This window comes from Abramis brama (genome assembly GCF_963993115.1).
Source record: "Abramis brama genome assembly, chromosome: 12".
Lineage (NCBI taxonomy): Eukaryota > Metazoa > Chordata > Actinopteri > Cypriniformes > Leuciscidae > Abramis > Abramis brama.
Genome location: NC_139974.1, coordinates 35,035,526 through 35,179,704, shown reverse-complemented (window position 1 = coordinate 35,179,704; position 144,179 = coordinate 35,035,526). Strand labels below are relative to the sequence as shown.

At 37.9% G+C, this 144,179-nt stretch overlaps 1 protein-coding gene and 1 long non-coding RNA gene across 5 annotated transcripts; one reads left to right on the top strand and one right to left on the bottom strand.

Moving 5' to 3' along the window:
* The first annotated feature begins 66,100 nt into the window (after nucleotides 1-66,100).
* On the top strand, nucleotides 66,101-142,937 carry col16a1 (collagen, type XVI, alpha 1). Of its 4 annotated transcripts, XM_084130680.1 has the most exons (70): nucleotides 66,130-66,367; nucleotides 71,762-71,855; nucleotides 77,858-77,926; nucleotides 78,901-79,018; nucleotides 84,689-84,812; nucleotides 85,955-86,236; nucleotides 86,761-86,841; nucleotides 90,190-90,264; nucleotides 96,896-96,928; nucleotides 99,093-99,128; nucleotides 99,691-99,747; nucleotides 100,837-100,872; nucleotides 102,347-102,391; nucleotides 102,536-102,574; nucleotides 102,689-102,751; nucleotides 105,017-105,061; nucleotides 105,194-105,289; nucleotides 106,841-106,879; nucleotides 107,068-107,112; nucleotides 107,395-107,430; nucleotides 108,044-108,157; nucleotides 108,898-108,933; nucleotides 112,249-112,284; nucleotides 112,404-112,514; nucleotides 113,691-113,726; nucleotides 113,846-113,899; nucleotides 114,820-114,870; nucleotides 114,959-115,045; nucleotides 115,169-115,204; nucleotides 115,300-115,407; nucleotides 115,649-115,771; nucleotides 116,195-116,248; nucleotides 116,346-116,387; nucleotides 116,529-116,564; nucleotides 117,230-117,283; nucleotides 117,364-117,432; nucleotides 118,194-118,247; nucleotides 118,737-118,763; nucleotides 120,578-120,634; nucleotides 120,774-120,815; nucleotides 120,998-121,069; nucleotides 122,013-122,066; nucleotides 123,771-123,812; nucleotides 125,011-125,127; nucleotides 125,312-125,353; nucleotides 126,337-126,414; nucleotides 126,892-126,936; nucleotides 127,890-127,934; nucleotides 129,744-129,797; nucleotides 129,904-129,957; nucleotides 130,084-130,137; nucleotides 131,406-131,450; nucleotides 131,801-131,854; nucleotides 132,183-132,218; nucleotides 132,507-132,569; nucleotides 132,842-132,913; nucleotides 133,042-133,095; nucleotides 133,212-133,256; nucleotides 133,471-133,515; nucleotides 133,972-134,025; nucleotides 134,508-134,561; nucleotides 135,145-135,195; nucleotides 135,286-135,375; nucleotides 135,470-135,505; nucleotides 138,116-138,160; nucleotides 139,662-139,865; nucleotides 140,332-140,395; nucleotides 140,519-140,695; nucleotides 140,786-140,863; nucleotides 140,958-142,937. In XM_084130680.1, exons 2-70 carry the CDS (start codon nucleotides 71,780-71,782, stop codon nucleotides 141,155-141,157), a joined length of 4,746 nt encoding a protein of 1,581 aa, XP_083986806.1. In that variant the 5' UTR covers nucleotides 66,130-66,367; nucleotides 71,762-71,779; the 3' UTR covers nucleotides 141,158-142,937. The 4 variants fall into 4 exon arrangements, with proteins under 4 accessions (XP_083986807.1, XP_083986809.1, XP_083986806.1 ...); XM_084130681.1 differs by lacking the exon at nucleotides 99,093-99,128 and having other exon boundaries at nucleotides 66,101-66,367; XM_084130682.1 differs by lacking the exon at nucleotides 122,013-122,066.
* Nucleotides 121,020-122,005, bottom strand: LOC311093355. Its single transcript, XR_014608405.1, has 3 exons — nucleotides 121,904-122,005; nucleotides 121,771-121,829; nucleotides 121,020-121,152 (listed from the first exon to the last, which is right to left on the bottom strand). It is a non-coding gene; the product is annotated as an uncharacterized lncRNA (long non-coding RNA).
* Nucleotides 142,938-144,179: the final 1,242 nt, after the last annotated feature.

The window sequence follows — 144,179 nt, the reverse complement described above, 5'->3', positions numbered from 1 at the left end:
AGAATGTGCTTTCAGGACTGCTCGGCCTCAGGGAATGGCACATACCTCATCCAACACAAGGAGCACCAACTCCATCCCAACGGCAAGGCAAAAACACATTCATACTAGTATTCTCACATGCTTTCAACAGTTGAGCATTTTATTATGCATGCATGAATGTGTGTATACTCACTGGAGGATATATGGTACTGTATGTATATTCTCTGCATGATCCAGACATATCCCTTTGAGCAGGAATTTTAAGGGTTTTAAGTATTCAAAGGATCTCTCCTCGAAAACTCTCACACACCAACTGCTTTTAAATGCGATTAAAAATCACAATGTTTTCGAAGCATAATCATTGCAGTTGATTTGCGTTAAAGATTTTCAAAGATGTGTTTCTCATTTTCCAAATCGTCCAGGTTTTAGAGGAGTGTTTTTGAGCAAGACAATGAATGTGCATTTCTTTTCTGATATGAAAACCATGTTTTTTTAATGATGCTGTCTGGATTCCATACTTGCCCCCCTTCATACAAGAGAGACAAAGTAAAAGCTTTTCAAAAAACAAAAACAAAAAAAATTCCCATCTATTTTATATGCAACATAATTGTAAAACAGCAAAAGAAAACAAAAGATAAATAAAACTGATTTGCCCAAAACAAATGTATAATGCATTAGTGCTTAGGAGTGTTTTAAGTGGAGTCAGCCTCAACAACAAAATTTGAATGAGAAAATAACTGACAGAACAGAACAGTAAGAGCTGTGCACATAAACCTCACTCCACTGGCCTCAAAAGGAGCACTAGCAACTGATGCTAGAGGCTGCGGTCTTCAGTGTCCTTATTAGCGTGCCCGCCTACCATGCCATAAATGCCCGATCGAATCCCACCTGGAAGGGTGCAAGTAGAACCAGAGGGGTTAGATTGGTGCCGTGACCTGGATGGGAGTAAGGTTCAGGGGGTGAGTGTAATGGAGACCAGCTAGTAAGATCTGTGCGAGTAAACCACGACCCCTTGGCCTTGAGAGGAGCACTAGCAACTGACGCTAGAGGCTGTTGTCTTTAGCATCCTTGTTAGCGTGCTTACTTCCATGCTGGAAACGCCAGATCGAATCCCGCTTGGAGCGGTGAGAGAAAGAAATATTATGAAATATGAGATGAGAAAGTATTTAAACCATTCATTTCAGATCTGTTAAAAACAACACCTCTGTGTCTGTTACCCATATCATGTTTCCAGAAGAAAAAAATTCAACATTGTTTCTTGAGCACCAAATCAGCATATTAGACTTCTTTGGTTTCTAAAGGATCATGTAACATTGAAAACTGGAGAATTACTGTTATATTAGTGTATTTAATGTACAAAACAAAAGCACTTTGCCTCCTCATTTTAAAAATCCACCACATTCATTATGTCCTTGTGACCAAATACACACACACTTGGGCTACTTTGCCTCTGCTCATCTCTCAGTTCTTTTTTTTTACCCACTGTCTTCAAAATCTTCTCTTTTTTTTTTCTGTCTCTCATTTTCACTGAACATTGTGTAGATCTGCCTCTAAGCTCTCTCCACTGTTATTTTTTGCATAGAGGAGAAGGGCAAATCTCAGAAATATGATGCATAATTCACAGTGACTTTCAGGCAGTCATGCAGGGACTGAGAGCCTGAGGCCTTGGCCCATTCAGAGCTACCTTTGGATGCCAAGCAAGCCCCTACCCTGACTGGAGCTAGTGGTGGCAGAAGAAACAACAGCCTGTCCACAGATGTCTAGCGATGGAACCCGAGCACACTGAAAACACACAAACATGGCTTACGGTTGAACGCGAAGAACTGTTTTAGGCTTGGCTGCTCTTGAGAGACGCATGACGTGCATCTTTGTCATAATTACACTATCATTTCCAGTGTTGTAACCTTTTGTATCTCCTATGCAGATAGATTGCTACCCAAGAGTACCTCAGTAATTGGATCAATTACTCTCTTGTGGCTTCTTCAATTGTGTCCCGCTGTAGAATGTCACGGTATTTCAGACTCATAACGGCACGGTGTCTGTTCTCTCTTTCCTTTTATCATAGTGTCACATCGATGGTCTCGCCACTCCAGGTGACTGCTGTCACCGTCCTCACAAAATCACTCCTCTGGAACGTTAATGTTATTCAGAAGGGCAGCCGTGGTTGATGGCACAGTTGATTCTCTCATCAACTGAAGGAAAGAAATAACAGAGCAGTGAAGCAGCTTTGCTATATTATGCCTAATTTATAAGCACAAATTCAGGCCCTGTGCTATTGAAACACGGTGGCTTGCTCGCTCCCTGCCAAAATTCAAGGTTAAGCTCCGTGGTGTGAGATCCTAATAAAACCTCTGTAGCTTTTATTTTCCTCATTCATGCGGCCCCACGGCGGCAGGTGTTGCTGTGACGATGCCTTTTCCCGTGTTACCCATGATGAAAATGAAAACTAATATGGAGTCCTGAAACCCTGAAATGGTTTCCAAAGCCATATAATGGGATTCCAAAGCACATTCCCGAGGCCGTCTGACTTATTTGACAAGATGGAATCACTATTTTGGAGGCCTTCTTACTTTTTTGCGTGACAATGAACAGCTGTCCTTGAACAAATTGTATTTAAAGCCATGCCAGTGAATAATAACACTTATTTATTTATTTATCAGACACTTTTATCCAAAACAACTTACAAATAAGAAACATACAAGCAGTTAATTCAACACATAACAAATTTCCTTAAGTACCAGGGCTGCGTTGTTCATGTTTACAGAATTTGAAATGATTGTGCTGGATTGTTTATTTGGGTTTTGATATCGGAATCAGTTTGATCAAGGTTTAAATGTTGTTACTGCTTTATTAATATTAACAGTATTTGGTTTGTGCAGTATTTACAGTATTTCATGAAGGCAATCTAAGGTTGGGCTTTGAGAACAAATCATAGGTGGTCCCATCTCTGGAAAAGTGGAGTTGTTTGTATGTTCCTTCAAGAAATCCATTAGTAATCCTCTACTTGTATACAATTTCGCTCTGTAACTCAGTCTTGGAAATGGCAGGATGACAGTTATTGGCATTTGGTTTTGAATAATTATGATCATCACCAGGCTTTTAGTATGTGTGCTTTCATAAGAACTTTCTCAGAAGTCAGCAAAATTGTGATCAAGTGTGCTGTAAAGCCATAGTAGATTCCCATTCACAGGAGGCTATAACAATGAATTCTATTGTAAAGTGAGTGCACCCTCGGGCTATAACCATTTCCTCCACCTAAAATGATGCCATTTCAAAGAGCCCTTTGAGTGAAGCTTCAATTTTTTCATGCTTCAGAAGACTGGGACATTAATGTTGCTCAAAGTAACCACTGCATTAAAAAATGGCAAGGGTACCAGAAAAGACAAGTGCAGGTTAAGAAAAACATTGCTGGGAACATCACGTCTCCCCTTTGGTATATTGCACATGTTTTAAATTAAATAAAATTTAGTGTTAACATGAAACTATCATCTGAGATCACAAGGTGACAGTGGTTTGGAGCATTGCCTGAGATGTCTTAACCTTCCCATAGGTTTTCTCGACCTGTCCCAAATTAGTCTTCAAAGTAGTCTCACAGCCTTTAGCTGGTCGGAAAGCTGATCTTCTTATCTGACCAGTTAGGAAGTGCCTAAATCTCCTCTAAAATCAGACAATTCATAGTTTTGGCTGTGAGAGTGCACACCTTGAGAGCAAAACAAGGCTTTCTTCCATTGCCTGCCACTTATCTTTACCAGGTTTGTACTAAGTACTAATATAGTGAGACAAAACTACTAAAAGACCAAATTCGATATACACCTTATTGATAATGCATACTATGTACAGGCAAACAGATGAACCCAGAATATAAACACAATGCGCTGTTTCTCGTTAAGCGTTTTCCTATAGAAAACTATTACATACAAAGAAAAATCTTAACCATAAAGCGTGTTGTGTTCATATTCTGGGCTCATTTGCTCGCCTCTTTATAGTATTCGTCATCAATAAGGTGTATACTGAATTTGATCTTTTAATTCTTTCAGCACCATTAACGGAATTTTCCAGCAATCCATGTTTTCTCTGTTATATGGTAGGGGGCGCTGTTACACATCTTCTGAAAGAGTACAGATTCCCTGGTCCCAAAAAAAATATGTAAGCTAATGCGATCATCAAACATTAAACATTATTTCCTAAATCAAAACTGCCTAATGTTACCGAATGAAATGTCGACCCAGGACGAGGTATAGGACTGTGCAAGCTTTGGGAGTGTTGATGGACAGGATCTACTCCATCTATGTTTAGATTATTGTTCAGAATCCCATCCAGACGTAGTCTCTGGCAAAAAAAATATTTTCTCTGTGCTTTTTTTTGTGCTTTTTTTTATGAAACTTGCCCATATTCAAGGTTAATAAAAAATAATACATGAAGCTAGAAGCATGAAGCAGAGTCTGTTTTTTTCTTTTGATATATATTGTAAATGTTATTTAATTATATTTCAGCATGAACATACATCCCTTGGCAGGTACTAAAAATAATCTAGCTAACATTTATAATTAATGTAGCACCCGTACAACCACTCTGTGAGTTACTTGCATGAGAATGGGGGGTGCTTGGGTTCGGTGTAGTTCAGGTGGATACCACGAAGGTGCACCTAATAAGTTTCTAATAAGTTGTAAAACCTTTTGACAATAAAATATTTAGAAATAATGAGACCCAGAGATAGTTTTTAGTTTAGAAAAAAAAAAAAAGATTAATGCCCTGGTTTGTTTAAATAAAAGAATTTGGCAAATAGAATATAAAAGCTTTCCCCAAAACAAAATATCAACGAATATACAAAATAAATAACCAAAAAAAACCCCAAACACTTAAATGATAGCCTTGTTAAATTTAGCTAGAAACCTTAATAGTTTCAATCACACTTGTTACACCAGAATAAATTATCTAAAAGTTCCCCTCCCTTAGCTCTTTCCTAACAATCGAGAATACACAGAGAACTTTACAATAAACACAAAAAAACCCCGCCAAGTGTCCTGAAACAAGTCTTAGCAAATGCAGTGGTGGGCCCACTCACACACACATTCACACACGTTCCAGTTCACTCACGGTAACGATTTGAACAAAGAAAAAAACACGTTGCAGGCCTGTGTTGGTCGTGCAAAACATTGAATGCGCTGAACAAACACTTGCAACACATTGAGAGCGTGGAAATTCGGTCCGGATGCTCACGTGCAGCGCGATTCACCAACAGGTCCGCCAACATAAGCCCACCATGGCTAGCTATCTCGGCTACCTCCGATCACGCTTCCGCTCCTTCTCTCCCGCTCTGTCAGACGGGTCTCCGGCTTCGTTTCTCACTCAGTCGCTCGCTCAACAACAACCCGAGTCCGCGATCCTCCTATCTGAACACCCAGTTCAGTTTCAACGGCTTTACTCACTCTTTCTAGCGTTATATTTTTCTCAAACGCGCCAGCGTCCTGTGCTCATCCCCGGTCCAACGAGAAGAGCAGGGCCGTGCACAGGGGGGTGGCCCGGTGGCTAGAGCCACTGCCCTTCTGCCCTCATCAGCTGAGGTGCCCCTCTCGCCCCCCTCCCTAACCCTCCAGAAGATTCCCATAAAAACGTTCTGTTATCGCTCCACTAAAGATCCACTGATTCCGCTAATCCGCTCCGTGTTTTCCTGCTCGCTCCGCAGCGTCACTCGTAGACAAGCATGTGTCTCTCCGACGACAGTTTCAGAATAGAATTTCGTCCCATTCACAGGTCGATTACAAATTACAATCCACATTACAGACAGTAGTCGATCCACAAAATTAGTATTTTGGTAATATGTTTTTGTATTTCTGTCGCAAAATGTTTTGCTCCTGGTCTTCAAATAGTGCTAACAAGTTACAACTCGTGCAACATCCATGTTCTTGGAAGAAAAGCAAATATATGTTTTGTGCCGTTAGCCACCTTGTAACCTACTATATTAAAGTACTATTCATTTAGATTAGAACACATTTAGATAATATATAGTATATTACCTTTTTATTATGTATAATGTTAATATGGTCTCATTAAAATATTATAAATATGATGTATGTTATAGATAGATACTATATCAACTAAGGCAACTGATTATAATGGGAAATATATTTACAGGAGTTAATGTGTGAAAAACTGTCTGCTAAATATTCTATACATAATGATTTACCCTCTGGCTTTCTAGAACTTTGATTCAATTTTTGCAATGTTGAATAGGCTTTGTCTTTGCTCTTTCTCACTCTGTTCTTCTAATTTTGTGAAGGCATTGTTTTTTTGTCTACAAAATCTGCAAACAACAGAAAATGTTATTTATTTATTTGTGATTTATTTATTAGTGTTATTTATATTAGATTAGATCAGGTTAAATAATTTGATTGAATAAGAATTCAAATTTTCACTACTCCCAGTGTATGATTGCAGAACAATATATGTTTGAAAATTTATGGAGCAACAGATTTTGTGTGAAAATAAATCAGAAAGGTGGTTTGTTTAAAAATCGTATTAATGTATGAGGTGGCAAGGAGGTAGGCTACACACGGGGTAAAACCAGCATGGTAAGACACACAGTATTGATAAAAATACTTAAGCTAAATTAATATGCTTTTAATAATGTCTAAGTTGATACTTGTTCAAACCAATCACTTTAGTAAAGTTTATAACAATTTGAGTTATTTTGATCAATTAAATAATAAATGTTTGTTCAATAAATATAGGCTATCTGTCATAATTTTCATTTTAAAAATACAGAAACAAGATTCTTGAGATCTTTGTATTTAAATTGCTACATAAGTCTAAAACATTAAAAATATATACATAAAATAGTAGATTAAATTAGCACAGAATCAACTTTGATCAAGTCAATGATCAGCCAAATTTCCAAGTCCATCATCAAAAGCGTTTATGAAAAAAAGTGCTGAGCAGAATTTGTGCCATTGAGTGGTATAAAAGAGAATTAAGTCAAATGCGCATTTTACCCCGGTGTGACTTTATAACTGTTGTAACCTGTATATCATTTCAATTTATACTTTAAGTGTATAATATTAAATTAAATGTCTATACTACTTCCATAGGATGAGGCAGCTCAGAGAGTGAGAGCCCACTGAGCATCAGACAGTTAAACTGGCATTGACATTGAATTATTTATTTGGAAGAGTAATTATAACAACATAACTTGATTTTGCACTAAATCCTAATTGTAATCGTATTGCCCATATAAAAGAGTTGTTTTTAATTTTCTGTATTAAGATGATACTGCCTCATTCAAACTCCTTATAGTGCCCCCTTTTTTGGTTTAAGCCACTGCCCCTCAAAATGTCTGTGCACGGCCCTGGAGAAGAGAGAGAAAAAACTTCCCGCACTCTCTCTCACTGTTCCTCCTCCGGTCACGTGTATCCCTTCTCATACCGGCAGCCAAACACTATTGACTATACAGCGTTAATACTAGTGTTGGGTCCGAGTCCACCTTTGTCGAGTCCGAGTCGAGTCCAAGTCCTTAACAATCGAGTCCGGGTCCAAGTCCGAGTCCAAAGAGGGCCGAGTCGGACTTGAGTCCGAGTCCTTAACATCCGAGTCGAGTCCAGCCGAGTCCACAAAGATTTAAATGATTTTAAATTGACCTTTCACAAAGTCCCACCCCTCTTACTGTTGCTACGTCCGACAAGCCCGACATGCTTTAATATAGGACTCAGTTCAAGCAGCACATGAACTGATAATCTCTTCTAGTTTTAGCACGAATTAAACATGAATGAACATCAGAACTGCAAAAAGAAATCAATACACACCATTTTTCAAGTTCAAGTCCATTGACTTTAACCTACTAACTGGTTTGGTTTGTTTGTCAGACAAAAATGGCAGGTATCTGCATTATGATTGGTCAGATCGCATGTCAATCAAAGTCCAACGAAAGGTCTCAACACTGAGCTCTTAAATTAATATTTTAAACCTTACAAAATTATTCCAATGTATAGTTACAGTCATATGTTTACCTATCGTACATCTTTCAGATTCTGCAAGGTAATGCTCAAGAATGCAACACGATGCATTAAGAGCCAGGAGTAAACTTTTGAGCAAGATGATGGTGATGTTTAAATTTTTATTTTGTTTTACATGCTAATATCTTATTTAGCCTCTAAATGGCAGGACTAAATTAATTATTAATTTTTAAATAAAATAAGAGCAATTTACACCAATGATCCAGTTCAAAAATTTACACCCCCTGGCTCCTAACGGTTGCTTCCTTCTTGAACATCACTAAATGTTTGCAGGGTTTGTAATAGTTGTGTATGAGTCCCTCAGTTGTCTTCAGTGTGACAAGATTGATCTCACAATCATAGTGCTAGTAAGGAGAACTATGCAGAAGATGCTGGAAAAGCAAAGAATGTGCAGGAGCTGAAGGATTTTTCCTCATGAACAACCATAAAAAAATAAAAACTTTTGGATCATTCAGGTAATGAAACACAATATTAAAATCAAGCCTATCTAATTTGTCTTGTATTTTGTGTTTGTATTTTGTCTTGCGGACTAGGCTATTAAACATCCGTTATGTGAAAAAGATTTTTCAGGGCAGTAATAAATAGAAACACTGTTTTTATGATCATCCTTTTGGAGATTCTGCACGATGTATGTAAACTTATGACTAAAGTGTAGGCTAAATGTAACAAAAATCATAACATTATTAGACGCCAAAATGTTGCTTTGGTTATCACGTTCTCATGTTGCTATGGTTACTGTGTCAATCATCGCAATTTCATGACTCACAGGACTAAAATTCTGCGAATTATCTCCCACATTTAAATGCAGTTATCACTGTTTTTACAGTGTGAACGTAACCACTGAAGCATGAAAAAATATATGATTTAGATCAATATATTGTATATTGTCAATAGCACTCCCTTTAAGCCATCACTTACTTCGCGTTCTGCACTCTCACTGAAACTCTCGTCATAAACACTGAAGTTGTCCCCACTGCACAGTGAATCTCTTATTTATATCGCGTCAAGACTTTGTTGTTTATGAGGAGATTTGCGAAAGGATAAAACTCGCGCTGATTCTGAACATACGTTTTGAGCGACTTCTCCGCATGGTGACTCAAAACGCCTCTGATTGGACACTGTGTTCATGCGTTTAATATGCATGTCTGTGATTGGCTACAATGCTCAACACTGACACAACACAAGGTGTGTTCGACATCGGCTGCGGCTGGATGCAACCGATCGGCGAGAGTAGCCGCGTGCAGGCGGGGAGGAGCTGCAAACGGAGACGTGAAGTCGGACACTTTCTGGTTCCCGTAGTGACCGCTCACGTTGTTTGCATACTTTACCACAGCTGAAGTGAAATAAATGCAATATTGCCAAATAATACACAGATGTTTCAGAGACATTTTCATTCAATACTTTATGTACTGCTTCATACAGCGTCTGTTTGAACAAAAATAAAGTTCAACATAAGCTACTATCAATGAAGTGGAGTCTACGTTTTTTAAGCAGTTTCAATTTGATAAACATGACACAATATAACATGACAACGACATGAAAAGAGTGTTCACTGTTATAATAAACTGATTTGAGAGCTTTAGAGGAACTAAAGGTTTTCGAATAAACACGAAACACACGTGATCGTTGTCATGCGATGAATCCGGCCAATCGTGAAACAGCTGTGTCGTCATCAGCCCACGTGCAGCCCAGTGCAGCCGCTCTTGAGAAGCTGCGCTGGCTGAGTTCTCCGGCTACTCTCGAATTGCTCTCGCGGTACTTTGATGGCATACGTCACAGTCACGTGGCGTCGGCGCTGTATCAAGTCGGACAAAATTTCTAACCGGCATGCACTGCTTTAAGTCAGCCGCCGATCGGTCTGCGCAGAGCTGCATGAAGTCGAACAAGCCTACAATGTAAGCAGTTTCGTTTCGTTTCGTTTTTGAATAATATTGTGTCCTCCAGTGCCTGGACTCGACTGTACTCGGACATTTTTCCGAGTCTAAAATGTCCGAGTCCGTGTCAAGTCCGAGTACAAATTCATTCGAGTGCGTGACAAGTCCGAGTTCATTAAAAATTGGACCCGAGTCCGAGTTCGAGTACCCCAACTCTAGTTAAAGGGACACTTCACCCATTTCCATTAAGCTTTGCATTGTTAGAAACCCAGTCATACTATTGAATGGTCATGCAACATTTTTTCATTTTCCCCCGAGACGAGAGAAATCTGTATTTACCTCTTTACACTTCCTCCTACAATGACGCAAAAATCGTCATTTTGCGTCATTGTAGGAGGAAGTGTTAAGAGGGGGGGATTTCTGTTAAGACTACAAGCACTAGATCCACCCTTTCAAACCCGCCCATAGGGGGTTGGACCTAATGCGCTAACAGACCTATCACAGATCAGTGCGAGTGCGTTTGATTTCAACGGCAGAAACCTGCAGAAAACAGGGACGAAGAAAGCTGAGTAGTAGGGGTTACTCTATTTCGAGATCGACAAAAATGTCCGGGATTCAGCTTTTGCTTTCTGCGGTCGCCATCCATTGTTTACATGCTCACCTTTTGTTTCAATCTAACTGAATTCACCCCGATTGGTGAATCTGAATGTAATGTTTACATGAATGCTAAACAAGTGATTGGTTGTGTAAGATATTTGTAATTTGTAGTGATTACAATTTAGCTCAAAGGAATTATTAATTAATTTATAGGGAATTCAAAAGAGTCACTTATTACAACCGAGCAAATGACTCGTTCGCGGTTCATTTGAACTGGCTGCAATTATCAACTCTGCAACGGATATAAATATCCGAACTATAGTGAAACACTATATAGTTAGCAAGGTAACTTAGATCAGAAGTTTAAGACATTAAATTTGTAAGCACAATAACACAAGTAATATTTCTCTTTAAAATACAAACAAGACTTTATTGATTATTCTAACACATACAACTAATATCTAACACAGACACACACATTCATACGCGTTGCAGAAAGAAAGAGAGTAAGGAAAGATTAAGTTTTAAGAGTGAGTTTAAGAGTGAGATGATGTAATCCCAAGTTTCTATGCACTTATAAAACACAACCTGAATGAACCATCAATCATTAGTTTAACCCTTTTATCGTTTCCTAGGTTATTAAATCAGTATCAAATACACCAGTTCAGTTTAAGAGTCTGGAGGCCGTACTTGCTTGTCTTTGCTTTTGGGGATTCCCTTTTTGTTGCGTGTAAAGGGTTTTCCCGGTCCGTTCGTTGGCTGGTCTCCGTGCCTGATGTCTGGGTCACGTGGTCAGTCACGTGGCGTGCTGGCGGAATGAAAGTCTTTGTTTGAAGCTGGCTTTGCAGAAGAAACGTGGCTCGAAATCTTGTCGCAAAACTTAACTTAGAACCGAGACTCACAACGGAAAAGAAAGGAAACTAAGAAAAGAAAGGAAATTGAGAAGAGTAGATGATGGCTTGAATGAAGCTGTTTAACCCATGTTCTTCAGATCTTGATTTGGGTTATTTCGTCTGCGCGTTTTACATGGTTACTTGTCTGTCTTAGATCTTCATCTCCCGCTGCATTTTTGGTTCTGCACTGAAACTCTAAACTTTGTTCTGGTGTTAAGATTTTAAACTCAAATGTCCGCCCAGCCTCCTGGATCAGTTCTAACCAATTAGACACTGTCTTTGTTTAGGAGGTGGCGTTTTCTTCACTTCTTATCATAAATCAAGCTTATCTGTGCTCTCCTTACTCTCTAAGCTCTAGCAAAGAGTACAGAGGCCACAGCTAAGACATTATTACTATTATAAGAATCCGAAACATTTTCCACAGATTTCAATCAAGCCATCCTTTGAATTAAGAACATACGATCATATCGATATGAAACAACACATTTTCATTCAAAAATCTAACAATTATAACAATTACATGAATTGTATGGCATCTAAGCATATCAGATACACCCATCTATTGTAGGAACAATATAGAATCATGTCGTTGCATGATGCTTGATCTATAAGTCCATTGAAAATTGTTCTTGAATGATTTTATTTATGTTATAGGTAAAATCTCAGCTCTGTGGTTTGAAACGATTTTACACCCTGAGGTCTATCAGAGGTCCTTACGGAGGGGGGAGTCTGGAATGTTGTGGGCTCGAGCAGCTTCTGCTGTTATCTTGATCGGGCTGAATTGTGCTATCTCTGAGCCAATCATTCTTTTCCAAGCTATCTTACATTGACCAGTTCTTTCTTTAGTTGGGCTCATCTTCTTTGAAGCTTGCATGGCCATAAAGTTCTTAGCTGGGGGTTTTCGTTGGTCAACGGAGACTGGCTGGCTGGAGCCTTCTTTTATGGCTCTGGGGTTGGTGATTTGGTGTCTGGAATGTTCAGTTCTGTGAGAAATTATGTTTGAACAATTCACCTGGAAGATTCATTTGTGTTTGTTTCGCACTCAATCCTACATATCCCCTCTTCGTACGGCGATGTGTTAAGATGAAGACATCGGTGAACGCTGGAGAAACACGGGTAGAAGAAACAGACACATACAAAGCAAACAACAAGACAACACCTCCATGACTGGTCACTGTACTGGTGCAGGGCATTAGATTACTTAAGTATTAAAAGTTCAAGTTCATTCTCTCAATATGGTCTATTATATATTATATATAGTTTAAATTTTGGGATTGTTATTCTAATTTGTTTCGGTACGGTGATTCTTTGATCAAATTCTGTGATTACGTTTGTTTGTTATCTTCTCTTCTAAGTTGTTTTACGTTAAGACGTTTTACCTTTTATTTTCTGGTGACATAATTTGTGGTAACAATTATGTGAACCATCATGCATGGAGCTCTCTGGCTCACATTCGTTTTAAGGCGGCTTACAAGTGTCAGGCGTGGTGCGTCAATCCTACTACCATGACCTTGACCCTTAAGGGGGTAGACATGCATTTTACCTAATACAAGAAGAAGGAAAGTTAAGGAAGAGGTAAAACAAAACAATTGAGTGTTCCTAGTATGGCTTATAACTACTGTTGTGCAGCTAAGGTGTCAGGTATCACAGGGTAATGAGAGGTGTTCTACTTGTTGGATGGATAGCTAGTATGTTTCCTATGGTAAGTGTAGCTAAGTCGTTAAGCTAGTTTCTGAAGTTAGTTTTCTACCTGTGGGGAAAACATGTTTGTTGAATGTTTTCCATGGTAGATGTGGTTAACCTCTACGTGTTAGTGAGCATGTTAGTGGCGTAGGGTAATGCATGTATGTATGTATGTATGTATGTATGGTCAGATCTGTCTCAGTCTGTTTGGCTCCCCCCTTTTCTTGAAGGCTTGCCCACGTGCTTCTTGGCTTAGCTTTGATGAGCTTAGATGAAGATTGGCTTGTTGCATCTTTGCCTTAGGAAAGGGATCTTCTATGATCTGCTGGGGGTCAGTCCAGTAAGGCAGGAAGTTCTCTGGCAGACATTGGGAGGCAGTTTGGCATGGATGCGTGAAGCTGTGGTGCAAAACTTTGTCTCCGTTGTTGTACTCCTCTTGTGATGCCTTCTGGTTGTGACAGACTTTCTGACCTTCTGTGCTTACTGTGGTTACTGTAGCACACACGTGGTTCTTGAGTTTGGAGCTTGTGTGATGGTTTCTTTGTGAGTGATGGGAAGCCAGTGTGGTGTTTTCTGGTACCTCTGGGTGTTTGTCAGTGGTTGGCTGTGAGAGACCCCTCTGTTCTGTGTTGTTGTAGAACAGGTGGTCGTCATCTTCATTATGAAGGTGTACCAGATGATCATTGGTCTTCCGTTCCATCGCTAGTCATAGTGAATTTGACTCATCTTGTTGGTCATTCGTGTTCAGCTTGTTTTCTATGAACACTTTCATTTGCCTCATTAGTTGCTCCATGTCTTCTGAGGGTAAACTGTCTTGTTCTTGGGCACACTCAGTGTTGTGTTTGTTGACTGAGTGGTGCCGGGGTGAGTTTCGTCGTCGATTACTCACATTAAATGCATTTGGATGCGTTGGTTGACAGCCTTTGGATATCCAGTTAGGATTCCAGTTGTTTCCTTCTTGTGGGTTCATTGAGAAGCGTGGCTGGTCCCATGGCTTTTCCATGCGGTTGGTGTGGTAGCCGTCATTGGCCTGGGGGTCACGTTCTCTGGGCACCTTGCGAAGGACTGTGGTGTTGTCATGCCACTGGGTGTCTTCCAGTGCATAGCTTGTGTCTTGGCTGAAGGAGTTTGACACTGTGGATGTTTTCAAACCTTTCTTTGAGGACATCTTCTGTTTGATGTGGGCCTTGTGTGTCAGGTCACGTAGCTGCTGAATTGTCATTGTGTCTGCACAGGCCTCGAGACCAAGATGATGACTTAATCCGGGGTGCAGGTTTCTCAGAAAGAGGTTTTTGAAGTTCACATCCTCTTCTTGTTCAGGTGAGTTATGTGCACCAAAGAAGGCTTGTCGAAAACGGTGGTAGTATGCTTGGGGAGTCTCGTGTCGACCTTGTTTGGTTTCCAAGGCGATTAACACACCGTGTTCTGACTCTGGGCCTATGAATTCTTTTATCAGTGTCTTACATAGCAGTTGGTAGTTTGACTTGACATGAGCAGGTTGTCGGTCTAGGAAGCTTCGTACCTCTGAACTGGATGTCGATCTGAGGAGGTAGAACCTGTCTCTGTCAGTCACATGTGGTCTCACCTCTAGGTGGAAGTTGATATCTCGGATGTGGGACTGGATGTCTGGGCATTCCGTGGAGTTCGGGTTGAACTGAGTGATATTCTTAACCAGCTGGTTGAGATCTTTAAAGGTCATCCCCTGTGCAGCTTTGGAGTCTGCCTGGATGAGTTCTCGTTGCTTGTTGGCAGTGAACGGTTCTGTGGTGAAGGCTGGTGATGTTCTGGGTTGCGGCCATTCACCTTTTCTGTTGTATGGCAGTTCTTGGACAGAGGACTCTGTTCTGTTCAGCAGTGGTGATGCTGAGGGAGGTCTCTCCCTTCTTGGCTCTGGTTTCTGTTGGAAAATGTGCTGGAGTTCATCTCTGACCGCGTAGAGCTCGTCGTTGGCGTCATCTCGCTGTTGGGTCATACGATCAATGTCAGCACTGCACCTTTCCAGGTTGTCTTTCAGAGCATTAATTTTAGAGTTCTTGTCTTTAATGTCAGCTTTAGCTTTCTCTAGCTGATGTTCAGCAGACTGGAGTTGTTTTACCAGGTGCATCTGGACAGTCTTTAATTCTTGTTTGTCACATTCAGTGACTGCAAGGGCTTCTTGGAGCCTGTCAACTTGCTTCTTTGTTTCTTGCTCCACTACATCAGGCATGAGTTTGTCTTGAGCTTTCGTTTTGAGCTGGTCTGTGCAGCGTTGAGTGTGCATCAGCTCTCTCAGGAACTCAGTGGTCTGACGCTTGAAGTCGTCCTGGACTTTCACTTCCAGCTTGTCCATGCGGCTCTGGGCACGTGTCAGCTCCTCCTGAAGGTGGGTGATGTGCTTGTCGCTTAGTGTCAGCTGGGCTGTGAAGGCATTGCTTAGGGAACAGATGATCTTGGTTAGTTCCACGTGGTTGTGGTTCTGATTCTGGCTTGAATCATGTGTCAGGAGTCTTCTCAGAATTATGATTATTATTAAAAATAATAACAGTTCAATTGTCTTTGGTGTGAGGCAGTTTGTAATGCCTCTGAGCATGGCGTCCACGTCAGTGGGGTTTGTTGTCCGCGACATGTTGGCACGCTGGGGTGAAGAGACTGACACAGATCTGTGTGGGGTGTAAGCCTATGTGGTTGAACAGCTAAGTGTCGTTTAAGTGACTGTACAACAAATAGTGAAGTGTTGTAATGTCTAAGTGTTGGTCTCAGTGTAGACAGGTAGGTTAGTGATGTGGAAACTTCGTCACTCAACTGAGTGAGGGAAAAAGAGAGAAAAAGGTTAAAACAAATCTCAATTGAAAGGATTTTTTTTTCAATGGGAGAAATATTTTTATAAATATTTTCTATCAATGAAAAGCTGGTTTAAACTTGTGATGTGTCACTGAGAAAAGGGGAAAAGAGAGAGAGGTTAAAACCAATTTCAATAAAACAAGAAAGAAAATTCTTAAGTAGGAGAAATATTATTTTTCTCGTAAATGCTTCCTATCGGTGAGAATCTATTTCCAGAAAGGTAAACAATATTATTGTTTATGTTTACAAGGAAAAATAATACAATAATAATGCGGATACCTTTTTCCGAGTTTTACAGGATTGACACCACACACCGTCAGTTGGACCGCTTACAGCCGGGATGCTATGAAGGCGACGATTGCTCAACACTTGTCTCTGTTAATTAATCTTGGATAAGATGTTAAATTGTAAATTGTGTTTACAAAGACAGAGAGAGTATGGAGAACAAGAGAGGGTTTGATTACCAATCAAATACCTAATAATTGTTTTCTTTGGAAAAATTATCTTTCTCTTTCTTTAGACTCGATTGATGGTTCTCTTCCAGGTTTGTTTCCCACAAATGTGAAGGATGGGAACGCAGGACAGAACAGGAAGGATGTAAGAAGGAAAGGAGGGAAGGAGATTGGATCCACAAATGGCTCTGGAGCCTTTGTCGAACTACGAGTATAGAATTGATAGTTGCCAACAACTAAACATTCAAAAATAAAACTTTGTAAGAGAGGTTTATCTCTGATTTATTTGAAACTTGTAGTGAGATGCCAATGTCTCCTATTGAGGCTCAGGTTTTTCACTCCCAAGCTAGGAATCAAAAGAGAAATTTAGAAATTATGAAAATTATGAAATTAGATTTATTAAAAATAAATCTAGAAATCGTTAGAAATTACCTGTTTAGAAAAATAAAACTTCAATCTTGATTTAATATTTCCTTTTTTAAATCAAATTAGAATTTGGCAATTAATAATCATAAACCAGTATTTTCTTTTCAAGTAAAATGCAGGTAAATGAAATTAATAATTGTGAACCGAAATTTCCTTTTCACAGGAAAAAAAATATGGGTAAAGTATGAGACAGGTAAAATAGGAAAGAAGAGAAAAGACCAACAGGTGTAACAGTCGAGGTGTTTAAATGGTTAAATCACTTTAACGTTGTTCAAACAGACACATTAACCACAGATGTTAATATTAATGATAACCGTAAATAATGCTCGAGGCTTTAGCATAGTTTAGGCCTCAATGGTAAACAGCTACTTAGCTTAGCTTTAGCTTAGCTAGCCTAGCCACCAAAGAAGTTTGTTGGGTTCAGAGTTCTTCCGGAAGCGTTGGTTAAGACTTCCGTGTCACGATTGTAACTATGGCGACAAAACAAACTCTAGTGGCAAACATGTGAATTACAGTTTGTAACAGTAATGCATGTTACATGAAATGTCGGCGCATTTCAACAATGTTCAAAGAAATATGCACGTACAGTTGATAATATTACGTGAAACGTCGGCGCATTTCAACCTGTACAAATGGGACGCCACTCGTAGCTGTTTTACGACGTGGGGCTTCACTCAGTTTTTCCTTTTTTTTTTTTAGAGTGAGTTTTAACTTTAAAGGAAGCAACAGCAGCTTTTCGCTGTATAATAGATGGAATAACGATCTCAGTGGATCGTCTCTGTGCAATGTTATCTGAGCACACAAAAACAACAGGGTTTTTTAACTGTTGGTTGAGTTTCAACGTCAAGCTTTACTTGAACACAACTTTAAATAATTCCTATTCAACTATACTCGGACATACGCAGTGTTTACACGAGAATTAATTGAACAGACACAGATAAGCTTATAGTTTATCACGGGATTGCCGTGGGACACGCACAGACAACCTGAGAAACAAAGACTAATCTGTGAGGAGAATATTCGTCCCAGTGGAACACGCACTGAGTGACGATCAGATAAATAAGGACTAACGTTCACGTTAGACGAGGGACACGCTCGTCCGTCCTTTACATGGTTATTTTAATTACTGCAGTTTTAATTTAATTCATCTCTCTGACTGATACAAACACACATAACGTTATAGCTATTTGAAAGACTCTGGAACACGCAGATGTCTTAAGCTATAATTAAAGTATTTCAGAATCGAGGGACACGCTCAATTGTTACCTTATCGTTGCGTGGGATCTTATATCTTGGGTTATTTTACTGCAGTTTGAATAAAATAACAAATAAAAAGAATAAAATGGGGAGGCAGACTAGACTAGAGTAACAGCTCAAGCAGCAGGTCATTCATTCAAACAGAGCGCGCGGCGCGCGCTGCATACCTCATACACACAGACTCGGAGGTTCGGATCTCTCCGCATAGGCTACTATGAAAATATAATTACTTCGTATATGCTTACAATTTTAGGTTAAACTGCCCGCATTTGTCTCCACCAATATGTAAGATATTTGTAATTTGTAGTGATTACAATTTAGCTCAAAGGAATTATTAATTAATTTATAGGGAATTCAAAAGAGTCACTTATTACAACCGAGCAAATGACTCGTTCGCGGTTCATTTGAACTGGCTGCAATTATCAACTCTGCAACGGATATAAATATCCGAACTATAGTGAAACACTATATAGTTAGCAAGGTAACTTAGATCAGAAGTTTAAGACATTAAATTTGTAAGCACAATAACACAAGTAATATTTCTCTTTAAAATACAAACAAGACTTTATTGATTATTCTAACACATACAACTAATATCTAACACAGACACACACATTCATACGCGTTGCAGAAAGAAAGAGAGTAAGGAAAGATTAAGTTTTAAGAGTGAGTTTAAGAGTGAGATGATGTAATCCCAAGTTTCTATGCACTTATAAAACACAACCTGAATGAACCATCAATCATTAGTTTAACCCTTTTATCGTTTCCTAGGTTATTAAATCAGTATCAAATACACCAGTTCAGTTTAAGAGTCTGGAGGCCGTACTTGCTTGTCTTTGCTTTTGGGGATTCCCTTTTTGTTGCGTGTAAAGGGTTTTCCCGGTCCGTTCGTTGGCTGGTCTCCGTGCCTGATGTCTGGGTCACGTGGTCAGTCACGTGGCGTGCTGGCGGAATGAAAGTCTTTGTTTGAAGCTGGCTTTGCAGAAGAAACGTGGCTCGAAATCTTGTCGCAAAACTTAACTTAGAACCGAGACTCACAACGGAAAAGAAAGGAAACTAAGAAAAGAAAGGAAATTGAGAAGAGTAGATGATGGCTTGAATGAAGCTGTTTAACCCATGTTCTTCAGATCTTGATTTGGGTTATTTCGTCTGCGCGTTTTACATGGTTACTTGTCTGTCTTAGATCTTCATCTCCCGCTGCATTTTTGGTTCTGCACTGAAACTCTAAACTTTGTTCTGGTGTTAAGATTTTAAACTCAAATGTCCGCCCAGCCTCCTGGATCAGTTCTAACCAATTAGACACTGTCTTTGTTTAGGAGGTGGCGTTTTCTTCACTTCTTATCATAAATCAAGCTTATCTGTGCTCTCCTTACTCTCTAAGCTCTAGCAAAGAGTACAGAGGCCACAGCTAAGACATTATTACTATTATAAGAATCCGAAACATTTTCCACAGATTTCAATCAAGCCATCCTTTGAATTAAGAACATACGATCATATCGATATGAAACAACACATTTTCATTCAAAAATCTAACAATTATAACAATTACATGAATTGTATGGCATCTAAGCATATCAGATACACCCATCTATTGTAGGAACAATATAGAATCATGTCGTTGCATGATGCTTGATCTATAAGTCCATTGAAAATTGTTCTTGAATGATTTTATTTATGTTATAGGTAAAATCTCAGCTCTGTGGTTTGAAACGATTTTACACCCTGAGGTCTATCAGAGGTCCTTACGGAGGGGGGAGTCTGGAATGTTGTGGGCTCGAGCAGCTTCTGCTGTTATCTTGATCGGGCTGAATTGTGCTATCTCTGAGCCAATCATTCTTTTCCAAGCTATCTTACATTGACCAGTTCTTTCTTTAGTTGGGCTCATCTTCTTTGAAGCTTGCATGGCCATAAAGTTCTTAGCTGGGGGTTTTCGTTGGTCAACGGAGACTGGCTGGCTGGAGCCTTCTTTTATGGCTCTGGGGTTGGTGATTTGGTGTCTGGAATGTTCAGTTCTGTGAGAAATTATGTTTGAACAATTCACCTGGAAGATTCATTTGTGTTTGTTTCGCACTCAATCCTACAGTTGATTTGCGTTTTAACATTGCTAAGAAAATACCCGCACCTCCGTGAGAGATAGCCCATGAGACCGGTGCATCTCACAGGCGCGCTCATCAGTAATCACAGTAATACAGGGAGCAGGACGAGGCTAGCGCCGCGGGAGAAAGACGCGAGGCCGGTGGCGTGATCGGTTGAAAGACGCGAGGCCGGTGGCGTGATCGGTTGATGTGTGTTTTACCATTGCTAAGAAAATACCTGCTCCTCCGTGCGAGATACGAGAACAGTGCCTCACAGGTGTCGGTCGTCAGTAATCACGCCACCGGCCTCGCGCCGTTCTCCCGCGCCCCTCAGTCTCGTCCTGCTCGCCACAGTAAACATGATGAATGGCGACTGTAGAACGCAAAAGCCGAATCCCGGACATTTTGGGCAAACTCGTCATGGAGACTCACTCGTAGCCTAGCCTTGCCTTGATGTTTTTGTTTTCAACTGCGCTCTCTTACCGGTAGGCGTGGCTTGGGAGTGGCCTTGTAGGGCAGCGAAGCAAGTGCATTCTGGGAGTTGTTGTCTTTCATCCACATAAGCCAAAAATACATTTTCTGGCTTTTCTCAGTCTAGAAAGCTCCAAATTCAAAAATAATTTCACATTTCTTCTACATAAATGACCCACTTTCAATACACATTCATGTCTCCACGGGTGAAATGACCCTTTAATACCCAAATGACCAATAAAAATAATAACATGAAACCAATAAGAATAGAGTAATAAAAGGCTTAGGCTACTGTATAAAACCTCTGATAATATTATTTAGCTAAATAATATAAACTTTAAACTTTAATTTTAATCACTGTCATGAAATAAAATATTGATCTCCTTTTAATTATGTAAAATTAATTGATATTTCCTTCTTTATAAATCAGTGCCTCCTATTATTTATTTAAAGTAAATAAACGTTTACTTGGGACTCGTTTTTGAGTAAGAGAGATTAATCATAACCTACCCTGTTTCCATTACACTATAATACCCAAGTTTACCACTGGGCTACATTAATTTATAGCTGATATGAAACAATGTATACTTTGTTTATACATAATGTACTTTAAATAACATTTAAGAAAAATGGATGTAAGAAAAATATAAATTCATCTGCTGTTCATAAATACATTGTACAATGAAAACATTGTCATTTCACTATCAGTGTCCCAATGTGTAGTGAGCCAGGGATCATTCTTACTGTCCTTATCAGTGATACATGATACATGATATACTTATTCAGGAGCTAAGGAGCTGATTGAGATTTAGATATTTGAACCGATATGATAAAAATGTAAATCAATGCTCAGTGCTGATTCTCTGTTACTCTCTGTAGCCTACTGAGAGGTTGCAAAATGTAATGATGAGTTAACATGGAAATGGCTTAAAAATTATTCGTATTGTATTGAAATGTGTGTTTGTATTTATGTAACATGGCCGATTGAAACCATTTAGGTTGGTATTAGTGTGTTCACAAAATAGAGCAAGAACAATATGGAGAGAGGGAGTTGAGCAAATGAACAGATATACAGTGTAACTTTCTCCACCTTTTGGAAAACTCTTATTGATATTTACAGATACTGTAGGCAGAATATTGACATTTTTCGCCTGTAGCGGCCATTGAACTTGAAATGTCAGACTACCCCACTCCGCTCCCCTCCCTGTCCGTCTCCAATGCATTCTCTATAAGAGAATAAATCACCATGCGGTCAGTATCATGTCACACAGCTCCCCCTATGGACCACTGGTTTCAACTCATTTCGCAAGAAATGTTGATTTCGGCAGAATCACACCTGCATACTGATCAATGAGCCAAGAGGTCAAGGTCTACTGAAGGGATTTTAACTTAAAACACATAACTTATTTGAAAAAGAAAAGGCTATTTTATTTAGTTATCCACCCTGAGAGGAAGGAGGTACATTTTGACCTTTTATAAATGATGACAAATGGCTTGCTTAGGATCATTTATTGGCACAGTTCTCCTCTGCTGACAGAGCTGCAATCCCAGCTGTGGATCAATTAACCTTTGCCTCACCATTAGCTACAGATTGAAGTCCATAGTTATAAGGTGAGGGTTGTGTATTGTCCCGCATTGGTCATGAAGCAGACAGATCGCCCCCTGCCACCTTTTCCCATTGCAGGCCTGGAAATGAACAGTGAACTAGAGTGCATCTCAGATCAGTTCAGGGTCAGCGGCCTGTCTGCGGTGAATCTCATCAAAACGCCTCGTGACTCAAAGAGCAGCCTGGGCGACTGAGCAAGAGAAGGACAGATTGGTCTATTAGAGAGAAAGAGAAAAGAGTGGGAGTCAATGAAAAAGTATGTGTGAAGAGGAAACGTGGCAGGTTGAAGATGGTCCTATTATCCTTAAAGAGCCCAGGAGAGATCCGTTTCCCACACTCTCGGCAGTCTCACGCTATATAAAACATGCTTAAAACTCCCATACGCACCTCACCTTCCCTTTTATCACTCTCCATTTCAGATCCTTTGTTCCTCTTTTCTGCTCTTTGGTTCGTGTCATTTTCAGGAACGATATACATGGCTGTAAATGAGGCAGATCCCATGTGACAGGATGGGAGAACTGTTAACGCTTTTTCTTCGTTTCTTGCCCGTAGGCTACACGGGAAGTGCTCTCCGATACCACAGGGAGTCTCTATGCACGCATTCATTAACCCTTTGCCATTCCTGTTTCCCCATCCCACTCTTCCTCACGCAGTGTGCTGACATCAAATTTACATCACAAGGCCCCTGTAGACTATTAAAATGGCATTTAACCTCTTTCAAGAGCTAGTGAGCTGTCTCACATGCTGCCTACATAGACAGCATACTAGATGAAATGGAAGCTCATAAGGGACTGATTTGGAACATTCTTCAGAAGCAGCCTATCAGTGTGTCAGACGAGTAACTCTCCTCACTCGGCAATGCACTCAATATATCATTCATTCATTAACCATTTCAGTTAAATCCAACTCTGTGTGATTCTATGGGCCATTGCTCACCATACGTGAGAGACCGTACATGAATTTTCTTGGCAATGATTTGGAGTAGGTCGTCGGGTCTTTCCCCAACCCTCTCCATTACATGGCTTGGGACTTACAAACACACACATGCATTCACACCTACGGACAATTTCTAATGTCTCCAATTCACCTATACTGCATGTTTTTGGATTGTGGGGGAAATCACGCAGACACAGGGAGAAGATGCAAACTCCACACAGAAAGGCCTCCTGGCTCATTGCAAATGCCGAATGCCTAGTTCCCTGGTGATCCCTGGTGAAGATTCGTCGCTCTCACCACTACAGCCCAAGTTCGATTCCGAGTCAGGGAACGTAAGTTTGGGGGCAGTTTTGGCCTAACGCCGCCTTCACACTGGCAGTTGAAACCAGCTCCGTAATACGCAATACGCCCCCAGCGGACGTCGTACTACACCGTTGAAAAGCGTCGGAAGCGAGTAGAACAAAAATGGCGGAGAGATTAACGGTTGATTTTGTCAGTGTCAGAATGTACAATTCTGTATGATCTCTCTGTTGAGGGGGTTAGAGACAGGCTGCTGCGTGGAAGAAAGTTCCCCAGGACGTTGACATGTCAGGTCGGCTAAATGTGATATAGTGGTATAGGGTTTTTAATTGTATTAACTGCCCTAATAACGTTAGAAAATCATGAAAATAAAAAAATGACATGACAACTTATCGTTATAAAATCATTATTTATTTTATTAAAAGTTAAGAATTCAGGTTTGTTTATCAGTACCATAGCAACGCTAACTTCCGCTGGAACTGTCGGATAGGAACCGTCCGTAGCCTTTCGCAAGAGTTCAATTTTTTGAACGCATCCGGATGACCAACGGACACGATTTTTTTCGCACCGCACTCGTTCGGACCCGCTTCGGACCCATTCGCATGCGGTCTGAGAATCTCCATAGGAAATGAATGACTTCCGGTCGTTTTGTAGCCGTATCGGAGCTGATTTCAACTGCCAGTGTGAAGGCCGCGTAATGGTTAGAGAGTCGGACTTGTAACCCGAATGTCCCATGCTCGGCTACACGTCACTTCACTTCACTTCACTTCACTTCAGAGTTTTAGCTATAGCAGCCCGACCAAGAATATTGACCCTATGGAGCTCCAGATTAACAGTTTTGATGGAAACACGAGAGTCGAGGTGCGCATTTAATTCTACTGAGAGTTAGGCAGCTGTGATTTCATGTTTTTGGGATCCGAGTATCCAGACATACCTTTCAGACGGCTTCCTCTTGCGTCAACAGTTACTCCTGTTGGATGTGGTTCATCCTAACTGGTAGTATGCCGACATTACCCTGGATACCATAGCCCTGATACACCACAAAATAAATAATAATTCACAATTCATTCCGGAATAGCCTTCTTGAAGGATATGCAGTGCTGCCTTAAACTAAGCTTAAGCTAAAACTAAGGCAGCATAAGTAAGTTGCCTACATTATTGTCAGATGCTGCCTACTGAGGGAACTCACTAGCTTTGATGGTCAGGAAGATAATTTATGACTACAGTCTTAATTTATAGCTGTAAAATCTCTTGCTGCTAATCACCATTTAAGCTTCGTCCCTCTTTATATCTGCCTTTGTCTCACTATTTCCAGTGGATACATTTCCAGACAGGCGTCCCACAGTCACACTATATATAGAGAAATGAATAACATTAATCAAGTTGATGATATAAGTGATGATGATGGGTTCGATGTGAGACAATGTGAGAGGACAAGCTTTCAAGCTATATGTGGATCCATATCAAGCCTTACCTTAAAGTCTTCTATTTTAAATACAGAGATTAATAGTGTCATTTAGCATCACTGCCAAATATGGCTGTAGTTTGTGCGTAGCCACCTACACCACACAGGCTCAAGCAGTCGCTGCAAGTGCTGGATGTTGATCAATGTGTGAAACAGGGAGGGAAAGTAAAAACAGATGGTGAAAGGCCACTGCCATTCCTCTTCTCTGACTGCCAGTATCAGTATCCTCTCAGCGCTCTGCTAAATTAAAACAACCTCCATCTTTGACAGGGGCCATACATCATGAAGAGAAGAGAAGAGAAGAGAAGAGAAGAGAAGAGAAGAGAAGAGAAGAGAAGAGAAGAGAAGAGAAGAGAAGAGACAGAACGAGCAAAAGAGATGCAAGTCCAGAAATAGGCAAAAGAGCATCCAGAGACACTGATATAGAGACACCTTTCAGTGTGAAAGAGTAAAAAAAAGAAGAGGCATAGAAGTTAAATAGAAATTTGATTAACACTGTGATTGAACAGGGCTGTTGTTTTCTGCTCCTCTTCTTTCCCATCCTTTCTCCCTGTCAGATTGGCCGATGTGTGGCTCCCGTGGGAAAGGAGGCATTTGAGCTGATTGCCTGGCTAATGACTGACTGATTCGCTCCAATCACACGGCCCCGCAGCCAGATTCTTTGATTGGACACAATCAAGTCAAATGGACCAGTGCTGTATTCCAGAGCTCTGAATCCATCATTATATTTCAGCAAGCTACCCAGGAGAATAACCACCCACCCATTAGGAGCAGGGGGCTAAACTGAACTTATGATTCGATTTCGATTCTTGCGTGCATGGTTTTATTTTAAAACCATACTTGATTCAAAATGATTCAATTTTAAGTTAACCCCCGATGCATTCTGTGGTACTTTGATGTTAGACGGCTGCAGTTGGAATTAGGTGGTGGGGTCTCTCTCTTATTCTAGAGAGATACGGCTGACCGTAGTCAGTATCTGGTCCGTATCTGGATCAGATGGTGGACCTGCACCTAGACACGACCACAACACACCCTTGAATGTCATCAGAAATCCTGTCATCTAGACAATTCCCTGTGAAGGCCTCGTTGACACGATCCTCAGCAGAGACCACAAGAACCAGCTCCTCGGCACAGACCTATGGCCAGCTTCAACTCCATATGGCGTGATGAATCGGATCTTCAAGAAAAAGGAGCTGGATGAAATATTTGAATGCGACTGATCCCATTCTGATTTCTGACTTTTGATGCAGCCTGAATCATAATCACACTGTGTTTGTTCATTGGCCAGAAGAGAACTGACCCGCTGACTGAGCCTGGTTTCTCCATTCGGTCACCTGATGGAGTCTGGGTTCCTTGCCACTGTCGCCTATGGCTTGCTTGGGGACACTTAATATTCAGCAATATTATTGATTTGACTGAACTGACTCTATGGAAGAGAACTGAACTGAGCTGGACGATGGCATCACTGTTTTCTTTGAAACTGTGAAATGAACTAATCTAATAACTGATTATCTTTATTACGGAACTGAATCAACGCTGAACAGACTTCAGTTGAACAAATGACACGGTTGTCTTTTAGAGCTGCTGTACAGCTGAAATGAGCTGTTTGCATCATTGACTCATTTCCTGTTATCACTGTAAAGCTGCTTTGAAACAATCTGTATTGTATAAAGCGCTTTATAAATAAAGGTGACTTGACTTGACATTTGATTGGACAAAAATCTTTGTAGTGCAGGATGAGTCGTCAATATTTTTGATCCATTTTTCTAGAAGAGAACGTACATTTTAAATGCATTTATCTGCTAAAAGTTAATTTTGTTAATTAAAACTAGAATAGATAGAACTAGATAGAAACCATATTATAGTACACTATAGTTCAAAAGTTGGGGGTTGGAAAGGGTTTTTTTATGTTTTTGAAAGAAGTGTGTTATGCTCACAAAAGCTGCATTTATTTGAGCAAAAATACAGTAAAACAGTAATATTTTCATATTGTATTACAATTTAAATATCTTTTCATTTGTAATTCATTTTTGTGATGGCAAAGCTTTATTGATTTTCATTACTCCTGTCTTCAGTGCCACATGATTCAACAGAAATTCTGATTTGGAGCTCAGGAAACATTTCTTATTATTATCAATGTCGAAAACAGTTGTGCTGCTTTTTGTGGAAACCGTGATACATTTTCAGGATTCTTTGAAGAAAAGAAAGTTCAAAAGAACAGAAATCTTTTGTAACATTATAAATCTCTTTACTGTCACTTTTGATCAATTTAATGCATTCTTGCTGAATAAAAAATAATTTCTTAAAAAACTGACCCCAAACTTTTGAATGGTAGTTTAGATTCCCTCAAAGCTAACAGATGTGAACTAAAAGCCACATAACTCTAATCTGGAATTAATAGAGCCTTTAAATGGACATAATTCATAATTATAGAATGGACATTTATAAAGTATGCTTGTATGAACACAGAATACACACTCAGGCAATTGCTTGTGCCACACACAGATCATCATTATTACTTGCACACACATTAATTCAGTGTTTCTTAGGAAAATAGCTGACAAAGGACAGAGCCCTTAAAGGCTGATCCAGGAGAAACTGAGGAACTGAGAGGGTTTGTGGGATTGCGAGTCCCCACCTCGCATTAATTAAAAGAGGCTGTGGGTTGAGTGGCAGACAGCCTGTAGGCTCAGCCAGGAAGAGAACTCAGATGAATTATGGAGAGGGTCTGTAAGCCAGCCAAACTCAGCATCACACTTTTGTGCACCATCCACCCCCATCTATCCCTTGCTTTTGCCCTTTTCTTCTACTCTCTCCTGCTGGTTCTGCCCTCTGCTTCCCTCTTCGCTCTTCCCTCCATCTTTCTTTGTCACCACATTTTTCTCCATACTGTTCATTTGTCTGACTGGTTCAGGCTGCACCATTCTGTGTCCTTATCTGCACTTAGAGGGGACCTATTATTCCTTTTACAAGATGTAATATAAGTCTCAGGTGTCCCCAGAATGTGTCTGTGAAGTTTCACCTCAAAATACCCCACAGATCCTTTATTACCCATTTTTGAGCAGAAGGAAAAACATGATGTTTTCATGTATGCATCTAATGCAAATGAGCTGATGGTCTTTACAAGCCTTTACAACTCGTGCCCGGATAGTCTGGATTTGATCATCTCTATCACAAACATTCTCACGTGACATTGCAGTTCTTCGTCATCATGAAAGTTATTATTTGCATGCATTTTAAAGCCATATCAGTTTAAACTTATATGGTTTTCTGGGCGCACACACCCGAAGCACGCGCACAGAGAGCTGGCTGTCAGACGGCGAGTCCCGTGAGTATTAAATTCATTTCTTTATTGCACTTAAACTGTCAAATACACACAAGGTTATGTCAAAAACGCACAAAGTTCACATAAACACTCAGTTATGTCTGTGAACGTAAACAACAGGGAAAGAAATTGCATATGTATATTATATCCGTGTATTAAAGTGACTGCAGCATAATATATAGTGCTTACTGCTGTATATGCAGTCATTATGAATCAAACAACAAAAGAAAAACAGAAAGTCACTCACTGCTCTTGATTGAGTAACTCTAGTAGCTTTGATAAGAATACATTTCTTGAATGCTGCTGTTAAATGCTCTGGCGAGGAGGTAAATATGGAGGACTGTGTACAGCTCAGGGGAGGAGCTAAGCTAATAGGGCAGATTCTGTCGCCGGTTGTGGGTGGATCCTGTTTCGATGTGACTTCACATTAGAGAACATTCCTGAATGGCTCTTGTTTTAGACACTGTTTCAGATTTATGGAGAAAATAACAGAGTGGATGGATTCCAGTCACATCAGCAGCCAAATAAAATATGATTCATTTTACATGGATTGGGTCGACTCATGGGGGGCTGCCATGTTGTGATCACACGACCAGCCGAATGCTACTCACTTTATCTCAATAACATCCTTGTTTTTGGACGCTTTAGCTTGTATAATATATTAATCATGGCTGATATTAAATAGAGCTCTAAATAGATATCTAAAGTGGCATTGGTTACCAAAATGTTTTGCTTTAGCCTGATGATACATTCATGCCACTAGGTGTCAGTTACTCCAAAATGCTATAACGTCTGAGTGGATCTTTAAAACGAGAAAGAAAAAAAAACTGCAATAATGCTGCGTTCCATTTACGTCGTATGAGGGATATCATAGCTGGGAATCACGTCACACCCGAGTTGACCACGTTCCAGTAAACATGTCAGAAAACTAAGATGGATGCAGTCTTTGTTGTGTTTGTTCTTTCTTTCCAAAAAATCACTATTTTCCACAGATAGTGCAGAGGTATCATGTCTGCACATTGAGGTTAGATGATACTGTGTGCACCTGAGTTTATTGATACACAGACAGACAAACGTGCTAATAAACAATATTTTACTACTGCTTCCATATGATGCGTTGAGCAGCCATATTGGATTATGAAGTTGGGGTTTATTGCGCTTCCCACGAGTTTCCCTGTCGCAACTCTGACTTGAGGGGGCATTAAAGTTAAAAGTTCCTGGGGACTAGGACTTTATAAATCATAAAATATAAAATAGTGAGTGAGAAATATAGAATAGAGAGAGAGAGAGAAGGAATAATGGAAAATAAGAAGACAGATCATGAATAATAAGTAAATGGCCTTTTGCTTTGTTAACTTTTCTTAAGCATCATGTTTTTTACACCATCATTTGAACACTGCTCATTCTGCTGCACTTCTACTCTATCATTTTTCATCTGACACCACTTATTCCATGGGGTCAGACTTCTCCCCACACACGCCAACATTAATACTTATGAATTATTCCACTTTTAGAGAAGAGAGCCTTTCGTATTGAGGAATGGCATGAAGTCATACAATTTATTGTTCATAATTGGCTGCATTGTTTACATTTTGTTCTTCTTTCTTCTGTTGAACACAAAGGATGATATTTTGAAGAATGTTGGTAACCATAGAGCTGACGGTAGCCATTGACTTCCATAGTATTTTTTTCCTACTATAGAATCAATGGCTACCATCAGCTGTATGGTTACCAACATTCTTTAAAATATCTTATTTTGTGTTCAACAGAAGAAAGAAACTCATACAGGTTTGAAACAGTACATCTAATTGTTTTGAAAAGAGTAAATGCGCCCAAATTGGCCTGTAGGTACATTGAGTTTTGGCTGCATTTGTGTCTAAGTGAGGAAAAATGAATGCATTTTGAAAGTCGTAGTCAGTGAATGCATTTTGTGCCAAAGCAGTGATAAATGATCCACAGTTTAGCTCACACAGGCTGATGTTGAGCTTACTGTGTGTTACTGTTGAGTGTATTGTGAAATGGGTCCTATTGCAATTGTAAAAAAAAATTGTCTGTAATTTCCTTGCTTTATTTTTCTCTCTCTCTTCTCACATCACTTTCGGTTTTATCATGTAAGCATCTCTTACATTATTTCACCATCATACACCTTTGTCTATGAAAATTTGCCTCGTGTATTGATTGCATAAATATTTTAGATCTAATTAAATATGGTACTTCTTTTGAGGATGATGTGCCGACTGCAGTTCTGCAGCCTGCTATTATAGGCTCCTTTACCAGGGAACATGGAGACACATCCAAATCTCTTTAAATGCAGCTCCGTGTGTGACCGTGTGAGAGCAGATAATGTCAGTGATAGTGTGAGCTCTGCCAGTTGCCATGGAAAACAGAACTGTCTCCCTCTTGAAACATAAAAATGTAATAATTCAGCATTTCCACAAATAAACAATTGAAGACATGGGAATGTCAGAACATCTTTAGAAGAATCCTGGTACTGCTCTTTGCACACTCACAGTTGCATGATTGAACAAGGAGGTGCATTGTTGTGCAAACATGCATTAGAACCCATAGAATCTTCCATCACTTGTACATGGTAAAAACAATTTTTTTATTATTTAATAATGTCAAATCTTGTTTTATAAATACATATACAGCAAGCAAATTTGTCTTATTAAAATATAAGTATATTTTATCTATCTGCATGCCTGTCTGTCTAGCTACCTATCTATCTGAAAAAAAAAAAAAAAAAAAATACTAGACAATGTCCATATGAGATAATATTTTAGTACTTAAAGGGATAATTCAACCAAAACTTTCTGTCATACTTTTTGCACTCAAAACATGCTGGGTTGTTTGGGTCAAATATGGACAAACCCAACCGTTGGGTGTAAAATTGATTTAAAAATTTAAACCAATGTTTGGGTTTGTTGATATTTGACCCAACAACCCAGCATTTTTTTTAGACTGCACCCTCAAGTTGTTCCAAACCTGTATACATTTTTTTCACTGATCAAACAAACAGACTTGCTTTTGCACCAAAAGCTGTACTGTGAAAGCACCCTTTTAATTCTATTGTATATCATTTCCACTCAAAACATTTACACACTCAGATAGTTTGAAGTCAGATCATTTTTTAGAAATTAATTTACTCACGGACCACTCTTGTAATTGTTGCTTCTGTAATGTATAGATGTAGAAGGTCTCCTGTCTCGCTATCAAAAGACATGAACACCTCCTCCGTCTCTCTAATCCTCTCTCTTTCTTTCTCTTTGGAGATTTGTCATAGAAAAAAAAGTGGCACCCAATTTCCAGACACATAAAAGAGCAGCCTTTAAGGGTCCTTCAGTTTGCACAGGGATGCCGGGGGGCTCTGCCCTTCATCTTGTCTTCCTTTACTTTAATTAGCCAGGAGAAAATTGGGCTTTTCTTCTCCTCTCTCCTGATTGCCTCTTTTGTTCTAATACAGCTCAGATACGGCGACCGAATTGCTTTTGCGGACAGGGGGAACTAGAGCAAAGCAGACCACAGCGGTGCGAGACTCTAATGATAATGAACATGGCCTCTATAATGCAGCTTCACGGTTTCATCCGTAGACGAAGTATCTCTGCTCATCAAGTGCCATTCGCTTGATTGAGACTAGAGTGCTTCTTTCTTTCCTAAAAGTCATGGAGATAAAGAAAATGCCCTTTTAATTACAAAATGAGATGCCGTTATGCTTTATCTTATATGATTGTCTGGACATTCTTGATGAGATCTGCCCTATATTATGAGTTTTATGGATATAAGGATCTTGAAGCGGATGATTACATTTTGCTGCGTTTTATTAGGATGCTCATTTCTTGGTTACGCTGAACCAATAGGAAATGACTATGGTGCCTGATTTAAAAATTATACTAGTTAACTTTTTTTGTATTTTTATTATGATTTATTTATCTACAACATGCCAGTTGTAATATGAATCTATAGTGAAAAATATATTCCCATAACAGATTATCTATTATACATTCTACAAGATAGTCAAAATTTAAAACAGTGAAGTCATTCGCATGCGTATTACGTGTTCAGTCTACAGGCACGTAGTGTTTCTTTAGCATTTCAGTAATGAAGGTGTTCATCTTTCAAATGTATGCAAATCACTGCAAAGTTACTGTTACTTGACAGGGGTCAAAAAGGATTACAAAATGACTTTTGGACTTAGGAGAAAAAATGTAGGTAGGTGAGTAAGTAATATGGCCAGGTAGTGGGAGAAAAACATCATTCTTGATTTGGACAGCAATAAAATCAATAAAATTCAACCTGTAAATGTTGAAAATATCTTATGTTCCTAGAAACAATTACCGTCTGAATAGGGCTTTAGATGTACAAAAACTAAACAGTGGTTGGTTGCCCTCCTCCTCTCCGGTCTCCTGATCATTTCATTTCTTTGGAAAAACATTTACACAGTCAGAAAATGCATTTTTACAGTCATTTCTTTAAATTGTTATATATTGAACCAGGTTTTGGTTATTTTGGCAGTGTGGGCATGTGCAAATCCTGCTGGAAAATGAAGGAAGCATGAAGTGCTCTGAAAATGTCCTGGTAGACGGCTGCGTTGACTCTGGATTTAATAAAGCACAGTGGACCAAAGTCCTCTTTTCTGATGAGAAACCAAGGTCCCAGAGTCTGGAGGAAGAATGGAGAGGCACACAATCCAAGATGCTTGAAGTCCAGTGTGAAGTTTCCACAGTCTGTGTTGGTTTGGGGAGCCATGTCATCGGCTGGTGTTGGTCCACTGTGCTGTCCACTCAACGCAGCCGTCTACCAGGACATTTCCAGAGCACTTCATGCTTCCTTCAGCAGACAAGCTTTATGGAGATGCTGACTTCATTTTCCAGCAGGATTTGCACCTGCCCACACTGCCAAAAGAACCAAAACCTGGTTCAATGACCATGGTATCACTGTGTAATTACTGTGTGATTTAATGTAATATTCTAATTTTTTTAAATCCTGTTTTTGTGGGTTTTATGAGCTGGAAGCCCAAATTATGTACAAATAAACAACTAAATACTTGAAATCGTTTAAGTTGTGGGCCCTGAATCTATAATCTATGGAAGTTTAACGTTTTGAATGGAATTATGGAAATAAATAAACTTTTCCATGATATTCTAATTTTTTGGAAAGGGTCTGTATATATATATATATATATATATATATATATATATATATATATATATATATATATATATATACTTGATATAATCATTTACAAATGGATTAAAAAATCGACTGACTGTCCACACTATCATATTGCAATTGAAGTCACATCAGTTTCTCTTGACACTGTAGTCAATATTCAGTGAATCTATATGAGTTGCCATAGTAATTGTAAGCATCAGCACAATGCCAAGAGAATTATCATACAACAACTGACAGTATCTGTCAGTGTGGAAAGAGAGAAGGAAAATGACATCTCCACAAGTGCTCCACAAGGCTTGTGAGACAACACAAGTCATTTTGCACATCCATGTGGATATATGAACGTACATTTTAATTCAGTTGAATTGTTCAATTGAATTGCCTTTCAAAAAATAATAATATTGGAGTCAGACACACCAAAAAATTTGATTTTTTACTGCGTGTCTGAACAAAACTACAGAGACATATTGTGATTTGACCCAATGCTCTCTGTCTACTACATCCATGGCAATAATGCTGAAAAAGAATATAATTCATGTTTTTACTACATATTTTCTCTATTTTCTGTAGATGTATTTTGCTGTTTTTTCCTGTGTGAAGTACAGAGTCTGCTCCTTATCTGTCAATCATATAAACACTGACATGGACAAACAACCTTTTATTTCCAGTCTGTAATCACCACTGTCTGAGAGAGTCGAAAGCCTAGGATTTAAATGGCTTCTATGGAGTTTGAAAGAGCATTTGTGTGTGTCTTTGAATTTGTGAGTATGTTCATGTTGTTTGACCATGGTCACTGGGCCGAGTCGAAGACATCACTCACAGTCGTTCAGAGACTGAGACTTAGAAGCTCTCTAAAGAGAGGCTGGGAGTGACCTTTCTCTTTTCTTATTCACTACCGTTCCACTTCAGCAGTCACAAGGACACAGCACAGATACACACACTCCATGCACAAACAGACAGGGGGTCTGATCTTTTTCAACTTTGAGTGAAAAGTACTTGGTCTATTTCAAGGGCTGAATCATCTACTTCAGTGATACCGGTGTGTAAGCTGCTGTGAAAGAGAGTTATTATCACAATTATGGAAAATGAATTGCTGTCTTTAATCCCGCTGTGTGAATAACGTTTTGCTTCTCGCTAAAACAAGTGCCTGATTAAACACTGATTAAAGCTCAGGAGATGTAAAGCAGGTACTGGGCTGTATCTTATGTTTTAATCAATTAGGATCAATCATAATGCTACAGTACACTGTAACGCCAACAGAACTCATCAGGAAGTTCTAGAGATTTCAGCAGAATCAAAACACAAGTAATTTCTTTCCACTGGAAATGCTAGACCCTATTTTGGAAAGTTAATAAATACATCAGTGTTATTGACATTTACTTATAGATTGTGTGTGTGTGTGTGTGTGTGTGTGTGTGTTTATAGGATATATATAGGATATATATATATATATATATATATATATATATATATATATATATATATAAATTGTAGGATTGAAAATAATCCAAGAAATTTGAAGTACAGTGGGGGAAGTTGTAATTATCTGATTGGTCAGTTTGAACGACGGTTTTAGTCACATGGTCAGGGAAAGGATAAAAGAAGATCGTAACTGGTGCTCTGGCTCTTTTATGCTCGGGCTCTCTCCCTTTGCCTCCTCTTTTCTCTCTCTCTCTCTCTCTCTCTCTCTCTCTCTCTCTCTCACTCTGATAACATTTATAAGTTTTTATCATCTCAACTATTTTGTAACTATTTTAAGTGTGTATATATATATATATATATATATATATATATATATATATATATATATATACACTGTATATTCCTCTGGAACATGCATGTAGACTTGGTTGGGAATCACTAATGGCTTATGGCATTCAACCACACTTAAAAATAGTAGTAGTGCATATTTAGAATACACTGTTTTCATTGCATTTTGATAGCAATAATGCTTTCTGAGACCACTGAGTCAGACAACAGGGTTTTTTTATAATTACCTTTAATAGCAGGTCACCACCACAAAATACTATTCGGTGTTGTGCCTTCTACATACTGCAATTTCCGCAATCCTATAAGATCATGGATAGGTGTTTGATGATGACACCTATTGAATCGTAGGCTACAACGCAAGTTAGTGTAGAAGAATAAAACGTCATCAACATGCGCTAGTGGTAAACAATAGAGCAAGATGAATCGTACTTCGGCGATTGTGTTTTTTTATGTACGCAGAAAAAAAGAGGAGGAAGCGAAAGAGGAGAATATAGATGCAGTCATGGCTAGGGAAAAGAAGCCAGCTTGGCATGCCAGTTTTGCAAATGGAGCTTGAGGAAAGTAGTTTTAAGTTTTAGCGCCATGCCGTGTTGATCCAACACTATCTCACGACCAATTTGTACAAATTCGTACGAATGATAAAAAGATGGCTAATTCGTCGAATTCGTACGACCTCACTCGTATGAATTTGTACGATTTGTCTAAACCCACGTGATGGGTAGGTTTAGGGGCGGGGTCAGGGGTAGGTCATTCGTATGAATTCATACGATTTGGGCAATTCGTAAAATATGTACGATTTTGCAAAGTGAGGTCGTATGAATTCGTACGAATTAGCCACCTCGTAGAATTTGTACGTTTTCCCGTGAGATCGGGTTGGTTGATCAATACGCCATTTCATGTTGCATGTTTATTGGCTAGTCAGCCGCAAACACACTGAGATGATCATGTTAAATTTCGAACACTGTCAGAAAATTATCGCAGTCTACTTTTGGTCGCAAGACCGTGACAACGCCGTCTTTGAACCTCTGTAGGACCTCCGTTTAGCAGCCACTACCACAGAAAACGCCACGATTGGTCATCTCTCGTCTGGGACAGCCCAAAATGTGTTCCGGGCATTAAAGAATCTCTCTGTGTCTCTCTGTAGGCCATCAGTCATTCTTCTAGAAATCCATTGCAGTTGTCATCACTCATTGTTAGCAGTGACCAAATAAATTTAGCCTCTCTGTCATATCTGCATCTCACTCGGACGACATCCATCTCCTGGAGCTAATGGGTGGTGATGGACAATTTCTCCAGGATAGTCATAATTTTAACATCCCCTCCTACTTTTATTCATTTTCTCCATGGCTGACTATTGGCATTACTTCTCTGTTGCAACAACAGAATCACAAGTAGCTCACTCTCATTCCTGTGATAAATTTTCTAGATTTGTTTTGCTGAGATCTATTGCATTCTTTACCTCTAGTGACACTGGATGGATTTTCCTATCGGAGTAAGTGCTGCTCTCCCGCATCGATGTGCCACAGCTAAACTCTTGGTCGCGACCGTCGTACAACATTAAGGAGCACTAGAGCGTGTCCTTCACCAGCTGTACTCATGGTGTGAGATTGTCTGCTACCTTAAAACAAACTTTTATTACCATCTACTTTCTTCCGAGAGGGATATAGCGGGAACATTGTGTCCGTGGCTTAATCCACATTTGGAACAATCTGTCCGATTTGGAATGGCCAGAGAATAAACCTTGATAGCAGTGGTGGATGGCGCCGTGTTCCAACTGCCAAATCTCTCGCTATCTGTCATTCTCCTATTTCTCCGGAAGCCTGGATCCCACTCTGTTTTTCTCTTCCAGGCGGGATATAAGTCACACTGCAGACATCTCGGCAGAGCCAGGAATTAAAAACGCTCAACGTAAGACAGTCAAAAATAAACTGAAACAAAATGAGGCTTATTTATATCCCACACCCTGCACTCATTATCCTGTCCGTCCCTTCTCCCTTTTTCTTACCCAATTACCCCATTCCTTCCTCGCCCATAAGTAGCCAGTTGACGGAGAGTGACAGAAGCTTGTTGTATTCGGTGTCAGAGCCGGTGTTGTGCGCTGAAGGGCGGTGAAGCACACGGTGAAGGTGTCATTCTTGAACACCTATTCGCAGCATCTAATTTATCACGGTGCTGATGGTTTACATATGCCTGGGATAATTGCCCCCAACATAAACAATCGTTGCTTGCGAGTGATTTATAAGCATGTCATTGCTTCCTATGCTCACCGGTCACGGAGGTAAAAGGGGATTAGTGGGTGACCTGGATTTGAGGTCTTATCTTTTTATGGATTTGTGTATGTTTATATTTGTTTAACGGCTTATCAGTTGCTCTTGAGTAGATTGAGTTGTAAACCTTTAACAATCTTACATGGGTAATGAACTTATATAAAGGCCCTACATAAAGGCCCGTTCAAACCAAGGACGCTAACTGTTATGGTAATGATAAAGATTTAGTTTTAAAATCATTCTAAATTGAAAAGAATAGCAGAGTCCACACAACAACTATAACGATAACGACACTGGAATGATATCGTTGGAATCACCTTCAGAGCGTTTTTTGCTTCTTCAGTTAATGAACAATAAAAGCATTGACAGACAATCAGAATCCATTCTGATTTAAAGAGCTTGAGTGTTTAAAGTGACAGATGACAAAACTGCAGCACGCTTGTAATAAATTGCGGTTTTGAATAAAAATGTTTGCAAATGTTACAATTAGACATGTTGACAACAGCGGGTTTCAAAGTGCAAGATTTTGAAAACGGTCTCTGTGTAAACAACAAAAACGCGAATCTCTGCAAACAATGACGTCATGCACATGCGTATTACATTTTCAATCTACAGTGTTTCAGCACCATCTAATGGTTTGGCAGCAGAATACAGCGTTTTAGTCGTTTTCTCTGATCCGTGTGAATGGGGATCATTTTGACAATGGTGTCGTCTGTACGCGGAAAACTCAAAGGAAAAACTTCTCAGTTTTAAGAATATCGTTGTCGTGTAAACGTACCCTTAGAATTGCCTTAATCTAGAATTTATTGCCTCCGAATGTTGTTTTAGAATATTGTGAGTTGTGGAGGAATTCCGTTGAGGAAAAGAAAGTCAGCACAAACATAAAACAAGAACATGTTTAAACTAAAGGATTTATTCTTTCATTAATTTGATACGATTCTCCACAGAAAGAACAGACATGCCTACTATTTACTGACCTGATTCAGACTAATATACACATAGTTGAAGCGGATTCATATCGTATTGGTTAAGAGCGAGGTTTACATAAGGTAACATGAAAGTCTTGACAGGCAGTCTAAAATCTGCCCCAAAGGCTTTGAATTAGAGTGCGCTGTAGTTCCATTTTTCGCCACAGATTTACATTGGAAAACTGTGGGGCGCTGTAGAGCTGGGCAGGGCTCAGGCATCCGATGACCTGATTAGTATCATGAGCCATGCATGCCGAAACCGTTAAATTTGAATATATCCTGCTCTCTTTAAGACTTAATCTAGAAAATCCAAAGAATATTTATTGTAGATACTGAACACATTTACTATTTATTATTGATTCAATTTATATAGAGGTCTATATTTTGAATGAATATTTTGTTGGGACACCGCCCCACCTGCCCTTACAGAAGAGCCGCGACTGGTGCATACAATCCGTTTATTCCAGGGATGGAGGGCTGTATGTCTTAATACTGTGGCTGAAAGCCAGCAATCCAATAATGTTGATGGGGAAAAGAGAGAGACCTGGAAACAAGAGAATAGTGAAGAATAGCATATGACAATGTATGACAGCTGATGAAGATGAGAGATTAGATGAGAAAGAAAAGCAGAAAATAGCGAAAAGGAGCAAGAAAAAAAAAAAAATGCAATGCCAAGAACTGTCATCTAAAATTATTTGTGCCCAGTTCAGAATTATTTGCACTGGTTTTGTGGTTCAAGTATTCAGTGTCATGAGCTTGTTTTGTTTTATGGACCTACTAATGGGCTACATTGTTGCTATTTTTTAATCTTATGTCATTTTACTTCTAATGTATATTGATGTGTACTGGAAACAAAGACAAAAAATACCAAGTAAGGAAATAATTTATGCAGTGTAGCATGTCACATGACACATTAAAGTATGTAATATCAACCACCCATTTATTGACATATATTACCACGAATGTCCTATGGTACTGCCACTTTCTGTTAGGTTCCTCATTTTCCATAACATTTTCTGTCCTTAGTCAGCATTCCTGTAAGGGAGATTATTATATAAAGCATCTTTTAAAGTTGTTTACATTCAGGAAAACTTATCTTATTCAGTACGGAGACAATTGAAGTAAACAGGCACTCTGCTGCACTGCAGTGCAGCATACGGTAACTCCATAATGCTGCACACTCTGACCATAGACCAGTGACAGAGTCGTGCTCAGACAGTGAAGAACACCCATCAGCAGACACCCTCCCTAGGGCTGTATTCTTTCCTGTCCATTCACAACTAGCTTTGCCCGCAGGGCCCTTCTGTGCTAGTGCTAAAGTCAGCTCTACCAGCAGCAGCTCACCATGATGCTCTGTCACAGAGCCAGAGAAGACAACGCTGACAGCTCTAGTCATCTCTTTATCTCCAGAACAGGGTTAAATGTTTATCAGTGCACTTTCATGACATGATAGCTACTCACAATGGAAAAGCAACAACACAGCTATTATGATACCTAGAACCAAAAAAATATCAAGATTTGGCAGAAATAGTAAGTGCAGTATGATATTTCGAAATTAAGACTCGTTTTGTGCATTAGGCCTTGATAGACTCATGGCGAAGTTCTTTTTCATTCTTTTCTTTTTTTTAAAGAAGTTTGAAATTCCTTTGTAGCGATATACTGTTAGAGAACATCCTGACGCTGACCAATCTTCTGATTGCACCATTTAGATGAATATGTAAATATGTGCAGGGTGAAGAAATGAACCAGAGAATATTTCCATGTCAAAAAAGGCAGAGCCTCAGAGCACATCTACTACCTATTACTTAATCGCCATGGATCAGGTGTTTGCCAGATGGAGTGAACTTTTTAGGAAAGTTCGCTTTGGCAAGCTGTTTCAAACTCCAGAAAGTGACCTCCAAAAAAAAAAAAAAAAAAAAACTTTGACCAGTTTGTTCTTTGATTTTGCTTGAAGTATATACAGTATGGGGGCCTTTTACTGATGGGGATTTTCAATGACTTCTTGCAGGTTACAGTGGTCACATTAGCAAAAATGTGCCGAAATTCACTGGCAAAAAAAAAGGTCCATTGTTCATTGTCAATAGTGTGATGCATGTACTGCTCACACAGAAGTCACATTTTTTAAAGCGACAGTTCACCCAAAAATTAAAATTCTGTCATTAATTACTCACCCTCATGTTGTTCCAAACCTGTGAGACTTTCATTCATCTTCGGAAAACAATTGAAGATCTTTTTGATGAAATCTTAGAGCTTTCTCTACTCTCCATTGGCAGCTACGCAACTACCACTTTGAAGTTTCAAAAAGTTCATAAAGAGATATGCTTTTATTCACATTTAAACATTAAATATCAGCGAACATAAACAGAAGTTCAACCGAACCTGCTTGATGTGCAAGAGCAAACCTCATCGGTTCTTTCTGAAGCTCAAAAGTGCTGCGTAACACAAGAATGAACCTCATTGGTTCTCACATGCTTGAGCTTCCGTTTACCACAACTGATGTGTGAATAATTGTTTATATATGAATAAACCTAAATTAAATCTGTTAATCATATAAAGCGTTCAAGCCTTTTCAGAAAATGTGGACTAAACCGCTCAATTCATATGGATACGTTTTGCGATCTCTTTATGAACTTTTTGAAGCGTCAAAGTGGTAGTTGCGTAGCTGTCAACGGAGGGACAGAAATCACAAATTTGATTTCATCAAAAAGATCTTCATTTGTTTTCTGAAGATGAACGAAAGTCTTACGGGTTTGGAACGACATGTAAATGATGACAGAATTTCCATTTTTGGGTGAACTATCCCTTTGAGCTTGAACAACTTGAACATGAACAAAATCTATGTGGGGACTTTTATGTTGTCACAATTATTGAAATGACTAGATTTCCCTTACGAAATTCACAGAGCTACGGTAAATGTGATTGCACCTTTATCCCAGTAGGTGCCGACAAAGCAAGTGAATCATTGAATCATTCATTCAACCAATTCGATAAAAAAAACGCTGATTCATTTATGAACCCAATTCTGCGTTCTGCTCTGAGACACACAGAACAGTTCTGCTGTAGTTTTGTTTGGAAATGTTTTTGTTGGCGCAAAACAGATAAGGTAACTGACAATATTGTGTCTAAAATGTAAGTTACTCAATATTAAATTTATGCTTTTTTACTGTTGTATAAAAATGTTCTGTTTGTCTGAATATATTCATGTGATATTACTTAAAGATCTAAAAAATGAATGACACGATTCAGTATTAGAATGAAATATTCTAAATGTGTAATAAACATATAGTTAATCCGACAACATTTATTGGAAATATTTAAAAGGAATGAGCCGTATTTGTGAGGCTGTGAGGGATAAAAGAGCAGTATGTTCAGAAGATTTTTACTGTTGTTTAACACATCAATTGTTCAGCTATCAGACATAATCTAGTACCTGTACACAGTAAATACAATTGTAAAGACTGTAGTCAATCCCTAAAATACTTTTTTTCATCTGCATAAAATTCAGTGCCTCCCCTGACTAAGATCTTTGCTCTTTAGTGTGTTCAATGTTTCAAATGAAACCTTCACCACTGCCTTGCAGAAACATTTATTTTGCATTACAGTTTCAAGAGAGTCATTATAAAGGAGTGCATATCAAAACATCGTTCTATGCGTTTCGCTTAGGAGAAGCTTCAATTACTAGAAAAGCCAGAGGTCTGAAGATCAGAGCTGCTACTTGGTGAGAGTGGGTGTATGGAAGAACTTGACGGCAGAAGAAAACACATTGAGATTTATGATGGTTTCAGACAACCATCTTCCTGTTAAATCACGTGCGTTCTCAAATATTCCATCACAAATCTCAGCGTAGGATAATGAAAATCAGGTTATTTTGGTCCTCCTTATTTTTTTATTTTCTTCTCTTCATTTCTTTCCCTATACACACTGCAACTGTTGTTTTTATCGAGGATCATCAAAACTGCCTACTATATATATATATATATATATATATAATATATATTATTATTATTATTATTATTATATATTAACTTAGGGCTCATACCACTCAGTTTTAGCACCAAGGCCTGGTAACAGAATAAATAAAGTAAGGATTTTGTTTCACCTTCATCTTTTTTTCCTTTCTTTTTTTTCAGAAATGTGTCCCCCCTCCTTTCCTCTGACAGCACGGTGAGTTAAAGAGATCTCATTTGCTTACTCGGACTGTTTCCCCCTCTCTCTCCCTTATGTCTCGTAACCTGCTAGTGTTCTTAATCAATGGAGTTCGGTAAAGGTCCCAGAGGAGCAGGGCACTCTGGCTAAGGAGGTTAATGCGCTGGCAGTTTGAGATACACTTGTGACATTTCCATCCAGCATCTGTTTTCATCTGGCCTGATTTAGGGGTGGCTGACTGCGTACTGTGGCCGGCCAAAAAGAAAAGCTCCAGTCGTTCTGTGGCCGTTCACGCGTTCTCCACCATGTAAACGTTGCCTCCAAGTGGTGTAATGGAGAACTGCGGACTGACGAAACACTCGGATCTCATTACAGATCGCTCTTTGTTGGATGGTTTGCTATGGAACAGCACAATCATGCAGTCCAGGCACATTAAGAACTATATGTGCCACAAATAAATTGAGAGGAAAGTAAGACAGAAAAACTGTTAAATGATGTATATGATGCACCAAAGTTGGACCAGCAAAAGCATCTATGACTGAAAGACAGAATGGGGGATATAAAGTCAGAAAAAAAACGATAAAAGCTGAGGGAGTGTGTAAAAGGTCAAAGATAAGGGCATAAAGAGAATGAAAGCAAGCTTGACTGAGAGAATAACTAACTAAATTAGGAGAATTTCGCTGAAGATGAACAGCACGGACATTTCGGGTACGACTTCAATTTAATCTGATATGAATTCAATGAGCAATGGTGATCTTTCAACCGAAGTGTAATTACTGGAGGAACAACAGGCGTTTTTTGAATAGACTGCAGTCTAAATGGCCTTCTTCCGCTGCTGATCTTGTCAAAGAATGTCAATTATCACCTTAAACACTGGCTGATAAGGAGGAAGTGCAGAGGAAGTGGAAAAAGAGGGCAGCAGAGAGAAAATCATATGCTATAGGGGAAAGTAGTCGGGTAGTCTGGTGAATGCTAATGCAGAAGTCCAACTCCCGGAGTTCTGCATTATCCGACAAAAGACAAGTCTGCTAATGGTGGGGCATTTTAACCCCATTTGCAATAGATAAATCATTATTCACTACAGAACTGAGAAGAGAGGCCGTTCAAAGTCCAGACATGCTACTGCAGCTAAGCCTTTTATGTTGGGATTTTACTGAGACATGAACCAGAAGCTAAGAAGATTTCTGATATTGTATCAGAATATGTAATGAAGCTTAAAGAGACCTCGGAGGATTGAACTGTTGTTAACTTTGTAAGTTAAAGCTAAAGTGATTTCAGTAAAAATTTCTGTAACACAGGCAGCACCTAACAGAACGTAATGACTCTATGACCCTATCTTTCATTGGTTAGACAAACAGGTAGCCCCGCCCTAAATGCACACGATTGGTTGCGACGGTGTCAATGTGTGTGGCTGGTCAGGACTTTTCCTGGAAATTAAATTACTGATTTATACTGTGGTCTGTCAACCAGTGTGTTTTACACTATTTATCTCAAACTTTAATTTATTTTTCAGACATTTATTTGCTACAAATTAAAGTTGTTTAAAGTATACATAGAGCTGTTGTTGGTGTGAGGGTGAGCAATTTGATTGCAATTTTGTACATGCATTTATTTTATTTATTTTGTTTTGAAGTATTTTTATACTAAATCCCCAGCAATCACTTCACCCAACTCCGCCCCATTTCATTTTAAGCATTTAAGTTCAAAAGGTAATAAAAGGAAACATTTGACTCTAAAACAACAACATAAAAATGACTGAACAAATTAATTTTTTTTTTTTTTTTTTTTTACATTTTGGTGAAAGTATATGCTATATCTCAAATTAAACAAGAGAATCTTCTGATTCAGATGATATCTGATCTGTCATTTAATATCAAATATCAAAAATCTAATTGTAAATTGTTTTGGTTACACTATTTTAAGGTGACGTAGTTACATTACGGGGATCTAGGGGGTGGCCTGGGGTGGCCATGGCCACCCTTGGTCTAAGCTTGGCCACCCCTCTCACAACTGCTGTTTCTGTCTCTTTTTTATTGTTTTTTTAAAACGCTGAACCGTCTCTTTAAGACCACAAAAAACGTGAGACTTTTCAGACGCACACTCCAATTTCACCTCAGCGACACAAATGTGCAAGTGCCGAATGAGCTTCAGCAGAATATCAGACAGTGATATGCACATAGTAAATATAGAGTCAGTCTTTCTCAACTGGTGGTTTGCAAGACCGTTTTGAGTAAGTCGAATAGTGTGCAGTCAACAACAAACGTAATTCTCTTTTTTTCTGATGCTACTTTTATTTTAGAAGATGTGTGTGAAAGTTTGTGACACTTCTGTCAGATGCTGAGAAAAGCTCGTTGTCCTTATTCAGTTGGCTATCTTCGGTAAGATGAGATGTTGTCAGGCCAGTAAAACTAACTAACTTTTCTGTCATACAGCTGACAGCCGTTGTACTGTGCTTGCGGTACGCACATCACGCGCAAATGCGGCGTGCTGAAGCCGTAGTTCTGTCGTCAATTAACTCATGTAAGAATCAAAAAGGCGATTAAAGCTGTCAAAACTGCATGCATTTATTTTTATATAGGCTATACGTCACATGTGTCTGGATTAAAATATTCTGCTATGTGAGATCACAATATAATAGGCACAAACTGATATGTAATGTGCTCACATTTATTTGGTACGGTGGCCGAGAGAGCTCAACGCGCTGCAACTGAAGAAAACACATGCAAATAGAAAAAACACCCGCAAATTAAGAAAACATCTTCATCAGTTTCACAACACATGTGTGCTCCAAATACTCACAACACAACCAAATACAGAAACGCTCTGCAAAAGTTCACAACACAACCAAATACAGAAACGCGCTGCAAATAAGACAGAACACAACGGAAATGTTTCCGGGGAACCCAATAAGTGACGGACGGACGGCTGGGACGTGCTTATTGCTCGTGAGCATTACCTATGCCCTACTCTCTTAAAAGGGTAGACGGCAGAGCCCTTGAATTGGGCACTTTGGAGGTAGCGGGGCACTTGTGTGCCATGTTGATGAAGGGAGCAACCAGAGAATGTCTAAGCAACGAATGACAACGTAATTTCCTCATTATTTTCACCTGGGATGTTCCCGAAAAAACAGATTATCTTATAACGCTAGTATATGGGGCACAGAGTAAGTAAAAGTAAATCGCTAGTTAATGCCACTACTCACTACACTTACTCTGTGCCCCATATAGGCTACTAGCGTTATAAGATCATCTGTTTTTAGAGATAAAACTCTTTACATTCGATTTTCATGAAAACGCATCCCAGGGAACGATCAACTCGGTAACCATGTGTTAATTACCCCTAGGTTCATTTTTCACCGGAATTGTCCTTTAAGTACTATGTACTTACATTGAAATTAGGGTGACCACCCGTCCCGCGTAGCGCGTGCGCGCACAGCGTTTGAAGCCCAATTCATGCGTCCCGCAAATTGAGACCGTGTCACGCATAATCCATGCTTGCTCAAAAAAAAAAGTTGGTCGCTCTATATCCTCGAGCCCCAGGCAGCCAAACGAACATTACTTTACAGTTCAGCACGCTATTGTTGCCACACCCACCCCTCAGTTGAACTGCTGACTGTTATCAACTTTTTCGTTGTTGTCATGACAGCGAGCGCACGCACGCGCATACCAGACACACTGAAGGAACTTTTAGATGCGCGCTTTCCAATTCGAAAAATGGAGAAAGAGACTGTCTGAGAGGCACCGCCATCATCAATTAAAAAGAGAAGGTGTGGGTTCAAGAAAGACTGGGAAAATGAATATTTGTGGCTGAAAGGTGTTGAGGGGGATACCGAGAGGGCTTTTTGTGACCTTTGCAAAACGTCCTTCTCAATCGGACATGGAGGGGAATACGATGTCAATCGTATTTTTTTTTTTTTGAAAATACTTTTTTTTTTTTTACTATTCCTGTGGTGTTGAACAACTACAATTCCTGTTAATCCTATAATTTTATATTATAATTTATTTAAAGTGAATAAATTGTAATGAAAAATAAATTAAATTAAATAGTAGCCTAAATCGTAAGTGGAAGTGCATCTGTCAATTCATTGAATGTTCAAAATATTATTAATCTTTATTTAGAAAAAAATACACATTGGTTGGCCTATTCATGAGCATACATCAGCAATTATACATGTTTAGGGGAATAGGGCATTATTAATATACCATGATGATGTAAGGTGGTATGTGCTAGAAATGGGTAAACCACTATCCACAGTGAGTCTGCCCATGGGGTGGGGGCACCGCCGCGCCAGGCAGTGTCCCACATTGTCCCTCAGAAACATACCCCTTGTCCCCCCTTGGGCTTATTAGCAGGTGGTCACCCTAATTGAAATTAATAATTTGATACAATGTACTTATTGTGTAACTACATGTTTTTACATGAGAGTGATTTCATCCTTATAGCTAATTTCTAAGTGGTTAAACTGATATGTTACAAGCATCTCCGGTCTCCCTCTACTCACTGAATATCCAGCTGGGATAAGAGGAAGTATTTTAGCATGAAAAAAACAAATTACACACTTCAGCTTTAAAACTATGCATACTCGCTCTAAATTATGCAGAGCACTGAATAAAGTGATATTCACTTTATAGAAGCACACTAACAAGGTAACTTAGGTAACTGACTCAAGTTAACTTAACAGCTGAATCAGCTATATCTAAGTAGAGCTTTTAAAAGTGATGTATATCTTGGAGTTGTCCTCTTTTTCGCTTGTTCCTTGTTCAATATACTACACCATAAGGGAGAAAAAAATGAGGTGATAAATATTTCTATCCTACGACAGGAAGCATCGCCTTGATCTTTCCCTGAAGAACACGAAGCTGTGTAAACATCATGAAAAATTGAAAGGAGGCATCTCAGCTGCCTTGCTAATCCGGAGAGGCAGCTCTAGGCTGCAAACAGCTGCACTGAGACTCGGTTTCAAAGGTCCCCAAGCCTCTCTTCCAGTGCTACAGTAGACAAGACACTGTACGCAGAAGATTGTGACTCTAACCTGCTTTAGATCTTCTTGAGACCCAGATAATTGCCTCCTTTTAAGTGCAGTGTTAGCTATAGGTGAAGTGAGAATCATAAATTAATTGCATTGCGCACAAATCATAAAATGTGCACATCCCCAATGGCTCCTTGAGAATGAACAGTGAGAAATGAATTAGGATTACCCAAATTTGGTCTTTCATGTGACAATTTAATAAACAACACATTTTAAACTTATTAAAAACCTAAAGACTGTTAAAATTAACATTATTAATTGGCCACTAGGCCTTTGGGTCATTAAGCAATCCCAGGAAGCTATGAAAATGGACGGACTAAAAGATAAAATAAATATTTTTTAAGTATAAGTGTATATAGTAAATTCCCTGCTGACACAAAGTAACAATCAAGCCTTCTTAAGAGAGTCTGGTCACATTAGCTATTTATAAGGGTAAACATGGTCCATCGAGTCTAATGATTACAAAGTTTTAGACTAGAAAGGCTATTGTCAAATTTTGTTTTGTTCACTAAAGGGCTCATTAAGGTGAAACACAATCTTTCATTATATAAAAGATATATATAACTAGATGTACCGCATGGCGGTACAAAATATGACCGCCGCTCAGGCCTGCACTGGCTTTCCACAAAAATAAATGACGTGGAGTAATTTGGCTGTATTGCGTGTTTATGTATATACCTAAAAAAAGTAGTAGTATGTGCATGTCTGTCTGTGTGTGTGTATGTGTGTGTGTTTGTGTATGTGTGTGTCTGTGTGTGTGTGTGTCTGTGCGTGTATGTATGCGTGCGTACATGTGTGTGCGCGTGTGTGTTTGTGTGTGTGTGTCTGTGCATGTGGATTTGTATGTGTGTGTATGGGTGTGTGTCTGTGCGTGTGGATGTCAGTGTGTGTGCATGCTTGCATTTGTTTGTATTCCTGCATGTGTGTGTGTGACAGTATCATCCTAAACCAGCAACCCTTCGCTCAACACCACCATCTACAGGCCGATGAGTGTACAGTCACTAAATGTGCACATAAATGAATTTATTTTATACCCCCCCATGGATGAAATTCTACGAAACTTAGCATACCCCCAGAGGATGTCAAGTTAATCATACACATGAAATATGGTGTAGTTCTGAACATCTCAACTGAAGATAGGGGCGAAGGACCCTCCCATTCAATTTCTACAAACCTCTACCAAACGGTTGAGGTGCCTGTTGATGGTAAAAGTCAGTTATCTGATTTCGGCATGGGTTTGTTGTGTTTTACTGAAATAAAAAACATTTTTTCCCCAAAAAAGTGGTTTTATCTTGTAGCCCTGGTCTCAGAGTTGTAAAAAAAACAATGTTAACAAAATTAAACTCATTCCCACTGTACCTAGTAGAACACTTAAGTAAATGTCCCATTGAAATTAATGGGATTTTATGGATTTAGGTGAAGAAAGTGTACACATAATACATTTTGGTCTGTACCATGAAGAGAAAACTGATTCAACTATATAAACTATATATTTTCTGAAAGCGTAGACTCTCAGGATGTGATCTAACATGGCATGAAACATGTCCCACCCACGTCATTAGTATACTGCCCAAGCATAACACATTGGGTATTGGTAAATCGGGTATATGGCTGATACCTAAAAAAAGTAGTAGTATGTGCATGTCTGTCTGTGTGTGTGTGTGTGTATGTGTGTCTGTTTGTGTATGTGTGTGTCTGTGTGTGTCTGTGCGTACATGTGTGTGCGCGTGTGTGTTTGTGTGTGTGTGTGTCTGTGCATGTGGATTTGTATGTGTGTGTATGGGTGTGTGTCTGTGCGTGTGGATGTCAGTGTGTGTGCATGCTTGCGTTTGTTTGTATTCCTGCATGTGTGTGTGTGACAGTAAGTATCATCCTAAACCAGCAACCCTTCGCTCAACACCACCATCTACAGGCCGATGAGTGTACAGTCACTAAATGTGCACATAAATGAATTTATTTTATACCCCCCCATGGATGAAATTCTACGAAACTTAGCATACCCCCAGAGGATGTCAAGTTAATCATACACATGAAATGTGGTGCAGTTCTGAACATCTCAACTGAAGATAGGGGCGATTAAAGCAGAATAATATTGCATTTTTATGGGAGGGGCGCAAATCACAAATGAGTGATTATGGGCTAGGTTGATGTGGGCCCTTAAGACCAACACACCATAAAAATGTCTTCATCCTCGATGCCACGGTTCAGGTAGTTATTTAGGAAAAACTGCATTTTTTGGGTTTGGGGGGGCCCAGCGCGGGGGGGGGGAGTGGCCCACGGGAACCAAACGAAATTTTTCCGTAAAAGTCTAGTGGGGCTACATGCCCACCAAATTTCATGTTCCCCGGTGTTTCGGTGTCCCTGGTATCGTTGACGGAAAATTCAGTAGATTGACGGGGAAAAAAAACAAAAAAACTTTGACAATCGATTATGGGCTAGGTTGATGTGGGCCCTTAAGACCAACATACCATAACAATTTCTTCATCCTCAGTGCCACGGTTCAGGTAGTTATTTAGGAAAAACTGCATTTTTTGGGTTTGGGGGGGCCCAGCGTGGGGGGGGAGTGGCCCCCGGGGACCAAACGAAATTTTTCTGTAAAAGTCTAGTGGGGCTACATGCCCACCAAATTTCATGTTCCCCGGTGTTTCGGTGTCCCTGGTATCGTTGACGGAAAATTCAGTAGATTGACAAAAAAAAAAAAAAAAAAAAACTTTGACAATCCCTATATGACCGCTTTCGCTAGCTACGCTAGCGGCGGTCATAATAAATCATATGTGTGTGTGTGTGTGTGTGTGTGTGTGTGTGTCTTTTGTATATTGAGTTTAGTACCTATAATGACAAAGCATCTGTTTATTGTAAATTTACTTTGTAGCACTGCTATTAATGATCTGGATAGGTAATCCTAAGGTTACTGGTTCAAAAGGTGGACATTGTAAGGAAGTGGAGGGATGCATGCAACGCTAATTTCTAAAAAACTTGAATTTGATTTTGTGTTATTATATGTTATTATTGTATAAAACGTAGTCTCTTTCCAATTATGTCCATTTTATTACAAAATTTAAATAAATACATAAACATAATTTTGACTCTGGTGTGCGCTTCAGTTCAAAAGTCAGTGCGAACGCATGTGAACCGATAATCTCTTCCTGACTAAAATATGAATGAACATCTTAATGAAAGACAGTATTATGTACTGACAATACCCCAATCAGTGTTTTGAAACACAATACCCCAATCAGTGTTTTTAACCATAGAAAGATGTCACCCGACCTTAGGAAAGTCGTTCAGTGTCTGTTTGGTTGCTAGAAAGAAAAGAAAAAACAAAAACAAAATTAAATAATCAACCATCTGTTTCAGCCTACATAGTGTTGAGTTTAAGACTAGACATTTGTTAAGCAATAACAGACGATCTTCTTAGCTTTCCCAAACTTTCATTTTAACAGTCATTATTTTCACTTTAGTATTGGCACAGAAACACACTTTCACTTAACACTGAAGCTCGCATCACTCAGATGGAAGTCCACATATGCACTCAACCTCTTGAGAATCATCTTGTCGCCTTATGGATCTCTCATTTCTAAGTCTCTCTGCGCAATTGGCTGAGGGTTAAAGCGTATGTTTGTTTACACACTCATGCTTGCCATATCCTCCCTCCCCTCGTCTAAACCCACACACTTGCTTTCTCTATGGTTCTTTAGCTTGTTTGGAATACACACTGAGATCAGAGGACATAAAGTCTTCAGAGGCCCTCAGAGCGCTTGCAGTCCTATTCCTGTACCCACACCCCCTCCGATACAAGAGAGAGAGAGAGAGAGAGAGAGAGAGAGAGAGAGAGAGAGAGAGAGAGAGAGAGAGAGTGAGGGATAAAGAAAAGGGAGGGTGTTAAAGCAGGATCACAAAAAAAGAGCAATGTGTTACAGAGATAATAAGGTCCCCCCGCTGAGCACATACAACAACACAAAGTCAAATGTGATCAAGCCTCCACTGAGCTGTAGGGCTACAAATGAGCAAAATGCGTCTGTCCGGTCAAGGAAGGGATACAGGCATGTTTGTTGCGTTGGAAGTTGCATTATAGGTCCTTGAATTCACAGTGAGTGCTAAAGAAAGCCTTCTTTTTCAAAGAAGACAATTGTTTCTAAACCTCCTACAATGTGCAAGTCTCAGATTGTGCCCTTGACAGCAGACCACCCACTCTCCCCAATAAAGCTAGCCTACTCTCTCTCATCTCGAAAGCCACACAGGGGACGACTGCTTAACTATCCACTCAATAGGATCAATGGCTGGGAGACAATCAATAACACCTTGATCCTGTGCGCAGACGGATTCTATCTAGAGATAAAGTGCATAAATCCGCTCGCGTTGGAACTGATGGTGCGTCGTAAAAATGAGCAGAACAACAGCCTCGTAAATCAAAGGGTTCGGTCTAACGGACTGAACTTATTTTCACGAGCGTCTGGGGTGGGCAGACCGTCGTGAAGCAGACAGTGTCTTGTGGTTAAATTCTTCTTGTGATAAAAATGATCAGATGATTTAAAATAATAGCATGTGGAATACTGAACACATGTGCACTCTCTTCCTGTTTTTGATTCTGTCTCCTACCGTGCTGTTCCAAGAGGGTCTAAAACCTAGTACTAATATTGGAATATAATCATAATATTAGCCTAATATGGAAGCCTGTTTCTGCATCAGAGTATAAATAATTACAATGTGAATTTATCTAACAATTATAACTATTTCACAATTATGGCATTATATTTCATGATTGCACTACAAAATTGTACTACAAAGTTTTTCCTTTGCTTTTTTGGCATATAGACGACAACATTATCAAAACGATCCCTGTTCACACGGATCCGCGAAAACGACTAAAAATGCTGTATTGTGCATTCCAGGCCAGTAGTTGGCGATGTCACTTTGTAAAGAAATACTACCCACCTATAGACTGAACACACAATAAACATGATTACGTCACTGTTTTCACAAACTTGTGTTTTTGTAGTTGCACTGAGACAACTAAAATCGCTGTATTATCCTGCCAGGCCAGTAGTTGGCGGTTACTTTGTAAAGAAATAATACCCGCCTAGAGACTGAACACGTACTATGCATGCACATGACGCCATTGTTTTCAAACATTCCACATTTTTTTAGTTTACACGGAGACGATAACAGTATCGCTAGCAAGAACTTGAAGTTCGCATTTCAGGCCTACAAAACTCATTTGTCATGTTAATCCAAAACACGTAAAAAGTTTTCTCTTTTTAGTTGAAGGTATCGTATAAACGGCCCCATAGTCATAATTATGAGATATTAAATCACACTGAGGGGCTGTTTACACAGCACTGTTTTCAACTAAAAACGGAAAACTTCAACAGAATTAAAAGTGCAAGTTTTTGAAAACGATACCGTTTTCATCTGTATCTATAAGCGTACCCTATATCTCACAATTGCAATATCAATATTACAATATTTGTCATGATTGTTACTGTATTTCACAACATGTCACTTTTTTAAATTGTAATTGTGAATTTGTCCCACAATTGTGACTACATCTCACACTATCTCACAAATGTGGCTTTATTTCTCACTATATATCACATTGACTTAATATCTCATAATTATGACTTCATATCTATTTTAATTTATTTTCTTTTTGTTTTATAAATTAGATAGATAGATAGATAGATAGATAGATAGATAGATAGATAGATAGATAGATAGATAGATAGATAGATAGATAGATAGATAGATAGATAGATAGATAGATAGATAGATAGATCGAAAAAAAAACATTTTCAGAATCAAATGGCAATCAATGAAGAAAAATGTCACAAAAAAAAATGGTGTTGTTAAATATAGTTACCAGCAGGGGCTAGCCTTTTCTTTTTCTTTTTTTTCTTACAGGTGTAGGACCTGACAGCCTATTTTTGGCTATGCGACTATAGAGTATGCTTTTGTCAAAGTGATTATATCGAGCTTTGATCAATAGCTGACAGGTGTGTCTGTTGTGTCTGCTTTGGAACTAGGGCATCATTGCACACAGGTCCCATCGTCCCAGATCTACCTGCAATCAGACTTCCTTCAGATGTTCTATTGTTTATGCAATAAAATACAACGACTAGCATTAATCTAGTATGCAACATCATTAATGTTAAGTGTTACATTGTCCCTTACACTGCAGCAATCATTTAGAAGTCGACTAATGCACACAGTGAAACAAAACAAAGGGGGTGTCAGTGATGTGAGGGATGACGTAAGCACAATATGGATCTGAAGAATTCAGAGAAAGACACGCTCAACTAAAACTTTTGAATGTGTCATGCTTTATCAAAGTCCATTCATATATCCCTGTACATAATTTAGCATTAAATCAATCCGTGAGTTATAGCCTTCACCTTTGCATTTGCATAATTTCCCAGCACGCTGATCTTTCCACATCTGCTGTTGGCGCAGTCCCACTGCAGACACTAATGCGGAGAGGATGTGAGCAATCATGTTGCCCCATCAGCCCTCATCGCCCAAGGCTTCTCTTTCTTTCTCTCACTGACTGTCTCTTCCTCTCGCTCTCTCTCTCTGTTGCTTTCCCTCCAGCTGTAAAGTTTTACTTCCTTTTTACAAAAGTATATTTTCTAGGCTTTTTTGTTTGTTTTTTGTTTAACCATTCTGTGATTTTTAATTTGCTAAAATCTAAAATCATTGTTTAGTCTATAAACGTAATCTAATCATGGTTTCTTTATTGACCAAATATTTAATTTAACCCTTATCCTTCCCTCGCGGGTCAAAATGACCCAAAGCCCTAAAATTATACATAATGTTTGTTTTTTTGTTTGTTTGTTTTTCAGCCATTTTTTTTTTCATTTTGATAATATTTTTTCAATTTTTTAATGCAATTTTGTTTTGGAGATTTTTTTTTGTTTTGTTTTTTACCTTTAAATCAAAAAATTATAAATAAATAGTAATTTAGTAATTTAAGCACATTTCTCACATTCTTTCAACTTAAATTCAAAATAACTCAAAATGTCATGCATCCTCTTGTGGAAAAAAAAATAATATAACATGATTTTCATGACTCTAGCTACTAGATGGCCTTATAGAACAATTTTGAGCAAATGAGCTGTTCCGCTGGGTCCTAAAGTCAGTTTTTCTTCACAGTCCTGGGGTCTTGGACCCCTCTGATGAACACTCAATTTAAAAAAATTTTTTTTTTAAAAACATTTCTGGGTCAAAATGACCCGAGGGAGGGATGAGTTAAAGGAATAGTTCACCCAAAATGGAAATTCTGTCATTTTTCACCCTCGTGTCATTAAAAATTCTTCATTTCTGTTGAGGAACACACATGTCTGAAGTATTGTACTTTTACATTGATCAGTTTAGCAGATGCTTTTATTCAAAGTGACTGACAGATGAGGAATATAACAAGCAATTCATCTTAACCTTTAAAATGAATGTTTCGCCAATCATTACTACATATTCAGCTCTTTAGCGAACCGGATCTAGGCTATATCTAACACGGATGGATCTCTACCTATCACAATAATATAAAACTCTCTTGATATTAGAGTAACAATTACAGAAGAAGAAAATAAAGCATATGTTATTACCTTTTGGAGCTTGGAAGGGTTAAGTTTGAGCAGATGTTTTATACCATCACCACTGTCCTCATCAGAGTTCATTTCCCAGTATTCAGCATCTGGTTCATATTCGCGATCTCAAACATATTCTCAAAACGATCATTTTTGACATCTTCAAAATCAATATTTTGATCGCTAACAGCTTCTTCACCAAATCCACCATCAAGTGACAGTGACACTAATATTTGATTGCATTCATTACTTGCTCTGCAAATCACTAAACCATTTTAAGTTTTGCTGATGATAATTCCTATTCTTTTGTTTTCTGCCTGTGGTAACTATGAGTGAAACATCACTTATCATTGTGTATCAGACATTGCCACCTTGTGGAATAAAGGTGAATTGAACTTATTCAGTCATTAAAGATTAAATTATTGTTGTGCAGGAAAAATATAAACACCTTGTGTCATTAGCGACCATATACAGTTTGGGTTTGTTTGTTTTTTTTACAAAAAAGGAATGGGAAAACAGCCATTCTTTTATATATATATATATATATATATATATATATATATTTTTTACTATTATTATATAGTTTATAATGTATTGATTGAGGAATACTAAGAAGATTGATTTAAAAAATGAATGAGGATGAGGGTAGTGAATGACATCCCGGGTCACGTATGCATTTAAGGGTTAAGGTGTGTTATCAATAAGTGTTATCAATACAGAGTTGCAAACATTGTCCAGAAAAGTACAAGCTAGAACAGTGAGTGAAAAAAGGAATAGGAAAGCATAGAATAAACTTTGCAGTTTCATGCAATTAATATATATAATATTAATATAAAAAAGACTCAAAAGCAAAATAGTATCATAAAAGTAGTCAATATGTCTCATGCCGTATATTTAATGTCTTCGGGTATCATACAATAGCTTTATGTGGGGGGAAATGAATAAAGTAATTATGTACTGCAATGGATAAGTCATTGAGTTGAACTTGAGAACCACATGACTGATTTGTGAACAAATAATTCATTTTGTAAATTGGGTCAACAATTCACATTTTCTGTGAATAACCACTTAAATTACGGTCTGTTTGTCATACAGTACAAAGCTTATGACTTCAGAAGATTTTACTATACTGCTTTAATCATATGATCCACTTTGTTTATACATTTTGTGCTTTGAGTTCTTTTTGAAACTTAAAGGTCTCAGTCATTTCCCATTCCCATACACCTTAATTTCTTGGGAAAAGTGATTATCACATCCTTCAGAATTTCTCTTTTTGTGTTCCCCAGAAGAAGAGAATCATATCTTTCTGGAACTACATGAGGACAGATAATGATGACATAATTGTCATTTTTAGGTGAACTATTCCGTTATCAAGCATGAGCTTGCCTGGGTCCATTCTTTGGCACAGAGAGCCTTTAGCGCTTCAGTGCTTTCACTTCACTTGATTTATTGGTGACCTAAGCTAAAGCACTTCAGGTCTACCACTGTTATTCCAGAGAGACCCCGAACCCAAAGCTAAAAAAGAGCACGAGAATCTCTCCCTGACAAAATGATAAAAGCAAAGAGTATTTCTGCTGTTTGTTTCGATTTAAATATTTATCAGAAATTGTGTCCCTCATGCCCAAATCCCACTGGTCTTGGAAAAGTCACCTTTCATCTGGTCTTCCATTCTGAATGTTTATCAAAACCATCCTCTCACAAGGTTCACCACCGCCAGGCCCAGGCCACTCTAACGGGATAAAAGCATAACAAACTGGGGAGAAGGCACAAGGGAGGCATATTTATGCTGGACTCACCAAGGCATGCTCTTATTGATTTGGTTTGACACTAACTGCATGTTTTATATAGACCAGTGAACAGGGATTTATTACTCTAGTGAGAAAAAAATGCTGTCTTTTTTATTTCATATATATATATATATATATATATATATATATATATATATATATATATATATATATATATATATATATATATATATATATATATAACTGCACTGTTCAGTTGTACTGTCAGCATGTGTGTGTATGCATGCAGGTATTTGTTTATGAACTACCAACAAGTGCACGCTTTTACCGCATAGCCCTTGGCATGTTTGTACTGTATATATTGCATTCAAATGACTTAAGCCCTACAAACTCGATTACATGGGCAGCCAAAAGCATCAGTATGTACTACAGGTGCATCAAAGCAATTTTTTCAAGTGCGGTTTTGCTTTTTTAAGATGATTTAGTGCTCAAGCTGCCTCAAGCTAATTAAAAAGCCACATCAATAGTCCACTTCAGCCAAGTTTTAATATTCAGCTGGAAAGCATTGGTGTGTGGTAAGAGAGACGCTTCAAAAACAGCACAGATAGCTAATAACATCAAATGAATGCTAACCTGTTATAAAATGGTATCATTTCCAGTCCAGGCTGTACCTACTGTACTTGTGCTGGAAACAGATAAAGTTTTTTAATTTGTCATTTGTTTACTTTCTTACAAGGTTTTATTTAACTAATTCATTGTTTCTGCAAATGCCATGCCAGAGTAAAATTTTGTAAAGAAAGTCAAAAATGGTTTTAAATAATTGTCCTGATGGCAACATGAGGTACAACATTAGAGCTTGGAATGTGTGATCTTTTCAGCAGGTTACATCATTACACCAGTAGGTGGAGACAAGTGTATTATGAGTCATTAATGAATCATTCACTTAACGATTCATTCAGAAACACTGGCTGTGTCCGAAATCGCCCTATTTAAGGGGACAGCCATTTGTAGTGGTGTCTGAAACCAAAGTGGACGTTATCGAGTACACTCATTCAGTCCCACAATGCACCGCAATCACGAGTGTGCAACCGATGTACATTCAACAGCTAGAGAATACCCATAACGAACACACCTATTCACTCAACAGATTCAAAAATACTTCATTCAGCAACTCCATTCACTGTGGTGTTTTGCTCTGAGACGCGAGACGGAACTGCTTTGGCTTTGATTGGAACTATTTATTTTGGACCATTTCAGAGCAAAAGCAAATACCATCATGTTACTCAATATTAACTTTTTTGATGTATAATAGCAATATCATACATACAAATGTGCTTTCGTGTGAATCAGGAAGGTTGTAATTAATTGTAGCCATTTTGAAACTCAAACATTGCACCGTAAAAGCATGGTCACATTATTGAAATAGCTGCGAAACAATCACAAGCTAAAAAAGATGAATGTCAATCGCTTAGAGATATATGAAGCACAGCTCACAAAGAAGTCACTTTCACATTTGAGACTCAATTCCCCTTTGCTGTTGCCATTTATAGTCTCTAACTCTGTTTATCTCTGTACTTTTGAATTGGAGAGTGGATATATCGTCTTCAAATTCTGCCATCATCGTCTTTGTGCTCAGGAAGAGAGATTCGACAATAGGACAACATTCTCCAAGCGTAAAAAGATCGGCTTAACTAGAAATTACAAAAGAACTACAAAATCCGTGTAGCAAGTGTCTTTGAAAGTTTGAAGTTGGTTGTGAAGCTAAATTGTGGGGCTTAAGTCAAAAATGAAAGTTGGAAGAGAAGTGAAAAACAGACTGTGAAGAATGAAGGCTGTTTTACATCTTGACTGGAAAATACATTTGGCAAAATGAGTAAGGATTCATGTTAGGATAAGCTTTGCGGTGCATGTTTGGAAGGATGTCTGGAAAAATTGTGGATTGTGAGTGTGCAAGGAATTCCCAAAGAGGCTGTCTATCCCATCCATCTACCAGGTTACTGTAGGGTCTATTGTTTGATCTGCATCAAATAGAATAGAATAGAATAGAATAGAATAGAATATATTTTCCGATATTATTCATAAATCCAATCAAATAATCAACAGTCAAGTTCAAATCAATAGTTTTAAAAGGAAATCAGATCCAACTCTAAAATCTTCAAATGTCATATGTCTATGGTTCAGTTGTGGACATTGTTTGAGTTTCCAACCTTATGTAATAGAGACACATTTGTAAGTGCTCCAAACTCCATTGGCTATTGTGGTCATGACTATATTCTTCTGTCTCAGCAAGTTCCATCCCCTAGTTTTTTCCATCTCTCACTGCCTAAATGGGACTGAAAATGGAAGTCTCTGAATATGTGTCAGTTGGCCATGAGGGCTGTATTTTCCTTTTCCTTTGGCACTGGACGTGGCAGAAGTTTCAGCCATAATGTCTCTAACACTGTGAAGAAAAACGTTCACACGCTCCACCAATCTGTCCACTTATCTTGCATCGTTCACTCTCTCCTCTACATCCTCCAACAGCTGTCTATTAATTAGGATAGAGATTATGGGAGTGATTTAGTTTTGTTTTGTGTCAGTTTTTGTCAAGTTGCTGTTCTGAAAACTTATCCTGGTGCAGTTACTGGTTCAGCAGATTATAGGAGCTGGTGTGGAGCCCAGAACTTTCTTTTCTGTTCTGGAAATGTGTGTATAGGGACTACATTGCCTTAATTATGCAAACCAGTATTTGGCTTTCTAATGGGCTGCACAATCAATTTAGACTATGATAATGTACCGATATGCCGCAATTAACTAATTGTAAAAAAAAAAAAAAAAAAAACTTATTGACAGCCGGTCCTTTTATTACTCATTTGCTTTAACAGTGACACAAAATGACCTGACACTAAGAAAATTGTAGAAATTTTAGCAAGAATCTACAAAATATTTGCATTCTGTGGTATATTTTGCCATTTTGAAACTATATATATATATATATATATATATATATTTTTTTTTTTTATTATTCTTAAGAAGCTGTTTACAACATATATTTACCATATATTTTGCTATATGGGTTACAATGGGATAGGATTGGAATTAATAATTGTGTGAATATACAGCAGTGTTTTTTGCAATGTATCTGTAAATATGTGTTAAACATCAAAAAAAGTTGCAAAAGTAAACTGTGGCCTCTTTCCATGAGACTCTCATACGTGTCTAAGGGTCTGATTAAGGCTCAGATTAGATGATTCATATCTGTCACTCTCTGCTGAACCTTGAAATCAAATCCAATTGTGTGCTTGGATAGGTGTGCCCAGTCCTTGAGCATTGACTTCTCTGTGTGATGCTTTTTGAGAATCATCCACCAAGGGCATTTGGTGAGAAAAAAACACATGATTTTTTTTCTCCTCCATTCCTCATCCTCTTAAGAGTGCAAAACTGTATGAAATGGAAGTTAAAGGCCAAAAAAAAAAAAGGCCAGGCCATATTTCTTTAAATGGACTTTGCTCAAGAGTGAAGAAACACAAGCTTGAGATGGGAAAGGGAATTTGAGGCGTTGAAACGAGACAGATGGGGCAGCAGCAGGAGGTTTAAAAAAAAAAAAACACTTTAATCCTTCAAAACAGATTTTTTTTTGATTTTTTTTATTCTGAACTTTTTGCAGAAGTGTCTAGCAAGCACTGCAAGACTTGATCTTATCACCTATTAAGTTGGTAACTAGTCTGCATCAAGAAGTCCCTATCACGATCCTCTTTTAGTGTGCTTGCTTTTGAAATGTGCTCCTACTTGGGCCCTATCATACACCCGGTGCAATGCAGCGCCAGGCGTGACGCGAGTGTTTTTTACTAGTTTCAGCCTGACGCAGTTATCATTTTCACATCCTGCGCCACATTGTTTAAATAACAAATACATTTGCACCCATTAGTGCGCCCATGGGCGTGCTTGTCTGAAAACGAGGTGTGTTCGGGCGCATTGTTGGCGCGTTGCTATTTTGAGGCAACTGAAATAGACTGCGCCATTGACCAACAAAAACCTGGTCAAGAACTGGCAAAGAGCGCGTTAGTAATATGCGCCTATAGGCGGGTCCACAACGCGCGTACACTCTGCTTATTAAACACACAGGGACGCGCAGCAGCACACAAACATGCCAGATATTAAAAATAAAAGGATTACAATGTAAAAGATTATTATTGCATACAAAAAGATATGGTGGAATCCGGCTTGTCCGGTCTGCTTACGTGCTTTAAACTTGCACACGAGCAGATCCGTTTGCGCTCTGGAGACGCGTTCGTTCTTTCCACTATCAAATTCCGTCATGTAAATAGTGAATCAGCCATGACGCGAGCGCAACTGGCATTTAAAGGGAATGGGAGATGAGACTCTGATTGGTTTATTGCACGTTATGCCCAAAACACACCCATTACTCATTAAAGGGGTGGTTGATTATGATTTCACTTTTTTAACTTTAGTTAGTGTATAATGTTGCTGTTTGAGCATAAACAACATCTGCAAATTTACAATGCTCAAAGTTCAAAGCAAAGGGAGATGATTGCTTTTAAAGAATTCACTTTTTAAGGAGTACAACAAATGGCTGGTAGGCCCCCTGAACACTATTTATAGATTATCAAGACAGAATATGCTAATCAATGACTAGAAGATAACTACACATAAGGTACATAAAATTAGCAACTAACCATTCAGAAACGTTCTGTTGCATTCTACATGTTGTCACTTCTTCTTGAGTCTCTCCATCATTGTCTGAATCTGGTTTGAACATACATTTTCAGTGCATGTCTGTGTGAGTGAAAGGTGTTGAAGCTCCACCCTCTGTGCTGGGAGCAGCAGCTCATTTGCATTTAAAGGAACAGACACAAAACGGTGCATTTTTGCTCACCCTCAAAAATTTACAATTTTAACATGCTATATAAAAATATCTGTGGGGTATTTTGAGCTAAAACTTCACATACACACTCTGGGGACATCAAAGACTTATTTTACATCTTGTGAAAAGGGCATTATACCACCCCTTTGAGAGAATAGAGACAACCCTTTTAGACCATACGCCGGGTGTGCCGACCATTTTTCCCGTCGTTAAACTAGCAAAAGTGGATTCGGACACGCCTTAAGTGCACTTGCCCCGTGCGCTTTAGACCATGCGCTTAGATCTTTAAAATAGGTCCCCTAGAGTGTGAATTTGTCGCAATAAAAGGAATTTACTCAACTACTGTACAACTCAGAGTAATTTGGGGTCCATCAACTGTTTGGTTACTGACATTCTTCAAAATATCTTATTTTGTGTTCAGCAGAAGAAAGAAATTCATACAGAGCTTCCGAACAAATGGGTTTTTGGGATGCGGACTGATGGGGCAATGATCCCCCCTGAGGTTACCCCGTGAGTCAGTCGTAGCGCTCCTCCTGTCCGATTTTAGGGGAAAATCGGGTCCATCGGAGACGTCCAATAGATTTCTTAGGTTCCAAAAGAACACCACAGACACAGTGTAATCACCATGGGAAAATCTTAGAGTAAAACTGGGAGTTGTGAAAAATATGATACACCGGTGTTTTGCCAAATGAGAAGTTTATCTATTTATCATCTTTTTACTCTTTTAATGAATTTTATATCTGTATCAGTTATAAAATTAATTTTATAACCAGTGTGAATGGGGACTATCTTCAGTCTTGCAGTGTGCCTTAGGCTTTATAGGCAAACAGAAAAGGACTTTTCTCATAGAAAGCCATTTCTCTTCACTAAAATGTGCTACATTCAAACTCCATTCTGATCAACAGACCTGTTACAAATGTTCTCAGAAACTTTGAGAAATGTTACAAATAATGTCACGGATATCAAGCTGGAATACTGGCATAATTTATGCCTGACCTTTTTTCCTTATCCAATTAATTTTCTCATTCCATTAAAATTTCATGGATCCATTTGAATGATCAGCTAAAAAGTTTCTGACTAGTTTCACATTTGGCAGGGTATATTATCATATTAGGTGATAGTATGCAAAAAAAAAAAAAAAAATGTTTACTTTGCAGAGCATGTATACAAAAATCACAGTGCAAGTTAGAACGTGCTTTAAACTTGATTCTCATGCAAAGCTGAAAGTGTGTTGTAATGTTGCATTTGACTGAAGTGCCAGTAAAAAAAAAAACATACTACCATTCAAAGTTTGACGGTTTTTTTTATTATTATTATTTTCACCAAAGCTGCATCTATTTAAATAAAAAATACTGTAAAAACAGTAATATTTTGATATATTATTGCAGTTTAAAATAACAATATTTTGTTTTAATATATTTTAAAATGTAATTTATTCCTGTGATGGCAAAGCTGAATTTTCAGCAGCCATTACTCCATTCTTCAGTGTCACATGATCTTATTCTTAAATAATCTTACATGATATATTTTTTATTATCAATTATTATATTATGTCATGTTATTCTTTGATGATATAATTTTGTAAACAATCAATTTAATGCATCCTTGCTGAAAAAAACATTAATTTCTTTCACTTTCGGCTTTACATGAGAATCAATAATCCATTTTCAATTATTAAATTCATTCCCAATATATCACATATGCAAGCATCCATTTTTAAGACATTCTACCCACAACTATATTCTACAGGTAGACCTATTTTAAGACAATATTTGGATGTTTTTTTTAAAGCTTTCCTGCATATGAATATTTCTGTGAGGAAATAATAATAATAATAATAAACTTTATTTATGTTGCACTTTTCAGGCATAAAATGCAGTTCAAAGTGTTTTACATAAAAATTAAATAGTCAAATACCAACCGCAACATCACATTCAATAAAAACACGTGCATCAAACATATACTGTAAAAAAAAATATTTTCATGATTTATTATTGCAACTTTTTTTTCTTGTCAAATCAGCTTAGATAATTAATGTGGTTCAGATAACATCAATATTTTGAGTTTCTATTTATTAAACCAATCTCTGTATTAATTCAAACTTACTTTTTTTAAGTTAAACCAACAATATATATTTTTTTTACAGTGAAGGAGATAGGACAAGGACAGATTCAGGTCAAAATACTAAAACATATGAAGGACACACATAAAAGTAAAAATAATCAGCTACAACACATGGGAAATGCTAAACCATATAGGAGACAACAAGAAAGCTATTCTTATCCACCCTTCTCCTGCTCTAAAGAACATGAAATCGCTGCCAAAGCCAGACAAGGGATCATAAAAAATGTTGATATGTACTGTAGAACCCAGACGGAATAAGAATGCCAAGTCTTCTCAGTCATATTTAATAGTCAAACTGCAGATGAAACATGTTTTGGCTGTTCTCCAGCACCACTGCTGCTTATTTGTATCCTCCAGGGTATGTTTTCACAACATAGTTTACATCATCTCATCTATATTTTATTATATGACATCAATACTGTCCATCATCATTCCAAACAGCACAGCATAATCACAGAGGGAAACGTTGGACTTCATATGGTGAGGCTAACTGAGGAACACAATGCTGCAGGATTAGTATTTCAAATCTGGCCCTTCTCACTCTCTGGGATTGATCCTGATGGACATCTCCAATTCAGCGCTCTGTTACATCCTGAATTCTAGATTTTGGACTGTATATCTTATGTTTAGACTAGTCTAGAAGACTTGAGGATAGTCAAGCACCCTTTTTCCAGATGTTCTCGTCACTGCTGCAACCACGTACATCCTGTTTTTTAAAGTTCTAAGAGAACCAAGTCATTGTGAGCGGGTTAAGTCAAAGGTTATGCCCTTTGTGCAAAGAAGATTGAAGAAGATGACAAAAAGTAGTTTAGCAGACCTCTGCTGCTCAAAATTTTACTTGTTCAGGGTTTAAAGCTGACTGTATCAAGCCATGACTAATCTGCAGTGCCTTTGCAAGTCAGAAGTGTTAGACATGAATGACATCCAGAGCTCAGCCCATTATCATGCTGCAAAACAACCAAATAATTCAAACAGGTTTCCCAAATTTAGGATCTTTAATGTGGCTATGAGGTCTAAGATCAGATAAAATTAAGAATTAAAGATAATTTATGATACCCACAGCCTATTGGTATACAATGATGACAACGTTCAAATATACGTGTTCTTAATTTTTGAATAGACTGCAACTGGTGGATTCTGTTCTTGGATCTGCAACATATTTTCATTGAAAAAATTGACTAAATTACAACACAGTAATTCAACATGCAATTGCAGTTTGGGGAGTGAAGTTGGGGAGGGTTAATTCCTTGAGCATCATATATAGTCTTTTGTGATATCTGCACAAAGATGCATACAGCCATTGATTAAGTAAAAAATAAAGATATGTAGGCTATATATGAATGATTGCACTTTATTTCACAGTACAGGCACTTATGTGTACTTACAGTGTACTTACCTAAGAAAGTACTGGGTACTATAAGGTAACTACATGGGTTAAGGTTAGGTTTAAGTTTGGGTTGGTACCTACCAAGTTATTGCAATTACTATAATATGTAGTATGGGGAACAGGACTGTAAAATAAAGTGCTACCTATAGACCTCATTTGTGAAAATTCAGTTCTTATACTCAAAAATATATTCTGTTTGCTCTTCTAAACCCTTCAGCAAGTGGATTTCACTGTAAACTATCAAACAGGCAAAGCAAAACATGTCATTTTTAATTTTCAACTTTTAATTATTGTTGACTTTACTGAATCTGACAGCTCTTCAGCTCCAATGGCCTCATGGGAAAGCAAAATGACTAGTGGTTGGACACTTCAAAGTGGATGCAGAATGTCTTCCAGGTATTGTTTCATCAATATTGTGTATTCAGATATCATACTCGTTTGACATACTGCTTTTACTTAAATATACATATTTGGACACTGAGAATGTTTCTGGAGGAAGTTATGAATTACCATAGTGAACTTTTATAAGGGTCAGCAACTTATTTCGATTAAAAACACAGGCTATAGTTACAGAAAACAATTATAATTCGATCCACATGGTTTACCGCCAAAGCTGAAACAGCAAAACAAGGACCAGACGACTTTTTGCCGTTTAGCCTATACCATATTGATACCGTCAAAACTGTGGCAGCAGTTTGTAATATTTTGCCTTTGGTTTTCAGTCACCGATGACCTGTCTAACCCGCGGCGCTGTCTCCATTACCATGACCTCAGATAAGTTCCTCGGCCGTGGAATCATTGTTGAAAAAGAGGAATCTAACAAAGCAGGACTTGTGGAAGGCGGTAGAGGAAAGAAAAGCCCGAGGCTCGTTTCCACACTCAACCGGAGCAGATGATGATGTCATCACGCGTATTCTGGAGATTCTCCCAAGTCCCATCGAGGAACGACAGCGAGGGGAAAGTTTAATAAAACAACTGTGAGGGGAGGGGAGAAAAGAGTTGGAGAAGGAGAACTCCCAGGCAAAAAAACTTTATCCACGCAGGAGAGGACTCTTGGAAGCTCTTTAAGCAAACTGGATTACACAAAGAACAGTTTTCTGTGGATTAATGTGGCCATAATTCATTGGATTAACGATCGCAGAAGGTAAAATAATGTGTTTTGGTCATATGGGGAATCTTTACGGCGGCGAGGATCCTTGCAAACTCCCCAGGGAGAAATAGTTTAGGGAGATATAGCCTAGGCTTTTTATAGGCTTCAGGGATATATCGATTTTTTTTTTAACAAAATTTTCATTAGTTATAGCCTATTTACTGAATTTGTATTTACTATTCCAAATACATTTCACGTAGTTTATTAATCAATATACTGTATGCATGCTTTGTGGGGATGCAAATGATAGGAATTGTTCGTTCTATACGAGATATTAGTAATAGCCGTTTTAATTTAGGCTGTTTCCTTTATTATTCAAATGTGATGTCCACACAATTTTCAAATGCAGTTTTAATTTAATGGGGCACATAATCCACACGCAGTTGCTATTTTTTTTCCTTGCACTTTTTACCACTTTCGTTTGAAAAGTAAAAACTTTTTGACTTGTTGCCCTAATCGTGGCCCCCCAGCGGTAGAGCGAGATTACGCGCGCTCAGGTATTCAGATGCGCTATTTCTTTACTGCGTATATTTTTATTATGATTATTTTAACACAAACAATACGAAGATAAATATTAATTTGTATATTTGTATCATTTGTATATTCACATTAATACAAATCACAGCAGTATTGTTTAAAGTCATATATCAAATGAAAAAAAGTGCATTAGACAGAATGAGCGCTGCTCTTTCCACACGAACATCTGGACAGCTGCGTTTCACAATAACGTCTGGAATATAATAACATGATCCTGTGATTCTGTTTTGTATGAGGAGAGGGGAAGGTTTGGAAGCATCTGTATTGCGCAGCTGTGCAATCTCACACTTCTCTCTGATAACTTCCGAATATGGGCATTGCAAATACTGCTTGTCATGATGCAGCTTTCAAAGTGTAATCTGAAGGACAGTTATTTCATGCAACCCTCTGGCAAGGTGCTTTTAAATTTGATACAGACCATAGTTCATTCATAATCTCTTTCTAAACCTTCTCAGCTCACTTTCTGTACCACACAGGGATTTTTTTCAAAATCAGCCCATGGGAGTGGAAAAAATGCATGCTCTATATCTGATGGTAAAACCATCTGCTCAATTGCAGGGGGAGACAAGGTGAAGATACGTTTGCAACATAACTTGTGGACACAGATTATTCCTCTTTGGTGAATTTGGCACTAAAAATAGATTTAGTTTGATAAACCAGGCTTCAAGAAAACCAGTTCCAGTATCCTTGAGTGAGAAGCAGAAAGACGCTGCACCAGAAAAAAAGATAAATGCTCCTTTGGAAATGAATGATTGCAAAACAGATGTAATTGAAGGTTAAACAGTGCCGCAGACATGATTACAAATGTTACTCCGATTATAAATCTCTCAGGATTGCTCTCTGCATGTGTTTGAAGTGTCTCTCTAGCTCCCATGTTCCTTTAACCAAATGATCTGTGCTGAAAATGTGGGTATCTGTGTAACCTGTCCTACTCGACCCGCTCCGAGCGGGGCTCAAACCGGCGTAGGAGGCGCGCACGCTAACAAGGACGGCAAAAAACGTAGACGCTAGTGTGCGTCTTGAGACCAGGGGAGTGAGGTTTACACGCACAGATTCCCATCCGGGTCATAACACCAAATGTAACCGGTCCTACTCGACCCGTTCTGAGTGGGACTCAAACCGGCTTAGGAGGCGCACACGCTAACAAGGACGGCAAAAAACGTAGACGCCAGTGTGCGTCTTGAGACCAGGGGAGTGAGGTTTACACGCACAGACTCCCATCCGGGTCATGGCACCAAATGTAACCGGTCCTACTCGACCCGCTCTGAGCGGGACTCAAACCTGCGTCCCCGGCATGGGAGGCGGCACACCAACAAGGACCCTAAAAACCGCAGTTGCTAACGTGCCTCTTCAGTGAGGGGAGTGAGGTTTACACATACAGCTCTTACTAGGGCTGAACGATTAATCGCACTTTACATGTAATCGCACTTAAATCGAGATGGCTTATCGCGATTTTAAAATCGCAAAGGCTGCGATTATTTTTTATGCGCAGCTTGTCATTGATGTACGGCTCTGTAAACGCTGCTCCATCTGAAAGCACTGTGAGTTTGAGTCACTTAACGTGCATTTGAAAAAACAACACGCGTCAAACATCTTTCCAAAACATGAGAAGCATTTATGAACCTCTTGTCCAACAACAGACAACATTTAATAACATGCTTTTACTCCAAACTCACTTCATAACGACAATTGAGCATCGTTCTGTGAGATGATGTGCCTTCTTACACAGAATAAGGCAGTCGTGTATTTATAAGTCATGTTTAATCAAAGCATTTCAATCTTCTGTTTATTCAGCTACAGCGATAGGGATTTCCTGGAATGATGCGCATTATTGTACTTCTGCGGCGGGGCATATTTATCATGTTTGCATGAGAGCGCCCTCTGGCATTCAAATGGGGCAGTATTTACTATCAATCAGCCGCACTCCACTGACAAGCTGCGCATAAAATAATCGCAGCCAGCGTGCGGATTTATTGAGATTAATCGTTCAGCCCTAGCTCTTACTGGCTCTTACATATCATTAGGTTTTCACACCAGTAACATTTTTAGCACCTTGCGTTCCCAAAATAGTGATTCTTAGATGTGTTTATAAATCAGCGATTAGCTGACAGCACTATATAGGTCCATATAAAATAGGAATACTGTTTGTCACTTGTTTGCACTCTTCTGAAGAGAGAGAGAGAGGTTAACACTCCCTCTTTCCCTGAGCTCTCAGGCTCTGACATGAAAACAACACACTACGCGGCTTCTTGACAGCCTACTTCCTGTCAGCAGTCTGCAAAACAAAATGACTGTAGACATTCTTACAATAGCTCATTAAAGCCCTTGTTTATTAAAAATGCACATTGTCACTTTTAGCTATTCTCTTAGATGGTCCCGAATTATTGTTTTCGCATGCATAGATTGATTGTAACTATCAGTCTTTCATTGAAACACTATGAATTGTCGTTTGTAGCCCACATACTTGATTCCCTAACTAGTGCTTTAGTCATTCTGACTATAGACATTCACTTCAGATTGCCGGGCACTGAGCCAAGACAGAATGCGAGAGAGACTCTTTCCTTTATCTGCGCGGTCCAGCTGTTCTCGCTGCACGGCAAACAAAGTGAAATGAGAACAAAACAAGCACAAGCTTTAATTTCCATTCCTTTTTCTGTGCGTGGAAGCGAATGGTAATGAGAAATTGCCCAGAGGCATTGAATATAGGTAATGGAGTATCTCCGCCTCGCTCACCTGAAATGGATGTTGTCTTGTTTACTAGAACACTGTTGATTTTGTGGTGAGAAGCGAGGTAGAGCTTTGTAAATAACTGAATCGGAATGATACAAACAGACGTGCGGGCAGCCGGTGAAAGAAGGTATAGCATTTCTCATCTTCAGGTGATAGTGTATACTCTGGGATGGTGTTATTTCGCATGACACCTTCACTTTTGGTGTCTCAACTGGTACAGCTCTACAGGTGGTGTGACCTCAGTTGGAGGATGCAGATTAGGTGTTGCCTGCAGAAACTTCACCGACAGGCTGAAATTTACAAGAAAGCCATTAAAGGCAGAGGAGAAGGCCTTGTCCCTCGGGTGTTCTGACTAATACATCACTCTGACAGGTTCATGTCCAGACACGCCAGTGAGGGTCACTTTGAGTGAACAGCATGTCTGTAAACAGGGAAGTGAGGTGATGTTGGTTCTGTGAAAACATGTAAACACATTTTAGATATACTTTATATTCCGTTTAGTTCCATTTGTATGTCGCAAGCAATTAAAGGTGCTGAATCCCTCCATATGGAAGATAATACACATAAATAATTAGTACACATAAAATAGTTTCTTATATTTTATGGCAAGGGAATATGAAATGCTGTTCTTTTGAACTTTCTATTCATCAAAGAATCCTGAAGAAATATATTGCTTTTTCCACAAAAAAATTACACCGCACAACGGTTTTCAACGATGATGATGATGATGATGACAATAAATGTTTCTTGAGCACCAAATAAGCATATTAGAATGATTTCTGAAGGATCATGTGACAGTGAAGACTGGAGTAATGTTGCTGAAAATTACATTTTAAAATATTAAAATAGAAAACTACGGAAGCTTGTTTCGCAATTGCGAGTTCTAAAGTCAGAATTGGGTGATTATAAAGTCGCAATTGCATGTTATAAAGTCAGAATTGTGAGATATAAACTCGCAATTGCTAAATAAACTCGAAATTCAGACTTTTTTAAAACTAAAAAAAGTTTTCGTTTTTTTTAAACTAAACTTTTTTAAAACTAAAAAAAGACTTTTTTTCTCAGAATTGCAAGTTTATATCTCACAATTCTGCCTTTATAACACGCAATTGCGACTTTATATCATGCAATTCTGACTTTATATCTTCCAATTGCGTGTTATAAAGTCAGAATTGCGAGATATAAACTTGCAATTCTGAGAAAAAAAGTATTTTTTTCCTTAGAATTGGACTTTATAACATTATTATCACGCATATATAACTTTAGATCTTTACATCATGACTTTATATCATGCAATTCTGACTTTATATCTCACAATTCTGAGATAAAAAGTCGCAATTATCTTTTAAAATGTTTTATTCTGTGGCGGAAACAAGCTTCCATAGAAAACCCAAAATGCAATATGCTCTACTTTTTAATTTCCAGTGTGATGGATGAACCAGAAGTAAAATAAGCTGCATGTTTAATGTTTTTTATGACTTAATTAGTTTTTAACCTTTTTATTTTTTTAAGTTAATCTGGACACCTCTTTAAGAATTAAACATGAAACGTGATGAGTTCATGCAGAGTTTGAAACATTTAGAGTGGAATAATGGCTTCTGTTTCACATATTATTATTATTATTATTATTTTAATTTTAATAGTAGCCTAGGTAGGCAGTATACTGTGCATTATTCAGCATTAATTGTGGAGAAGCTTTGTGTTTCTGTGTATGTGAGAGATGATAATGTTACTGAAAGGGACAGATGGGCACCGTAATGATAATCATCAAACGTCATGGGTTACAAAGCTTTATTGGAAATGCTTCGGATCATTAGCACATTTTCTACTCTAAAAGCACCCATCCAACCTTATAGGCACCCTTATTAATCTGGCCTTTAACCACTATATTGATTATGACTGCTCCCGCATGCTTTCTTACACCTTCTAGCAATTATTTAGAAGCTCCTTTATTGCAGACGTATGGTATTAAATGTAAAAGAAAAAAATGGTGCTGTGTCATAAAGCACACACCTTAAGAATGAGCTCATTACAGCATTTCATAACTCATCTGTGTTCTGATGATTTACATTAGTCTTGGTTTCCCTCTTTACCTGTTCACTTATTCTTTTTTATCATGGTTAGGAGCTGAAGGAGGGAGTCATGAGGGTCATCTGCTCCTCTCTGGTGCTTCTCACCATCTGCTTGGGTCACGGGGGTCGACTGGCATCAGCTGAAGGTAAGAGCCTGGTCTCCAAATCAAAAGATGACTTTGTCAAAGGCTAGTTCAAACAGCTAAGATTCTATATGTTTAATTCATACTTCTTCCAACATAACATTATGAATATTTAAAGGAATAGTTAAAATCCTGCTATCATTTGCTAACCTGCATGTGGTTCTAAACACATAGGATTTGATGGAACATAAAAGGAGACATTTTAAGAAGTGTAGCCTGCTGGTCGACATTGTTAGTACCCATGGAGATTGACACTTTCAAGCTTCAGAAAGCATGATATGCTTCAAACGCACAATAAAAGTGTTTGTGCACTACTGTATTCCAAGTCTCATCATACCATAGTTTTGTGTTTGAAACAGACATTAAAGTGGTTATCCACTGAACTAGTGAACCACTGAGAATGGATAAATTAATCAGTTGAACTCAAGAACCACTTTGATTCATGAACAAAGCATTCAGAATCAAAGCAAGCAGCCAGATTAAGGGATTCACTGAAAATTCATTCATGAATCATGTGTCAAAGCTTCTCTCAAAAACTCATCTAATAGAATTGAAGCAGATGTCAAAATTAATTATTTTCCTGTCATATGGCTTCAGTAGACTTGGAACAGTTGTTGGGCTACTTTTACAATGCTTTGTTGTATTTTTGCTTGATAAAGCTTAAAAGTCTCAGTCAGCATCATAATTGCATGAAAAAGAGCGACCAGCACAATTCTGTAAGATATCTCCTTTTGCGTTTCACTGAAAAAAATACTGAAAGTCATACGTTTTGAACAACATGAAGGTGAGTAAATGATGCCAGAAGCTTAATTTTTTGGTGAACTAAGAGAGCAAACAAATCTAAGTTGATGGATCTTGAAGAGGAAGTATATACTGTCATATTCCAAATGAATCTGAATGCCTGACTACATTTCATTGTTTAACTGAATGCACTCTTTAGTGAAGCCTTCTGTGCATATTGCTGTGTGCTGAACACAGTATCTGTATGCCTACCAAACTTGTGTTAACCATACTCATTGTTCTTTATTTTACAATTTCCTTTCAAACTTTTATAAGCTCTGGTATTACTTAAAATGAAGAAAAAAAAGGAGGGGGAAAAATCATGAAAGAACAAGGATCTGTGGAAAATGGCTCAGCGTTTTAAGGGTGATTCCATGCCTTGTTCTCCAGACTGCCAGGGCTGTGTCTCAAAAATATGGTTATGGAAATTACCCTTCAGACAGCAGAATTGAGTTGTAAGTGGGGGCCCCTCAGTATTGATACTTTGAATTTTTTTTTCCGCATGTCACTTTATATCCTCAGTGTAATTAGGCTCATTTTTAAGAAGTTTCAGAAGTTTTGAAGTCCTTCTTAAACTACTGGCTAGTGGTTTCATACAAGACTGGCTTGTGCCCTAATAATGTGAGGAAACATGAGAAGCCCTGTTTGTTTTGAGGCAGAATCTCCAGTTTAAACTATGTAAGGACTTGCTTGTTATCATTCATCACTTTACACTAGTGCATGTTGTTTTTGCACTTTTGCTTGTTAAGCTCTTCTCAAGCTGGGTCTCTGTGGGGTTTTGAAGCAGGAGTGAGAAATGCCAACACCTCCAGTCTTTTATTGTATTATATAATAATGCTGTTTTATCTTATTATTATAATAATGCAAGTCTGGCTGAATGTAGCCATACATCTACTGAAATATTAGCATATAAATCCCATGGGCCCTATTTTAATGATCTGAAACACAAGTATCAAACACGAAACGCAAGTAACTTTGTGTGCGGATCTAGGGCGCTGTTGCTATTATACCGGCGGGATAAATGACTCTTGCGCCCGACGCAAATCTAAAATGGGTTGGTCTGAAGTAGCTACATTACTCATAGGTGTGGTTTGGGCGTAACGTGAAATAAACCAATCAGAGCATCATCTCACATTTCCTTTAAGAGCAGGCGCGCTTGTTCCATGGCGGATTGCTATTATAATGGCGGATTTGCCAGGAGCACGCCAGGAGCGGTTCACAGCCGAGGAGACAGAAAAAAAGCCGTAAAAGACAGAAAAGTGACATTGTATGGGGATGGGAGAAACCCACCCAAATTAGTTTCGGTTAAACAGGCATATAATAATTTTGGTAAATGTGTAAGCTAAATGTATGCCTATCTTTTCACATCTTCATGGACACCACAATGATTTCCCTCATGTGGAATATTTTTCCTTGTAATTATGTATGGTTTGCAAAAATGGGAACTGCTGCGTCTGTATGTAGATGAGAGAAGCAAAGTGTATGCGCGTTGTGCACACGCTACATTATGGCCAAGCATGCGCCCTTAAAATAGCATCTGAACACGCCACTGAAAATGCGCCACTGACTTTAGACTATAGGTTTTTCCTGGTTTTCTGGAACTGCAAAATAGCACCAGGGAACGTTTGCGCCGGAACACGCCTCCTCTTTTTGCTGAACCGCCCCCGGAAGCGCAAGTTTATTCCCTAATTTACAGACATGCGTCTGTCGAGGGAAAAGTCCGCCGTGCGTCGGGTGCAAAATAGGAATGATACATGCATCGGTGTACAAAGTCAATTGCGCTGGGTGCAAGATAGGGCCCCATTAGTGCTTCTTATGCCCAAAATATTGTGTCGATTGATAATATGATTATACTGTCTTTCTATGTTTAAGGCTAAACCTCTTTTTAAACATTCAACAGTCAAGTACCAGATTTGATTGATAACTTCAATCAAACCATATTTGGTCATTGTTAAAGTCATCATGAAATCAAAACGGATGCTATTTACTTCATGCATGCTCTAAAATATAATAACTTGCTAAATATGATTCACATTTTAATGTGACTTTTGTATGACTTTTTCCCTTGTGCATTTTTGTTCTGATTGCACCATTTATCCTTTCATCACCATGTAAATCTGTGCTCAGAAGTGATGCACGATTGCTTTAGCTAACAAACTAACTCCCAAAAAAACTTTTCCTACATTCAGCCACATCCAATTACCCTAGGCTTGGATAGTAGATTTCTGGGATGTCTTTGCTCACCCCCAGCTGTGCAAATCCCCAATTGACTTTTTCCTTAATGAGTTTCTCCAGGCCAACTTTGGGACCTAAAAATATACAATAAACAATATGCAAGCAGGGACAAATAGAGCAGAGGCCATGGGAGGGAATCTGAACAAGGGTAAGACATAGTATCTCACATAATGAGCTTTCCAGATAACCGACTGAATCCAGGAAAGGTGATATGTTTTTATTTTTCTCCCAAAATTTTTCTTCTACCCTCTTTAAAATGGATGTATTTTTATATTTCATTCTTTTGGAAAGTGAAGGACTTTGAGGAAGAACCTCAAAAGAGTCTAACGGTGAAGCAGCTTGTACAGCTACGTATCTCTAAATTAAAAGAATGCTGACTCTGAACATATGAAATCCTAAACCCCAGAAACGTTCACTCCACTTCAAACTCTATAGCCCTGTCTGCAATGCTTGATGACGTGTCTGTTTGAAATGCACCTCTCCTCCCCCTGCGTTCAACTTTCCATCATTGCCTCGGGAGCGAGAGCCGCCTCCAGCTTTCCTATCTCCTCCCTGACATCTCTGCATATTAATCCCACCTTTTTGCTGTGTGAAAGCTGAGGGGCTTTGTAGAACCTAGAAGAAAAGGGATTTAGCCGAGTCTGTCTGATTTCAAAAAGTGGAAATGCGAGAACAATTCAAAATTAATTCTTTATCTGACAGATAAGTTTTTGTTGGAGACATTTTCTCCCTCTCTGTATCTGCTGAGTTGGCTGTGGAGAGATGTAGGTGTTGTAGATTTAAAAAGAGCTCTTTGTAACTTGACAGGGCAAGAATACGAGTTGGAAAACCCATCACCTGCTCTACTCCGCCACTAGAAGCTCAACGAGATGGCTCTGAGCTGCTTCTCTCTTTTATTGCGCGAGTTTCTCATACTCATCTGATCTGATCAAGTGACAGTTCCCTATGCTACAGTAACTTGCTAATGCACTTTGATTGATGTATGTGTCTTTGAACCAAACCATGCTGATTAAAAACTCTTCTCGTCTCAGACACTTCTGACATCCTTCTTCACAAAGAAAAAGTTTTTTTTTTTTTTGTCAAATGCTTTGTCCTAAACTGAACTTTTCAGTGTTTGTGGATCATGAAAAAAAAAATCATTTTTGGCCAATAATCAGTATCGTTCAATAGAAGCAATTATTTTCACTATTGTTTAAAATATATCCTGTCAATCAAAAGGGGGTGGAAAAGCGTGTCAGACTGCATCTCATACTGTGAAGAAAACGTCTCTTGTTGAATTAGGGCTGTCAACGTTAATGCGACAGTTAATAATATAAAAACAGCGACGTTAAATTTAATTTATTAATTTAATTAAATGTTTGCTAGCAAGCTCTATTTGACCCTATCAATCACCCGTAGTTCAAGCCAGGGTTGCCAGGTTCGCGTTTTTTTCCCTACACCAAACATTATTTGAAGGACGCCTTCCATCCAATAGTCGTAAATAGCGTTGTTCTTTATTACTTCTGATAAGAAACAAAGTCTCAGCTTTCGAATTCTGTCCATTTTATCACAAAATTATTGCAATAAATGGCATTTTGACGCTCTTAAATGTGACGTGACAGATCGTAGCGCCTCAGTTCAAGTAGCGTGGAGGAGCGCGAGTCTTTTCTTCCACTAGTTACAGTTACAGTATAGCATGGATAAACATGCAGGGATATCAAAAGGTATGTTGAAAAATACACTACAACTTACCAAAATGTACCATGTCATCGCTCAATCAGTGTTTCACCCGTGGAAAGACGTCAGTAAAAGAACAATATGTCACTTAACATTGCATTTACCTCTGGAAAGTTATCCAATATTCCCAGTTTAGTTATCCATAAAAAAACAGTAGATATGAGCTTATTTACTTAATTATATATGTATATTTTAATACATTTTTCATGGAGACAAGTGTTTAAATGTAAACTACCTAATGTGCAACTGAGTTCGTTGTAATCAAACATTTCAGTTTTTATTTGTGTAATTAATATACTGAAAATACAAAGCAGTTTACTATAATAGTTGGGCTTTAAAAAAATACCTCTAATATAGCTAGTAATATACCAAATGAGAGTGTTCTCTGTAGTTTACAGCATTAGTTAACTTATGAGAGATATTTATTTCTTTACGGAAGGGCAAAATCAGTATCAGTATCGCAGATATCATTCTGAGTAATCGGCTATCGTATCGGCGGATACATTAAGTATTAGGACATAATACAGAGTCATAATGCCCATTCAAAATTTTGAGTATGTTTTAAATGTAACTTCCTCCCTAAAAAGTTATTTACATCAAGTTGCACAACAGGTGAAAAAAGTTGATCACTTTATTAAATAAAAATGGATGGTGAACCTTGGTGTTCAAGTTCAGTTGTTCACTTGCAGTTTTTCTTTATATGTTAAACAAGTTCAAACTTAAAGTTAAAAAAGGTTTTTTTCCCCCATTTGTTCATGTCTTTTCTCATCTAGAGCACCAAAAGAGCAAGGACCGCCAATAATGCCCCCTTAAAGTCACCATAAAACGGAAGTTGCAATAGTCTTTTCTTCCCTATGTGATGTATATCTGAGTGAAACGACTTCTGGAATGACAAAAAAATTTTGGGGTGGGACTTGATTTCATCCTTTAGGAATTGATTGGATTGTATGAACTTTGTTAGAGCTTTTTCATATGTTGCCCATCAGTTGAGAGAGTGTTTCAGACCACCTGTCATTGTCTTTGCCACCATGCAGTGAGATTGGGAGAGTGATTCCCCCAGAGAAAAGCAAGTTATTTTTAGCTCCATTTATATGTGAGGTGGTGTCTGCCTCCTTCACACAATCTTTGAATGGCTCAACTCTTTACCTCATGTTCAGGACTAAGTTTTGACAGGGCACTTCATGATTGGTTGTACAAGTTGTTTTTTTTGCAAAACCTTTCACGGTTGGCAGGACAAGATCTGCTGCAACTTGACTGCTTCTCTCTTTTTACAGGTGTCAGCTGCCCGTCCATACAGGTAGAAGACTGGAAGTTTCCTCAAGCTGCCAGACACAACATTACAGGTAAAGACTGCTGCATATGGACCTTCATTAAAGTAGCCAAAAATGAAAATTCTGTCATGTACTCACCCTCAAGTCATGCCACAAAAGAAGATGTTTAGTTGAATGTCCAACCTGCTCTGCTGGATGGTTGTCTAGCTCTAAAAGTATATAAAACTACTCTTCCAAGTATTTTAAAGCAACATCATAGCTTTGTATTAAAGATATCATTCACTAAAAATCATGACTCAAAATGCATTTGAAGTTTGAGCGAAATGATGGTGAGTTGACACGCTTTTCATTTTGAGCAAACTTATCCCTATTCTCATGATTTTATGTTTATGTAAATGCAGAAACACTGGATTTGTTCTTGCTGTGATGCTTTTTACAATCAATTTAATGATATATATATATATATATGGTCAACAATGCAACATTTATTTGATCGTAATACAGTAAATACAGTAAGATTGTGAAATATTATTGCAATTAAAAAAAAAAAAAAACTATTTTCTATTTGAATATATTGTAAAATGTCATTTATTCCTGTGATGGCAAAGCTGAATTTTCAGCATCATTACTCCATTCTTCAGTGTCAAATGATCCTTCAGAAATCATTCTAATATTCTGATTTGATGCTCAAGAAGCTTTCCTTATTATTATCAACACTGGCTTCTTCTCCCTTCGGCTGTGCTGCATCTTACTTACATTATTTCTGCACACTGTATATCCAAAAATGGGAAAGATGTTCACTGTAATCATTCCAGCCTTTTAATACACTTAATAAAAGTCCAACTGCTCATAAAACAGTCTAAGGAATAGACTCTGTCTATGTGCTGAAAGATATAGATACTCACAGTATTAAGATTCCTCCTTTGGCCTTATATGAATTGAAAACTGCCACAGCAGAGATGATACATAGCGAAGGACATGTCAAATAGCAGCACACTCTTCATTAGCCTGTTGGGTGGTAAATGGATTGATCGTCCGATCCGCAGGTTTCAATCTGGCGCGGCGTTTCTCCCTGCTGAAGAACAGCGAGGTCAAGAAGATCCGAAATCTGAGAGGGCCTGTCATCCTTCGCCTTGGGAAAGTCCAACTCATCCAACCTACAGAGTAAATGTTTTACCTTTCCTCTTCTTATTTGTCTTATCTATTTTCTAGTTTTGGACAGAGGGAATGTTTTTTTCTGTCTTTCTGTCTGTGACCCTTTAGGGTCTACTATAGAAAAAATAAAATAATTCACTCTCTCTCAGACTATGGAGTCTGTTCATCCTCTAAAAGCAATGCAGTTCAATAAAATATAATTGCAGAACTACCAAAGTATTAGCAGGTCAGTACAAGCCTTGAATTCCTGGCTGTTGACTCTTATTTGGTTTAACATTTACAGTAGCATCATGAAAGAATCACAATAATGTCACCAGAGAGATTTTGACTTCCTCCTTATGTTACGTCCATCTCTCTGCAAATAAACATTTCAGCAGATTACATGCTGCTTTGTGCTTTTACGGAGAAACGCTGTTAAATTTTTTATTAACAATAACTTTAAGTGCTTTTGGTGAGACCTCAAGCCACAGTAACAATCCGTTTTATGACAATGCTTTTATTGAGCCGCGCATAGATGAAAAATCTCATTGATATAAGCTAACGGGTTCTGTTTCCTCTGAGTTCTTTGTACTTTATGTTGGGATGAGAAGTTCAGTTTGCATTGGTTTAGACTACACATCAGCTTCCTTAGCATTTCCTGTTACTCTTTTCTCATGTAGACTTAACAGAAATGAGAGCTTGAGTGTTTGAGCCAAATAGGTCAGAAGAGTAATACTGAAGCTTTTGTGCTGGACTGTATAGCGTTTTTATACTCTTTTTGTACTTGCTCTGTCATCAATCTGTAGTGAATACAGTATATCATGAACACACACACACACACAAAATGATGTCCTTCAAAAACCCTATTTGGACAGGAGAACTTCTTTTCCCTGAGGAGGTTAGATAACTTTGTGTTGTACAGGCTAACTTTCAGATTTATATCTCATGCTAATCGAATAAGTGTTAATCCTCTAACAATCCTCTAACATTTTTCTGAAGGAAGATATGGTGACTACAAGCAAAGTGGGACATATTCTGATCATTTAAATGAGTTTTTAAAATAAGATCCAAATAGCTACACTGGTTTCATCACATTCTATGGGATGCTTGGATACATATATTCCTCAAAAATATTAGTTATCCATTATTCAGATGTTTAGACGTGATCTTTTTTTCTCTAATAGTGATTGAGCAGCTGTTTATCTCCCTGTCATAAGATGATAACTGTTCTCTGCCACTCTCTTTAGAGAAAGCAGCTTGGCAGTTGCAAATAAACATGAGGATTTGACACAGCTTATCTTTGTGCTGATGGTGCATTGCAAGAAATGTTACTTAATTAAAGGTTAGGAATTTGGATCCAGATGTTTGGTTTAAGTCTGGCGAGACCATCAACTCATCTCTTATATGAGACGTGTCCCACCTTTGCAGCGACATACTGTTAATGAACATCGAGACGCCATCCACGCTGCTGAGAGCGCCGCTTAAATGAATATGTAAATATGTGCTGCGCACTTTCCTCTCAATAACAAAATAAACACACAACAAAATGACAGCAGTGAGAAAGCAGCGGTTTAGAAAGCATCTGATCGTAGCGATGTGGATATGTTTGCACCAGTTCTGCAATTTACCGTTCATTCAAAAATACACTGTTTTAATTGTTTGATTATAAAGTATATGTAAGACTAAAGACTACAGATCAGGCTATGTAAGACTATAGTTTGAATTAATCCCTTTACTTTGCATGACACATTGACATTACAGTACAGAATATCAAAATGGAGGGACTATCAGAATAGAATAGAAGAGTATATAGTGCATCGTTTGAAACTCTATGGAGTTTCAGAATAAAATCTCAACAATTTCACAAAATGTGGTCAGAATTGCTAATATGTGATCCTGGACCACAAAACCAGTCACATGGGTCAATTTTTTTAAATTGAACTTTATACATCATCTGAAAGTTGAATAAATAAGCTTTCCATTGATGTATGGTTTGTTAGGATAGGACAATATTCGGCTGATATACAACTATTTGAAAATCTGGAATCTGAGGGTGCAAAAAAATCTAAATATTGAAAAAAGTTGTCCATTTATGTTCGCGATTGTGCTGCATTCACTCACAAAAATAAATGTTTTATATATTTACCGTAGGAAATTTACAAAATATCTTCATGGAACATGATCTTTACTTAATATCCTAATGATTTTTGGCCTAAAAGAAAAATCGATCATTTTGACCCATTCAGTGTATTGTTGGCTATTGCCACAAATATACCCGTGCGACTTGTGACTGGTTTTGTGATCCAGGGTCACATATATGTTAGTGTCCAAAATGCCTTCTTTCTCCATTTCATATCTCTTTTAGCTGCACTAATAGTTGTCTTTTGGTGGAAAGTTGTACGGTTTGACCTTCTGAAAGATACACATACACATACACACAGACATACCCAAATCCCCCCATCATCAGGGAGTTCCTCTCTAAGAATGGGTTTTCCAGAGCCCCAGGTGCTTTCCCCATTTGAAACCTGAGCTCTTTTTCTCCCGCTCTAAATCTCATCTCTCAGCCAGAGAAAGAGAGCGGAGCCTACACTTGAAACTCACTCGACATGGCCGGCTTACTGCAGAGAGAGAGAGAGAGAGAGAGAGAGAGAGAGAGAGAGAGAGAGAGAGGAGAGAGAGAGAGAGAGAGAGAGAGAGAGACAAGATTCTTCCTACATAAATGCTCTCCTATATTCTCTTTCTATGAGATAAAGTGTAATGTAAAGTCTTGTCAGCTGGTCTCTTATATGTGATAGCTGCAGATGGTGTATAAATTGTTCGTCCACCTCTGTGTTAGTCATTCTCTTAGCTTAGACTTGGCCTGTAATAGAACTGTCTACCTCTTGCTTTCCTTTATCTAGGATTTCACCTCACCTGGGAGAGAGATTGAGTGTGTTTACACATGTCTTTGTATTTGTGTTCGAGAAGAAGTAAAGTTGGGGGCTGATAAGAATAACAGATAATCAGCAGCTTGTTGTAGCTGATCCTGATAATGAAGCATTTTGCGTTTTCTTGCTAATTAGCTAATTAATTAAAACTACTCACTGGACACCTAATAAGTGTTGTTTAAAAGCACCGTTCTTTACAATTAATATAGGCGAAATTACAAATTATTTTTAATTAGCTAACAAATTAGAAATGTTCTGTTTTAAATTTATGAAAAATGCTCACAATAACTATTACAGGATTTGTTGAAAAACCATACAAATCACAATATGAATTTTACATCATTGGAAAGGTCTGCAACAAGTGTGTTTGTTTTATTCACACATACACTACCATTCAAAAGTTTGAATTTTGAATGTTTTTGAAATAAGTCTTTTATGCTCACCAAGACTACATTTATTTGGTTAAAAAATATACATAATATTTTTTTATATATTGTTCTGTTTTAAAGTGTAAATTATTCCTGAGCTGGCAAAGCTGAATTTTCAGCACCCATTACTCCAGTCTTAAGTGTCACATGATACTCCAGAAATCATTCTAATATGCTGATTTGATGCTCAAGAAACCTTTATTATTATCATCATCAATGTTGAAAACAGTTTTCTTTTCAGGATTCTTTGATGAATAAAAAGTTAAAAAGAACAGCATTTATTTGAAGTAGAAATAGTTTTTAACATTATACAAAGTTCTGTCTTGAAACTCTAGATGGCGCAGACTGATAGGTTGGTCCTTAACTCAGTCTGCTTGCGATCACTTCATTCTCTATAGGACTATAGCTTATTGGTTCCTGCTGTATCAGTAGCCTATGAAACCCTTCACCTTCCCCAGCACCACCTGTATAGATTTGCTTTGGTTAATTCATGCATGCTATTGTACAGCAACAGTATGTCTTATTCTCTCATAGCAATGTGTTGTGTATGTATTGGCAATAGCAAGTCCCGTACTTGCTCTGCAGCAGCAGCAGTGTAGCAGATCCATTCGGCCAAGACCAAACATATCAACATTGTCCTATCCATTACCATGCCAAACAATCAGAGAATTGTCAAGACAGAAATGTCTTTTTAATTTTTGAACGATTTAATGAATTTTAATTTCTTTAAAAAAAAACTAAAAAAAAACGCGTGAACTGTTGTGTGTTCTTTATGAAATGCTTGACAGAGTTAAGCAGAGTATTAACTCTTTGTTGCTAATATAAAATGCAAATTTTTTGCTCGTTGCTAATATAAACCCAAGGCTCGTGCTGCATTTCAAAAGTTTTAAAGCAATTTTAAAAACACAGAAATATTACACTGCTGTTTTAAAGGCCACACTTACACACCGTGCACATGAGGCTTTTTAGTTCTTAAGGCCTGTTCACACCGGGACGAATTTCGCGCGCGATATTCGCCAACGTTTAACGCCTCATGACTAAACAAAGGGCGCCAATGTGAGTGTGCACACCGACGCGAAAAACGCCATGTGTAAAAGCGTCATTTTTTTTAAAATGCCTCGGGTTCGTTTTTTTGGTTTGACGTGCCGCGTCAAAAACTATCGACCAATGAGATTGGCGCCTTTGCTCATGTGTCTGGAGCTTCTGAAGTTACAGTAAAACACAACTTGGGGGCGCTCAAACACAAAACGTCCTTGCCGAGCACACATACGTAACGGCGAAGAAGATAGACGCCAAGTAGCGTCTACACCTATGGTCTACACTGCTGGGAAGAAATAAGACGAGAAAGATGCGAGGCAAGATGAATGTAGAGCTGCTGGTCTCGTTGGTGTCGGAACATAAAGAGCTATATGACAAACGCGACAGCGACTACACAAATCTTGATAAAAGAGAACTGTTATGTTTCTGTTTTACATTAAGCGCCATCTAATGTCAGGGAATGAATTTGCATGTTCACTCGGCTCATCGTCAGCGAAAATCGCTTGGGTGTGAACACAAAAAACGCATTGAAAAACGCTGGCGAATAACGCGCGCCGATATTCGTCCCGGTGTGTACGGCCCTTTACACACATATTATATGAAAGAAAATGCAGCAATCAAATATTCTGTAACAAATTATCGGCTAAAAAATGGCTGTAATGCCACCATTGGCATTCCATAATAATAACTGAACATTCCTTGTTACTGGCCACCAATAAATCACGCACCTCTATTCTATAAAGTGTCTCAGATCTGCTATCTCTAATAATTAAATGAAAAATCGTTAATCTTTGATTTATGATGGCCCTTTCAGTGGAGTAGTTTTGTTCAGTAATATCTACAAGAAATCTTTGAAAACAATGTGTACCTCACCTCCTGTCATAACAAGTTTCATCCTGTACAAACTCTCTCTCTCTTTCTAGTGCTTGGGCCTGATTTCATTTTTTCCTTAAGGAGGCCAGCCTCACTGTTATTACTTTTCAGCACTCTCACACTGTGTGTGTGTGTATTTGGGATGGTAAACACATTCCTGGAGTTTGTCTGCCCTTGACCCACCAAGAGGCAGGCAAACTGTTTATCTAGAGAGAGATAGTCGAGAATGAAGATGAGGATTGCTGAGCTGCATTTCTCTTCAAAATTAGTGTCAGGGGTTATTATCCCTCTATCTGTATCCACAGCACCTTCAATACAGAGATGCTCCCACTACTGCTACCATTCAGACTGATTATGTACTATTACAACCCACCTGCTCCACGTTTACTTGTTTGTTCGTGTGCTGCAGTCTAACCACATGCTTGTCTCCTCAGTCAAGTATTTCCTCATGGACTTCCAGAGGAGTTCACCCTGGTCTTCACCATGTTGCTGAAGAAGAAATCTTTGAATGACAACATTTACCTGTTCCAGATATCCGATGAACACGGGTATCCTCAGGTGTGTGTCCACTTTCCCCTCAAGTCTATAGATTTGTGTCTTCAGGAACTGATAATTATAGGGCAGCATGTTAAATCATAAAATTCTAATCGCTGATTATTTGTTAGATATTGTTATTTTGTGTCGGACTGAGTGGTGCAGAAGTTAGCACGCTTAACCGTGACACTTGTATATAATTCTTGTATCCTGCTTTTAATAAAATATATTTCAATTTCAGCAAGCTAGTGCTTGATTATTATGCTACAGCAAGAAACTAACACTATGTTTTGAAAACTAACTCTGTGTTTGAGTTATTGTCTTTTTATGAGAGAAATTTGGCTTTGGCCCATACATAAAAGAAGTTAAAGTTAAGTACAAAAATGTTTTTTTTTTATATAAAGATAAAGTCATCTTAAGACAGGCAACTTAATCTTAAAATGAGTATATCATGAGTAAAAAAAGTAATAGCGTAAAATATTTTTTTCTATTTGATTATGTTTTCAAATGTAATTTAGTCCTGTTATGGGAAAGCTGAATTATATTCACGTCTTCAGTGTCACATGGTCCTTCAGAAATCATTCTAATATGCTGATTTGCTGATCAAGAAACATTCTTATTATCAATGTTACTTGCAATTAAAATGAATATTTATTAACACAACGTTTCGGTCACACGACCTTCATCATTCCTGATGAAGGTCATGTGACCGAAACGTTGTGTTAATAAATATTCATTTTAATTGCAAGTAACGATAGTGTGCGGGAGTTCCTTATCTGCTGAAACGACCTACCTATTTGGTCTTGTTATCCTACGCACCTATCACCTGCAGGTGTGCGATGGAGTTTGTTCACTTATTATCAATGTTGAAAATAGTTGTGCAGCTTAATATTTTTGTGGAAACCATGATGCATTGTTTTTTCAGGATTTTGTGATGAATAGAAAGTTCAAATTACCAGAATTCTTACTGACCCCAACAGAAACATACTGACCCCAAACCTTTGAACGGTAGTTTATTGTTATGAAACAATAAAAAACATGACTGAAAGAAATATTAATGACCAAAAAACGTATAGGAAAAAAGCTTGGACCCTGTACTGCAGCTTCAACCAAATCACATTTTATAAATAAAACGCTCTTTTTCTCTATTTATCACACTTATTTAGTTCTCACTGGACTGGAATGGTCCAGATGGCAACCTGGCCCTGCGGGCGAGAGGGGCTGACCCCGAAGGGTCTATGGTGGGATGCGTGTTCGAAGGTGACGGTGTGGAATCCCTGATGGACATGCGCTGGCACAAGGTGGCTCTGAGCCTGCAGAGTAATGCGGCCTCCTTGCACGTGGACTGCAGTTCCATCGAGAACAAGCCTCTGGAGCTCCGTGGCCAATTGCCCATCAATGGACACACGCTGTTGGGTATGAGAGCTACTGATGCTGCCCCTGTGGAGGTGAGGACCTCTGGTGATCCTACAAATGTTGTAAGCCTTTTTTTTTACAAGGCTTAGAGTACAAGGATGTCAATTAGATGAATGACTGCAGAAGCTTCCAGCTCCTCTGTTAATTAAGCGCTACAATGCTAATAGAGTAGTCGGAAGTAGAAGTTTCCTATAAGCTGGCTTCCCGCAGGTTTTGCCTTAGGCATCCTGTCTGCAGGGGAAATGTGGCAGGGGTGTGTCTGTGGATGTATGAGAGACAGGAAGACTACAGGCGTTTCTCTTCAGGGCTAACACTACTGAGCTCACTCAGCTCGAAAAAGATGAAAAGAACAGCCCGTGGTAGCCTAAACGAGCTTCATCCATTACTAATTAATTAGTTCGTTAATCCAACCACTTAGCGAAATGATCATGTAAATGGTCATATGTAAAGCGGGGGGGGGGGGGGGGGGGGTGGGGGGGCGTCCAGCATTTAAAAAGCTCATTCTCTCTGTTCTTGGTCTGCTTTTAATATGCATTCTCTTTTTCTCTTTTTTTAGATTGATGTTCAGCAAGTGATGGTGTATTGTGACCCCTCTTTGGCTATCCAGGAGGCCTGCTGTGAGATACCTGGAGCTCGGGTAATAATGTCTGTTAAAACCTCAGAAAATGCTCTTATACATGGTATTAAGCAAAATATCAAATATATTTGGTGTGGTGAGGTCATTTCTATTAGTGGTTGGCCGCTATGGGCTTTTAAATGGCTTTGTATACTCTGCTATATAGAAAGCAGGGTGCATGACGGCCAATATAATGGAAAGATGTACCTATTCCAGTTTAAAATGAGATGTACACAACAAAAACAACACTTGTCTGGACAATGTTTATTGAATGGACAAAAAATAGAACATTTTATCCAAGGCTGTTGGTAGATTTTGTACTGTAACAAAAGGAAATGACTTGGCCATTTTCATATTATCAACATTTAATTTGTCTGATTTAAATCACTCTCAATAATTTAATTTTGTTGCATAAAGGATATGTCAAGGCTCAATTAATGTTTGTCTGCATTTTTTGGGCAACTACACAAGAAAAAACTAACTAAACTATTGAATTAAGCTGTTTGATTAGACAATTTAAGGAATAGTGTTGTTATTGTTTACTAAAACTATTAAAATATTTTTTGTTAATTAAAATGAAGCTTAAACAAAATGAAATATAAATATTAGATGAAATTAGATCAAATTAAATAGAAATTATTGCCTTTGCAGGTTACTGAAGTAAGTGTGTTGAAGTACTAGAATTACTAAAATAAAAAACCTAAATAGAAATAAAATACAAAACTAATAATGTCAAAAGCACATAACACAATTACTATTTGACTATTTACTAATTACGGAAATTTTAAAATAAAAGCTAATTCTAAATATTAATAATTGCTATAATAGTATTTTGTTTTTTCTGTTTGATGGCTGCTGAAAATTCAGCTTTTACTATATTTTTGATCAAATATGTATTTTGAGCCATTTTAAAGGCTATTGTATATTTTTATTCCCACATAAAAAGACCTGATTACTTAAACATTTCTCTAAAACATTTCAAAATGCACCTGCAATGCTTTCAGTCTAATAAAACCACTAACCACTAACTGGTGAGCAAAAAAAAGTTAGTCAAGCCCTGAATACATGCAACTAACCCTGAACCAAATCTAATCCTAAACCTAACTCTAAAGTAAGTACATGTATTTAATTAATATTACTCAGTACTTAAATGTATAATTACACAGTAAAAAGGACCCTTAAAATAAAGTGTAACCAATTGTAATTGTGAAAATAAGAGAAAAATAAGTTAGAGAGAAAATGTTTCTTTCTTTTTTTTTTTTTTCTTTTTTTTTTTTTGGGTGAATTGCTTCTCTGAATATGAATAATATCAAAGTAACTTTGTAACAAAGTAAAAGTTGATTCCTATACAGAGTCATTTAACAATGTATGGTCTCATGCATGTACAATAAACCATTGGATGGTTTACCCTAAGGGACTGAACCTACCACAGACCAAGTATATGTAGGTAAAAGAAATATAATCAAAAAATATATCAAAAAAGGTGAGTGTTTTTCCCAGCATTGTAAAGTAATATTTCACCCAAGCTGATGAAACACTTGCACATGTTTTCAATGATCACACAGCGGAGGCAAAGCTCATGTTTTGCTAAGGGAATGGATGCGTTCTTTCTGTCAAAAAAGCATTGTTGTAGTTGTACTTGATGGATCAAGCTCCAGCAGCGGCTCAGCTTCCATCGGGACAGCTGTGGTGGAGGAACAGCGCCTGAGTCATCGATGTGGGAGTGCTGCTTTATTTGAGGATTTGGAATTTGGTGCGTTTCTCCTTTCTGAATTGATCAGAGCTTTGGCAAGACTTGCTGAATCAAAACGGCTCACAGGAATGTGTCACATTTGCAGATAACTTCAGCCTGTATGAAAAGCATCCAGCCACCCACAGACTGAATAGTAAAGAAGGTAGAGATCAGGAAATGTCACCTGTGAAACTTATTTGACAAAGGAAGTGCACATGGGAATGGGTACAGCCAACTCTGAGCTGGTATTTTGAATTTGCTGCAATTTTGAATCAGAGGATATTTCACAGCCAAGAACTATTAGATATCATTAGTTGTGAGCCAGATGGACCATTTTTAGTCTGAAAAGGTGATTCAGTGATTATTCCCTTTACATGTTACCTGCCAGTTTGTGAGGTAAGATACGAATAGCATTAAGTCCATGTGACTAAAACATGGTTTCTGTTGTGAATGTAAGCCAACAAAGTTCTTTGTGCTCTGTTGTTTTGAGGCGGATGCTCAAAGCTCCCTGCGAGCAGTGTTTAAAATGGAAACAAGAGCAACTATTTCCCCCAAAAGCATGTGCTCTAACATGGCTTTTTAAAGCAGAGGAGTTAGCGATTACATCTTTGAGACGCAGAGGAAAAGATGTCTTAGGTCGCAGATTTCTTCAAAGACCACATTTGTTGAAAGTATCAATACCAGGAATTGTGCATGAGAAGGATTTTTGATTTACAGTACAATCCAATGTCATTTTTTTCTGTATTATTTATGTACTATTATGGTATGTATTCATATTTTGAAGTAGCTTTTATTTTTTATATTTGCAGTTTAAGTTTTATGAAATTTAGTTTTGTGCTTTTGTCATTTTTATTAGTTTTAGTGTTTTTAATATTAGCTATTTAGCTTTCTAGTCGTGTCGTAATTTCAACCTAAACTTATTTCAGGTATTTAGTTTAGTAACATTTCTAATTTCTGATGTTTTTCAGCTAATATTTATATTTTATTTAAGCTTTATTTCAGTTGATGAAATAATTTTATTTAAAGTGCCCCATTATGCTATTTTAAAAGTTCCTAATTTTGTTTTGGAGGTCTCCTACAATAGGTTTACATGTATCCAAGGTAATATAAACACTTTCATTTTCTCATAATATACATTGCAGTATCACTTCTTTTCTCACATTGTCTGAAAAGGTTTAATAAAGGATTCGGTCTCTCTAAACCCCTCCTTTCTGAAAGTCTAGTCTGCTCTGATTGGTCAGATGGCCAAGTCTCTTGTCTTTGGTCTACCGCTTACAGCGCGTGTCAGAAATAAAACGGCTATTACCATATCTGAATTTTGGCTCTGTAGGATTCCTCAGCACTTGTATACACCGTGATATTAACAGTAATGATGGTGATGGGTTCCAGTAAGACTGCAATTACTGATGACTTGTTTCAGTTCAGAATCGCTTGTTTTTTTTTGGGAGACAATAACTCCATTAATCGTGCACTTTGACCAACTTTACAGACATTTACATTACACAAACAGCTGTGTTACACACTACATGAAAGGTAGTATCTGATGCATGAGATAAAAAAAAAAGCATGATAAGGGGACTTTAACAGTATCAACAAGGATCAAATTGGTTTGACTTGTGACCTTTGTGGTTCCATAGTGCCCACCAGATGCTCCCAAGAGTCGACGAGCTGCAGAGAACCAAGTGGAGTTCGTGCCCAATCCCTTCTCTCAGGTAAAGTATTGTTAAATTGTTAAAAATCGGTTTAACCAAAAACGGATGTTATTATTGAGATACAGCACATAAACTCATTTGTTTGCAACAAGATCTCTTGATGCTGCTCTTGAACATAAGCCACTGAAAGTGTGCAAGGGCCTCTAATGAATAGATCTTACAGAAATTAAGAGAGAGGTTGTTAGTTATTGAATGTGGGATCCTGATCTTGAGATGGTTTGAAGTGTTTGAAGACACACATGTACTTGCTCTCAGTGGGAGCTATTAAGGGGGCGTACAAACAGGATGCATTCATAAGCAACAAGAATGCAATGGAATGGAATATGTTGAAGAGGCCTCGGGATGTGTTTTTATAGGGGTGGTTGATTATGATTTCACTTTTCTAACTTTAGTCAGTGTATAATGTTGCTGTTTGAGCACAAACAACATATGAACATCAAAGTTCAAAGCAAAGGAAGATATTTGCTTTTAAAGAAATCGTTTTTTAAGGACAACAACAAATGGCTGGTAGGGACTACACGACATTCCTCCCAGGTTAGTGACATCACGAAACCTAAAATTTACATAAACCCCTCCCCCGGGAACATGCAGTCCAAGTTTAGAAGAGGAAGAGTTGTTGTAGTAGAGCACATTTGTGAGTCTGCTCAAGTTGTCGCATCCGTCTTTTCACATGCAATACAGTACGTAAAACAAATGCAATATATCATGTCACTCTGTAGGCATCTTACAAACAGTTCCCACAAGAGCGATTTATAGATTATCATGACAGAATATGCTAATCAATAACTTGAAGATAGTTAACTCCACATCAGCAACATATATTAATCAACTAACCATTCAGAAACCATTCTACATGTTGTCACTTCTTCTTGAGTCTCTCCATCATTGTCCGACTCCAATTTAAACATAAAAGGCAGAACAGTTTCTGACATTTTAGTGCTTGTCTGTGTGAGGTAATCGGAGCTGCAAACACACACACACACACACACACACACACAAGCTCTTGAAGCTCCGCCCTCTGTGCCGAGAGCAGCAGCTCATTTGCATTTTAAGGGACACACACGAAACGATGCATTTTTACTGACCCTCAAAAAGGGACAACTTTAAAGGAACACTTCGACTTTTTGGGACTTTAGCTTATTCACCTTATCCCCCAGAGTTAGATAAGTCCATACATACCTTTTTCATCTCCGTGCGTGCTGTAACTCTGTCTGACGCACCCACCGCTAGCCTAGCTTAGCACAAAGACTGGAGGTAAACGGCTACAGCTAGCATACTGCTCCCAATAAGTGACAGAATAACGCCAACATTTTCCTATTTACATGTTGTGATTTGTATAGTCACAGCGTGTACGAATAACAAGGTCACATGAGGCACAACCATCTTTTAACCGTATACATACTGGGAACTATATTCTCAGAAGACGAAGCACCGTTACTTCTGCGGAGTGATTTACTCCAATTCTGAGCGAACTCTGCTCCTCACCACGGGGCTTCTCAGGCGCTGCGAGCAAATCACTCCGCCCAAGTAGCAGTGCTTCGCCTTCTGAGAATATGTGACCATGTTATTTGTACACGCTGTGACTATACAAATCACAACATGTAAATAGGAAAATGTTGGCGTTATTTTGTCACTTATTGGGAGCATACACTTGTCGGGGAAATTTATTTATTTTATTTTATTTTTACAGATTGGGCTTTGGTCGGACTCGGGCTAGCTTTTCTCCTTTCATCGTGCCCATAATATACGTGCAGAGCGCAGGCTACTGTATGGAATATTGTTATATTGATAGGCTAATATTATAAATATGCAACACAATATGCGATCACGCGAGTAACGCGACGCGCATGCATTAGGTGACAGTTGACTATGCAGAGAGCATCAGGGAGAAGTTGGAGTGTAGGAGTCACTAAAAGTTCCCAATACTTCAGGAAAAGCTGCATTTTGAAAGAGTTTTGATTTGATTACCGAGCCTGAAGCCTTCAACAGTGGATGCTATTCTTTTTCTTCACAACGATCGCGAATAAACAGTGAATGAACCTACTCAGTTCAACGGATTTTTTTTCTTTATTATATTTTTATTATTATAGCCAGTTGGCGAAGAGTTCTTTGAAACGTTGTTCTTCAGTAAAGTTACTTGACATAAAAAAAGGTAGGCCATAAATCTTTATTTACTGCTGGATCACATTTGGCTATACAATATTCTCTACTGCATGCTTATGCTTCTCTGTAATGGACAGTCAGTATTAATATTTGTGGGCATAATTGTCGGTTGTTGTAGTTATGTTTGAGGCCTATAATAAAATTTTACCTAGTAGATGTGGATGTGGAAGATGTGGTGTGTGTGTGCGTCTTGTGTGTGCGTCTAGCAGAGACAGCGCGCGTCAGAGAGAGCTCAATGTGATATTGATGTTGGTCTCGGGTCGGGTTCGGGCTGAAAAATTGCAGACGTTTTCGGGCTGGGGCCGGATTAGGGCTTGAACACCACGGGCCAGGTCTCGGTTAGGGCTGGATGTTTTGCCCCGTGCAGGGCTCTAGGCAGTATGCTAGCTGGAGCCGTTTACCTCCAGTCTTTGTGCTAAGCTAGGCTAGCGGTGGGTGCGTCAGACTGAGTTACGGCACGCACGGAGATGAAAAAGGTATGTATGGACTTATCTAACTCTGGGGGATATGGTGAATAAGCCAAAGTCCCAAAAAGTCGAAGTGTTCCTTTAACATGCTGTACAAAATTATCTGTGGGGTATTTTGAGCTAAAACTTCACATACACACTCTGCGGACAACAGAGACTTATTTTACATATTGTAAAAAGGTGCATTATACCACCCCTTAAAACAAACTGAATTGTTGAATGAAATGAAACACAGATGCACAATGACCAAAGACATCCATCAAATGCATTTGTGCATATTAACCAACAATTAAAAGTGGTGCAAACAGAACAAATCCTGTGTGTATGCTCCACACAGCCCAGAGAGGTGATCTTCCTATAATAGGTTTGCCAGGTTTACCCTTTAGGCAAATATGCTAATAATATACTAATGTGCAGCATCCAGTTGAGTTTTTCGTACATTTCCTTTGTTAGAACACATGAATGGTTCAACCCAGCAGCATTACAGCACATGAATAGATGAAGAGATTAGATGAAGATGTGATGTAGGCTGATAAATATTTCTCATCCTGATATTCAACATAAAAATGACACAGTTAGTGGCCATTAAGCATCCCACTAGCAGACAGTTGAACGAGCTCTTTTGCAGAAACTAGAAATGAACGTAAATTCTTATGAACAATGCCCAGTGGGCTGTAGCAGTGCTGAAATCAAACATTCTCTGCCTCCACTGCTCTTTTATTTATTTTATTCTTGTTCCTGCAGTCCTGGTATGTGCACGTGTATTCCTGCACCTACATGTTGTCCGTCTTGCGCTCTCTTTCTTATTTTTAGGGGTTATTTTGCATGCTTAATAAATTAAATAAATTGAAAGCATTGCTATCCAACTATGGTTGCAATTTCAGTCGTTACCATCAAAGTTCAGCGATTTGGCGTTTCCTGAAACATAAATTCCAACTAACATTCGCAAGCAGCATTGCAAACTTTTGGTTGGAACTAAGTCTTTCGAGCTGTGGTTAGTAGCATAGTTTCTTGTTACAATAGCATGTGGACTTAAATAGGTCATGCTCTTGGGCACAATAAGCAAGCTAACATTCAGTACATTCATTGTCTTTCATCCCATTTAAATATATATATATTTTAATCTAGGTATTTTTGCATGTCAAACAATTTGGCCAACTAAGCCTCTTCTTGTCGACTAACGTTTGGTCGATTTTTAAGAGGCAGTCATAATATTAGGACATTCTCAAAAATATATTTATAAAAACTTTTTCTATGGACTTTTGATTTGATAAAAAAGACACTCTGGCATTCGGCTAAATACCTCCTCGTGTTCCATGGAAAAAGAACAATTATGTTGGTTTGGAGGAACATAGGGGTGAGTAAATGATAGACTTTTTAGATGAACTATCCTTCTGCTGGCCAACCATACTCTATAAACAAAACTCTACCAAAGGTGCATGACATAGAGCTGAAGTTTGCATCAGCTGCATTGAGTACACGCAATTTCACTGACCCCAACACATCATTCTACGTTTCTGTGTCTCTTCCTTCTCCAGGAATAACCTTAGTTCAGTCTTCCAGATAACAATAACTTCTTCTTAGGCCAGGGATTTGGATGCTATTTTCCCCTGGAAAAAAAATATTCATCAGCAGTTTCTCAATGATGTTGGCGTGGGCTGCTCTTGTTGTTTCTCCTGGCAGCAGTGAGTCATGATCATTAGCAGGGCTAATAAAAAGCTGGTTGGTGAATTCACTTCAGCTGGTCTCCAACTGGTCACATATCTTCTCCGCTTGCCACGTGTATTGTTTCATATACACTCACACATGCTACATAATTACATCCAGAGGGCTCTGTATTAGAGCCAAACACACTCAAAGCAACTTGTTACATCCAAACACATTTACACGTGCATCAACATGTAGTTTTTCTTTTGCAAGGAAAAACAAGAAGTCACAAGAACAGTAGAACATTTGAGGTGGAAATTATGTAAATGCTCTTTATCTCTGCTGCCATATAGTATTGACAGAGGAATTAGCTCCATTGGTACACATTAGATGTATCCATTCGTGTGCTTTCATGCCACTTCCTGTCTCAGTATTTACTCATTTCATCCCTCTGATAAAATGTTAGCAGCGCTAACAAATTAATGTATGAAATTGAGTAATTGTCTGAATTTAGACAGCATGGCTCAATTTTACACACTGCAGGAATCATTTTCTAAATTAGTATTTTTTTCTTTAAAATTATTTGAAGCAAAATTACATAAGATATATGTTGAATGAAGTTTATTTTTCTTACCCACGTAACACAAATTTAATTTTTCTTGTTTTAAGCACAAATCTAACAAGGTTTAAGCTTTAAAAATGTAGTAAGACAAGCTAAACAAAATGGGTAAGAAAAAAAAAACGTCTGAAAATGTCTCGTTATGTCAACCTATTCTACTAACCTATTCTACTAACCTTTAGGGTGAACTATCCCTTTAATTATTGATTACTGGTTTGTTAAAGTTTAATTTCTGCATAAATAATGGCTAATATGCCTTTGTGTTCAGTTAATCATTAACTACAGCATAATTATGGACCCTTAAAAGAAAGTGGTACAGTTCAATACATTTGCAGTTGTGTTACTTAAAAAAAAAACTGCCATGTTTTGCCTACGTGTGCATGAGATCATGCACAAATTATGGTGTGTGTGTGTGTTAATTTGAGGAGCTCACAGCTGTGAGCTTAAGCTCAGCACATACTTCCAGCCTTTCCCAAAAAAAAAAAAAAAAAAAAGAATTCAAACATGCTCCCATGTTTTCCTCTGACCCAGGTTACTGTCTTGTAGCATAGCAGTCTGTGTTTTACGACGGACTGTAATGAGTTCCAGGCTGTGTTGGACTGCTAGCATTAGCCTACTTTTGCATTAACCCCTTCCTCCTACGCAGATCCTCAATCCACCCCGCATTAAAGTCCCTTAAAATCACTGCATTCCTCAGTCATTGCTTTCTTTTGAGCTCACCGTCAAGGAGAAATTCATGAGCTGAGACGTGCACGGTTGCAGCTAAACAAAGTTCCCTGCATTATTCATGCACTCATTCCACTAGGGTTTTTGGAACAGGTCATCATAATTCTCTTCCATCCTGTGCAAGCTTGTAGCTATATGAACACCATGTCCATTTCGAGTTCTTTTCAGAACCCTGTTTTTAGTGTTTGCTTGCATGTATGCACTATCAGCTATTTCTAATCTGGATCTCAGGGTATGACTGGAGATTAGGTACTGAGCACTTTTCTTCCGTACTTTTTTTTTTTTTTTTTCTATGCCTATCCAGTCTGATCAGCCTTCCCTATGCTATGTTTGCTTTCTCTGCTCGGACATGACTCAAGGATTTACTTTCACATGTGCTCCACAAACACTTCTTTCGTTTTTCTGTCTATCGCTTATGTTCTCTTTCAAATCATGTCCCTCCTCACTGCACTTCCCCCTCTCTTTTCCTGCCAGTTCTCCTCCTCATTTTGCTCTCTTTCAAAAGAGTCTCATTCACTGTTGATCATACTGACGAAACTCACCGTAATGAGTAATATGACAATACAAACAGATCTATATTAAGCAAACACTTGAATGCGCCAACATCAGGTCAGCAGAACTTTGTAATATAAGAATAAGGAGTAAGAGAAGGTGTTTTACGTACATAGGCATTTCTAGACCCTATTTAGGGGGCTTCAGCTCTTCTATCTTTCATCTCAGTCCCTCCTAAAAATTTGTGATTATGTGTTCTCTCTTTATACTGCAGTGAGATAACAAAATATATAGGCAAAACATATTTTAAGATATGTCAGTGCAAGTTACTCTCAGTTAAGACAGCTTAAACATGCATTTTAGTCTGAAGACTAGGCTTAAGCCTTGTCTGTGAAACCGGGCACTTGATGTGAAACTGTTTTACTCTGCAAGCAATTATATATTGGTTATGAGGACTGCCATCGTGTTTCAGAAATCTGACCTTTTTTGTCCGTTTCTTTGTTTTTATGTTCTACAGGCAATCCTCGGATCCAAGGAACTGGCGGAAAAAGTAAGTTATTTGAATTAAGTCTACCGAAAAATGATTTATGAATAGCAACAGACCGTCCCAATTATGAAGCTCCAAACCTGACATAAAGAAGTGCGGCCCCAGCAGATTCCACCCAATAGCTAGAAATTCTGTTTAATTGGTAAGTAATTTGCTGCGTGCTGAGTTTCAGTGGGAAGAACATTGACACTGACCCTGATAAACATAAGATAATTTGCTACTGATAACAGATCATATTGTGTGATAATACACCAAATGGATCCAGAGAGACTTTTGCTTGGTATAAATGTGCTTCTCTGGCACAATTCGAGAATACCGCCCATGTTTCTTACACAAAACTCCTGTTAGTTTGTCACCTTTCGCCCTCTCTGCACCCACTCAACACTCATCGTTTATGACTCATAGAGGAAATGTATTACCTGCTTTCAAATAAAATGCAAAGCCTGAAAATGCCAGTATTTGAGTGGGATGCAGCAAGTGGTATTTGTGGTTTTGGTATGATTCACAGAGCTAAACAATGGGTCAATGGCCTTGTCCCAAATTGTTTTATATCATATATGTTTTATATCTATTGTAAAATAAAAAAAACTTTATAAAAACACAAATGAAAATAAGAAACTATGCCTTGACAACTAACTGAAACATTACTAAAAGTATAAATATATTACAACTATGAATCTGTCAAAAAAACAAAACTCAGACTCTTCCCTCCTTTTCTTTTTGTTTATCTATCTTATTAAAGCACAAATCGAGGTTACAGTGAGGCACAATGGAAGTAAACACATTTTTTGGAGTATTTAAAAGCAGATGTCTGAAGCTTACAGGCCTAGTTTCACAGACAGGGTTTAGATAAAGCCAGGATATTAGGCCTTAGTTAAATTACATGGTGACCGGGAGGTTCACTTAGTTTGGTCATGGTCATAACATATAAACTCGTGGGAACGTGATAATATGTCATGGCCGCGACTCCGTGAGATATTAATTTGTGGGAATGTCATATTAACTTGTGGGAACGTGATAATAAGTAGTGGCCACGACTTCATACTGTATGTTGAGGGAATGAAATCAATGTCTCGTGGCCACAAGTTAAATACATAAACAACCTTACGTGCGTGACCATAGCAATCTGGAATTATCAGAAAAGGATAGGCCTATGATAATATATATTTTTAATTAAGAATGACAAAATGTCATTGCGAAAAAATCTAAATTGGATGTAACTTTACACAGAAAAGGTTAGTATGTGATTTTTTCCCCACAAAATTAATATTAACGCACATTTTGTTTACATCTTTTGGCTAAGTATTTTAGCGTTAACAGGTTGGCCCCATTTACCTCCATAGTAAGTCCTTCGTTGTAACTCAGATTTGAGCTTTTTTTTACAGAAAAGAAAGGACAAGTTGAAATTAAATTTTGTGATGATCAATATTATGCCACGAATGCTCCTGACTAAGCTTAACTTGTATTGAACCAACCCTGAATATTCCTCTAACATAGCAATGAGCTTACAATCGGTCAGACAAACAAACTCTCTTAAAATGATATCATTTCTAACAGTAGGCTTGCATATAAATCCATCGATCCATGGGAACAGAGCGAGTGCGTGCAAATCTCAAGGAGTTGATTTTCATCATGTTGCTTTCTTCTGTGTGCACCTCTGGAAAGAATGAATCAGCCCAGTGCGTCAGCCAACCGTTCTCAAAGCTGCGGCACGGGCACCTTCTCTCTTACCTCACCACATCAATGCAAGTTAACCGCCTGTTGGCTGAGCAAAACTCCACGGGTAGTAGATTTTGTTTTAATTGTGCTCCTCCTCCACTAAAAACGAACAGTTATTTATTAGTATTTCACTTTGGGTGCCCCCCCTCCCTTATAGCAGTGCAGCTGGCTTTGGGGAACATTGCCGTGAGTAGTCTTCTGTTCTTATTGATCTTTGTCTCCCGTGAGAGAACCAAGCCAAGCTGAAATGACACGCAGTCATGGTCCTGCGTTCTCCCATGCCGATTAACATTATGTTGCACTGCCACCCGCAGGCCAACATATGCTACAACGTCAAAGGCAAAGCTGGATTAGAGTAGAGTGGAGCGAAAAATACTATATCGAAAAATCATACTTTAGAAAATTAGTGGTCATGGATAGGAACAACTGGGTTTTCTCTGTTTTCCAGTGTGCAGGCTGTTTACTGCTCAATGAGGAATCGAGTGTGGGTATTCACATTCAGTTTGTAGTGTGCAGCATGTATAATGGCTGTGTTGGTAGGCAGCAGGATTTGCATGCATGAGTGTGCATGAGTCCTGCGTGCAGTGTTAGCACGCCTTTGGAAAGAGATGCATTTACATCTTTGAAAATCTGGCATAGATTTAGGATGCTTGTAAAGTTTGAATGTTTAAAGTTTGGCCAGACTTTCTGCTACCTTTGAGGAATTGTATGAGAAGCAGCCAATGCGCTTGCAAAGCTACATGCACTGTGTAGTGTTCTTAATGCATTTTGCTTGGAAGAAAAATGGCAGATTTTAGTATTTTGTGTGTAGTGCCAGATATTTTTGCACAGTGTCAAAGATTGATCAGGGCTTTTACCACCACGTCACATGCTCTATTCCATATTTGCATGTACACAATTAAAATCTTGGCACAGTAAACACATTCACTGTATATGTTTTTTGCTTTTGGCCCTTGCCAGCTTAGTCCAAGCTGGTCTTTTTTTACAGGGGGTTCATATGAAATTGTGTTATATACATGCAATACATTCTTTATTGTATATTGCAGGTTATCCAGGAGGGTTATGCGGGTCAGTCAGGCCTCAAAGGAGAAAAGGGAGAGCAGGTAAGAAATGGCAATCTTTTAGAAAGTATGTTTGTGTGCAAAATCCCACTCTCTGTCCAGGCCTGGGAATAAATGATTACAGTGCTGTTTAGTTTGGCATTTTAAACAAATGCCTCATTAGGAGCTAGCTTCTGTGATCCAGCTTGGCCAACTACTCAAAACTTTCATTATTACTGGCATCATCTAATTCGCGCTTCAGGTCAAAAAGTGACACTTTTTTTTTTCTTCATTTAAATGATTGTACTATATTTTAGTTCAATAATATTTTTTTTATTCAATATTTTGTATTTTCAGGGGATTTTATGGTACTAGGTTATATTAATGCAGTAGTTATAATCCATTTATTCACTTTTTGAGAATATGAAAATTCCAACTTAAACTGTCATAAATCTTTAATGCTTTGGAGCACAGACTTGAGTTTCATCTCTTTTTAAGGACAACACTTGGCAGATTATTGCTGAAGTGAAAAATGGTTAAAAAAGTGAAAATTTTACATTTGTTGTTGTGAAAAATGCACAAAAATACAGTTTAAAATTTTTATATGAAATATGTATTTTCCAAAACGCGTTTTACTGTAAAACTGTGAGAAAATCAAAGCCATATATCTAAACAAGCTGTGTTTCAAATTTAAGGTTGATATCTCAAAAAAACTGCTTTCATTAAGATTTTGTTTTTGGCGAGTAACAAATGTTTCAACTAGATGAAATTCGTCACCCATTTGTTTCCAATGCCATCATTTTTGACCGCGAGGAGCACAAGTGTGACTATTTTTTTTTGGACCATTTAACCTTTTTGAATCGTGTGTGTGTGTGTTCACACAGCAATTGCCAAAACCTTTACCAAGTTTCGTACCTTCCGATGAAGTAAAAAAAAAATAATAATGGAGAAAACATTTTTTGGTCAAATATTAACCGAACAGTACCAGAGGGTTAATATATGAATTACTTTAATGAACAATCCTTCATGTATACAACATTAAGAGTCTTCAAGATGGGGACTGATACGAGGCATTTCAAAAGCAAGATTGTTGCTGTTTATGTGTGTGATATTGTTCCTTAAATTGTTCATATAAAATGTTTGATCTCACAGGGTTTGGACTGTACTGGTGCTGGAGTTCCTGGACGAGTGAGTCAATATGGTTTTTGCATTTGCATTCTGGCACTGACATAAAATAGCATAAAAAATTATATATATATATATATATCAGGCCTAATATATATTTTACATTTTCAACAGGCCTAATATATATATTAGGGCTGTCGATTCAACACGTTAATTTAATTAATTAGTTATGTTAAAATTTAAAAACGCATTTAAACGCTCAATTTTGCCAATGAAAATAATACCATTAAAGTCAGAGAAGAACTGTTGTGCGTCTCAAGCAACATGCAGAGGTGTTTAATTTCTGAATTAATCCGCGTTTTGAGCAAATCAATCTGGCCATTCATAAAGAGTGCCATTTACTTCATTCCTAAGTGAATCAGCTGTTTGAACGAATAGAAATCTTAATTAATGAATTAGATTAATTAATCGCCACATCTTGTAATTAATTACATTAAAAAACTGTATTCTCTTGACAGCCCTAAATGGCCTATATATTAAAGGTCCCGTTCTTCGTGATCCCATGTTTCAAACTTTTGTTAGTGTGTAATGTTGTTGTTAGAGTATAAATAATATCTGTAAAATTATAAAGCTCAAAGTTCAATGCCAAGCGAGATATTTTATTTAACAGAAGTCGCCTACATCGAACGGCCCGTTTGGACTACATCCCTCTACTTCCTTCTTTAATGACGTCACTGGAACTGTTTTTTGACTAACCTCCGCCCACAGGAATGCTCCCTCAACTCTACCGAAATTCGTTTATGTACTTGCGCACTTCTTATAACTTAGTGCGTTTACTCAGCTCTTACGGTGATTTTCTGAAGTAAAACTGACGCTTCATCTTTTGTGTGATGTACAATAAACTTTATTAAACTCATCAGTATATGTTTGATCATCATTCGGATCTGGTCCGAAACAGCAGACTTGTAGGCTATTAATAAATAATGGATAACGTTACATACAAGCAGATGACAAATACGTTATAATAACCGTAATTAAACTACTAAACTATACCTGTTTCATCTCTATACAGCACTCTGACTCTGTAGGCATTATTGTCCGACTCGAAATGAACACCGTTACTGAGAGTTTCTGATATTATCATCATTCCGTGAGATGAAATTGTCCTGAGAGACTGAGCGCGAGCTCATGAAGCTCCACCCCCTGTGTCGTCCAGCAGCAGCTTATTTGCATTTAAAGGGCACACACTAAAACAGCGCGTTTTTCTGAGCCCCAAAAAATGACAATTTAAACATGCTGTAAAAAATGATCTGTTGGGTATTTTGAGCTGAAACTTCACATACACACTCTGGGGACATCAGAGACTTATTTTACATCTTGTGAAAAGGGGCATAATAGGGGACCTTTAAAGAATATAAAATAAAATATATTTTAAATTAGATTATCAATGCCAGATTTTCTTTGTGGTCTCAGATGTTTGGACTCCTCTGAATGTAAATGAATTACTTGGATGACATGCTGTATCTGTGTGTTTTAGTGCTTAGAAGGTGCTAAAGGGGAGAAAGGAGAGAAGGGCGAGTCGGTAAGTGTGTGCGCCAACCTTGTCTTTTAGAGAGAGAGGTGGGCGATCGAATTTTTGTTCAACAGGCTTCACTGAAGCAGAGGAGATATCTTGATACTATTTCTGGCTATTGATTCGCCCATTTCTCATTCTCTTACGTTTCAGGGTCTGGCTGCCAACTGGGGGGAAGCTATAGGAGTGAAGGTAAAGGAAGATGGCATCGTGTTGATATAATGTGTATGAGTGTATTAGAGCTCACCACTTACTTCTCTCTCCATTTCTGTCTGACTGTCTTCTCTCTCTCATATGCGTACTCAGGGGGACAAAGGGCAGAAAGGAGAAATCGGAGCCCCAGGTCTGGCCGGAAGTCCAGGCAAAGATGTAAGTGACTAGCATTTGATGTGAAACTCAAACATGCTCTTTATTTATGCCCTACTTTAAGTACATTGTATATTTAACATGCCTCTAGGTCCCCTCCTTCAGACATGTTGGTATATTTCAGTGTCTCGCTGCTATGAAGGACTAAAAATGACAGAACGAAAAATAAATAAATAAATAAATAAAAGTAGAAATAAATAAATAAATACAGAAATAATAGTGAAAATAAATACATTTTGGTAATATAAATGGCTATTTCTGTATTTTTACATGTATTTATTTATTTATTTATGCATTTCTATATGTATTTATTTATGTATTTATACATTTATTTATATATTTATGTATTTATATATTTATTTATTTATATATTTATATATGTATTTATTTATACATTTATTTATTCCTACATTTATTTATTTCTGTATTTCAACATTTCTACATTTATTTATTTCTGTATTTCCACATTTCTACATTTATTTTTCCCTGCGCATGTATGCTAATTGACCAATGGCTAAGCCACGCCCCCAAACGCGATGAGCCAATCACAGTACGCATAGCTAACCCAATACACTCGGACATTCTCTGCTTCCTCGTCCATTGCAATGCATTGCGGTTATCAGTTTTCATTCGTTTTTATGTTTTTTCTTGTCATTTTGGCTTTTAAACAGCGTGTGTGTGTGATTTTGGTTGGGTGACAGTTGTAGGTTACAGTTTGACAAGAGTTTACAGTTTGACAAAAGCACAATGTTGTGTTTTATACAAATATAAGTAGGCTAAACACTTTGCAGTTTTAATTATGTCCTGTATGAACAAAATGGAGTATGTTTTTATGTTTCCACTGTTCGATCGCGCCCGCTCTCTGACACACACACACAGAGAGACACACAAACACACATTCCAGCAATGCAATCTTGACATCGCAGCCTGTTCATTATTCTGCGCTCACACCAAACGCGAATAGAGCGTCAAATTCGCGCGTATCCGCGTCTAGTTCGACGCTTGAACATTTTGAATCCAAAGCGAATAGGACGCGCGTATAAAGCGAGCATTTGAAGCGAAATGGCACCAAACTATAACGTTTACACTGTGAACTGTAAATCTTTGTTCTGGAGCTGAAGCTTATCGACCTTCTCAACAATAAAATTATTAATATAACCCTCCAATGCATATTTAAGGCCCTTTTGGTGACATCGAGATGATATATAATCTTTCTGTCTCCAAAAAATCATCAATTGCCTCCTGTGAAATGTCTCCTACTGTGACAGCTACCAAAGCGCCTGTTACCGAATGTTGACTGTTTGTCCGAGTGAGTGGAGGGGGCGTGGCTTAGCCATTGGTCAATTAGCATACATGCGCAGGGAAAAATAAATGTAGACGTGGAAATACAGAAATAAATAAATGTAGAAATGTGGAAATACAGAAATAAATAAATGTAGAAATGTGGAAATACAGAAATAAATAAATGTAGGAATAAATAAATGTATAAATAAATACATATATAAATATATAAATAAATAAATATATAAATACATAAATATATAAATAAATTCATAAATAAATAAATAAATACATGTAAAAATACAGAAATAGCCATTTATATTACCAAAATGTATTTATTTTCACTATTATTTCTGCATTTATTTATTTATTTCTATTTTTATTTATTTATTTTTCGTTCTGTCATTTTTAGTCCTTCATACGCTGCAAGAGTGTTTCCAAAAAAATAATGAACGATTGTGTAATCTATCACATACACACTATGTCTCTGTGCACATATTTTAATTTTAAATGGATTTTAAAATCCTTTATATTGTTTAAAGTGGCTCCATATATTCAAAGCGCTCAGCAGCGAAAAGCATTATGTATTGGACTCTTATATGCTCTCTGCTGCCTTTTCTTTTGATTAGCTATCTCTTTGGGTGTTAAATCTTCTTAATGCTGCATAGATTACATAAGCCAACAAAGAGCCACAAATCAATGCAGCCTTATTGATTCTTTTAAATGGATAGTCGGGTTGTATTATGCTTAATCTTTTCTATTCCGTATACAAAGCATATCTAAGGGGATGGCGAATATGGCCAAGCCAGCTAATGCATACTTGGAATTTTCCTTTACACTGTTTATCTATCTAAGCCTCAAGTCCTCTGTGAACTGACTTGTTTGATTCCTGTTGGAGGGTTGTTATGTAAGCAGTGTGATACTGCTAATGCCAGTGTTTGAGATGAACTCAAGCTAATGATCTTTTATTGGTCCTGCCTGTCATAGGGTCGAGCTAATCCTATTTGTGTGGTGGGCCCCAAAGGACAAAAGGTAAAACGGACTGGTCCTCTTGGGATTTATTTAACGGTTTTCTGAGATACTATAAATGAACATTAGATTTGTGGTATCATTATTTTTAGTGCTTGTTATGCACGGTGTTTCTCAGCTCTGATTAATTCACAGGGCGTTCCCGGTGTGGTCGGTCCGGAGGGGCTTGCAGGGGAACCAGGACACCCAGGCCTTCCTGGACTGCCCGGAGTTGGGAAACCAGGACCACCAGTAGGAATATTCACTTAAATACAGTCTTTCTAGACAATTTTAAGATTCTAAATAGAGGTTTTATTACCTTTTTAAAGTTACAACATTTTGGATGTATTGTTTTTGAGTTTGTTGGATAGAAATTCCAAAATAGATCCAATATAAATTGCAAAAATCAGAGAACTTACCCTAAATTTGCTAGAAAGTTCAATATACAGCAAAACTACTTGGGATTGTTGTCGAAATGCACTGAGCTGACCTTGAGAAGACTTTGAAAATGATATTTTGTTACTTATTTGATCAGACTGCCAATTACACCAGAATTGGGGGAAAAAAACTAATATAAATCAATGAATTAAAGTATTTTTAGGTCATTATATATACACTACAGTTCACAAGTTTGGGGTCAGTAAGATTAAATAATACTTTTATTATTTAATTGCATTACATTGTTCAGAAGTGACAGTAAAGACATTTAAAATGTTACAGAAGATTTCTATTTCCAATGTTAATATTTAGCAAAGAATTCTGAAAAAAAAAAAAAAATGTATCACAATTTTACAAAACACAAATGTTTCCAACGTTAATAACTAAACCTGCATATTAGAATGATTTCTGAAGGATCTGAAGGATATTAGAATGATTTCTGACACAGAAGACTGGAGTAATTATGCTGAAAATTCAACTTGACCATCACAGGAATAAATTACATTTTAAATGTATTAAATTAAAAATATATTGTATGTATTTTAAATTGTGATAATAATTCAAAATATGACTGTTTTTACTGCATTTCTGATCAAATAAATGCAGCTTTGATGAGCATAAGAGACTTTTTTCAAAAACTAACAAATATTAGTGACCCCAAACCTTTGAACAGTAGTACAGAATTTAATAATTAACATAGAATTAAATAATTAACACCTAATGTGGGTCACACTTTAGTTTAGGGTCCAATTCTCACTATTACCAAACTATTAACTACGACTTTTACCTCAATAAACTCTTAATTTCTGCTTATTGAGAGTTAGTTGTTACGTTTAGGTATTGGATAGGATTAAGAATGTAGAATAAGGTCATGCAGAATAAGGCATTAATATGTGGTTTACTAATAAACAGCCAATATCCTAGTAATAAGCATGCTAATAAGCAACTAGTTAATAGTGAGAATTGGACCCTAAAATAAAGTGTTACCATAATTTGTTAACTAAAGCTTATGATTCTCACACAGTTTGTTCATGTGATAATCTTCACAAATGAACACAACTTTTATGAATTTTGAAGCGTAAACAAAATCGGCAGAAGTCAAAACGAACTATACCACAGGTCACATGACTTAAACGTCACCATCACTAAGCTTCCTCTTCGTAGAATAAAACGTAGCTTGTATTCACCTTATTCCAAGCATTTAACCAAAAATCCATAAAAAAACCCCATTGACTTTAGGACGATGGAACCACAAGTGCTAAAATGCTAACTCGTTTCCGGGATTTGGCCTACAAAAATACGTAATCCCTGCACCACTCTATAGTGTAATAATCAGTACCTTAAACATTTGTCTTTTTCTCACAGGGGCCCCCTGGTGGACCTGCAGAATCTAAAGGGGAGAAAGTATGTTTACCATTACATACCAGAGTATCTTTTATTATTGAGACTGAACTACAGGGATGTTTTCTTGCTTTGACCCCAAAGTGATGAAGATGTTAACTTATTTTTAATGTAAACGTACCATTTCCTTCCTCAATGTGTCCCATCTAGTTTCATATGTGCTAATAACAAAACAATCTGTACATGTCTAGGGGGATTCTGGGATACCTGGTGTAGACGGACAGCCTGGAGATCCTGTAAGTGCATTTTTTCTCATTTTGACCTATAGAGAGATGTCAGTGTGAAATGATGGTGTGTGCTGAATTGCTAATACGCAAGAAGCTAATTATCCTGATTTTCTATCACTATCCTGATTGTTCTGTCACTGTAAGGGACAAAATGTGTTTACTATCATCAGCACCATAATTAGTTTTATTACCACTGGAGCTATCAGCACATAATTTGCATTTGCAACTGAATGAGCTTCTGCGGTTCTAATCTCCATGCGTACCCATTGACGTGTTTTGGTTTGCTGACAGGGTCCGAGAGGTCCTTCGGGATATAAAGGCGAGAAGGTAAGCTAAAGCAGTCTCAATTTCAGATTCTGCATGAAAATTGCTATTGCATGTTGATTCTGCTCAAAATTCACAGAAAGTCACAATGAATATTCTTGCTTGTTATTGCTTTATTTTCTATTTAAAGGGACAGTTCACCATATAATTCTTTACTCATTATTTACTCCCATATTACGTTCTTTCTTGCATGGGGCACAAATGTCCAATATGATTTTTTTTTCCCTTCATAGAAAAACCCTTTTGTTACTTGAAATAAAAGAATTGTTAGCTGAAATGAAATAAAAGATAACAATTTATTTTATTTGAGCTATTTTCAGTTTTCATTTTAATTAATCTTTTTTTTTATCATTTTATTATTTGTTTTTGTCATTTTTATTTATATTACTATTTTAGGTTTTATATTCAGTTTTCAGGGGTTTTTTTTAGTGCTTCAAATGACAATTTTTTAAGTTTTTCATCTAATTATGTTTTAATTTAGCTTTGTTTCAATTAACAAAAATGTTTTTAGTAATTAACGTTAATAACCCTGAGTCATTCAGGTTAGGAACAATAAAAACGCGAGTAAATGATGACAGAATTTGTATTTTTTGAAAATGCTTCTTTCTTTTCTTAGGGAGAACCGTGTGAACCATGTCCAGCGATCTCTTCGGAGTCTGGCAACACCGTGGCCAAGCAGGGGCCTAAAGGAGAACCAGGGGCCCCAGGCAAAGGAAAACAAGGCCCACCTGTGAGTTTACTCCGAAACCAACTCGAGAAACTGCTTGTGATTATCATAAAAAGCTAAAAGCAGTTCATTATGTTTGATTCAATGTCTCTGTGTAGCATTCTGAAACTTTTTTTTTAAATTCTATTACTCAAATCTGTGCCTGGTAGGCAATTTATCATTGCAAAAAGATGCTGTTCACCTCAGTGGGCCCGCCATATTTGTGTTTGCCAAGCTCGATGAAACAAGCCAACAATCAGCAAGGTATTTTTCGCCTGCTGTTGTTGTGTTGAATGAGAAATGCTGTCGCCATTCTACTACCCTCTCGATGAGTGAACAGATATTCTATCATGGTTCATTATAGCTTCAGTGACCTTCAGGTCTCTCTTTTCATCCATGAAACATTTCCACCCTCAAAGTTTAGACCACTTTCCACGTCAGATTCCATTTTACTCAGTGACTACGGTAAAGGCCCTTTCATTTTTATCCCATTAAAATTTCTCCATTCTCTTCTGACAAAAAAGTATTCTATGCGGCATACCATACAAAGCGCTTGTTCGTATTTCTCTGTAACGATTTCCAATACCATCACGATCTATTCCTCATACCTAGTTATGGGACAGAGAGTGAGAGCGTGGGATGCAGAAAGTGACAGGGTGCAAACGCGGGACATTGGCAGTGGGGAAGCTGCGGTCAGCTAGGATGATATTAGTGTCATGATTAGGGAGACTGATGCTCATACTCATATGGCTCTCTTTTCATAGGGCCCTGCAGGAATGGATGGCAAATCAGGAGAGAAGGTGTGTGTTTACTGCTTACTTGTTTTTTACTGCATAGAAACACAGTATAACACATGAATATATCCATGAATAGAGGGGGAATATCTTAATTCATGTGCTTGCTAAGGTAAGCATCACTAACAGTATCGCTCCTACTTACTGTTTGATATTCCAACAAACCCTTAAACTTTCAGTATTAAACTTCAGCATGTAACGTGTGTCCTGCACCGTTTGTTGTATAGAAGTACCTCAAATCATATGCTATTACTTTTGATTAAATTTGTATCATCTACAATTAACACCAGCCAGTCTTTTGGATGAAAAAATAAACTACTCTAACACCAAGAAGGCTATTTTTCCATGGGCAAATTCCACTCACATTTTCCTTTTTGTGTTCTTTTTTCAATCATCTTATTTTGTTCCCATGAGGTCCACTTATAATGTTAATCAAGATTTCTTGCACTAAAACTAGTCATAATTTAGCTTATGTTACCATTTTCCACCCTCTCTCTGACCCATAGAATTAATTGGGCTGTTTTTGCTACTTTACATTTCAGGCTTTAGTGTAAATACCCTCTTTGCATGAGAAATTAGAAACAACACTTCTATTAGTATGTATCCAACTTCCTTCTTATTACTTAATTACTGACCAGGGCACTTTATATCTGTTGTTGATGTGTAAATGCGCAATGATGTGTTAATGTATTCATTCTTGTTACATCGCAAACTTCTTTATAATGAGCCATTTTTAACAGCTTGCGCCAGCTACTGTCAGGATTTACTGAAGACACCCAGTGAAAAATGAGTGATGAAAAGTCGTGGACACAGTTATTTTTGCGGCTGACCTTATTGCATATGCATATATAGGAGTTTCCCTTTCAGACACAAAATGTATGGGTGGAGAACATTTTAATTAATCATACAAAGTAATTTACTAAGGTTTGCACTAGTCAATTTACTGGTATTTGCACCCATATTATTTAACACCCAAAAACAGCATGTCTTAAAGTCCCCCTGTGGTCAAAATCAAGATTTTAATATTGTTTATATGTCTATGTGGTGTTTTTAATATGCTTTAAAGGTGCATTGTGTAATATTTAGGAGGATCTGTTTACAGAAATGCAATATCATATACATAACTATGTTTTCAGTGGTGTATAAAGACCTTACATAACGAACCGTTATGTTTTTATTACTTTAGAATGAGCCATTTCTATCCACATACACCGCGGGTCCCCTTACATTCCACAGTAGTCCTAACCGGACATACGCGTTTCGTTACTATGTTGTTCTTCGTGCAAAGAAGCAAGCTAAAGTCAGCGAATAAAACACTGACACAATGGTGAGCAGGTAACAATAATATTCACAGTGACATATCGTTTCTGAATACTGAATATTCTGAACATTCACTGAAATACACTGAACATTCTGAATACTGGATAATCAAGTAAACCTAATTTCTTAATTTATCTTTGTAAAGAAACCTCATTGCTTAACTGGTAACTCTCTGATGTCTCAGACGACATCTTTTCCTGTCGGCTACCGTAACTTCTGTTGGTTGCAATTCGCAACCTCACCACTAGATGCTGCTAAAAATTACACAGTGCACCTTTAAGACAAACCATGTGTAAATTCATAAGTCAACGCCATTATTGTGTATTTTCTCCGTAAAACTGCAGTGAACCAAAGACAGTCTCAAAAACGCTGTTTGAAATCGCTGGTGTTTCTGACGTCACAAACTACATTGTAACCAATCATGTCAACTTGTGATCATCATCAAGTGGATCTCTGAGTGAGTGGAGGCAGGGCTTATTTGCATATTCATAGTCTTAAAGGGATAGTTCGCCCAAAAATGATATTTAAGCCATGATTTACTCACCCTCAAGCCGTTCGAGATGCATATGTCAATCTTTTTTCAGACGAACACATTTTCAGTTATTTTAGAAAATGTCTTAGATCTTTCAGTGGTTATAATGTGAAGCAATGGGGTCCAGCAGATTCAAGTCGCAAAATGTGCATGCATCCTTCACAAAAATAATCCATCCGTCTCCAGGGGGATAAACGAAGGCCTTCTGAGGGTAATCCGTGCAGTTTTGTCGTAAAAATATACATATTTAAAACATTATAAACGAAAATAACTGGCTTCCGGTGGCGGTCGGTGCGCGTTCATGGAGATGGTTGCTGACATATGACGTAGGACGTAGCGCAGGAAGCGTCGTGACGTAGAACGAGCGTGACAGCGCAGCCAGAGAGCAGAGCAAAACAAAACTCTACGTTCGCTCTACGTCATGACGTCATTCATCTCCATGAACGCGCACCGACCGCCACCGGAAGCCAGTTATTTTCGTTTATAAAGTTTTAAATATGTATATTTTTACGACAAAACTGCACGGATTACCCTCAGAAGGCCTTCGTTTATCCCCCTGGAGCCGGATGGATTATTTTTGTGAAGGATGCATGCACATTTTGCGACTTGAATCTGCTGGACCCCATTGCTTCACATTATAACCACTGAAAGATCTAAGACATTTTCTAAAATAACTGAAAATGTGTTCGTCTGAAAAAAGATTGAAATATGCATCTCGAACGGCTTGAGGGTGAGTAAATCATGGCTTAAATATCATTTTTGGGCGAACTATCCCTTTAAGGGATACAATGATTAATGACTTCAAGGGGACTTAAAGCATTTTGTGCTTGACATGGCTGCAATAGTTAAGCTAGGAGGAGACACCACAGAGGACAGAGAGAATTATCTCCACTCGTGTTAATTTATTTAAAATGCCACAGTATGAACATATTGTTTGCCAAGCCACATTGTTTTCAATTTACACTTCTCTTGGTAGATTGGTGGACTTGGTCGTAATAGAAATGAAATGGCTGCGTCTGTGTCCTTTCATTTGCACATTGTTAGTAGATCCCCTACAGAACTTTCCACTTCCATTGCTCTTTTATGGGATTGCGGTCTCATGCTAATTTGCCCTGTTTAGTGAGTCTGGTCCTTAGTTTTCAATGTGTGTGGGTTTTTGTTTTTTGGACTTAGAAGAAAGTTTTGAGCTCTGAAGTTTAATTTATTTGCATTTTTATGGACATTTCTTTCCTTATTTAGGACTAGGCACTGACAAATAGCTATTAGTTAATTTATTTGGCTTATTTTAGTCTTAGTTTTACCAATCCAAACTTCACAATATGACCACACACACACAGACAATGAAATATGCCTTGATTAAAAAAAGCTGCTTCCTGTTGGAGAGTTTTGTTGGAGAAATTCCCGAGTGCTGAATCACTGAAAATTTAATTCAGAGTTTGAGCTATTTTTACAAACTGATTATCTTTCAGGGGGAGCCAGGAGCCGATGGGGCCAGAGGTGAAAAGGTGTGTCTGCCAGATGTTGTCGAGAAAGATGAAGAATCTGTTCACTTTTTGTGAATTACTTGACATTGCAACTTAATTTTGCAACTTTTCTTAATATCTTGCCATCTTTGTTCTGTTAGGGTGAACCATGTTCCGGCTGCCCTAACATTGGAGATATTCCAGCAGGCCTGTTGAATGGGAATCAAAAGGGACAGAAGGGAGATCCAGGTGTTGGGCAGAAAGGAGAGCAGGTGAATGTTGTTGAGTGGTTTCTCATTGACAGCTAGCACACATCATTTTTAAAAGTTCTGCATCACTTCCTCCCATAAGTCCTGAAGTGCAGAAAATTACAACACAAACAGTTTTTGATATCCACTTCAGTGGTTGCATATGTGTGCGCAGGGATGTATATATTGGCTGATGCATAATTGCAGGCTACGCATTTGGCTCAGATATACGCTTCAGGCACTAATGCTTTTAATTTTTTTGTTGTTGTAATGACACATTGGGGAATTAACCAACCAGTGCCTGTCATTTCATGTATGTTAATATGCACTATTCTTTTTCTTTCCTTTTGTTTTACTTGATATTCATGTACAGGGAGAAAGCATTTCACGAAAATAAGTTGGTTGTCAGATTTAGTGGAACATCTCTATTAATGTGATGAACTACACCTGTGGTTGCTCTCTAGGGCACCTGGGTGGAGAGAAACTGACTTCATACATCCATTTAAAATGACCTTGGGACCAGATGGTTAAAAGTAATTGCAAAAACTTAGCTTTGAGAAAACTTTGAGCGTCATTTGTTTTCTGATGCCAATAAAAGTGTAGCTTATGTGTCCAAATACTTTTGGTAGCCATTGTGCATGTCTACAGTGTACATTTTTAAAAATTAAAGGTGCTTTATTGGCGTCAACTTTTCCACCATCGGGCCGAACGTTCTAAGAACAGTAAGTTTTCACTTGAGCTTGGTTCAGCATCGTATTAAAACCCGTTCTCAGCATAGTTGGCTAACCCACAAGTTAATGGAATGGTTAAGCAAAGCAATGAGAATGGTTTCAGTCCGACTGTGGAAAAGCGGCTAATGGTTCTATAAAGAAACTTTAACTTCCATGGAACATTTTCATTGCACAAAAGGTTCTTCATAGTGGTAAAAAGTTGTTTAGATTATTAAAATGTTCTTCACACTAAGAAAAAATGATTCTTTTATGAACAGTTCAATAAAAATGGTTCTTCAATGGAATTGCTTTGAACCTTTTATTTTTTCTAATAGTTATGTTAACTATTGAAGGGAAACAATCTAGAATTTGTGTGGCCTGCTAATCCATTATAAAATAATATAGTAATTTTAGAAACACTAATGTGTGACAGTAGTTTTTTTCTGTTTGATATGTTTATCCACTTGTCCAATTTCCAATTTGGTTACAGGGGAATCCAGGCAGCAAAGGAAAGGAGGGGAAAACTGTAAGTAACTATTTTGTTTTCATATTTATTATTTTTATTTGTGTTTTCTTTTTACTTGCATCTGTGATTTATGACTGACCTCAACATTAGATTAAGATGCAGATGTTAATGTTTTTTAGGGCAAACCTGGTCCAAGAGGGCCAAGTGGGAAAGATGGAAATAAAGGAGCCCAGGTGATAAAGCTCAACTCAGAGTTTGTTATTCTGCACTCATTTTGAAGTGTTTCGATTGGAACCTCACAGAACCAGGAAACACAGAAACAGTGAAAATAGTGGAAGAAACAAATACAATTAAAATTAAAATTGCTTAAAGACTGTGCAGATGAGTTTAGTGTACCTACCCAATTTATATTTCATATACAATTGTAAACTAATAATATTTCACTATATTGCTGTATTTGATCAAATGAATGCAGCCTTAGTAAGCATAAGAAACAACTTCTTTCAAAAACTAACCAAGCCAAAATTGTGAAAGGTATCTGAGACTGCATTTAAAATCTGCATTTGTTTGAACCTTGAAAGTTGTGGGGTTTAAAAAATATTGAAAAAGAAAAATCATAAATGATTTTCTATATTACATTTATTTAATATAATATATATATTTTTGAAGAATTTAATATGCAAGATACTCTTTTGATCATCTCAAATGAACTTTTTGGAGTTAATTCAGCTTGAGTTCCACTGTTATTTAAGTAAAAGAGGAACAAACCAAATAAAAAACTAAGGCCTGGTTTCACAGACAGGGCTTAGATTAAGCCAGGATTAGGCCTTAGTTCAATTAGGACATTTAAGCTTTTACAAACTTGCCTTTGAAAAAAAAAACATCACTGGTGTGCATCTTGAGACAAAACAATGGCACTGACTTATTTTAAGATAAAAAGCATGTTGCTTTCAGTTAAAACATGCATTTTAGTCTGGGACTAGGCTTAAGCCTTGTCTGTGAAACGGGGGGTGAGATTCTAAAACCCATGTTAATTTTATGTTCATCATCTTATCACTCAAATTGTTATACTGGCAATTGAATTTGTTATTAAAAATGTATTAAATTGAGTCCAAAATAGAAGCATTTTCACTAGTGGCCTAATTTTTTACAGGGGGATCCTGGCCAACCTGGTGTAGGAACACCTGGTGTAAAAGGTGAAAAGGTAAGTAAATGTTTTTACTGTGGTTTTCTCTTCTTCATTAGAAGTGTATAGATGTGCTTACATGGTACACATGTGCCTTCTATTAAAGGGAGACTGCCAAATCATTGCATTATCTGAGGTGGGAAGTGGCCCATCTACGATAAAGGTCCCAGGGGAAGGAATTGAGGGCAAACAGGTAAGCATGACTATTTTATGTTCGCTCTATATAGGAAGGGGTTCTCAGTATATTATTGTTCATTTTTTAATTTGAGGAGCCTAAAACCCACTGACTTTGCTTTCAAAATGGCTGTCTCAACAGGGGCCACCAGGTCTTCAAGGTTTCAAAGGAGAGAAAGTAAGTTCATTATTTATTTAAAGCAGTGCAAATAATAGTGTGTTAACAATATGGGGGATTTTTCTAGGGATTAAATACCATTTGTATGTGTGCAGGGTGATCAGGGTTTACAGGGAGACCCAGGTGTGGCTGGGACACCTGGAGCCCCAGGATCTCAAGGAGAGGCAGGCAGGAACGGCCTTAATGGACTAAAAGGAGAAAAGGTCATTGATCATGTGGTCACATATTAATTACATTGCCTTAAATTATGCGCCATCACAGGATTTTTGAATAATCATTAATCATGTTGATATAATTGATTACACTTTTAGAATTAAGGTGTTATACGACTCATGTATAAGGCAAAAATATCTCACCAGATAAGAACGCTTGACCATCTGGGATCTCCGTTGCGATTTGAAAACATTCTGTCTTTTCTTATTGCATCTGTGTCTGTATCGCCAGGGAGACGCGTGTGACAGCTGTCCATCACTCCCTGAAGGAAATGGCAATTTTGCTGGCTTTCCAGGACCCAAGGGAGAGAGAGGAGAGCCGGGTTTGCCAGGCGAGGGCCGAGAAGGGAAACAGGTGCAGATTTTTCTGTACAAATGCAAAATTCCAAATATTAAACTTGGGAGCACACAGTTTGTGCTACATTTACTTCAAATCATGCATCTTGTTGAGGAGAGATGTGCTGTAACTTATTTGAACTAGGGAAAATATATTTCTTTGATTAATATTCATAGTACTTAGTAGATGCCATTAAACAGATGTGTAAAATATGTAATGTTTAAAATACTGACTTTAAGTTGTTCCATCATTGATTTGAGAGTTCAATGAAATATTCATGTTATATTTTGGTTGCAGTTAATACAAATGTAACTGGATCTGGCATTTAATATCATAATATAAAAAAATTAAAAAAAATCTTCTATCAAATAAAATCTTCTATCTATAAAAATCAGCATCTTGCAAAATCTGGTCTCTTTCTTTATAATCTTCATTCTGTAGGGTCGACTAGGCCCACCTGGTGTCCAGGGACCTCCGGGGCTCAAAGGAAGTCAGGTAAAGTTACAAACCTGACTAATGCATACATCAGTCACATTTGTGTGCCAAAGTTATAAGAGTGACTGTGGAGTGATGCTTATGTTTATTACATTAGGGTGATGCTGGGCCTGCAGGTATTGGCCTTCCAGGACTGCAGGTGAATAAACAGCTATTGTAATCAGTCAGAATAACTTTACTATTTATACTATTTTTAGTGAAATGTACAAATATCTTGGTTGTATTTAAATAATTCGTCGAATGCACCAGCCCTCTCTGATGCTTTGATGTTCTCACTCAGGGTGAGCAGGGACCTAGAGGTTTTCCCGGAGCTGCTGTAAGTGCACAAAAAGTATCTTGTTCTTTGGTGTTCACACATGGATTTGGCCCTTTGAGTGTGCAAATTAGCAGATTTTTGTTCTCTTTGAATTGTCTGTATTTGTTCTTGTCTACTGTTATCTGATACATACACTGCCGTTCAAAAGTTTGATGTTGGTAATTGTTTTTAAAGTATCTTTTGCTCAATAAGGCTGCATTGATTTGATCTAAAATACAGTAAAAACAGTAGTATTGTGAAATATTATTACTATTTTAAATTACTTATATTTTAAAATGTCATTTGTTTCTGTGATGGCAAAGCTGAATTTTCAGCATCATTACTCCAGTCTTCAGTGTTACATGATCCTTCAGAAATCATTTGAATATGCTGATTTGATGCTCAAGAAACATTTCTTATTATTATCAATGTTGAAAAATATGTTTATGGAAATAGAATGAATAGAAATGAAATAGAAAGTTCAAAAGAAAAGTAATTTTTGATCAATTTAATCCATTCTTGCTGAATCAAAGTATTATTTTCTTAACAAAAGAAAAACTAAATCTTACTAACCCCCAGACTTTTTAACAGTAGTGTATGAATCACAACAATAAATAAAAACAGGCCTATTTAATATGCACCACATGTAAAAAACAAGTGTGAAAACTGTAATGTTTGTCCTACAGGGTCCAGAAGGACGTCAAGGACCCTCAGGGCCGATGGGACCAGCGGGTCAAAGGGTAGAATACCAATGCAATGCCAAAAGAAACACTGGACACGGACTTCACTATTATCCTAATGTATTGCTTGATATCAATAGGGTTCAAAAGGAGAGATGGGGCCACCAGGGCCACAAGGGCCAATGGGAATAGGACAAATCGGACCTCCGGTAAGAGCATGACATGCACAGAATGATTTTCCTCAGCCAGGAAGGCAGACATTATTTTTTTCTGCCTCTCTTAATTGTAACAATTTAATGTTTAAATGCCACTATGTATGTACAGCAATGAGCCAAAACATTATGACCACCTGCCAAATATGCTGTTGGTCTTCCATTTGCTGCCAAAACCCGCTGAGGCATGGACTCTTCAAGACCTCTGAAGGTGTCCTGTGGTATCTGCCACCAAGACATTAGCAGAAGAACCTTCAAGACCTGTAGTTTGCGAGGTGGAGCCGCTGTGGATCGAACTTGTTAGTCCAGCACATCCCACACATACTCAATTAGATTGAGATCTAGGGAATTTGGAGGCCAGAGCAACACCTTCGACTCTTCATTCATCATGTTCCTCAAACCATTCCTGAACAATGTGTGCAGTGTGGCAGGGTGCATTATCCTGCTTATAGAGGCCACTTCCATTCTCTGCCCATTGCTGGTCAATTCTCACCACTGCTGACCAACAGCAACCCACAATCCTTGCCATTACTCTGACACAGTCAGATGAGATGATCAACAATATTCGCTTCACTTGTGACTGGTCATAATGTTTTGGCTGTTTATCTGTTTTGCATAATAATGGAAGATAAGTGCATATTTCAGATTGATGCTGTTAATCCTTGTGTTCACAATGTATTGATTCAGTAAAAATAAGGGAAATCAGGAGTGGAGTAAGACACAGCCAGTAAATGATTTTTATATATTGTGTTTCACAGGGTAGGAATGGTACGACAGGATCGCCTGGAATACCAGGGCAGGATGGGAGTCCTGTAAGTTATTTATTTATTCATTCATTCATTCCTCTCCAGCAGTCCTTTGATCATCTCCACCAGATTATTCCCTTATTGTGGCATCATTAACAAATTCATGCAACCATATTGTCCAGTGTTCATTGCTCTGGCGTCTAGAGATGGCTTCGAAGGAACTTCCATAAACTGCGAAGACAAAAGCAACAAGATTTTGTTGTCTTGCCAGAGCTCGTCTAATTAAAAAAAAGCAAAGTTAGCGTTGTCTGTTCTTGCATCAGATGTTAATCACCTGGGGCTTTGTCACAGAGAGCTTGAGGAGCGAATCCAGAAACAGACTTGGGTCATATCCGACTCTGTCTGGATCCCTAACAGCAACACATTGTCTGCTTGCATCACGTCACCTATCGCTGCTCCTCCCCGATCCACACTCATCTCGCTGGCCCTGGAGAGTTACACACAATAACACTGTCTAACTGAGCCTTTGTGTGTGTGTTTCTTCTTGTCTTTCAGGGACTCACTGGGCCTAAGGGTGACAAGGTAAGTGTCTGGATCAGTGAGCTGGGGAGGCGATTTCGAGTTCCCCCAAAGCAGTGAGATTGTGTGTGTGTGGAGAGAACGAGGGATAGGAGGAGTAATGTTTAGAGCGACCGTCTGTATGCACAATGATGTGTCCACCCTGGAGACAAAAACAGATGCAAAAGTCTGACAGAAGAGTTTGACAGTGCTGAAAAAGTTCAAAATGCCCTCGAGCTAAAACAGGACTATTAATTGGTGAATATAACAGCTGTCATCTGTAATCTGACAACATCACAGAGTATCAAAGAGAAAGGAAGTAAGCGTGAGGGAGATGAGAAAGAGAGACCTCGAAAGCAAAGGCCTGGAAATGCTTCATTCTTTAATGTCCTTTGCTGTCTCCCAGACTAATTTGTCTAAACACAGAGGAAAGTGGCAGCTGATATCAAATGATGCATATTACTCCTAAGTGTGATGAAGTGCTCTGTCATTCCTGTCGAGTGCCAGGATAGAATTCTACAGCGAAAACCTTTCGTATTTCCGACATCATGTCATGTTGTCAACACACTGTGTGTGTGTGTGTGTGTGTGTGTGTGTGTACATGCATGTTAGGAGGACACATGCATGTTATATATATGCGTCATATATACAGTACAGTATGTTCACACATATACATAATGCATATTATATTATTATGTTTTGTTGTAGTCTAATGATCATTTAGTTATTGTCAAAAAGCAAAAATCAAACAATAAAATGGATATTGTTTATATTAGACACTAAGGGCCCTATCTTGCACCCAGCGCAATTGACTTTGTACACTGACGCATGTATCATTCCTATTTTGCACCCGCGCAAAGCGCGCTTTTCCCTCCACAGAAGCACGTCGCTAAACTAGGGAATGAACTTGCGCTCCCTGGGCGGTTCAGCGCAAAAAAGGAGGCGTGTTCCGGCGCAAACGTTCCTTCATGCTATTTTGCAGGTTTAGAAAACAATTGCGCCACTAACCAGGAAAAAATAGTTTAAAGTCAGTGGCGCGTTGCGCATGTTATTCATATGCTATTTTAAGGGCGCATGCTTGGCCATAATCAATGTAGCGTGTGCACAACGCGCATACACTTTGATTCTCTCATCTACACAGAAGCAGCAGTTTTCATTTTTGCAAATCATACATTATTATTATGATAGATAGATAGATAGATAGATAGATAGATAGATAGATAGATAGATAGACAATTTATTATAAAAGCATACATCTAGCTTACACATTTACCCAAATTATCATACGCCTTTTTAACCGAAGTTAATTTGGGTGGGTTTCTCCATCCCCAACGTCCCTGACGAGAGCGTTGCTCTCCTTGGCTGTGAACAGCTCCTGGTGCGCGTCTGGCAAATCCGCCGTTATAATAGGAATCCGCTTTAGAGCAAAGCGCGTCTGCTCTTAAAGGGAATGTGAGATGACGCTCTGATTGGTTTATTTCACGTTACGCCCAAACCACACCTATGAATAATGAAGCTACTTCAGACCAACCCATTTTAGATTTGCGCCTGGCGCAAGAGTCATTTATCCCGCTGGGAAAATAGCAACAGCGCCAAGACCCGCCCACAAAGTTACTTGCGCTTTGCGCTTTGACACTTGCGTTTCAGATCGTTAAAATAGGGCCCTAAAACATTCTGTATAATATTAAAAAACATGATACATTCATTTTGTTGAGTTGTGATGCTTGCTTTTTGTGTAGGTTGAATGTATCAGGTGTAGTAAGCAATACAGATAATGAAGAAATCATTACTCGGATAATGTAGAAATCATTGGACCAAATTGTTTTTCTGTGTCATAGGGTGAACCAGGAGAGTGCAACTGTTTGCAAAATACGTTCCCTGGAACTGGCGGACCTGTGAGCTAATGATTTATTTTATTGCTCTTAATCAGGAGGACATTAGCACACATACACACTCAGATTTAAAAACACTCACTTCAGATCATGAGACCCGATGTCATTCGCAGATCTGAACTTGGTTGCTCTTTTCTTGCAGGGGGTCCCAGGTGGTGAGAGCAGGTGGCAGGCTGGTCCTCAGGTCTGACTTCCTTCTTCACTCTTTATTTCTCTTCTGCTGCTTAAATGTTTGCCATTTGAGTTTGTAAAAGGGAAAAAAAAGACTATTGGACTTCTGCAGACATAAGAATGTGACTCTTTTAAAGATTAATGTATGGCCGTTTTCTTACTTCTAATGATTTCATTGTGCTTAATGTGTGTTAGGGTCCTCCTGGACCACCAGGCCCTCCAGGTCCCCCAGGGCCCCAGGGCTTCATAGGAATCACAGGCCCACAGGTGAGTATTATACAGATTGCATCATGGTGTACCTCTGCTTTTTCTGTCTGTTCCTTCTCCATCCTGCTGTCTTTGTGGGGCTTCTGTATTGGGAAGGCCTGCATGGATTACTCTGAGCTTCAGCTAAAGCAAATTTAAATGCACCCATAAATGTTTTCATATAAAAACAAATGTTACTTAAGCAAATAATGATTAATACTTAAAGCTGCCATTAATGTAATGTAATGTAATGTAAATATAATGTCATGCAACTGTAATGTAGTTTGTAAAAGAGCACTATGTTAAAACATTGCTGTTAAATTTGCACGCTTTAAAGGGGCTTCTGGGATTTTTGGTTAGTGCCGGGATGTGCTTTGTTAATGGCTGTGCTTTTTTAAAAGTTATTATAAAGTAAATGTAGGTATTAATGTAGCTTGTAAATTTAAAGCCTTAATGTATAGTTAAAATATTGCGCAAAAAAACGACTTATTAATGTAATCTTAATTAATAAATGAATTAAATAAGTAGTTGGGGATCATGCTGCTTTTTCTTTTTAAAAACCATGCAGAGCTCACTGTGAGGTTGGTGTATTCAACATGTGTCCATTGTTCATGTGTATTATTCATCAGTATTGTTTCAAATGCAGAATGAGGAAATATTTAAGATCACCGACATTAAAATTACCCTGATAAACTGGAAAATTAACTTCTGCATGATCTCACCGTGAGCACTGAGTGGTCTTTAACCTGGTGTTGTGTTGATTTCCCAAGCCTCAGAAGAGCTGAAATAAAATAAAATTATAGACAGAGAAAGGCAAACAAAATGTAAATGTCTACTCCGAGCTGGAACACAAACCAGGAGAGGGTCCAGGGCTTTGGCTACTTTCCCTCTGCCCCGCTGAAGACGGAGGTGTCCAGATTGTGGCCACAGGCTAAACCAATTCAACCTCAGTTCCTTCTTACAGGGTATCCCTGGCAACGATGGCGTACCAGGGAAACCGGGTCCACCCGGCCAAGCAGTGAGTAACCAGACAGGGGGAGGAGCTAGTGGAGTGCAACAGCTTTATTACAGTAAAAAAAAAACACAGGTCAAGGAGCCTGATTGGCTGACTTCTGCGTTAGAAGGGGAGCGGGTTGGGCGTCTTTGAACCAGTGCGGGGAGACGGAGCTCGCTAGAGGTGATTCACGAGGACAATAGCAATGACCCATCAGCTTTTTTTATAATACAAAAAAGAACCAGTAAGCATTTGTAAGCATCTTAGCTCAGCATTCTTTGACGACATCTCTGTTGTAGTGTGTCGTTTATGGCCGTCGATGGTCCCATTACCCTTTCAGTGTTAACTCACAGTCTCCGAGGCTTTGTGTAATGGTAAACACTGCCATTGTGTTGAGTTACGGTTAGGGCAGCCATTACTGTGAGTTATTTGCCGTACAGAAAGAGCCATTAGATCTTTGGTTGAAAGCAGGATTCCGGCATTAATGGCTCCGTCTCTCTGCACGCATATTTTCTCAGCTGGCCGGAGGCCCATCCTGGAATCAGAGCTCTGGGCTTCCAGCCTGCAGCGGAAATTTGGACGGACTTCTATCCTGGTCTGCTCTGCTCTGCTCCTCTTCTATCAGCAGAATCCGACCACCGAGTTCTTCCAGAGCACAATCAGATCTAAACCATGTTATATTAACTACTCGCTAAAAAAACAGACCCCACAAACAGCTTAATCCCAAAGCTAGTTCATTAATATTCAAAATTGTACAGTCAAAAACACTAAATAGATCAATTAAATGAGTAACGAATAACATCAGGAATTCAAATGGTTCTTTTAAAAACTCGTAATTACAGTAGTTTGGATTAAAAGTAATTGGATTGCATAAGGTATGAGTGGTCCCAGAATGAAACCACTTTATTGAGCTGTGGAGAGCCCAGACCATCCAGTGGTGAGAGGAGATGATGTACTCGAAGCACATCATTATCTGGATGCTCATAGCACCTTCAAGAGCATCTGAGCGACGCTCTCATCCTCGGTCAAGCTCTCAGGTTGAGTTCAGGTAACTGTGGTTAGAGTAATATTCCAGTCCTCGATACCAAAATGGGCCAAGTGCATGAAATACATTGGTTCAAGTTGAAGTGGAATTTGAGTTTAATTCCTTCAAATACTTTAAAATACTCTGGGGGTTCGTTACATACTCCACGTGAATTCTTGTTGTGGGTGTTGCACATAGGAATGTTTGGAATTGTCGTTTTTCTGGATATCTTTTGTGCTCTGAAACTAATGCTTTAAAAGTAGGATGTGAAAGTAACTTCTTATCCATGCTGTAAATGACCAACTAGCATAATATTTTCAACCATAACTAAATGCATTTTCATTTACATGTTTATAGATGCAATTAATCAGTGAACTGTTTTAAAATGACAGTTTAATAAATTTAGCATAATGTGAAATAATGTATCATGTTAAATTATTCTCAGATTTTTTTTTCTGAATAATTTCATGCAACATAATTCCCTTATTAAAATGAGATTTTTGTTATTAATGACCTAATGAGATCATAACTTCATTGTAGACTTGAAAGCAATGCTTTCAAAAATAACTTTGTGTACTGTATTGCCTTGGTCTCATCATAGTCACTTTCTTCTGAACTTCTGATGATAATTGCACATTCAGTTGTTGTGAAATGAAAAATGCTTGATGCCGTCACCATATCTGACTGTCTCCTCCATCTTGCAGCTTCCTATTCTTCTGCCTCAGGATTCAGCTTCCCCAGGCAAGGTAAACAAACAGTCTAATCTGCATCTCTGTATTAACTGCAGGTGTTCACCTGTCTATAGAATTATTAATATGCATGTGCAGTGAAACACTGGTATTATCCAGTAATGTGTATACAAATACTACACATACGACATCAAGACATTGATGCCATTTAATGCTTTAAACTTTTTTACGCCAAATACCCCTTGGTGGATAGATAGATGATGCAGGGAACCCCTGATGCACATTGCACAAAAACAAGTGCTGCAATTTAAGACAGAAAATGTATTGATTCAAATGTATTGATTCAAGCTACCATTCTGCTCACATAATCTACATTTATTTGATAAAAAATACACTACAACTTCAATATTGTGAAATATTATATTTCATATATATTTTAAAATGTAATTTATTCCTCTGATGGCACAGCTGAATTTCAGCCTCAAATGATACTTCTCATGATGATTTGATGCTCAAAAAACATTTCTTATTATTATTATTATTATTATTATCAGTGTTGAAAAAAGTTGTGCTGCTTACTATTTTTGTGGAAACCATGATTCATTTTTCAGTATTCTTTGATGAATTAGAAAGTTCAAAGAACTTGTTTGAAATAGATTTGTAACAGTGTTACTGCCACTTTTAATGCATTTAATGCATCCTTGCTAAATAAAAGTATTACTTTCTTTAAATAAAAATTGAGCATTTTCTCATGTGCAATATGTTGCTTAAAAATCCCTGGCTGATGTTTGAAAGCCGTTCAGCAGATGCATTTAAGGTGTTTAAGATTTTATTTAGATGTTTATCAAATGTTTGTAAAAAAGTTTAAAAATAAAATAAAAAAAATAATCTTTTTCACCCATGTCTCAGTGACGTATGTGTGCTGTTTGGGCAGAAGAATATCTCTGATCAGAGTCAATTTAAAACTCATTTATTTTATAAACCCTAGTTTTTGGCTTTGAAACCTTGTGCATTCTTTGAGCTGAGGTTTGGATTCTTTAATTCCTGCTCTATCAAACTGGCATGTGAGAGCACGATCTTTACTGTTAACAAAAACATCCTGTGTTTATATTTCATGCATACTCCTCAGTCTGTCTGAACCTCACTACTCTTCAACGCATCAGTGCTATTCACTAGTATTTGCATGTCGATGCTGTGTATTTATTGTTCATGTGCTCTTTGTAGTGTGAGAACACATGTGTTTGCTTCACTGTAGGAGGGCTGTGGCGATTGCTCCAAGGGCCTACCAGGTGTGCCCGGCATTGTTGGCTCTAAGGGCGAGAAGGGAGATCAGGGCAAGCCTGGCGCTGTGCCCTTAGAAGGATGTGAACGGGTGAGAGGGATGAATGATGGATGAAGTGATTGGTATTAAACAGACAAGGGTGTGGGTTTGTGTTTTCTGTTTGGTATTCCTTTTCGCTTCCTACAATACCCATTGGTTTTGTTCATACTACAACATATAGTACTGTTTTAATGCGCACAGTTTTCTAAACCCATCTCTATGATCACCTTTACAGTGTTATGAGAAGCTGCAGAGAGAGGAAACACCAAGTGGGCCCGTAAGTTTGTGGATAATATTATATCATAAATAAGATTAGGTTATAATATTATAAAGTTCATATTAATATAAAAACTAAAGTTAATTTAATATTAACTTTAGTTTTTATATTAATATTAACTTTATAATATTATAACCTAATCTTAAACTAAAATATTTAGTTACAATTTTCTGTTCATCATATTTGTTTAGTTTTTTTACTCAAGGTATATTTGTTGTATATCCCTAATTATATTATCTTAAAGCTTCCAAACAATAGGTTTGCATGTATTTTCTCATAATATACATTGTAGCATCTCCTCTTTTCTCACAGCATCTGAAACGGTTTGATAAAGGATTCAGTCTTTCTCCTTTCCAAAAGCCAACTCTGCTCTTATTGGTCAGATGGCCCAGTCTGTTTTGATTGGTCTACCGTTTACACCACGCGTCGGAAACAAAACATCCATTACCATATCTGAATTTCAGCTCCGGAGGCGTTCACTTTCATTTTTTTAACTTTGCAGATCTGTACCATTCACAAACAGCTTTATAACATACTACATGAAATGTAATATCTGAAAAGCACAATAGGGGCACTTTTAACTAGGAAAAACACTTTGTTGTATAAATGACCATGATGAACAGCAGCATTTTGCTAAATAGTTCACATAGGCAGTTATACAAATGGTCTCACTGAATCAGTGGATCATTCTTTTGAAACGGTTCATTTGCATGAATGTCCAAATAAACCAGTTCACAAAATTAATCAGAATGCTAGAAAGAACACTTTAGGGAAGCTATATCACACGATACTGCTGCTCTCTGGAAAAAGTAACTTGTTACTTAAAAAGCTATACTGTATTGCCACGCAACTGAAAATGTTCATTTATTCCATTGTACTAACACAAAGCAGTTCCCTTACATAAAAGTCATTACTTAGTTTTGTCTTCAAATTGTGCAAGCATTTTTTAAATGCAACCCCTTATGTCTGCTCAATGTTTTAAGACGGGTAACAGTGGTCAGTGCACTGGTACACCAGGGCCGCCCGGATTCCCAGGGAGCCCAGGAGGCCGAGGAGAACCGGTAAGAGATTCTGATAACAGTTTCATTACTACCAGTGCCAATTAGAGATTATATAAGAGCCCAATAAGACACTCACATTGTATTAATTCTGTTCCATATTCAGTCCCAGATCTGTGTGATCAGTGGCTTTGGAATGATCTGAAAAGGTGGGGGGAGGGACACATTTATAAACCCTATCATCTTGACTCATGAATATTAAGTAGATGATGTAATATACGCCCAATCATCCTAAATGATTTCCTGAAAGCCAGTTAGGTGGGCGCTAGGGATAGTAGGATTACTTACACCATGCACATTCATTCAGTTCACTGCTGATGCAACCGGTAGTCAGAGGCTTCTGTTTGCTCTTAGTCATCATGTTATATTGCCAGTAATGATTATTTTCCAAAAAGGTGTGTCCCCCTAACCCAGTTATAATGGTTGCTTCCATTATATCCCCTTTTTTCTATAAAACATTATCCTTGTCTGTGTCTTCAGGGTCTTAGAGGTGAGCGAGGACCTCCTGGTTCTGCTGGAATCCCGGTAAGTTTCCACTTTATCCGTTATGCTCTAGATTGTCTCCCTAAAAGGCTATTTCTGGCAGGATTCCCTTTTTTTTAGCCATCTTTTCTTAGTAACTGAGACTGAGTGACCCCAGATGGCTTTCAGAGTGCAGCCCATGTCATAAGAGACAAATCTCAGTGCTGAGACCTTGTTTCAGAAGTGCAGCATACGGTGAACTGTTCTGCATGACTTCATTTAGTCATTAGCATTTAGTCCCATGATGCAGTGTTTGTTTGCACGATCTATTTTCTTTCAGGTTCAGTGTTTTCAATTAGGAAGGACCAAGAAGGGAAAGCAGCATAGTAGCTACTGTTTGCTGTGAGGTTAGAGAGCCCCCTACAGGCTTGGCCCAGAAATGAAGACTTTTTTTCAAAAGAGTCCCAAACCTGTGCCTAACCTAATTTCAAGATGGAAATGAGAGTTAAGACTTAGCTTGTGCCCGTTTTAACTTGTGTGCAATGGCTTGGGAGGATTCTTATTATAGACCAGGAGTCTGCAACCCTTTTTGATATGGGCCTTTAATTTAAAAATTTCTTTTTTTTTATCACAGTGCAATATGTATATGCACACAACCTTTGTTGTTGTTGTTTTAAAACAAAGTAATGACTCTTTTCAGAAAGAATGCATTTCATACATTTGGATTGTTACAAAATATTTCTATTTTTTAAATAAATGCGGTTCTAAAAAAAGGAATTGTACTATTTCACAATACTACTGTGTTTATTGTATTTTTGATTCTGTTGAGTTTCATCACACTTCAATACTAACATCACATTCAGTTTAAAACGAAGTGAAACAGGCTGCATGACAATGAGAAATGAAGAGGCGGGTGCGAGGGACTTCTAACAGGATTGCTTGTTTGTTTATTGATTTTGTCCATTATAAAGGAAGATGTTTCTAAATGTTGCTCTCTTATTATCTTTCTCTCATAGGGGAATATCGGTTTTCCTGGGGCTCAAGGACCCCCTGGCCTGAGTGTAAGTCAAAGCACGCCAACTCACGATCAGCTCAAACAAACACATTCAGAAGATGTCAGTTCAACTTCTTTCATGCGCCTTAATAAATTCCATGATATAGAAATAAAACTGTACTGTTGTGGTGCTTGTTCGATTATCTCTCCAACATGTGGTGCTGACAGGTTATTTTGCAACGTCTTGAACAGCATGTTTTAGCAGAGATTTGGGCTTACTGATGAATCGAGTCTGAGTCAGAATGGATTTTATTTTAATGTCGACCAGCTTTATGCTTTGTGAGCATTATCTGATTCTCTTTAATGTGCTTCAATCGAATCTGAAACAACAAACTCAGCGGTGTAGATTTTTTGCATTTTTTTTTTTCTTTTCCTATTAGCACAAAAAAATGTAAATAAAGATTTACAGTAGGCTGATGGTTTCCAAATTGTGTTTCTGTGGAATTGATCCACTAATAGAATGATATATAACTGAAACGCTGAGGAGACTGTGCAGTCAGCAAGATTAAGGAGTATAACAGAAATGCATTGCCAATAGACACAGCCAATGGAGGGGCTTTATTTCCTCTTGTATTTAAAGATGAAGTCAAATACTCCCTCTCATATTTCTGTTTAATGTGTAGAGACAACCATAAGTGAGCCATTATTTAGTTCCTGAAGAGTCTTGACCTATAGCTGAATAAAATGACCCTATAAAAATGTTTTCTTCCCAGAGGGCGAAACTTGACTTAGTTTTTAACTCTTACTTAGCTCTTTTTATTAATGCTTTTTTTTTCAGAGAGTTACTGAAAGACAGACAATACAGAATTTGTTTTGACATATTGACCAAGAAATCAAGATTAAACAAAAGCATTCCTTACTCTATGAGTAGCTAGCTCCAAAACAGGTTACACTTTATTTTAAGGTGTCGTTGTTACAGTGTAATTATATATTTAAGTACTGAGTAATATTAAGCAAGTACATGTACTTACTATAGGGTTAGAGTAGGATTAGGATTTGGTTGAGGGTTAGTTGCATGTAATTATGTATAATTTACTGTTATTACTATGGTAAGTACATGTAACATATGTTACAAGGACACTGTAAAATAAAGTGTTACCCCAAAATATACTAGTATATTACAATTCAATACAAGTAAAATAATATTCAATTAATATACGTACTACATATATACATATAGTGTAGTAACAATATAGACAAAATGCAGCAAAAATGTAAACAGTACTAAAATAAAGAACTCCTCTAACTAAGGTCAATGCGTTTAGAACAAGTAAATTAGTAAATAAGAACAATCAGTCTAGAAACACTGTTAATTGTTCAAAGAGCACTGACCTTTGTTTAGGGAAATGAGTCAAATCGATTAAGAAAAAACATACTCTGAGTGTTATATCTATATGCAGGAAGCATTTACTGGTTGATTATCCAATATGGTATTCAGCTCAGGTTTACACCACATTATGCTTGCAATAGCTGAAAGGCATGTTTTGTCCCGTGACTATAAAGGTAAAAACAATAAAAAGAATAACTCTGCATCATTTGGCTGTGTTTCTGGAATACAAATTACATTAATTAATTCCCCTTACTTTCAACACTTGCTTATGGAATAAATGCCAATCTGGTGGCAGATGTATACGCTTTTTTTGTATTGTGATTTAAGATCAAAATGATCTGAACTGCAAGGCAGTGAGAAATCATAAGTATTTTCCAACAAGACCAAAAAGGAGCTTGATTATTGTGTGATTTTATTATATTAATATTTTTGCCAGCTCTTTCTCTAATGCCTCTTTGCCTCTTTTTTTTTTTTTTTTAATCATAGGGTCAACAAGGTCAGAGAGGGACAGATGGGCTTGCAGGACAGAAAGGTGAACAGGTGAGTCAGCTTACAGGATATGTCCTGAGTAATTCTGGAATATAGACTAAAAAGGCGCCTATGCACAGTTTGCCGTTTTATTGAGTGGTTTTGTTGTTTTATCAAGGGTCCACCTGGAAATCCTGGCTATCCTGGAAATATGGGACCACCTGGACTCCCTGTAAGTGAAATATACATTTTATGCAATGGACCAGATGCAGAGGCATCATATTTTAATGTTTTGTGACAGGTGATATAACTGCTAAATGTTTGATTGGCGGGTTGAAATCGTTATCCTTTTTTCCAGGGACTTAAAGGAGAGCGTGGCAATCCAGGCACTGCAGGGCATAAAGGAGAATCAGTAAGAATGCTCTGTTTGAACAATGTTAAACTTACAGTGTCCAGATTATTCAGTGACTTTCAATGGGATCTGTTTCTTATGTCAACTGCAGTTTCACGCATCACAAATGTCATGAAATGTTTGAAACTCCTGTTTAAATGTGTATAAATACATCTATATTTAAAAAGTTTTGGGTCTGTAAGATTTATTATGGTTTTTGAAAGAAGTTTTTTATCCTCACCAAGGATGCAATTATTTAATCAAAACTACACTAAAAATATAATATTTTTAAATACGTAATATTTTTAAATATTATTACAATTTTTTTTTTTTTTTACAGTTTTCTATTTAAAGTGCCCCTGTAGTCAATAATTGCATCCCTTAAATTCATCTTTGATCACCAAAATTGCATACAGTATTTAAACGTTTATTCCTTGAAAAAATGTCTTCATGCCTTAAAATAGCTTGATTGTAACTCTACACCCTTGCCTCATTTAGTATACACGGTTCTATGAATATGCAAATTAGCCCCGCCTCCACTCACTCACACCAGCTCAGAGATCCACTCGTTGACCATCACACGTTGACTAGATTGGTTACAAGGTAGTTTGTGACATCAGAAACACCAGCGATTTCAAACCTGAGACTGTCTTTGGTTCACTGCAGTTTTAAAGAGGAAATACTCAGCAATGGTGTTGACTTATGAATTTACACATGCTTTGTCTTAAAGCATATTAAAAACACAACATAGACATATAAACAACATTAAAAGCTTGATTTTCACCACAGGGGGACTTTTAAATATATTTATAAAGTAATTTATTTTTGTGACGCAAAGCTGAATCTTCAGCATCAATACACCAGTCATCAGTGTCACATGATCCTTCAGAAATCATTTTAATATGCTGATTTGCTGCTCAAGAAACATTTCTTTTTCTTATTCTATTTTTTTCAGGATTCTTTGATGAATAGAAAGTACAAAAGAACAGCGTTTATTTAAAATAGAAATCTTTTGTAACAATGTAAAAGTATTTAATTTCATTTTAATCGTAATATGTCCATGTTGAATGCAAGTGTTAATTTCTTTAAAAAATTACAAAATCTTACTGACCCTGAACTTTTCAACGCATATGATATGCACAAAAAATGCCTACTTTTCAGAACACCTCAACCTTTTATTCTCCTTTTATTCTGACTCTCCTTTGGGGGGCCACACAGGAACATACACTGAGGAAATATTTGAATGACTTGATAAACAGTGTTTGAAACTTTGCACTCGTTTTATATAGGGCCCACCGGGATCTCCAGGTTATCAAGGACCGGTTGGCCCAGCAGTGAGTAAACATCCAGTTTTAATGCTGTTATTATTTCTGCTTCTCGTATACTCTGACCCTCAATAGCACTGCACTTCATTGGTTTGTCTTTTTCATTGGCTTTTTCAAAACCAACCTTTATGTCTGTCTTGGATGGCTGATAATCATGCACGATATATATTAGAAGCCAGATTCTCTTTTGTATTCTCTTTGTGAGTAATAACTCTCAGATCAAACAAACAAGCTTCAACTTGAAAAACTGTTAGGAGAACATTGATTTTTGTTCTTTCCTTTTCACAAAGATTCAACATTGTTCTCAAAAACTGTGACAATTTGTAGTGTTGAACAACATACGTTTTCTTGACTGGCAGGGTCCTAAAGGGGAAGCTGGAACATTGGGACCCGTGGGACCAAAGGGAGATCAGGTGTGAAAGCATGTCACTGATGTATTGGCAACAAAAATCTTTCTTTAAAATGTTTCTATATATGTCATATCCCTTGATATCACATTCTCGTGATACCTTATTTATTCATAATACAATATGTAGAGCAAGCTGTTCTGTTTGCGTTTTCAAATTTACAAGCCCAAGATCTGAGAAATGTTCTAAACATATACTGTTTTTCCTTGGAAAATAAATATTTATAACTTTGTGTATCCACTCAATAAATTCCCAGGTGGATCCCCTTCATTTTGTTGCTGTGTTTACGAATTACAGTGCACACAGTAACAGTTCTCACATCTTTTGTATTCAGGGCTTCCAAGGATCCCAAGGATTCCCAGGACAACAGGTGGGATTTAAATCATTATCATTCATCATTTAGTCACTATTTCCCTTACCTGTCATATAGAGTCCACTCGCATTCTGGTATGGGACACCCACTTTTCACAATCCAATCAATTCCTGATGGATTAAGTCAAGTTTCGGCCAACATTTTTTCATTCAATATTCTGTTTTATTTGAATATAGAATAGAAATAGAATTAATATTGATGTCTGAATTCTGAAATAAGCCTAATCTCTTTGTATATGCTAATGGACCAATCCCAGATCTCTTACTGTTGCCTTCATGTCTCCAGGGTCCTCCAGGTTTCCCAGGAAAAGCAGGTCCTGCGGGCCCTCCAGGACCACAGGCTGAGAAAGCAAGTGACCGTTCTATAATGCCTGAACATGCATTGATGAATGAAATTATACCACATGGGTGACATTCCTCGCTCACGTTGGAAATAAATCCTTATAAGAGCAATGACATTTGATGGATGACTCACCATTTACATTCATCTGCATTATCTCTAACGGTCACTTTCACAAACAAGCACTCTGACATACCGCACTTTGGATGTAAAATGGCTTGACATGTGGAATGTAGATGCTTCTCTATCAAGCACTCACCTTAATGTATCTACTCCACTAGGGTAGTGCTGGACTTCAGGGCTCACAGGGACCCACAGGTCCTCCAGGATCACCCGGGGGCCCAGGCATGCCTGTGAGTGTCAGAATCCTCCGGATAGACTCCTGTTAAAGCAGACATTCAGCCTATCATGTCTCTGTAATCATTAAAACTTTGACTAAATAAGGATTTTGTTTTGCTTTGCATTTTGTGTTTGTTTAAAGGGACCACCTGGAATGGAAGGACTTGATGGCAAAGATGGAAAACCAGGTTTAAGGGTCAGTAAAAAAATTATATATATATATTTATATTTATTTATTTATTATGTATGTGTGTGTGTGTGTGTTGTTTTTGTCACAGTTGTTTCATCTGTTTTATTCTTACAATCTCACAGGGTGAACCAGGACCAGCTGGCCCTGCTGGACCCAGGGGAATACCGGTATTAACCGTTTCTTTCTTCGTTTTCATTTCCAAGTTCTTTATAGATTTAAGCAGTGACGCATGAATACAAAAATCAACAGTTGGAACAAAGCCTGAAACAAAGAACAAAGTCAACTTTAATTAAGCGTCTCCGAGGAGGAGCTTGACTTGCTTTAGTTTTGACTTTTCTCTGATTGGAAGAGGCTCACTGTGTAACTGTTTTTTCATTCCAGGGTTTCAAGGGCATCAAAGGGCACACAGGTCTCCCAGGACTGAAAGTACGAGCCTTTTCTTGTGTTTCATAGCCTTGTCTTTCTTTCTATTAGAAAAGTTTAGTGCATAAATGAATAAAAGATGAAAGTTTCCATTGATCCTGACTTTAAAGCTGATGTGTGTAATGTTTTTGATGTTATAATACTTTCTTTAAAGAGCAGAGGCAACCACAAGTTAGCCATATATGAGCTGAAAAGTGTTATTATTTCAGTTTTTATGTTGTTCTGTTCGTTTTAAATCGCCCAACATGTCAAGTTCGAGCTCAGCCTATGGCGTAAGTTTGGGGTGGGACTATAAGGAAACTGCTTGGAAACTATCATTATTTTTGCAAATCCTTACTGTATGCCACTTCTAATTGCACAAAAAGCTGCTTTTATTTCTGTATATTATTCTGTCTTTTTACATATTTCTTTGTCATTTATGCTGCATCACCCCTCTCTTTTCTTCATTGTTATCTGTAGGGAGATAGAGGACCTCAGGGACCAGCTGGAGCAACAGGAAGGGCTGGTCTAGAGGTAAGCTGTTTTCTATTAGATATTTTGCCATTGCACCTTTATACGCCATAGATTTCTCTACAAATCTCTATAGATTTTAGATAATGAAAGAATGCTCTGAAAATAGGTTTCTGCACCCTTAAACCAGAAACATAGTCTATGTAAGAAAGCAAACAAAGATACCAATGCTTGGCCAATGTATTTCAAGTGTGTGATCCCAGTGTACATTCCTAATGTGTGTTGTCATGTTACTGTGGAAGTAACAAACCTCAGAACTCAAGGGAGTGACTGAGTTATACTTGTGTTTATAATAACTGATTTGTTCAGGAATATTCTCTTTAAGCGTTTGCTATATCATGGCAGTAATTAGAAGACAATTGTCCATAATGAAATAATATTATATGGTGGCGGCAAACATGAGAATGCAACACTTACTTGCATTGTGCTATGAATTGTGATCTGACACCTCTGGATAATTAAAAATGTTTTTACTTGTATTTCAGGGTGATCCTGGTTCTCCTGGACCTCAAGGACCACCTGGAGCTCCAGGACATATGGTAAGTATTTAAAATGTTTTATAATCTATTTTCTTTAGTTTGTACATATGCACTACTGTTCAAAAATCAAAAGATTTTTAAATGTTTTTGAAAGAACTCACCAAGGCGGTATTTATTTAATATAGTAAAAAAGCATAATATTGTTAAATATTTGTACAAATTAAAATAAGTTTTCTATTTTAATATACTTTCAAATGTAATTTATTCCTGTGATGGCAAAGTATCATTACTCTAGTCTTCAGTGTCATATGATCCTTCAGAAATCAGATTTGCTCAAGAAACACTTCTTATTATTATCAATGTTGAAAACAGTTTTAATATTTTTGTGGAAACCAGGATACTTTTTTTCAGGAGTACTTGATGAATAGAACGAGCAAGAAAAAAAAAAACAGCATGTATTTGAAGTAAAAAAAAATGGTAACATTATAAATGTCTATATTATCACTATAGTATTAATGTCTATATTACTTTAATTAAAGTATTAAAAAAATAAATCTTACTGACCTCAAACTTTTGAACGTTAGTGTACAGAAAAAAAACTTGAGAATGTAATGGTATAATGCTTGTAACTGGAAACTTCCAGGGTTCTGCTGGATCTTCAGGGCCACCAGGACCAGTTGGGCCACCTGGACTGGTGAGAAAAATTGTCTTCTAAAACAGATAATGTGTCAGTGATGTTTTTAATGAGTTGAATTCTTTACTGTGTCTTTTTGTTCTTAACCAGGGCATTAAGGGAGAAAAAGGTGAAGCGGGAGAGAGAGGACAGGGTGGATTACCTGGCCCCCCTGGGGTCCCAGGTCATCCAGGGCTGATGGTCAGTACCTAAACTTAGTTTGTTTTCAATAATATTTACCAAAAGTTTTTATAGACTCTAATTAAATTATTCTTTCAAACCCTTTTTTCTGTAGGGTGAACCAGGAAGTGATGGAGCGGCGGGTAAAGACGTAAGTATCTCCTTTGATTTGCATTAGTATACGATCTTTTAAATACAATATAACTTTGTAAACACAATTTACTCAAAATGCACATCATTGTTAAGCCATCATTCCAAAGATTCTGTCTCCAAGTTGGTAAAAATATGTTTCTTTGACTGTTGGATTTTTTTTTTACCAATGCCTCTGCCTCATAGAAACCAGGATTACTTTTATTTGGACATGCAGAGATGTAAATGTATAGTCAGTTTTGAATTTTTAATAATGTGTTTACATGGAACAGATTTCAGATTAACACAGGTAAATGCCAGCGGTCTAACTTAGAATTTTAGAAACTTTATAGAAGTTTAATTGGATTATTATTACTTCCGATTAGCACAGGTTAATGCCAGCTGTCTTGTTATGTTTACAGTAAACAATGTACTAAAAACGGAAAAGTTTTTCCCTTGGCGTTTTTCTCGTACGGATGACAACATTGTCAATTTGTCACTTTGTAAAGAAAAATTATAAGACACGTTTTTTTAGTTTACACAGAGACAATAATGGTATCTTTGAAACCCGTTTTTTAAAGGTTTGCGTTTTTTAGGCCCTCAAAACGCTGTTAAGGCCAAAATTCATAAAAGTTTTTGTTGAAAACGGACCCTTATTCAGAATTCTAGGAACTTTCTAGACAGGGTTCCCGCGGGGTCTTAAAAAGTCTAAAATTCTGAACTTCAAATTTAAGGCCTTAAAAAGTCTTAAAAACGGCCAGATTTTCATCCGCGGTCTTAAATTACATTTAGTCAGGTCTTAAAAAGGGTTTACCCTCGTTTATTTCCAGAAACGCTGGCCGCAGAAAGTTATTACAAAATAGCAAAAAAGTATCGAGTCGTAGCCTACAAAGCGGAGCTCTAGTGCAGGGTCTCCAACACGTCGCTCACGGCCTGATTGGAGGTCGCTCGCCAAGAGGCCGTTCACATATCGCGTCTTTTGCGCGCTCAAGTTCGTTCAAATGTAGGCGCGCGGTAAGCGTAATAGAAGCGACACGCTCGTTTTTTCCAGGCGCTGTCTGAAAGCTCAGTCAACAGGAATGATGGGTGTGCACCCAAACACTACGGGTGGTGTTCTCTTCTCCGTAAATAAATCTTGTAGCAGAGCTACAGCAAGCGTTTTTCGGTGGTGGGAAATCCATTAGCCACTAAAACTTTTTTGTCATTGTGGAGACCAGTGTTGCCAGATTGGAAATGTCAAAGTATCGTACCAGAAGCTCAAAATTATCGTATTTGGAAGAAAATTATCGTACACGAGTCAAACCTGTACACAATACAGCATAGAAATGACAGTCAAGAAATCTCCAACGGGGGGGGGGGGGGGGGGGGGGGGGGGTTGGGGGGTTGTGAGGCACACTAGCACACACACGCAGGGTCTCTCGCTCCCTCTCTCTATACGTTCTTATCACGGTAGACGTACAATCAACAGCTAGATCAATGAGAAACCCTATGATTACAACGACCATCATTTGAAGTGTCAAATTATCGTACATTATAGGATTTTTTCCATTATTGATCGTACATCGTACAGAGGTCAAAATTATCGTACAAATACGATAATTATCGTACATCTGGCAACACTGGTGGAGACGCAGGGCATGATTGCATAGCAAGGACAGACGCCACGGGAAAATCGGACCTAATTTTACTATTAATAATAAAAGATAAGCTAAAGTGCATTGTAAATGTCAGTAATTTATCTTTTTGGACTATATTATACTATTATACTATAAAAAATATTTAAAGTCTGAAATATGTGAGGTTTATCTTTTTATAAAACCTTTTTTGTCAAACCTTTATTTTAACTTGTACATGTTAGTATATAACATGCAAGACACAAATATTCATTTTTAATGGAAATTTATTTGTTATTTGCTGGTTTTCGACATAAAACATGGTGAATTGATTTCATTGTGTAGTATTTGTACTTTTTGAACAGGATTCTGTGATAACCATGATCATTTTTGTCACTATAATCATGAAATTAAATGTTCATGCCATTTCATCTCTAGTCATGATCAACTATGATCAACTAAAATCAACTAATTATGTGTTTTTTACAGTATAATATGCAAAGTACAATTTTCTATAAAAAAAAATTTTTTTATTCTGTTCTTTTCTCTGACACGCGTTGTTGGGTGTGGAAGGTTACTAATGTGATTTATCTGTAAATTAAATTAATGCTTTTTCAATTACTGAATTCATTGAAATAAAATTAATTCTTTGATTTGAATATTTATTTGGTAATGCGTCGTGTAGGTCTTAAATTTCAATCTTTATGGTCTTAAAATGTCTTAAAAAGGTCTTAAATTTGACTTACTGAAACCTGCAAGAACCTTGTTCTAGAAGCTTAATTGGATTATTATTACAAATTCCAGCTGTCTTATTTAGAATTCTAAACTTTCTAGAAGCTTAATTGGATGATTAAAATCAGGTTAGTGCAATTACCGTATATTTACACATTCTTAATCGAAATATGGCCAAATTCTGATTGATTTAGGAATGTTCTTGTGCACATAGACACAATGGTTATTACTGCATAACTCTGTACTATTTGTCCCAGTTTCACTCCTCTAATTATTTGTAACCGCAGGGATCCCCAGGTCTGCCTGGAGAACCTGGTCCACAGGGACTGAAGGTAATGTGCATTGCTTTCACATCTCTGTTATAATGTCTTTGCATCATTGAACACTGTCATCTATTAACATGTATTTGGATACATCTTATTCAGGCAAAAGAGAGTGGCTTTCCCCTCCAATCAATGTGTGCTCAACAACATCCAGTTAGTTTGTGTGCTTACATTTGTTCAATGAAGTTGTCAGGTGGCTCCATCTGCAATCACAAGAGTCTGTTATCTAACCTGACTTTACCATCACTCTTTATTTATTTTTTTATTTTTTTTTACCTCATCTGCCACAGTAGCCTGTTTGAACACCACTCTCAGCTTACATAGTGACACCATTATACTCTGTAATAAAGCCATACAGGAGCATCTGTCACTGTGACAGGACAGCATTGTCAGGTTTTTGAAGTTTGGGCTTGAATGAGATGAGAGCAGTGCTTTTCCCTCACCCCATTACCAGAAGCCCTCAAATGTGTAAACAAGTGACTCGCTCTATATAGACTGCTACATGCACAGCATCAGTGTTAGGAATCAGTGCTTCTCAGTGCTTGAAACTGTAGCTTCACAAGCTACTTGTAAATTAATATATTAAAACTACCCTACCCTAAACTACAATACAAGCCATTAGCAAAAAGTAGCCAACTACATTGAAGCTATTAAGGTGCCAGTAGAACTATTTGCATTAAATATATTGAAATATAGTCAATGAAATTTGTCAAGACCAGACATTAGATAAGACAAGAATTTATATAACCAAAGAACAGTAGCAATTAAGTATATTATCCACACAAAAAAAGTCCATTAAACTGATTATCATTTGTGTTATTCTTTACAATCCACTTCATAAATCCACATGCAATTTCCTTTAAATTGGTGATAACAACAGTAAATTGTTTAGTGTTGTACTATACACACTACATTTTAGATTGGACAGTATGCATAAGTTGACATTTGTTAACATAAGTAATTTTTTTGATGAATCTGCACGTATTTATTTTGATGTGAACAAAACAGCGAGGCTGTAAGGGATAGAAGTACAGCACAGCACATACAGTACTTTAAATGGTTTTTTGTCCACTTGAAAAAAAAAGAGACATATTTTCAATGTTTTCAAAGCAAAGGCACACTACAATACAAGCCATTAAAGCTATCCCTCACTCATCTGTAGACTAAGCTACATTGATTAATCAATAGCTAATTTACAAAAATAGTTATAAAAAAAGTATTTAACCAGCAAAGGGTTTTTCAGAAGCAGAAAATTGAATTCACACAAAATAATGCAAAGCAGAATGAAATGATAGGCCACAATTATAGTGTTCACTGTATTTTTCACCACCCTTTTCATAAAAGTAGATTGGATGGACCTTGAACATTTTATTTTGTGGACTGTATAGTGCTGAGTTTCTATATAAAGGCCATTATGCGGTGCTATTACAAGGATCATTGAGTAGCCTGTGGTCATTGTCCTAGAGTCTCCTGTGTGGTAAATCACAGCTACTCCTTTAACCCTGTCCAGGGTGAAGCAGGGACTGCAGGGCAAAGGGGAGCCCCGGGAGAGCGCGGACGTCCCGGCCCACCAGGAGGAGGCTTTGGTTTTAGCTCTGGCTCCAAAGGACCAGAAGGGATCATAGGACCTGCCGGACCCCGTGGCGAAAGGGGAAGCCCCGGTTCACCTGGACAAGCTGGTACCCCCGGATCACCAGGAATCCCAGGGAATGATGTGAGGCTTATTCAGAAGCTATGTTCCCATCCAAAGTTTCTTGGTTTATCATTTGAAAGTGAATTAAGACAGCCATAAATATTAGTTTTGTCATTTTACTGTTGTAATGTTAAATAAAATTATTATGTAATTTTTCTTAAATATTCAATATTTTTTTATTTTACAGTGTATACATTTCTTATTTTTATTTAGTATTTATATATATATATATATATTTATATATATATTTATTTATTTTTAGGTTTTTTTACATTTTAAATCGCAATTTGATTGTTTCCTCAAATTTTGAAGCCTTAGTACAGAAAAAATAACCTTGGCTGGAATAGTTTATTAACTAACAGAAACTCCGGCCTGCAGTACCATAGAGAACAGTATCTACTTTGAGAAACAATAGATCTTGTTTTGCAGAATAGTATATATGCAGTATATGAGTATTTTAACTTCGAAATGTATCTATTTTTTCCAGGCTGTTGTAAACTATGATGAAATAAGATCCTTCATCAGACAGCAGGTCATAAAGATCTTTGACGGTGAGAGAACTTTTGTGACCAGACATGTCTAGATGATGAGATATCTGGGACTTTTTCTTTAGATAGTTTATTTCACAGAGAAAGTGTTTTAGGTTGGTTTTCAACGTTCATTTGTTCTCGCAGAGCGCATGGGCTACTACATGTCACGAATGCAGATGCCTGTGGAGATGGTTGCGTCCCCTGGCCGACCAGGACCCCCAGGGAAAGATGGAAATCCAGGCATCCAAGGGCCGCCGGGGATGCCGGGCCGCTCTGGGCAGATTGGCCGTGAAGGAAGGCAGGGACCCATGGGTCCACCTGGTAAGATGAACTAATGTGCTAATGTTTCATACAGCGGTCCAATGTTCCATTTGCCCAGTCTTCCACATGGATGCTTTCGTGTGTCCCCAGGTGCCCCTGGTGTAAAGGGAGAGAAAGGAGATAAGGGTATAGGAGAGATGGGAGACAGTGGTCCTCCGGGTGCTCCAGGTCTGACTCTGGTTTTCAAAATTGGAGGTCATTTTGCCAAATGTATTCCACTGTCATACTGTAATTTATTTTTCTTTCCTTCCATCCCTCTTAGGTGCCCCTGGTCCTCCTGGTTATGGTAAGATGGGACCACCAGGTTCTTCTGGTCAGCAGGGCATCCCTGGGATTCCTGGACCTCCAGGACCCTCTGGACAGAAGGGCAAGGATGGCCGTTGTCACCCGTCAGACTGTATGAGTATGCCTGTGGAGTACAATCCCAAGGGTCCCATGTCTGCCAAAGGTCCCATGTACTAGAAGAGGGTTTAAGAGAAGTAAAAGATAGAGGATGGTACCCCAAGATTGACATTCTCACAATTACCTACCTGTACCTTCTAAGGCTTCTGAGAAGATCCATGGAGAACCAAAGGATTAATGTGCGTTTCCTTTCCACATGATGCAATGCCAAAACACTGGTTCACCACGAATGGGGGACATTTGTAAGTTATTGTCTGCTGTTGAACCAGTGAAGACATCCCAAGATTGAGTGCCTTAATTCCTGAAAACTGTCCCATAATGCCACCCTTGCATCATAAACTGTTTTTCTATGATTTATTATTACAGTAAATTGAAGACTTTTAGTTCCCTGGACATACAAGGTGTTTAAAGTCATTATTGGTGCTCAGATTTATTCATCATTCAACATTTTCATATCTTTACTAGCCCCGGCGAGAGCATTTATTTTGACACTTCACATCAGTCTTTAAGGCCCTTGATTATCTTTAAGCAATATTCTGAATTAAATACAAGTTAAAATCATCTATGGCATGCTGTTGATTACTGCAGGAATTTTTTTTGACTTATATCTCAGTTTGTGAAAAAATGTTGAGAGTTTTGCACTTATAATGGAAGTTTACGGGGCAAGCATTCAACTTTTTTTGTAACAAAATGAGCTATGAAATGATTTTCTGTTGAAATCGACTTCATGCCACAGATGCTGTTAATAAGGCTTGTGTTGAATCTGGAATATTCCTTTAATAATATTTTTGTAAGGGGGTCGTTTTGGCAGCTGCTAATTTTGCTATATTACTGCTTTGGCAAAGACAATGTGGCATAAATATCCATCCAGTTTCCAGTGAATAATTTGTTCCATAGTGTGAGCCATTTAATATAAAAATAGTTTGATGTTATCATTAGAGGCATAGATACAATTGCCCTAATTGACTGTTAATTATTCAAAATGAACTTCCCCAAGGGCTCGTGTTGTACATATTCATATTTATATGTAATGGCTTTTTGTACTTGTAAAAAAAAAAAAAAAAGACATCAGCATGGCAGCCCTTTTTATTGTCGTCTCAGATATTTTGGAATAATTGTATAAGCTCTAAACAAATGGATGTTTTGTAAAGGTAGGTTTTATATGCAAATTTTGGGTTAAAAAGCAATTTTGTGACGTTGCACCGGACGGAGAGAGATTTTATTTTTATAAGAGTATTTCAGTGACACCTATCTCTCTTTGAGCCCTGTGATGACATCTCCTCCAACACCACTCTGGACTCTTAAACTTGAATTTACTTTGATATACTGTACCACTTGCAGCAGAACCATCATGTGCTCCTAGAACACTCTTAAATATATATTGCACCCCTCTTCCCTCATAATCTTAAATATGCTTTGCTAGTCGTCCTAAAAAACGCCAGATCCCCAGCCTTCACAGTTCAGTCATCTCTAAAGCAAACGGCATCTCTGATTCTCTGCTGCGTCAGCCAGTCTGATGCTTTTACACTGCACTTTATCACTCCCTCGGACTGTATGCGTGTGAATGTGTGTGAAGATAGCGAGAAAGATTCTGTATCTATAATGAGAGGATAGTTGAAAAGTTTTTAGCAGAGCCATTGACAATTTTTAAATTACGCTGTTTTCATGAAGTGAATGTAATGAGCATTCAGCCTTTCAACCGTTTATTTATCCCAAGCTTTAAGAAAAATCTCCCCCTTCATCATGCAACTCATCATAGTGCTATTTGTAAGTAAAGTTATTTGTGTGCACATTTTTTTTAAAGAAACTTAAAGAGAAGCAATAAAAGTTTTGAAAGCAGTTACAGTCTATGAACTCGTTCATTCGCAGGTTAGTCAATCACAAAACAACTTATTTATATATCTATCTTCAGTTTGAAGCTATAGCGACAGTTTTGGATTCACAAAGGATGAATGAAATGTCTTGAAATACTTGGGCTCAAGGGTAACTAGTTTTTAACACTTTATATGTAACATACAATGAGGACTTGAATTTGGAAGTAGAAATAAGATTGCTTTTACTAAAAAGAGGCGAGTATTTCAAGAATATGTGACATGAGAAACATGAGGTGTGTCCCAAATTACGCTATATACACTATGCACTTACACCATGCTTGTTAACGCAAATATCTAATCAGCCAATTACACGGCAGCAACTCAATGCTTTTAGGCATGTAGACTTGGTCAAGACGATCTGCTGAAGTTCAAACTGAGCATCAGAATGGGGAAGAAAGGTGATTTAAGTGACTTTGAGCATGACATGGTTGTTGTTGTCAGACGGGCTTGTCTGAGTATTTCAGAAACTGCTGATCTACTGGGGTATTCACACACAATCATCTCTAGGGTTTACAGAGAATGGTCCGGAAAAGAGAAAAAATCAAGTGAGCAGCAGTTCTGTGCGTTGATTCGGGTTGATTCCAGAAGTCAGAGGAGAATGGCCAGACCTGTTCGAGCTGATAGAAAGGCAACAGTAACTCAAATAACCACTCTTTGTAACCGAGGTCTGCAGAAGAGCATCTCTGAACTCACAACACGTCCAACCTTAAAGCACATGGGCAACAGCAGAAGAAGACACACCTGTGCCACTCCGGTCAACTAAGAATAGCAAACTGAGGCTACAATTCACACAGGCTCACCACAATTAGACAATAGAAGATTGGAAAAAACCTTGCCTGATCTGATGAGTCTCGATTTCTTCTGCAACACACAGATGGTAGGGTCAGAATTTGGCATAAACTACATGAAAGTATGGATCCATCCTACTTTGAATCAATGGTCCAGGCTGCTGCTGCTGTGACGCAATGGTGTGGCACATATTTTCTTGGCACACTTTGGGCTCCTTAGTACCAACTGAGCATCGTTTAAACGCCACAGCCTTCCTGAGTATTGTTGCTGACCATGTCTATCACTTTATGACCACAGTGTGCTCATCTTCTGATGGTTACTTCCAGCAGGATAATGCACCATGTCACAAAGCTCAAATCACTAGTTACTCTCCTGTCTAGCGTAAGAATTTTATAACGTTATCCGGGTCATTCAGCATC

What these genes read in the sequence shown, in the direction of transcription:
- col16a1 (XM_084130680.1), top strand. Translation starts at nt 71,780, where the DNA reads ATGAGGGTCATCTGCTCCTCTCTGGTGCTTCTCACCATCTGCTTGGGT. An exon ending in ATGAACACGGGTATCCTCAG is followed by an intron (nt 84,813 to 85,954) that starts GTGTGTGTCCAC and finishes ACACTTATTTAG; the next exon opens with TTCTCACTGGACTGGAATGG. An exon ending in TGGGACCAGCGGGTCAAAGG is followed by an intron (nt 117,284 to 117,363) that starts GTAGAATACCAA and finishes TGATATCAATAG; the next exon opens with GGTTCAAAAGGAGAGATGGG.